At 33.2% G+C, this 108331-nt stretch overlaps 1 protein-coding gene across 2 annotated transcripts; it reads right to left on the bottom strand.

Annotated features, from left to right (window-relative positions):
* Nucleotides 1–26024: 26024 nt before the first annotated feature.
* LOC125073669 (potassium voltage-gated channel protein Shal) lies at nt 26025–107768 on the bottom strand. 2 transcript variants are annotated; one of them, XM_047684611.1, is made up of 5 exons: nt 106642–107768; nt 33989–34151; nt 32008–32196; nt 30903–31055; nt 26025–27826 (listed from the first exon to the last, which is right to left on the bottom strand). In XM_047684611.1, exons 1-5 carry the CDS (start codon nt 107754–107756, stop codon nt 27728–27730), a joined length of 1719 nt encoding a protein of 572 aa, XP_047540567.1. In that variant the 5' UTR covers nt 107757–107768; the 3' UTR covers nt 26025–27727. The 2 variants fall into 2 exon arrangements, 1 of the variants encoding a protein (XP_047540567.1); XR_007120057.1 differs by lacking the exon at nt 26025–27826 and adding an exon at nt 31135–31274 and having other exon boundaries at nt 30956–31055.
* Between the last annotated feature and the right edge of the window lie 563 nt (nt 107769–108331).

Genomic DNA, 108331 nt, shown 5'->3' with positions numbered 1-108331 from the left:
AATAATTTTCAGTTAAGTATATTTTAAAGATGCTCCATGACTTCACACCATGGTTTCTGTCACCATAAAGTGGAGCCGAGATGGCCCAGTGGTTATAATGCGTGCATCTTAACCGATGATTTCGACTTCAAACCCAGGCAGACTACCGAATTTTCATGTGCTTAATTTGTGTTTATAATTCATCTCGTGCTCGGCGGTGAAGGAAAACATCGTGACGAAACCTGGATGTGTCTAAATTCAACGAAATTCTACCACATGTGTATTCCACCAACCCGTATTGAAGAGCAGCGTGGTGTAATATAGTCCAAACCTTCTCCTCAAAGGGAGAGGAGGCCTTTAGCCCAGCAGTGGGAAGTTTACAAGCTGCTAATGCTGAAAGTGGTGGCTGGCTTTTAAATCTTAATAATTTAGATCAGTGTTTCTGTGAGATGGCATGATCCAATCGAAACAGATTTCGGTGCGTCAGGTTTTAGGGTGGTATTAAGCAATATACAACTCAAATAATTATAGTAGTAACAATAAACATAAATATAATACTTTTATTACAACTAAATAAACATTAAATGTCCATACTATTATTATTACTTAACCGACAAGATCAAGATGACATATATTATAGTTTTCCCGTAATATGTCACTTTGATTAATAACGTATTGAATATAGATGATAATAATAATAATAATAATTTAAATAAATCAGCCAATCACAATCCGCCTCTCCTGTGCCCCAAATTTCTCAGTTTTCCTGTTCCATATCGGGTGACATTTTCCACCTAAATTCGAAGCAAACAATTACGTCATATCTTTTCGAGATAATGATTCGTTTCCAATAGAGATTTTCGATGAATTATAAACAAGAAATAAGAATGAAAACCTCAATGATGCCTGTCTAGGTTCGACGCTAACATTTCGACGAAAACGATTCACGAGTTCCAATTTGGACATTTCGCCTCTAGGATGTTGACTTCACTTTTTTTTTTAATAATAAAAGCAATCTGTTGTTCTTTTCTTATAATAAAAATTCAAATGAGAGAAAACAGTAAAGAATATCTTTGATTTGTAGCTAATGACATATGGGGTTAATTATTTATAAATGAATTTATAAGAACTTCATGAAATTAAAACTCAACGCATATTTATCATCATCAGGCCATTTTCGTCCACTGCTGGACATAAGAATCTCAGATTGCACGCCACTGTAGTCTTTCTTCGGCTACTCGCATCCAGCTCCTGCCAACCGTCTTGCGCAAATCGTCACTCCACCGTGCCTGAGGACGTCCTATACCTACTACGTTTGCCGAGACGCGGTCTCCACTCTAGAAAACGTTTTCCTCAATGTTTATCATATATATAATATTATCAATAATAAAAGAACCTTACGATATATTAATGTCAGTTGACTGCCTCGTTGGACTAGTGGCTACATAAGGTCGTAGTTTCCGTGGTCCTGGGTTCGAACTACAATTCGAACTGCTATAAAGATATTGGGTTCTTCTGTACAAATTTAGAATAACAGCCCAGATTCTGGCAGTGGGAAGTGTAGACAATCCAATGCCTCAGGAAGCATGTAGTGCCGCTGGTCCCGAGCTTGAACTCTTTCCGGTCGCGTCTCATTAGCTAACACATCGGATTATAAGAGGGAATAGTAAGAGCAGTAAGAGGGAATAGTTTACTGTGTTTTTGCACTGTATGTCCGCAGCAGTTGGCTAGGCGTAAATCGGTCAAGTGGACATCATCATGCTGGATACCATCACGATGATACGATCATCATCACACAATGTAACCTATAATAAAAAAAAAACATCATTTCGTATAGCATCACAATCGTTAAATTTTAACAGTGTAAAATTACTAAGGAATACTTGAATTAAGAATTTAAGAAAGATTCACCCAAACACCAGTTATAACTAGTTTTAACCAGTCATAACCAACATTACAACTTTATCGTTTTATCACATTGAATTATTTCCTTGACTATCAAGTTAGGGATTTTATTATAAACAATTACGCACTTTGAATTAGACGAATCTTTATTTATAACACAAAAATGTTTTTTTTCTTTTTAATAATTAAAAATGAATTTGTATTAAAAAAAATCTTTGCTTATTAAAATTTATTGAATGAATTCTGATTATAATGATGGTGGTAATTATGTCCCTATCATATATTAATATATGAAAACAGACACAAGAAGTGGTAGTGCCAGCACTCTCCCAAAGAAATGACTTCTAAGGAACATTACATTACATTACATTAGCAGCCTGTAATCTTCCCACTGCTGGGCTAAGGCCTCCTTTCCCTTTTGGAAGAAGGTTTGGAACATATTCCACTACGCTGCTCCAATGCGGGTTGATGGAATACACATGTGGCAGAATTTCGTTGAAATTAGACACATGCAGGTTTCCTCACGATGTTTTCCTTCTCCGAGCACGAGATGAATTATAAACAAAAATTAAACACATGAAAATTCAGTGGTGCTGCCTGGATTTGAACCCGAAATCATTGGTTAAGATGCACGTGTTCTAACCACTGGGCCATCTCGGCTCTTTTACAGGAAACATAGGAACATTACATTATTATTTTTACATTAAAAATAATATTGCGGTTAAGTAACTAACATACGAACACAAACAATTTCGTTTGCTTGTAATGTTTATTTCATATCAAATACAAATATAAAAATGTACATATTATATATTATATAACAATGTTAATTTCTAGTATACTTATTGAACTGCAGAAAACATTTCCTTTGCTTTCCCAATTCTTAAAAAAAAAACATCAAAGTACTACTTAGATGAACTACACCGTTATCCGTAACGCGTATTATAACTGAATCAACATCTATAAATCACAATTAAATTAGCCGAGGCATTACAAATATATTGCAAAAGTTAAAAATTACAGAAACTACAGGTTACAGCATGAATCGTGGTCAGTATTGCACCATTACGATTGTAATTAGAAACAAAAAAGCTAGGAGAAACAAAAAAAAGATGACTCTAGCAGGTGGAAATATTATCGTCTCTATCTCTCATGGGGTTGTCGTGTATCGCTATCTCGCTTACCGGAAGAGTGAATTGATGAATAAATTGTAACGGCTGAATGTTGTAACTGACTTTTGCGGCAGTTATACTCAAAGTTAGATAAGGCATGGCGAGCTATAAATCGTTAAATATTATTATTTAAAAAAAAAAATAAGACTGAATTTTTTGAAATATATTTTTGAAATTCGAATTATCGTCAACGTGGTTTGTTTTATTGATTCATTATTTTGCTTATTAAATTAATTTTAATTAAATCAGTAGTTATTAGATTATACTTAAAAATATATATGAGCCCGTGAACTTTTAATGTTACATAATGTCTGATGTATATGATCTGAAAACAGTGTATTGAGATCTCATATACCAGTGCCAACCGTTCCGTTCCGTTAATTTATTCGTGGGAAGTATTACGATCCTAATAGTTAATCAAAAAATCTATCTATCATGAAATTAAACAGACAAAATTATAAACTTTATTTTAATATATTATACTTGGTTATTCTGTTGGATAAGTACAGCGCCGAGGCTTACGAAGAGACAAGCCTTTACCCAACCGTGGGTTATGGAAGACTGTTAATGGTGATGATATTTTTGAATAGAGTATAAGATTATATTAAGAGGTAGAGCCAGTTGAACACAAAAATTGTAAAACCCTATTTTGTAGAGGTCATGAAAATATTACAGAAGCAGGCACCAAACAATAGTAAATCTCCAGGTTTGTATTATTATTTTTGTTATAAATCTTATTAAAAATCATACATACTATGTTTGTATGGAATTAGATTCAAACATTAACCTCAAGTATATTTTTTTAAAGTCTTAAGTCGTTTCCTGGATTATGAAAGCGCAGATATTCTTTAGTACACTTAAAATACAACAAGATTCAATATAGAGTTGTATTTATATCAGTATTATGTATATACACCTAACAGTAAATTATTTATTTTAAAACTAAACATAAAATCCTATTTATATATATTGTTATAGATAATATTCTCATAAGTACCTAAAGTTTGAGAAGTGGCGGCGTTATAACAAAGAGTAGTGCTACCAGCGCACGCCCAGACCAACAACAGTTTTAACAGATTTTTTTAAGATAACATAACTTTTAACAATGCACTAGATTTTAGAAAAAAAAACAAGTCTTTTTTTTATATTGCAACTATATTTTTCGTAAATTGCAATCACTATTATAACGGTATACGTCATAACTAACATGGTAACTTTGTTTTTATATTATATATGAAAAAAATCAGCTCTGATCTCCTTTAGATGAGGGCATAATTATATTAAGCTAGCTGCTCTGCGCTGTGCTACACCCCTAAAACGTTACTGCTCAGCTCCCTAGGGTCGTAACATGATGTTATGTAATCTATAGCCTTTATCAGTACATGGGCTGTTAACCAACATAGAGATTTTTTACAAGTTTTTTTTTTTTTAATTTAAATATAACACGTTTTTCCTTTTAGTTTTTTATGTAATTATATTTTGTTCATACTTCATCTCGTGCTCGGTGATGTTAGAAAACATCGTGAGGATACCTGCATCTGTCGGTAATAGTCCATGTGGCCACTCTAATCTACGGTTAAAGCTCTATGCTTTTCCATTATCATTGTTATATATACATATTTATTGCATAGTTCGGTGGATTAGAAAATGGGCTACCCGATTGGTCACTACTGTCCATAGACATTGGCACCTTATAATTTTTGACATAACCAACGCGTCACCAACCTTGGGTATTAAGATGTCACGTCCATTTTACCTGTAGTTACATTGGCTCACCTTTCAAACTGGAACATCAAAATATTGAGAATTAATAAATGAATTAATGAATGCTGATAGAATATATGACAAGTTGGTGATACCTACTCAGACGGGTTTCCACAAAACCTTACCATCAAGTATTATGGATAAATGGCAAATGTGTTTGTAACAGGAAGATTGAAATTATTTTGACAGACGCGATGAAAAAAAAACTATTATGATATTTGATATCTTTCTGAATGCTAAGAAATCTAGCTCACTGTTCACATCATGTTGTAGTGCAAAAGTATTTGTACGCAAGTGCAGTCACTTTTATATATATATATATATATCTCTCTCTCTATTATCTCTTTCTCTCATAATCCAATGGAATGGAAAATCTTACAGGGGCAAGAGTTCATACGCAGTTGAAACTGCTGTAACTGTTTTCCGCTACACGAGTGTAAACACTTCCAAGTTCCAGATTCCAGACTGCTGAGAAGATTACATCGGAATAACGAGATATTTTTGTTTTAATGGAACTTCTGACTTCCTAACCACTAGACGACAACTAAGGTGGCAATCTACCATAATGTAATACACCAACAAAGTGATACTTACCACACAAGACGCGATGCACCAGAGAACGCCTGATTTGGGCAACTGTTTTCATTATAATACTCTTGTTAGTTTATGGAATCAAGATAACATACCGTTGTAAAGATAGTTTAAAAGAACACAATTATGTACTCGAAAAAAATATGTAAAAATACGTCAAAAACGTCCAAAAGTTTTTGTCCAAATGTTCAGAATAGTAACGAGACTGACACAAGAGTCACCATAAATTACAAAGGTAAAATTATGACTCCTTCAAAGCTCTAGCTCTAGCTCTAGTTAAAGCTATAAGTTACGTATAAGTAATAAGCACTATTTACTGTTCAAGTAAAAACCATTTAATAATAATATGGAATTCGTTCATTCTCTATCAGGAGTCCGACTAGTGAGGGGAAGACGCCGCACAATTATCTTACTTCCGCTGCAGGACGCTAGTGTCGTTACGAACTGTTTTATATCGATATTTTTTTAAATCATATCAATAGTTTAAATTTAAATAATTAAATGAAGTATTGAAACTCATAAAATGGTAACAAAAATTCTTTCTAATTTCAGAACAAAATCGAAAATTAAAATATACTTTATTCAAGTAGGCTTTTACAAGCACTTTTGAATCGTCATTTAAGAAACTATTTTAAGTAAAGCTACCACCGGTTCGGAATGTAGATTCAACCGAGAAGAACTAGCAAGAAACTCAGTTGTTACTCTTTTTCAACATCTAAAAATACAGTCATGTTAGTTAAATACAATTATATATGTATACAATATATCCTGCCTGAAAGTCAACAAGCATTAACTCCAAGCCTTTTTATCCTTATATAACCTTGTATCGAATAATATGCCTTCTTTACCAATGTATTTTTAAAATGATTTGAATTTTTGAAACGGAAAAGTTCAAAAGGTCTGCGAATTTTTATTATAGAAACGGATACTTTGCCCTAAGAATGATTTATTGACTTTAAGGAGTCGGAAAATTGGCGTTCTAAGCTTATCCTTACTTCTTGTGCACATACAATGATTATCACAATGATTTTATCAAAGTGATCAATGTTGCTGTAAATATCCATAATATTTTTGTAAATATATTGTGACGCAACTTTTTACATGTTGTATTATTTTTGAGTCATATCTTATTATATCAATATAGAGAGAGTAATGTTGTTCCGGAAATTTTCCAATCAAAACAATATAACTAAAATACTCGTCTACGATATGTGATAGATTTGTAATTTATTGATCAAAAAGTACAACTTTTAATTAAGTAATTATTTTATTAACTACTACGAATTGAATGATGAAATATAATTATTTTGTGTCGTATCGATAGTTTCATCGATAGCACCTGTAGTGTCGATAAAATTTTGCATCACTACCGTCTGCGCACGCGGCGGAGCGAAACGAAGAAAGCACAACCGTTCCAACGGCCCACACTCGAAGAAATTATACAAGGTAGTGTCCACGGTTGGGGAATAATTGTTATTTGTCTGTTTGTCAGCGAAAGGTTATCTATGAAACTTTATAACTTTTAAATAGTTAAAATACATTCCTTATTTAAATTACGAATTTGAACAAAACTATTTTCAAGAATTACGTCATCATAATTAATCCATTTACCAAAACAAATAAAATTGAGGACACTAAATTTTATTCAGATTAATGGACCAATAGGAAACCTGATGGTAAGTGGTCTTCACCACCCAAAGACATTGGCACTGTAGGATGTATCCATTCCTTAAAGCGTCACCAACTTTGACAACTAAGAGGTTACACTAGCTGATACACTCTTTAAGCACATAACAATACTAATTAGTGTTGCTTAGCGGTGGAATATGTGTTAAGTTGGTGCCTAAGAAAACAGGCTAACGTATACAAAGCCCTGCCGCTAAGTATTCAATCGAGTGTGTATATTTTAGCTCAATCAATGTGATGCCAGTAGCCGTATGTAGCTGATATTCAGAACGCGTGCATCTTAACTGATGATTGCGGGTTCAAACCCAGGCAAACACCACTGAACATTCAAGCGCTTATTAGTGTTTATAATTAATATGTTAATAGTCTAATTTCAACGAAATTCTGCCACATGTGAATCGAACAAAACGCATTTGAGCAACGTGGTGGAATATGCTCCAAACCTTCTCCTCAAAGGGAGAGGAGGCCATAGTCTATTAGTGGAAAATTTACGGGCTGTTATTGTTGTCTGTTGTAATTAGATGGAAGCCTAATACAATTGCAAGATTTGACTTACGCATATTAACAAGTAGAATTTAATAAAGAAGCTTTCAAATATAAAGCTCTCTAATCACCAGTGAAGGGAATACGAAGGGTCTTTATATATTTAAGATTGTGTCTTGCATAAATGTGTAAGTCTGATTATTTCAAAAGCAAATATATTAATAATATAGAATAGAAGAATAATGAGCGAGGCTTTACACTGCTCTTGATATCGTTCCCCTGACATAAGACGGTCAATGTTTTAACACATCTAACGTCCCATAATAAGGACCGTCACCATTACCAGGGAACCAGTGTCAATCTTTTAAGGGTTTATTCGACCTGTAGACAAAAGTCATTACAATAAAGTACAGTATTGACGACTTCCGTGGTCGAGTAGTGTGTACACCGGTTTTCATGGGTACACCACTCCGAGGTCCCGGGGTCGATTCCCGACCAAGACGATGTGGAAAAAGTTCATTAGTTTTCTATGTTGTCTTGGGTCTGGGTATTTGTGGTACCGTCGTTACTTCTGAATTTCCATATCACAAGTTCTTTAGCTACTCACATTGAGATCAGAGTAATGTATGTGATGTTGTCCAATATACCTATATATAATATTATCTAAATTTCAAAAAATATCCAACCAAGTGAGATGTCCAAGCACGAAGCTCTTCAACGGTACAGACAATACTTCCTCCATTTAATTTAAAAAAAAAAAAACATTATATATGACTGACTTTATATACATATATAGAGTGATTTAATCACACAACTTTGTATCAAAGAACTGTTTATCTACAGATCACGATTCATAAACATTTTTATCGACATTAAACCTTATTATATTCCCAGGCTCGGAACTTTATAGCGGCAACAAATGATTACGATTTGTATAGTATAGTATACCTTGTTTGATATAGTAGATAGTGCTTGTTTAATTCTGTCTATGAATTATACATCTCACGGCGAAGGCGCGCCCCTCCACCTAAAATTAATTTATTTTTAATAAAATGAACTTACAAATTCTGTGTGTTATCACGCACACTAACACATCTTGTAAGAACAAACCTTACTATGTTAAACTATGTATGTGTTCACTGTATACATCAACAAAAACCTAATCCATTTCGAGCAATATTGATATCAAAGACTAGTTAACTGCACAGGAAATAATTTAAGTGCACAAGTGAGTAAACGAATTATCGCCCCTTTTCTCGTCTTTTTTTTTATAATCCAATGGAACGGCTATCGACTCAAAATTGATCAACTTTTCATACTCTTCGGAGCACGGATGTGCACTGTTCCTGAGAATTTGTGAACTGTAGGAACTGAACCATCAATATATTTTTATTGGTACGATCTGAATTTGAATTTAGAACTTCAATATCATCTATAAACCTCCTAAGACAGCCATTAGACCACCGAGGTAATCTACTTGTGTTCGCATTATTCGGCTAAGTTGATTTAATTTACGTTATTTATTGCGAAAACTTCTTCACTACTCATGACGTATCAGTGACGTTGTTTAAACTCGTCCGTTCCATAACGATGAGAACCAAATACTTGTCGAAACGTGTCGAATGATTCTCGAATAAGTAAAGCAGGCTTGTGAAACAAAAATAGTCGGTAATTAGTTGAAATCTTCTTTTTGACCGTTAAAGGAACGTGTCCTTAAAAATTCCTTCGTAGCTTTATCGAGTGCTTCGGAACAGCTGTTTTATTTAGGGGAGAAAACTCTCATGGTTACAACGATAGCAAGGTCAACTATCAAGTTATAAACTTGTTTTTATGGTATAGGTTGGCGGACGAGCATATGTGCCATCGGATGGTAAGTGGTCACCACCGCCCATAGACAAAGGCGCTGTAAGAAGTATTAAACATTCCTTATATCACCAATGCGCAACCAACTTTGGGAACTAAGATGTTACATATACATAGCTTGCATAAATCTGGATTTAAAAGAGTGTATAATTGCGTATATTACAACCCGATACCGATAGATGGCGCTGATTAAAAATATCAATATCCTGAATCGCGCTGTCGAAATATTCACTTTTTCGTATATATATGAAATGTTAAGCGAAGAAAAACATAGTTGAGGGAAGGTCTTAGTGTCGTTAACTATTCGATCCCCCGTTAATACTACGGCCTGACCACTGAGACTCAATTGTATTTAGTATAAATTATGAAGGAGTTGTTAATGTTATGAATGCAAATGCTAGATGATTATGATGACTTGAGTGTCCAGGTGATCCAGTGGATATATCCGTGGATATATGCGTCATGATTGAAGGCAAAATGTAATTCCAAGCAGAAAGCAATGATTCCTACGTACGTGGTTGATGTGCCTACAGCTGATACCTATATACCTACTTACTATTAGGTTTTGTAAAGTCACTCAACGTCATCCAGTCAACATTAGTCCACCGCTGGACAACTGCTTGCTGCTAAATGCATCCATTGAACGCCTGACATTTATTAATTATCTTACCATCGGTGGTTGATAGACGTCTCACTGGGCTATAGGACTTTGTTTTTTTCCTAAAAAAATAATTAAACAAAGGAGAATATAGTTTTATTTATTGATTTATAGAACGCAATCAGCATATTTACAAAATAGACAACAAAAATATTACGACAATAGTGGGCTAGTACAGTGTGATACGCCATTATAGTCATTTACAACAATAGTTTATATCATAAATGTAAATACACTACACTTATAATATAAATAATACAATAAATTACATTACACTCGAATTGGAAGTAAAGAAATACAAAGAACGATTACAGTTTAAAAAAAATATTATTCTCTAATATGGATGTTAATTCAGTGCCATCATTAAAAGTTTCATCAAGCTATTGAGATTTGCCGAAGTCATATCAATGTACGTTCACATATAGCGATATATCACATATGAAAATTTATCTTTATGACATACGTAGTCTAGAAGTTTCCAAATGTATAATAAAACTCGTATTAATCAATCATTGGGCTATTCGAATTTCAAAATTAAAACGAAGTACACAACAAAAATAATTAAAAAACAAAAAATACACAAAAAAAATATCGTAGGTAATTAAAAATCAAGATATATTCCAATAAAACTCTATAATTACCAAATAGTAAACTTATTACTTAAATAACAACGTAATGAGGAAAATAATACGTTTCCACATATTAAATCAAAACATAACACATTGGTCAAACGGTTCGCCAGTCGACTACATTAATTAATATTACCTGTACGTGCGAACGAAACAGATATAGCAAGAAAACAAGAGCAAGCGAGGCAGAACTATACCGCTTATGTTCTTATGTGGCTAATAAGCGCACGAGTTGAGTTTTTACTCACGCACACTAACATTGTAGTTGTTTCGTTGTGTGTGTTTGAATGTGTGTGTATCGTGTATGTATTTAACGGAAACTTCTAGCATTTTGTGATTAATGCAATATGTCATATGTATGATAGCTATCTGGGATAATGTTAGACAGTATCTCGCAAGGAATAATAGTACTGAAATCTTGACCTCAAATATGATTGTATTTTGTGTTTTCTTTTCATAGATCCTTCTCAGGTCAGGGTGTTCCTTTTTCCGAACCGGTGGTAGAGTTTAATTTGACCATCAATAAGAAAGTGTAATGCTTCTATGTTAAATAAAAGAATTTGAGTTTGTTAGAAAACATTTGTTTTAAATTTAGATGACCATTCGCCATGAATGAACACAACTGTTTTGGTACGTTCTTTAATCTTGGCCTAAAATGACTTATTAAATACCTCGAATTGTTTTTCTGTAGGAACTGATCAACCTCTTGAACAGATAACCTGCATAATTTTCAAGAAACAGACGAAAGGAGAATATTGCTTCAAATTATTTATGTGAATTCAAATATTCAAACCTATGTGTGTGCAAATGACATATCTCTTCGAACTTAAATTTAAATTTTTAATTTATTATTGTTTACCGTTTTTTTAGTTGAATTCTATTGTTTTATGCTATGAACGTGATAAATTAATTTCATGCAGTCGTTAATAATAATATTTATTGCTTTATTATTTAAATAAAATGTAGGAAAGGTAATCTAATGACACCTAATTACCGACTTCGCAAAGTTAATACGTCCTCCCTGGGGGACACTATTCGTTTCTATAATAAAATTCCACAGCTATTATTACTAAGTTAAAAAAAAAAAAAAACATTTTTCTCTACCGACATACCTACGCAGTAATTAAAATGATCGAAAATAGTAACTACTGAATTTCTTGCCGGTTCTTCTCGTTAGAATCTACTTTCCGAAACAAGTGACATGACGCTAAAATTTAAAAATAAAAAATGTATTTACAACTAAGCACACTTCTGAGACATTATCAAGGGGTAAGTAAGGTCATAATAACTGAACCGTAGTCCGCAGGTGCTTACCCTTCCTTGGGGTAACTTGAGTTACTTAGACCATATGATGGTGAAGTTTTTTTCGCCGTAAGTTTATGGGAATATTATTTTAATACGGAACGTCATTTGACATTAAGTAACCCGTGTTTTTGTTCGATACGTCATAATTATACACATTGAACGATCGATTTATAGTTGTATAAGTATAAAAAAACTATTTGTGAGCTCTAACTACTATTCCAACCACAAGAGGACAGAAGACAAGTACTTAACTAGTTCTTCGCCTTGTTAATGAATAACCCACTGATGTACGGGACCATATTACTCGTCGTAACATTAAGAAGAAACTAAAATCATACTTTTTAAGTAAGTTATGACAGTTTTTACACATGTTTAACTGGCATTAATGTTCTGTAGAACCCAGATTTAACTCTATGTTAGCATTTATTTCAAAACTGGGTGGTTTTCTGATGCTATAAGTATATTGTTTTTGTAAACTTTTATGTATAAATAAATAAACAAATGAATAACATTTAACATCGAATTGACGCACTGTCATTGGTCGAGAGCATGAATAAAATCTATGACATTCATTGTGGATTTGCGAAAATATCGCGTTTTGGACGTCGACGAAGCTGTTATTGGAAATTTGGAAGTTAAATTCAATGAATATAACTAGTTAAGTGGATTAGTGTTGTAAGTATTGTAAATAAAGGTTTATTAATCAGTGACTGTTAGTGGTGCACAATGTAGCCGAGTTATTAGCAAATCGCACGGAATTTGTAAATCTATGATTTGCGTATGTTTATTTTTCTTCGAATGGAATAAGCTAAAGGTAGGTACTTGTACTTGAAATCTATAATATATTTGTTTATACAATTTAACTAAAATAATTTAAAGTATTTTTTTTTCTTGTGTTGAATTTTAATAATAAAATTTATAGTGTAATATAGTTGTCGCACGCGGCACGGAACGACGACGGACGGAGTAGTGTGTACACGGTCCCGAGGTCCCGGGTTCGAGTCCAGGGCGAGTCGATGTAGAAAAAGTTCATTAGTTTTCTATATTGTTTTGGTTCTGGGTGTATGTGGTACCGTCGTTACTTCTGATTTTTCATAACACAAGTGCTTTAGCTACTTACATTTTGAGTAATGTATGTGATGTTGTCCAATATTTATTTATTATTTATATCCTTCCTTGGGTTTCATGTATGATCCAAATTCCATAAAATCCGATTCAGTATCTTAGCCGTGAAACCGTAAGAGATAGAGATACCTACTTTCGCATTTATAATATAAGTAGGTAGGTACCTGTAATGGCTTTAAGTGTTAATTTTAAATATAAAAAAAAAGTTTGCATGTCTGAATTAAGAACTTACAGATAAAAAGCAACCATGACAAATACATTCTGGCGCCACATAATGTACTATGAATGTAGTTTTTGTATTGAGCTCATACCGTACGAATACGTAACGGCTTATTACTTGATTTAATTCGATTTTAATTAGGTAAGAAATAAACCAGTAAGTGGAAAATGAGAATTCTAGGTATCTAGATTCCGGTCCGAAAATAATAATGAAAATGAAATAGGTATTATACTATAGAAACAAGAATATATTAGTGAGATTTAATCAAAGATTCAAGCGTAATGATTAACCATAATGACGTTAATCTCCAATGCAAATAGCTACCCTTAACCCTTAACTTAAATAAAAGACGCTATATCGTCAAAGTCAAAGTCAAAGTCAAAAATCTTTATTCAATATAGAAGTGTTTGCACTTGCTTATTGATTGTCAAAAATCTACTGTCATTTCATATATTCGAAATGGAAGAGCATCGAACCTAAGACACAGAATATGATGATCACAATTAAAGCTGTTTATAAAATCAACCGATAGCAGTATTCGCACCACCTGTATCACCGAGCCCCCGGAACCATCGTTAATACACTTCAAAGCAAAGATTAATCATAAAAAATCTCTAATTAACGTAAAAGCATATAGTTCTCAATAAAGTCAAGTTGGTTGACCCGTTGTAAGTTGCGCACGCGCCGTTTATTTATCAATTACGACGGAGATTTGAACTTCGCGGTCTGTCGGCCAACTGTGGCCGCTCGGAACAGCCCGCTATGTACAGACGAAGGAGGAACTGTATTATTGTATCAAATATATTAAATTATTTGAATAATAATGTTATATATGTTACATAGTATACAATTAGTCGTCTCCCGTAGTCTGTTCGCTTAGATATTTTTAAGTACAATAGTCGATAGTCGCACTCCGTTCAATCGAAAAATAAAGAATTTTATTTGTGCTTAATTATAATTTTATCGTTTATCTTATTGGTTTTATTCATTATTATTTATTGTATAACAGTTAAAAATTATATTTCTTATTTTTATGTTATCATTGATTATGTTAATTTATATTTTCAATACATACATTGTGTAATGTGATAATGCATGGCGAGACTACATGTAAGTACTTAATAGAACTTTTGCCTTGATAAATTTGAAATGTAATTTATTTTTTAATTTGGATGTAATGTTGTCTCCACTATTGGTTGTCCTAATAAAATAAAATAATATACACAATTGGATTTAAATTTAAGCGGATTGAAATTTTTATCAATAAACAGATAAACAGGTTGGGATTTTGGGAATGAAAAGATCGCCTCCAGGCTGTTTCAAATAACTAAAATATAATTAACACAATGTGTTAAATTCCAAACCGGTGGTAGATTTTTGACTATCAATAAGCAAGTGTAAACACTTCTATATTGAATAGAGATCTTTGACTTTGATTCAAGAGGAAGAAGGTTTATATATATAATAAATACATATTGTAGTAGATAAAACAGAGATTTTCAACTTTCTTCGATAGAATAAACAACGAGAATTTATTTTCTTATGTATTTTTTTTTCAATTTAGGTATCAGTTATATAAATTGGAGAAAATATAGAACCTTTTTGCACGCGTATGGAGTCGAGATTGGTAGCGAATAGCAGTAGATAAAGATATGAAGCTTACTTTAGTACATATTTAGTTCTACCGCCAAGTAGGAATATTTTGTATTGTTGTATTCCGGTTTGAAGGGTGAATGAGCCAGTGTAAAAGACACAAGGGACACAACATCTTAGCTCAGAAGGTTTGTGCCGCATTGGCGATGTAATTAATGCTTATTACCAACTGTAGGACAATTCTAAATTATTAAAAAACTATATAAGTATTCGCAATGAAACGTTTGCCTCAATTCCGTTTATTTATTATGTTGAAAATTAAAAATATAATTATAATTATAATATTTGATAATAAAAGGTTGTATTTCATTCGCTAATTTTATTTAGGTGATTCAGGGTGGTTGACTTTACTAATGTTTAACATTTATTTATTAGTAAAATCATTTGTTTAATAATTAAATATAACGACTACCTAGATATTTAACATTTTAAAGTTATATGTTTTGATATAAAAATATAACTATTTAGTAACCCAACCACACTTAGTGAATAGGTATACAAAAAAAAATAAAAATGATAATTTGTATTGATTATGATATGAATTAGTATTTGGTAATTTTTATGAAGGTTAATTGAAATATTGCTTTTTCCGGTTTAAGCTACATTCCAAATTGATCGTATAATTGACTTTAAAAAAATGCTCCATTCGGTCAAATATTTTAACATCGAAAATAATTTAATAAAAGAATAAGATGCAAATTTAAAATGTTTCCGAACCGCTTCCCCTTCGCCTGTACTCTCTTCACCGCACAAGTAAGGCACACTTAGCGCAATTTTTTTATTCTCTCCACAATTACTAGCCATGTGTGTGTGTGTGTATGTATGTATGTATGTGTATAACTGTAAAGAGAGCTCAAGATTGTTTTATAGCTTTAAACTTTCTGATGTCGAGATTACACAGTTTCCTGTTTTATATAAAATATATAAAAACTTTAATATTGTTAGTTAAAATCTGTCAATAAAAATGTAAAAAAATATCAATCTTATGTCTTTTTAAAAGCGTTTACATATAAATATATATCAAAATTGGAGTGTCTGTTTGTAATATTAAAATACAGCTTTTAACTAAATGCATAGATATGCATGTATACACGGTACATATACCAAAATAACATTCTGCCTATCTAGCTTCTGCCTGGAACAGCTGCTCTAATTTTGACGGGACTTTCACTGGCAGATAGCTGATGTAATAAGGAGTAACTTAGGCTACAACAATAACTTTTTTGTTAAAACCAAAGGCGCACGAAGTCGCGGGCACAGCTAGTAAATAATATACCTATTTGAAAAATAAAATAAACATATTTACTAGCATTTATTTGAGTTCGCCAAAATAAACCAGAATCATTCCAATCCATTTGTATAAGAGCCTTTGTGTGATTATGTGTATACCATCAAACAGTTTTCTGTAAGCCAGTGTCACTACAGGCACAAAGGAACTTATCAAATCATAGTTCTAGTATGAAAGATTATGGGCAGTGGTAACCACTTACTACATTTATGTCATAAAGATAAACCACATAGATACATAAATTGTATATACAAGTCTTCAAAATTTTAGCAGTTATTAAAACCTTTGTGAAAAATATTGTATTCAATGATAACAGAATATTATAGAGGACTTTAAACGTTATAATTATTTTACCGCGGTTTAACGCGCCTTTTTGAGTTGATTAAGTTGTGTTCAATAGCACAAATATTTCTCAAACAAAATTATATATTAATCTAAATGTGTTAAAACAAAAGAAATTTGTACTCAAAATTTTTCTGTGATGTCTGTAGCCTATTTTGACTGCAGATTTAGAGAGCCATTTCTACTAATCCCTTGATCCCAATCGAATCGAAACGTTATCGTTCCCGTTCAGCTGTTTTCTGACTCTTCTATCACAAGGATCCTGTTGCGGCTCGGTCGAAGTTGGATCGAAATAGACGGGAACGTATAACCGTAATGTGTTAGTGGAATTTGCCCCTGGTCGTGATTGTCTGCATGATGAGTCAATGTCTCGAACTAAAGCAAGACGTAAAATTTCAACTCCGTAGGATAGAAGCAGTGCCGGCATTAGGACCATGGGGGCAACATTTGGAAGGTCGCCGAGGTCTGGAGTCTCTGCCTCCCGTGCTGCATACTCACAGTATTGAGTGTACGCATTTCGTTGCAGTCGGTCCTCGATCACATTGCACTTACGTTAGCTACAAAAAATAGTCCATGATTTCAACGATCAAAGACGCCACTGGAATCAGCCTGGCCCTTGCGGCCGAATGCACATCCAGCCCGGCGCCTAGATGGCGCAGATCAGAAAAATGTTATTTTTTTTTTCAATTATGTGAGTTACTTAGACTTTCTAAATAATAATCAACCATGACAAATACATTCTGGCGCCATTAAATGATCTATGAATGTCTCGTTTTTGCATTGAGCTCATACCGTACGAATACGTAACATGATTTGTTTTAATTTAAGTTTAATTACACAATATATACTACTAGTTACGATAGGTGTTTGAGTATTCTTGATCCCTAGAACCGAACCAAGCCAATGAGTTTTCACGTGCTTAATTTGTGTGTATAAATTTACTCGTGTTCCGCTTTGATGGAATACACCGTGATGCCATCTGCATGACTGAGTCAAATGATAATACTGTCCACCTGACTAATATCTCCGTCTGACATATCATACACATTGGCTTTTCAGCTGATCTCCCACTGACGATTTGGTATAGTCCACCCAGCTATATGGTAACAACCTGCTTTTTAAAAATGGAATCAGCTCCAAGAGTTCTATTCAAGAGCAGGCTTAGAGGACTTTGTGCAAGCCAATCTGGGTTCTCCCATCTCACGTCGACGAGCAAATAAGCCACCTGATGACAAGTTGTCATCATCTTCCATTTAACACAACAATACTGACTGTAGTATTTTTGTGTTCCAGACAGTGTAACTTTATAAATTAGGGTAATAACATCTATTTATTTGACCATTATAGACCATTTGCCATCAGGTGGCCCATATTCTCGTCCAACTACACACAAAGTATTAAAAAATTACATTTTTAATATTTTTTTGCTTCAACCGCTGGTATCTCAATGTAGTAGGGAGCTGGATCGCGACCTGGCTTTGCGTGAATAGCCAGCGTAATGACTGGCACAAGGGATGTACCGGTAATTGATCTCCGAGTTAGCCTCGGCTTGTCGTGACGGACATTGACGTCGCAAATCCTATCATTAAAGAAGTAAATAATGAGAAAAAAGTATATAATGTATGTTATGTATAAATGTACGTTCAATTTCAAAGAATCGTTAATGATAACTTGTGTGCTTAAGGATATTACAAAAAGAATGCCCTCTTAGTTGATTGCTCACCTTGAGAATGAGATGATCACCTCCAGGATATGTTTTTTTTTTTTTAAATGTATGTCAATGTAAATTATGACATAAAAAAAAAATCTCGTCAAGTTTTTTCGGCGGTTCTCCTTAGGGTCTACGGGCTCAGGAATAACTTCAAAGTTCGTTAGGTGCATTGGCGATCTTACTAAACAGTTGCCTAGTAGTTATTATTAGTATTTAGTATTCAGCTATTTTATTACTTGTACTATATAAAGGTTATTTCTTTAATATAATTTTTGGCTCTTAAATATAACAATGCATATTATAAACTACATTATACGGCAAAGATAAAAATAGTATGCTTAAGGTTTTACTGTGAAAGTAACTCGATATATAACAAGTAACTCGATTTTTAGGCATAATACACATTTTTTTGTTTTTTATAGAATTATGTTTCCAAATTACGAAATACAAAAGATGAAAAATCTATAGAGCTCACTAACGTCACCTATTTTTATGAAAAGCATTTAAATTTTTTTTGTAACTCTATCTGTGTTAGTTTCCGAAACAAACATAATAGTTTTAACACGTGATAATAGATGGCGCTAAGTACAGAAAACTTTGTAGAGTGGAGACTCAATAGTTTTACGTATTGTGTTCTTCATAATAAATGAAATTTAAAAATGTAGATGGCGCTACTAGTACTCAATTTGAGGAAACGCGAAGCTCGTTAGAATAAAAAGGAATTAGAGTGAAACTTAGGCGATCGCCGTCAAAAAAAACTATCTATACTAACATTAAAAAAGGTAAAAATTGTTTGTTTGTAAATAAGGGTTAATCTCCAGAACTGAACATAAATCCACTAAATGCTCTCAACAAATATCAGGTAGTTAAAGTATTTTCGGTAGATATTTTTACGGTGTATGGTGATATGAAATACTTTTTCTTACCTACACAAAATACTTTCAAGGGTAGTTGTAAGCTATGGAGCTAACTGACATTGATAGGTAGTCCTTTTTTTAGTAGGTATTATATATTTTTTTATTATATATATAAAATGTATGAACATACTTTTAGAATAATTATAACTTTAATCATTAATTGAAACCGTTTTTATGGTTGTTTAAATTTATACTTAATTTCAGAACTCAGGAGGGATATTCTTAATTATTTTTTATAGGTAGGCGGACGAGCAAACGGGTCACCTGATTGTAAGTGTCACCACTGCCCATAGACAATTGCGCTCTAAGTAACATTAACTATTCCTTACATCCCCAATGCGCCCCCGACCTTGGGAACTAAGATTTTATGTCCTTTTTGCCTGTAGTTACACTAGATCAAACACCATTCAAAGCCAGAACACAACAATACAGAGTTGCGCTGTTTGACGGTAGAATATCTGTTGAGTAGTACCCAGGCTTGCATAAAGCTTTACCACCAAAAAAAGATTAATTCGTTAATCAGAAAAGAGTAGAACTGGGTGTCTTGTTCGTTCTTTTTTGTATCCGAACCATTCGTAGACATATACTCAATTGTATATTGTTTAATTTTGGTAAAGGTTTTACAAACCGATCAAGAGTCACAAAGTCCAAGACCAGTGGCGCGAGATTGTAACACAGCCATCTTTCATAATCCAGGCTGTTACGAAATTTACCTTTGCATAATATTAGTATGATAATAAAAAAAAAAACAAATAATTTATGTCTGGTCTAAGGTTTTCAGTAACAAACAAACACTGTGTGATATAATATTATAATTGTCACCATTTATAATTATATTAACAAATTAATGTAAATAAAATTTAATATGTCGTTATATACAGTTATATTTTTTTTCCATCTCAAAGTAACAAAGAATTAAGCTAAAGGTTCAAAACCAAAGATTACTTACAATATAATATATTTGTGATACAATTACATTTTTTTATATAGAAAAATATTCACCGCACTCGTGTATACCGATTGTAATGGTATAGAAGTTGACGTACAGCGCCATCTAGTGACGACTTTCAAAGTACACTTTTTTGTATAAGATACGTACAAATTATAATTTTTATTATTTAAAAATAATAGTCAAAATTTTATTTAGAATTATTTTATAAAAATGATCACAATTAAATGTTTTTAGTCGATTACCGTCTTCCCGTTTGGGGGATGAGAGTTTTATAAGTATTATAATGCTTTTTGGATAGCTTGACCAGCCAGCCCAGTGTACGATGTTATCTCTGAAAATTGCCCTTTTGTACACGACCATGAGTGTTGCTAGCGGTTTGATTTCCCACGAAAATGTGTTAAAATGTTTACATATACAATTCTAGTATATCAAAAGAAATAAGTTTATTTTTATAATAAAAAAGTATAATCGTATCACATATTATAATTAATTATGATAGTTAGTTAAAATTCATTGACACATTTGTTTAAAATGCAACACTGCCAGTTTAAAAATTACATATTTAGCTAATAATAATATAATTTTCACCAACAATATGTATCGCTTGAAAGCGCTTTAAGAATAATTACATAATTATAATAATGATAATTTCTTAGTTATTATAATATATAATTAAAAGTATTCTATGTACTACATCTTTTATTGGACATTGATCTATCTATTAACGACAGTTCCATAAAAACCTATTGAGCTCCTGAGATGTGAATGACTTATACTTGAATCGGCTTATTAAAATATTCGTCTTTTCAGTAAAACAGACACATTCATTCAATACATTTCAGCCATCTACCTCAGGCCTCTCCGTGTTGGAGCTAAAATTCCAGGTATGGTGTCGGATGACCTGTAATATGTAACGCTCATAATATGGAGACAAAAATCTATCGACTTTTCACACCCAATTTAATTAAATAACATTTAAAATTTATGTTTATTATATAACATTTCTGGTAGTCGAAGGTTAGTTGGCATTTTACATGTAAGCGAAGCTTTATAAATAAATAACAACTGTTTCCCAAAAATGGAATATTCAGGATATCTATATGATTTAACTTTGTAATCGTCCTTTAACTATTGACAATATTTTTCTATCAATAATTATAGATCAAACGAAACGTATTAAACATTCAGATTATACCACTGACGTGTAAAAACTTTTCAACGCATCGCATACAATTTATTTCTTAGAAGAATAATGAACAAAAATATAGCATCGAAGTCAATGACATTCTATCTGGTTTTTTTTTTTTTTAATTGCGCTGTCAATACCGCGTTCTAAAACGTTATGGGTTGCAATCACATGGTTTATTGAACTCCCAATCTAGAATATAGGATATCCTTATAAAATCGTTTATCGTGAAAACTATTGAGACTAGAAAGTTAAAATTTTGAATAAAGGTTCATGACATAAGAATTAGCTTTGAAAAATTCTACTTTTAAAGGGTTGGGGGGGGGGAGTAACTTTGTATAAATTTAATCCGTACGAAGACTAATAAAATATTTCTATGAATGTTACCTCAAATGCTGCTTTCAAAGTCATTACTAAAACGTATCGATGACAACATCTGAACATGTTTAAGGTTCTGTAGCCAACCCAAAAACATTCTAGATGGATAAATTTACCTGAAGTTAGTATGTAATTGAATATTTACTTTTGCTCATCAACAATATTCAAATACTCATATAGCAATTGAATAAGTAATTAAAGACAATTTTTTTAACATACAAATTCGATAATGAGTACAAGTGATATTAAAGCAGATTTCAACTTAGACGTCACTTTGATTGCGACTTTGATCAATAAGAGGTGCGGGATTCCCCGTTTCTTCGTGATTTACAATATTTCTAAAAAGAAACATGTAGGAAACGACCTAGGACTCTAATATATATTCCCTTTATTGTGACAAACGTACGAACAAAATTTTATAATTTTTCTAGCAGCTAACAAATTGCTTATCCCTTCCGTTTTCCAACACTAATCATAGATGGCGTTACTGGCAATGTCACTTTTAACTTCGAATCTGTCAAAATTATTTAATCTTGACTTGACAAGTTATATCATTTTAATCTACTTCACTTATTACCCTACAAAAGAACATCCCCTTTGGTCCAGCGACACACTAAGGCGTACTTATCACGAACACGTGTAGCTTCAATATTTATAGTTAGAAATTTAGAAAATGCAAAAAATAATTTGATTTTATACATTGGAAATAAGTGTTAGAACAAATATTCGTCTTGACTTTTCACATTTTCAATGTGAAATTTGGTGTCAGAAATTGCTTTTATATTTGAGCATACTTAAATAATTTATTTTGACGGTATTTTATTATTATCATTTATAACACGCAGAATTAAAAAAAGCATTCGATATTTAAAAATTATCAATAATTTAATTATTATCAATGTCAAATATATTTGCAACTGTGATTGTAAATATAATCCGCGCGCGATCAGAATGGGATACGACACTTTGGAATTGAGACAAGCGCGGTCCGCCAAGCACGGCGGCGACTGCATCGGCGTACTTGCATGGAATTACTTATTCTTATGGAATTATGGATTTAAGCTCGTTATTTGCTAATACGTTATTATTGAGATTTATAGTCGTACAATTATTTTAGTAATAAGATTATTATTAGATTCGAATTATAAGTATTAAGAGTTGTGCGATTTTGAAATTAGAATCACCAAAATAATTCCTACATTTGAACACTATGCGTACAGTAATTATTCTCATAGGACGCGGATTATTGCTTTACTCATTACGTACTTATGTTAGAGTTTCTGTTTAACTAGTTTGACGTCGAACTTATATAACGGTTATCTTTATATGATTACAAGGCTGCGGCTTCACGTTTTAGGAATTGGTCATCAGGTGTAAGTATAGTATATTCCCAGCTTGCGTCACACAAAATTTCATCAAATTCTGTTCAGTGGTTTGGCCGTGAAAGAGCAACGGACAGACAGACGGAGCTATTTTCGCATATATAATACTATCAAGCGAATCGTAAACAAATATATATATGTATATATCTATATATATATACGATAGTTGATTTCGCAAAAATCGACTGTTCCATAATCATTGGCGCTATTTGTGAGCCCGGTTAAAAATTATCTTTTGTGCTTTGTTCATACTCTTTCAAACCACGTCATCGATGATCATGATTGGCTTAATTTAGGAACTCCATTCCAATAGTAGCAAACATTTCGTTACAATTTTAGTTTTAACCGCAATCGTACTTATTTACATCTGACTTTTGACACAATTGCATTTGACATTTCGCTAACTGTCAACTGTCAAAACGTCGATTCAAAGTCGTTCATTCGCACGTGACATTGGCGAAATTATCTGTGCCCTCTTGGCACAAATAAAAGCCAGAAATAAATAAAAAAAAAACATCGTTCACATCATAAGAATGTTTGTAGCATATATAAAAAGTCCTCACATGCTAACTTAGTATATCAAAGAACGTCTTCGTGACTAGTACCCAACACAATCACCATATTACTTTATAATAGTAATCAAATCGAAACTCGGCTCAAATTTTTTACATAACATCATTCAAATTGATTTATTTTATAATACAACGTTTAATTACTCTAAAGGCTAATGCACATCATAGACTTATTATCCATTTATAATTTCATTGTTATTTTTAACGTGTGTGCGCATCCTTATCGATTTGACCAAAGATCAAACAGCCCGATATAAAAACTATGATCGATAGAAAATCTATAATGTGCGCTAACTAAAATTTATATTTACGGATAGTTTTGTGTTATATCTATAAAACTTTGAAATAAGTACAATGATTTATATTAATAAAACTTAATAATTTTAACTTAAATGAAACTATGTATTTAATTAACTTGCATTAAGATCACAATAGCGAAATAATTGTCACACGAAAATATTTATGATTCTGGGAATGAGTGTTCTTTTTTTAAAACTATGAACATTCCTTAGTGTACATTTAAACATCCATTTGCTATTTCGCAGAAAATTCTCTTAGGTAAGGCGTAGGTCTTAAATCATACAGCCGATGTAGAAAGTAAAAAAATAAAGTGTTTGTCAATATAATATAAACCAGCCAATTAACAATTATTCCGCTATTGTCGCTTATCGACCTATTTATATAAATACAAAGAAAATTCTGAATATAAAGTTTTAAAATGTACGATTTTGGCAAATAATTTGGTGTCATCAATTTCATAATGTTATTATATTACTAGTCCAAATTAATTGAAATAGTATCCTTATTAATAACATTTTACCTATAGACATTTTGTTATTAAAAAAAAACTGTCAACATTCGTAATAATTATGTATGATCTGTTTTTTACATGAGAGAGACAGAAAGTTTCTCTCTATGTTGTATAGTGCGACAAGGGTCTCTTGGCGCGTGGCTAACGTAGAAATTTTTACTGACATATTTTATCAAGTATCAAATTTTGCTAGTATTATTTGTGTTCTCCAAGTATTTATTTACTTTCTTAAGAAAAACGATTCAACAATAATATAAAGAATGATGATAAATGACAAGCCCTTGACCTTTTCATTATTGTTACACTCATTATTTTTTAAATAAAGCGATTTTATTAACTGGTAACCGTGTGTAATTCAAGCGCCAAGAGATCGTTCCCTAACTAAAGCAATATTGTTGAAAAGAGACGAATATAAATTTGACAATTCAGTCGCCTAAATAAAAACTCGTCACAAGTTGTACAACACGTTTTTGTGGTAACGATTGCTTGTGTAGAAATAAAATCATTAAACAAAATTGAGTTATCCTTATTCGATGATAAGATTGATTTTTATTTACAAAAGAAGAAAAAATTTTATATGTTGACATTTTCTCGTTAAATTCTGATGACAGATTTATATAAGGTATTAAATATAGGCCATGTCACAACGATAACAATTATTATAAAATCAACATTTAAACATAAGAAAATATCAAATTATAATAACAATATATATAATACAATATTAAACAGCCATAGAATCACAGGGAGGAATTCACAGAGGAGCTTAACAGTATAATAAAATTATCATAGTGATACAAAAGAAATTCTAAATTCATATTTATTACCTGTATTGGTAACGTTATGTGTAGGTGAGGACTTGCGTGGAGTGGAGATTATGACTAGAGTTTTAATTAAAAAAAAAATATTATAATATTATCATTTAAATTTATGGAATACATATTTTAAAATTAGAAACGCAACGGATTTTTAGAAACGTATCGAGTTCATTTTTAGATTCTATATTCAAATTAAATTCATAGCATTATGAAGATTCAACGATTTAATCAAAAAGATTCAAACTTCACTAAGACATAGGAATTTTTAATTTACGAAAATTTCAATGTCTATTAACCGACTCTTAAATATTAACATTTAAGTTTACCAAATTTTATTCATTAAATTTTAATAGAAAAAGGTGGCAATACTTTTGGAAGAGACATTTCAACATCGAATTCGGCTTATACGCTTTACTACAATATATTCAAGTTTCGCACAGATCAACGGTTAATTCATAATCGATTTATTAAACTACTAATGATTCATTCAATGTTTTTAATATAAATCTGTCAATTACAATTCATGCACAATTATTATCTGCGAAAAACTTCACTAAAGTCCGGCCGCTGAAGGAATGCGTTACTGACACATGTCAGTGTCAAACTACAAAAAAAAGAAAAAACAGTCGAGATAACCTTGTAAATTTAATTTAACGTAAAACTATGATAATTATTGTAATTTCACACAATGATACTATTCGTTAGTAAGGTAAATAAATGATAATTATATTTTCATGTTAAATTCATCGTCACTACGAAGTTACACCGTCCACTCGATCACGGATCTGTCAGGAACTCACTTCTCTCAACGTCCGAACATTAAAAAATGCATTCAATGCAGTACACACTTAATAATTATATCTTATATCTACATATTAACATTTATCTTCAAATAAATATCTATTTTTAACCACATAAATTCACGTATCTATACATAACACTTTACCTATGGCAATCATAAGACATCAACTAGTATGGGGGTCTAAATTTTAAACCAACCGTAAAATTTCATTGTTTAAAATTCATTGCGCGATTCAACCAGTCATAAATTGAAAATAGTTGACGATACTCCGCAATGTACTAGACACGTAGCACAGGCTATGATATCGCATTACTACTTAAATTAACAGACGGAAGTGTAATTATGTTGTATGCAACCTGCATTTTAAGTAAACGGAAACAGACATGCTTATATCTCTTTTATTATTTATAGATTATATACAACAAAATTAACATTGATGGTTATGGTGATGAAGATATTCCGAATTTGACCTTTGGGTCAATTATGCGTCTAGTTATTTTTTGACCCAATTTGGGTCTAACTGGGAATCACTAGGGAAATAAATACAGAATCGATTACGGTGCCACGTGCCTAAAACGCCCCCGTTGATTATTTTATACAAGAATATCTATTTTCTATCGTTCACTAACACAGAGTAACAGTTACAGTTTACGAGTATAGTATAATGAGTCATTGAAGGCACTAGTGACCTAGTGGATCAAATAAAAGTTCAGAAATAGCTAAGATATTAATTTTCTGTTACCAATATTGATATGATTTCAACTATTGACTAGAATGAAATTTCAAAAAACTATTTTTTGTCTTTTAATAACGATTTTCAGAAGCGGAAAATCTTAAAACCCCGTGGGGCGAGATTCGGTCCAATCATACATTTTTATTAACATTAAAAATCTTATTAATACTGTTTTATATCTAGGTATACGAATAAAAGAAACCACGATTGGGATAGTTATTAAATTCTAATGGAGACCTGAGGGGCATACGGGTATAGGTATGTTGTGGCGTGCTCAAATTATTGTATAATCTTACGTTTCCGACACACACTAATTCATTGTCCACTAGCCTTGATATATTTTTATTCAACATACACAAAACTGTCATATTTATACCTGAAATTCGAAGCTAACTATTTATTATAAATTGACGTTTATCCATTCATCAAAGTGTGCGAAGCGATGGGGTGTTTTATTCACTTGAATAATGTAGCTCATTCATGTCACGGTAGCTAGAATCTCATTCGTGATAAATATATATCATGCAAAAACTTCTGTTGATGGATGTGTTTTTGCTTCAAATATTAATTAGAACGATATTTAGAAACACGTCCGTCTGAGGTCTCCATTAGATTAACACATACAAACATGATATCTGTTAAACATTAGGCAGTATCGTGTTAAAATTAACAAGATAATACACGTATTCTAGTAATTGCTATCAGATTTGCGCGATAGTCTTTCAGGATATCCATGGAAACACAATCCATGATAAAGTCATATTCACACGTAGCTCTCAACATGAGCGCTAGTTGTCGGATCCTAGAAGGATGCTTCGACAAGATAGGTACCGTCCATTGCCACTCCGGTCTGGTTACCCTGTACCGTGCTCCCCGCTGGAATGTATTTACCACACGCTTGCTGTAAAGGAAAAAATATATATATAGCAACACCAATGTGGGCAAAATTATTGCTTAATTTTTTAGGGTAAACATTTTAAATTTTATATTTTATTGTAATGTTATGTCGACTGAAAATATTTGGCACTGTTTATTTAAAATTATCTTAACTTGATATTAATATATTTTATACTATATAGATTCATAAAATTTTATGCAAAATAATACATTATAATAAACATAATTTATATACTATACAAAAGGTATATAAAAACAGTTATTTTTTTAAGCCAATTAGCTTTTTAATCTACATAACAACGAAAGTCAATTTGAAAGCATTCAACATCGAGAAAAAGCTTTAGGGAACATATTAATACATAAATAACCATAGATAATACATAAATACAGACAACATATATGCTAAATGATAACAAAAATATCTTAAGGGTGATTGAGTCGCAAATGTATAGAAAAAAGTGTAACATATGTGCTGGAAACATGCCGATTTAAAAAAGAAAAACCTTTATTAATGTAGACCCATCAGTGTGTAACGTGTTAGTGTGTTATCTATTGTCATGTCATGAGTTTAATTATCTGTGGACCCAGACGTCACCTGTCAACGGATGTCAAAGATTACCACAAACGTCTTAGTGCCTAGGATCGTTCGATATATAAGAATAGAAAAAAAAAACAACACTTGTATTGCAACCCTGCGTTTGTCGTATGTATGCAGTGTGTTGGCGACTGCAGTATATAATAACATTTGCAACTACATATCTACAATTTAAATACGACATCCTTCATCAATTACAACACTCTTGGATCTACTTTATACAAAAAAAAAAACCGCAGTATTATTTTTTTCATATTTCGATAATGGCAACACCACAAACACCATTTGTGTAAAGATTTTTTGTTTAATATTTAATAATATTGCGGCTTATTAACAATACACATTACAATACTTATATAATAACTTTACAATACACGTACAATTATAAAATAATTTTACAACAATAGCACCACAGCGCAAGCTTATTAAATAATACAGACAATGATTACAGATATAATTATAATACTTATATTTATAGGAATATCCATTAAGCGACATTTTAGCAGCCAACACCCTGCAGACATTTAAAGCCTTACTTTCCAGTCTTTACCACACAGCGTTATGCCAATAAAAAAAAAGTGTATCATTTAAATTTCGATCGTGTGATAAAGCTAATCATTCAGGAGCCGACATCGCTGCGTGGTAATACCAGATGGACGTACTGGTAGGGGGTCTTCACTGGGGGCTGCTGAGACTGAGGTATCCGAGGGTCGGGAGGTCGCCGTGTACCTGCGAGCGCCACGAGATCGCTTCCTACTCGAGTCTAAAAGCAGGACCTGTCAGAGCCAATTGGTGACTGAGCGGTGACTTAAAATTTTGCATAATCTTTATTTATTGTGTGTGAAATTTTTAACCGAAGATATTTATATATACGAATATATATATACATACATATTCTAAAATAGTGTATCTAATATAAATAAAATTATAATTGGAATACTCTTCAAATAATAATACATAACTGTTTTATTAAATATATATGTAATATTAATTATATATAGTTTTTTTTTATGTTATACATAATTATAAGATAATTATATGTTGAAGTTTTACTTTAATTAGGAAGTGATTGAATACTTACCACGATGTTACGTATTACATGTACATAACAATTTCCCTATAAAAATTACATCGTAATTTGAATTAGAAGTATGTTTGCCCTTCTTTATATATGTACATATTTGTAGATAATGTTTGATTTTTTTTTAAACATTTTGCAAGCGTTTATTTAGCTGACTGTTTTTTTTTTAATCCTGGCAACACAGGTCACAGAACAGAGGTCAAATCGTGTGGACTAGCGGACAAATAGCAAATATTTTGTGCTTACGTAAAAAGGCAAAAGCATTTTTTTTTTTATAAATGTCAAAAGGTTTCTTTTTAAATTTCATAAGCACTCAGGGGACATAACACGAAGGTCTAGCCACATAAGCAACATACGGGCCCCGATTACGTATTTGAACTGACAATCTTAATTTCTATGACCAAATAAACAATTAAAAGTGAAACAAATAACAATAATCAAGAACAAAATATAATCAATTTACATAGACATAGACATTTTAAACATAATATGTCTATTTCAACAAAAAACTGCCACAAAAGTATTGAACAGTGAAATTAAAAAATAAATAAAAACATATTGGCCATAGAACCCAGTCTGGTGAGACTCACATAAAAAATGTATGAAACCTTTCATTATTTGTTTATTTCATTGCGTAACTGAGTCAGACATTTTTTATATGAAATCCCGCCTTTTATTTTAATCCATTTTTCATAGAAACGATACGTAATTGGTACGCGACAACGAGTGCTCATTGCTTTTGTACCTCACGACACGGGAACGAGGCGAGGCCGATCGGACTCACGCACCGTACTGAACGACGGCGCCTCTGTCGTCAGAATATTGAATGATATACTATATTATATTATTTAATTAGAATATTTATTCATTAATCAATTCATTAAATAAGACTTTAATAAACAGTATGTATGAGAGTAATTATTAGATTCATGTGTTTTGTGTGTTCTCAATTGTAAAATGTAGAGCTATTCTGTAAGACGAAATTCGAAACTCACCCGAGAAAATGGTTGTTAAATGTCAGACAGTGATAAGCAACTTTAGACTATAATCGTCATAAAATATAAACGAAACAAGTTTCAAAATTGCGTTCACGAATGAGATACATGTACGTGTATCGCTTCTTACAGAATACCACTGTTGGTTAAGATTTGCGTTTTTTTATGAATGAAAACTAAACTATAATGTTTTGATACTCTGCTTTCAGATACTATAATGAGTTTTACTAAATATTAATAATGACTGAATAATCAAATTAAAATACGTATAAAGCTCGTAAATTATTTATTTTATATAAAATTTACTCCAAGATAATACTCGAACTAGGAAAACAACACAAACCTGATGTTAAGGCTTCGTTTATGATACAAATCTAATTATAAGCGGTATGTTGAGGTTATTCTGTACCTGATATTTCTGAGGGCAGCATCCGCATCGAGCGCAACACGCAAGGAGTGCAGGGGCTCGGCCGGAGTGCGCGGGCGAGGCGAGCGGCGACGGCGATCCCGGCCGCTTGGCTGCACCATTGTATGGGTTCTCCATTTCAACGAACTCACGATCCTGAAATTGAGTCCATTGAACTTATGAGTTACATAAGTCCCAATTGAGCGACTTCTCTGTATAGATCAAAGCACTTAACTGTAAATTGATACTGCTTATAGGACTCGTGATGAAGTCTAAAACTTAAGCCGGAAATAAAAATAAGACATTTTCTTCGTTTTTCTAACATTTCTTTGTTATAATTTCTTCGATAGAGTCGTTTTTACTATAATCACACATCTGTAGGAATAAAATAAAATTAATTATCAATATACTTTTTTTTTACACTTTTTTCTCTTAACTTCCACAATATAAGACCTGTAAGAAAATATTGTTAACACTTACTCGCTATAAAAATTAAACTTTGTGAAAGTTGACGATTAACAGTCGATGTATACCGATTTAATTGATTAACAACAGATAAAATAATAATTATTAAACACATAAAGTGTTTAAAAATGATTAACAATAATAAACAATAAATAACTATGAACCGTTATACAAAGACTGCGAAACGAAAATGTTAAATACTTGTTTGTAATAAAAGCAAAAAATATAAGTAATCGATATGAATCGAAATAAGGTGCGATACATCGCGTGATTTCATTCAGATATTTAAAAAATGCGCGATATTTTAAACGTAAGTGCCTATAAAAACATGATTCATCATTACACATCACGTGTAACAGATATACGAGAAGGAAACCACGCGTTTTTTTTCCGTTGTGAGGACTAGTCCTTAGTGTCATAACCCACTAGCGTGGCATATTGCGCTCGAACCGAATCAAAAACGCGCGTAAATTTCGCGCGGATTTGCACCGCGGACCTTTCACATCAGTGGGTTAAGGCTCTTAAAACATGTCAAAGAGTGACGTAATATGGAAAACAGTATCATTGGACATTTGTGATTGCAGTTGACATTGTCAATTTGTCTATCGGTCTACAATAACAATAGATAGACCTTCAAACATACCGTTGTACGTTCCAAGCAACGTAATAGATGATGATGCTGCAACTCGAATATATCTTCATCTCTTCCAGCGTCATCTAACTCCACGCCGGACTCCTGCGCAGCGAGACGTGCTTCCGCCGCTTTCTTCTTAGACACGAATGCTGCGCCAGACGAAGCCTTGGCAATACGAATGCGAGCGAGACGAGCTTTCTGGAATTAGAATAAAGCAATTTGGCAATGGCTGGTGTAGTGTTTGTCATTCCAAATGTCAACCTCTAAGAGTCAAAGTACTTTGGACGATAGATTAATTAATGTTATTATCAAAGGCTAATAAATATAAAAAGAAGATCATCTAGCTCCTTCTTTTTTTGGCTTTGAATAATGTAGGTGTAATTCACAATTAATTAATCAGGTAACAGACGTTAATTTCCTTTTTGTTCATCTTTTTACGTCCTTGGGATTGGCCAAATTCAGGTTCAAATTCTGGGACTATTCTGGTTATTGATTTTGAATAGGACATCTCTTTCTCTACTTATGTCTGATAATCTGATGCTAACAGTACAGTTTCATTGCTCAATGCTTACTCTTTAGTAAGGTGAAAGTGTTTTGTCTAAATCCGTCTGGGTAAGGATCACTTACTCATCAGATATGCTACTGCCAATCAGCAATATTAAATATTGGGATGTTCCTGTTTGACAGTCGAATAAGCCAGTGTACTACAGGCATGGACATAATATCTCAGCTCCCAAGGTTGGTTACGCATTGGCGATGTAAGGAATTGTTAATATTGCTTACAGCTCCAATGTCTGTAGGAGATGGTGACCACTTTCAGGTGAATCATTTACTCTACATACATTATAACTTTTTTTAAAATGAAAGTTTAAACATAAGATTGCAATAACATCCTCAACATAATTTGTTGTTCTTGGCCAAAATTTGATCAAATAGGCACAAACCCTCTACAAAAACGCTTTAGCTGGTGAATCAGTTTTCTGCTACTATGATCTTTGATGGATTTACATTCTCGATTGATAAATGCGTTTAAATCGAATGACGTAAACGCATTAAGTCCCTTAATTAGCTCACCACGCGTTAAGATGGAATAGACGACTACTCGTGTACAGGTCAGTCACCTCTCCGTTGTTCGCTACAGAAATGGTCAGTCTATAGTGCAGTATGGTGTCCTACAGTCGATGTATTGCAATACACTCAAATATATAACACAAAAAATGTCCTTGTTTCATTTGACAATTTGTAATTTAGAGGTTTTGAAGTCGGCTGGTGATATGGTTACCTTAACACGGCGGTTACTTTTTTATGGTAACGCTGCAACGCGAGCACATAATTATGTAATGTAGTTTTTGGTCATATTTTGTAAGAATATTTTTCAAGCCATTCAAAATGATGGATGAAGAGGTACATCTGTTATGTACAATTGTACACCCCTAACTCTTTCTATCTCTGTTTCTTTCCTCTACTTTAAGGTCACCTGGAAGATTTCGCTTTTTTAGCAATAAGGCCGCCTTGTGCATCTTTCTTGAACGTGATTAAAGTATGTGTTTGTTGGTGTACAATAAAGAGTATTTTGATTTGAGTTGATTTGATCATCAAGATGGTGCGATGATGATGTCGTCCTAACTAATTTCAGGCACGACGGCAAATCTATCAAGCAACGAAATATGAAAGTGCACAAGTGTGTGCGTAAATATAGGTGCACTCTTTAACAGTCTTTATTCCCTCACTCTCATAATCCGATAAGGACGGCAAAATCGACATTACCAGAAAAAGCCAAGTCGCAGGACCAATAGCTTTACGTGTTTTACATGGCACAAGATTGTGTGGCACACTCCGAGACTTTATTGACAATCTTACGTCGGAAAATCCTGTATCTTTTAATCGCCAACCCAGAACCTTGGTGTTTGCAGCATCTAGCCACTAAACCAACGAGGCAGTTAAGGCGCAGATAGGTTTTGTTATGACTATGTACAGAAATATTCCTCACCCTCTGAGCCTTTCTCTTGTCAGCTCTCTGGTTCTGATGATAGATTCTCGAGAAGTTCGACACGATGACAGGGACGGGTAGAGCTATCACCAGCACTCCGGACAGAGAGCAAACACCACCCACGATCTTACCAGCGATCGTTCCGGGTACCATGTCACCGTATCTGAAAAATAACAATTGAATACAATATCGAACAATTTATTTTTTTCGAAACAGAATACGTACATGTATATGAGGAATACCTTTATTTTTCCTATATTCAAATAAAAAAAAAAATCAAATTAGTTTATACGTTAAAATTTATGAATGTTGAATTTTGAATTTTGTTGAATTAACATTTTTAATTTATATACACATCAGTTAATATTACGAAGTATATGTTTATCTTATTTAGTTTTATGCATTGTTAAGATTGAAAGGAAATAAATAATACAGATCATTGATATATGCGTTGGTCTTCCCGTATATAGTCAGAGACGATATTACTATTAGTTAAATATTCCTTTTAATTATTGACACATTTTTATTACTATATTTATTCTCTATATAAGTGCATAGTTTTCTTATTACAAAGAAGTTATTGCTATGTAGGTTTTAAGCAAAAATATCACCCATCCTGATGTATAATATTCAAACGCCCTCATCCAAAATTTGTTTGGAAGATATCATAATTAAATTAAGATAAGCATCCTGTGATGCCTACAATAATATACTTTAAATCTTCTCCTTTGAAATGGAAACGCCAGAGGAAACATAAAATGACTTCGTTAAAGAATTCAAGAAGTGAGTTTAAAACAACTATCCCTTAGTATAAACATAATTTGATGGAGACTGTCGTAAGATTAAAAAATATTACTGATAGTCAGTTTATAAGAAAAGAAGTAGAATTAGAGTCAATTACTAGGAGATCAAAGCGCTCATCTCGCTTGTACATTTTTTCATAATGGTTTCCATTTCAAGTTATTTAACACATGAAACTCATAAAGATTGCACGAGATATCTCTTTGAACTATTCGTAAAATTAATGCACGCATTAGGACTATTTTTGTTCAGATTTTTACTTGGACCTTTTAACGAGTTCATTACACATTTTGTACAGCAAAAAAACCTTATCAATTTTGCATTGTGTTAAAATATTTTTTTAATATGTTTATCGGTCACAAGCCCCCATAGACAGTGGTCCTATGGGAAATATTAACCTCTCCTTACTTCGGCAATGTGCCATCAAATTTGGTAACTAAGATGTCACTAGTATTGTTAATTGGCAGTAGAATATCTGACGACCTGGGCTTGCACAAAACCACAGGCTACCACCAAGTGCAAAGCATATGATATACTTTTGACACTTATGTAATACGTACGAGGTATATATATATATATCCCAAGGAAACGATGGATGGATTATGTGAAAGACGATATGGTAAGAAATAATGTTACCTGTGATATGACGACCGACAGAGAAGTATGGAAGAAGAAGACATGCTGCGCCGACCCCAAATAAAATTGGGATAAGAGCAGGAGGATGATGATATATATGTATATATACTTTTACGAAAACTTACGAAAGTATAACTGTGAAGAACTGCATTATTTTGTCTTAATAAATAAAAATGGACGCTTGTTTTTTGTTGCGTTACTAAACCATGAATACGCAATGGTTTAAAAAATAAAACATAGGAATCTTTCTTTATATGTTCGCCTTTCACTTATATAGATCCTTATTAATCCATTGTGAAGTCTTAAAGGGCTAAGTAGTATACAAAATATATTAGTTAAAGTTAAAGGCTTTTACAATTTTTAAGATGACACTAGTTTGGAATGTGTCTATTTAAGATAAAACTTGAAACTCACTGCGGAAGACGAGCGTACTATGTTGACATACGACACTGGTTATAATAAATATAAAATCTATACGATTCACGTATCAAAGTTGCGTATCGCCGTAAGTGAAATGCGATGTGAGTTTTTTTGAATAACACTGCTCCATGAAAATCAAGGAATTTTATATTCATGCCTTTTATACATATTGTTTTAGTTTTCACATGATATATATTATTATCAAAGACGAAAGTAGAATCAACGGTGATAACAGCAATACAATACACACTCAATACAATTCAATTTGAATAATAATTAACTTAAGTTACTTAAACGCGAAGTGAATATGAAATAGTTACACGTAAACTACTACTTGGGCCATAATCGTTAATAAAAACATAAAAACAAGCAGAAAATATTATATTAATGTTATAAAAATAAACAAGTACTTCGAGGCAATATTAAAAATGTACAAAAAATAAACAATCCATTACATTTTTTAACGCATTATAAAATCACAGCGTTGGCGAACATTTTATGTTTCCGCATGTTTACAGGCTGTGGGAACTATTTTACCATCAACCTAAATAGCTCTTTAAGCATATTATGTTTGAATTCAATATCGCTTATCGAGTATATTGGTTGTTACGTCACTGTATTATTAGTAGATAGCATTGTTTAAGTTAGATATTGTTTGATAAAGGTCGTTTCAGATTTTTGTTATTTTAATAAGGTTTGATTCACATGTACGCTGTGTTTTCATCTCTTATGAAATGTTGAACTATGCGTCTCACGATAGCTCTATCCAAATACAAGCGAATAACAAATAATTCATAGTTGTGTTTATATAAATTTTCAAATTTATTGACGGATCAATTCCTAACTGAACACGTGTACGTGATCACTTTTGAATGGTCACAAACTATCATGTAACTTCCTCGTCGGCCATGTGTATGTTGTGTCAGAATTTCATCCATCACAAATGAAATCACCGAGGAGGATGAATTATAGCCACATAAAGAGCATGAAAAGTTAGTAGTGCTTGTAAACCCGCTATCGGTACGTATACGCATGAAGCTATCCCAGCTTATAAAGTATTATCATACTTCAATGACCACTTATACAAATACATATATGTATGTCAGTGTTAGATTCTTAATTTTATTTTTAAATACTTACTACTAAAAGTTCACTTGAACGTCTCTACTTTGAGTTGCCAATTTGTTTTTATTACCAAGTCGAGACCTCTGCAATAATTATCTTGGAGAGTAATTAGGACTAAAATATTATCTTAAGCTTGCTATCCAACCGTCCCAAGATCCTCACAGTTTTACGTAATGTACATTTTTGTATGTTAAATAACACAAACATATATGTGACACACTGTTAAATAAATTCGTTGTAAAATGTTTTTGGTTATATTTCGTAGCATTAAAAAAATTTCTGAATCACGCTAGCGTTTGGTTAACTGAAATATATATAGGGTCTCGATACTTCAAATACAAGTCAACTGGAGCAAGGACGGGTCCGATACATACACATACGAAGTCTACGGCTTAATAAGTCAAGTCGTCAGACGGCACAACCACACGTGCTCCGCAAACCACCCACAATTTAAAAACGTCCTAAGGTGAGGAGAGTTCTCACAGATATGTAGTCTTTTAGACTTTCTTTTAGACTTTTCGGCTTTTAGGCTCTCACGTGGGCTTTTCTATTCAGCTAAGTCTCAGTACTCGGCATACTCTCCTGTATATCTGTACGATCAGTAGGTCCAATATCAATGCAGAACATATATACAGAGTTGCCATATTTTGGAACCCTTTATTTCCGTTGCCGTAATGGTAACGAGTATCAACAAGAAGTGCTGTTGGGTCATGGGTCCGGGTCAGCTGAGATTTTAATACAGTAGCTTAGGCCTTGGTATAGGCCCAGATGAGAGCCACTATTTAATCAAGTTATTGCTGAACGTCAATAGTTTTTATAGAGTCTTTCAGTCGATTGTGTCGTCAGTGTAGTGTACACAGATCTATAATAACATATTCAATAGTATTAGATTTATACTTTTTATTAATATATATTATCTGTGTATTTATACATCTGTCACCACGAGTGACACATCGCGAAAGCGCGGGAAAAAAAATGGAATAAAATGGACGCGAGGTGAACACGGTGTGTGTGCATAGCGAGCTGACAGATGCGACCTCCTACCAATGACATAAAAAACGACCATTTATAAAGAAAAATTCATTGGCACATTTGCCTTGTTGCGTCTATATTTTTAAATCATAAGAAAACTGTTACTTAAACGTTCCCGGCGTACTGCGAATAGAAAAATATGAATATATATTTGATACTTTATTTTCTATAATACGTGTAGGTTGTCCTCACGAAACTTTATTACGTTCCTCTAAAACATTGCTTTTCTCGATGCAGAACAATTTCTAAATGTAAATAATTACCTGCCGTTCACCTCTCCCAGTGGGACCCTTTGCTTAAATCGCAATATTAACCCGCTGTGTCTGACACTGAAACTTTCGCAATTATCATTATATGTCGGCTCAAAACTACTTAATCGCACTACATTTTAAATACAAAATGTGATTATTTTGATATTTCCTAAAACATTTTTTGAAACGATGTTCTTTTAAGTGACTTAGAGTAATCTGCCAGATATAATTACGTAAGGGAAAAGCGTTATGCTTTTCCCTCTCTTTCTCCTCCCCCTTTTTCTATATATACTGTTTTGTATAATATTATTTAAACTTGTATGTTGTTATTCGTTTAATTCAAATGGGATTTAAACATGAACTAGTGGGTCAACTGCGTAATTTCGCGTTCATTCAAAAGAATTTCGTTGAATTTAGACACATGCAGGTTTCCTCACGATGTTTTCCTTCGCCGACGAGCACGAGATGAATTATAAACAAAAATTATGCACATGAAAATTCAGTGGTGCTTGCCTGGGCTTGAAGTCGAAATCATCGCTTAAGATGCACACGTTCCACCACTGTGCCATCTCGGCTCTATGTATGTATGTAACAAAAACACGAATAATAAAAGTGTTGTAGGTGGAAAAATATTATAGGAAAACAAACGCGCGAAAAATGTTACCAGAACTTTTGTTTTACAATATAATTTTGAATTCTCTATCGATACGAAACGATTGCAATAAATAAAACAATATTCAACTCAATACACAAGAGACTTTGGTTATACAGTGTAGTTCAAACCCCGTCTATTAGAAAAAAATATTTGCTTCAAAAAATCTAGATTATTTTATCCATTCAGCCACCTCGAGGTCTCGTGGATTATTAGGCTGCATATCCTAAGATCCTGGGCATTCGATTGCCAGCCGATGCATCTCTTTGGAGTAGCAGAGCAATAAGCTTCATTAAAAGTACAACACCTCACCTTATTGCCTCCACCGGTGACAGGAGGGTTGATTCGTTTTTTGCCCAGAGGATCAGAATTACGATTCAACGGGGAAATTATATAGGTTTATTATTGTGAATCAGAAACATATCGTAGCCGTTATAAGTTATTAGAACTTACCATGTATGTTCAAGCCTTGGGGGCGGTCCAAAATGTTATAGACATGTTGACTTATATGACTTATGTTGATGTTATAGACTTTTTCAAAAAAGTAACACTTATCAAGGTAGATCGTAGGATCTATCCGCAATTATAATATCCTTAAAAATAATATTGTTTTAGTCGATAACATATAAATATATCGACTAAATTATCGACTAAAACAAAAGTTATCGACTAAAATAGAATTTAATCGAGATATTTCGATATTAAATACATAAAATTCAATGACATAAAGTTCAACGGGCGGCCATGTTTGACGTTTACGGTGCGTTCGGTAAGTTCCGAATAATAAATTCGTGCAGGGGTACAGTCCATTCAATGGGAACTCATACACAATGAATCATTAATAAATGATAAACTGTTTTATTTTACCCGAACGAAGTCGGGTTTTCATCTAGTGATTTTTAATATTATTTTGTCACAATAACAACTGAAATCAAATATTATCCTCATATTTATTTTATAACATTGTTGCTTGGACTTGATCTGATTTCCAACAGAACTTTTCCTTTATAGTGTACTAGTATAAGCCTAAGACTTACCGCGTGTACCGCTTATAGATTTCAGGAATAAAAAAAGCCCATATTCTTTCTTTCTCCATACAAAATTTCGTCAAATTCAGCTCAGTGGTTTAATCGTTAAAGCGTAACAGACAGACAGAAATGCTTTCACATTTATAATGTTAATGCACATTAAAAATGTGAATGTCTATGGTCGTTTTTGGACATCGACCAATGTTTTCGGTTTGCTAAAGAACATTGTGTTAATTGTAGTTTCAGTCTGGCGTTAATTCAAACTTCAAAGTAATACTTTGAAAGAAGGCCTAGCGGGATCAACCAAAGTATTATTAATCTTCCATCATATCAATAGCAGGATGAAATCAACTCGTACATGTTAAGTAGGCTCTAACAACTTTTCAAACGATATTCCAATCCTATGTTATTATTTCAACACAGAGAGACAGACAAACATAAAAATCGAACCCAATATATATATACACAATTGTGAATTTTTACTCAATTCAATGGAATCCTGTAAAATAACGATTCCAGACTTACGAGATTTGAATATCGAATAATTTGTTTTCGATTTTCATTTAAATATAGAAAGAATTGTCATTGTTGAAAGTTGGAAGAAAACGGAAATTAAATTTCCTCCAGACGTACCTAATAACTTTGTTTACGACGAGTGAATAGTCCGTTCGAACAATGAAAATAGCCGTTAACAGTGTATGTCGAAATATTATTAGTTCTTTGTAATAAAATGTATTTGAAATAAAGTAAATATCATACGATCGTACTTCGAATCTAATATTATAAATTGCTCTTTCAGGACTGAACCACTGAATTGAATTTTATGACATTTATTTATTTATTTATTTAACAATTTTTTGTACACCACAAGTACAATCACAAACGATTACAAAATATACAAACTAATAAATTAATGGTGAAACAAAAGGCGGCCTTATGGCTTATTAGCCATTTCTTCCAGACTACCTTGGGTTAGGGGATTGTGTTTGGAAGACAGTATAGGGTGGTGCAATTTTAAATACTCTTAAAATAAATACAACCTAAACACATACAAAAATAAATAACAGTAATAAATATTCAATAATATGCATACGTACATATATCAATAAATACATACATACATACTTACATTCATACAAACAAACACAAATAAATACATACATACGTTTAATAAGTATGAAAGAAGTTTGTGCACCCCAAGGAAGGACATAAGATATTTTTTATGCCTGACGACCAACCCCTAAGCGAAGCCGCGGGCGACAACGAGTGCTATTATAAAAAGAAGAAAAAGTATTGAAATAATCAATAGTAAAAGAATTAAAACTTAAGATTTACCGACATCAGTTGGTAAATGTAAGTATTTATTATAAAGGAACGACTTTTTCGGACTTTTACCATTCCAACCTAACCTAACCTTACATGTAAATCCTAAGATTTACCAAGTGAATGATGGTAAAAGTTCGAATCCCAAAGTTTTATGGACATTTACCATTCATAATCGGTAAATCTTAGGTTTTACTGGAAAATCTCAAGATTTACCGTAGTTCGAGCTTTTACAGTAACATATACATGGTATACATTTAAAGTACATGTTAAAAGGAAACCACGCAACGTATCAACATTGCTTCATTTTAAGATTTTTCATTAAATAACTCATAATTATTTTTTATTAATTAAGGTTTTGGAGGGAGGGCTTGAGGCACTGTGTTCAGCTGGGTTATAAGGTTTGTCTGGTTTCAAATGAACATCTGCAAGACTGGGGTGGTTGCAGGTCTTTGATATATATAGATGAAACCTGTCTGCTGTTTGGAAAATTGAAAATGAACGTACATACAAACGTACACATGTAAACATCCTACAAAAAGCTTTCAACTTTTGGAGCCTAAAAACGTTGGGAAAAAAATTAAAAAAACAACAGAAACAAAAAAAAAATCGGTTCCGAATTTAACTGAAAGTTAAATAAACTATTTCTTGGAAATTTCAATTTAGCTTCGAACACAGTACAAGCCGACACACATTAAATTTCTAGTGTATTAGTTATAAACAGCCAGCGCGTAGTACCAGGGCGTCATAAAATGTTTAAAGATGTAGTTTACAAAGTACGAAAGCGAACGCATTGCGGTTGATGTAAACAATTCGTCATACGCACGTGGGCGAATAAATCATGTTCAAAGTGATAATTTTGGTTTATAAAGGTCTGTCTGCCTTTAAAGTATTTATTGTGAGATTGACTCGCATGCCGTTAAGTCAAACATGCTCTTTTAAGGCGTCTGATCCTCTTTCATTCGTCGCTCTCAAAATCACAAGGAAGTATTATTGTTTGTAGATTTAATTTTTTATTTATTCTTTATTTCACACCAATACTTAAAAACTAAATTTAACAACAGCATGAGGTACAACAGGCGGCCTTTTCGCTAAAGCAGCGATCTCTTTCACGGAACCTTCAGGCAGAGGTCTGATTATAAAATAAATGTGGGATGTGATACAATTATTTTATATAACTATAATAATACGTAAATAAATACATACATAAATAAATAACTATATGGTTAATATACATATATATGTAAAACATATATAACCATTTTATTTTATTTATTTTTACAATTTTATTTATTTTCGTGTCGAGAATCTCGACAATAATTAGCGTTAAATGTCAGACAAACGTTCCAAACCTAACATTAGTGACTGCCTCTCAAACAACTCAGCGAATGCCAATACCATTAGCAAGATTAATATATGTACATAGATTAAATGTTAAGAAAATATTATGTACTCGGCAGACGTGTATAACGTAATATCTGACAATAATAAAACCATTGGCCCAATGTTGTTTTCTTAAACTTTAAAAGATTTATATTGACTTTTTTTTTAAAATAGAAATAGTATTTTTATTTTAAATAAAAACTTTTCACAGATTGCACTTAACTTTAAAGCGAGAAACAGAAACATAATTATGACAAAATATGGTACCAGGGTATCATAAATTGTTAGGATATGTGCTTCAGAAATAACAGAGGCAGACACTAGACTGTGTTGAAATGTAAACAGTTTGAAACAGACGTGGAATGGAAGTCAAGTAAACATTATATAGTTATCAAGGTGACAGGCGCTCTCGTTAATTTCTCAACTTTATGAGTGTTATGTCAATCTAATTGCTTCACACGGCTTTACCTGTACAACGAAGGATTAAAAAACGTACCCCTTGATGTCGTATAACTAATTTTATAAAGTAATATAAGACGTAATCAAACATTTAATTGCTTAACGTCAAATAATAGTAATTTATCAAATTTATCTTCTAACGGATATTCCGTTAGAAGATGTAGTAAATACGTCATTTTTAACATGAAATGCGTAAGATAGTTCAATTTTAGGAGGAAAAAATAGTTATCGCGCGAGAGAAGTTCTACTCCTTCGGCATGTTCAAATATAGATTTTTAAATGCACTTATTAATAATAAAATTATTATTATTATTATTTTCTTCTTTATTCATCGCTCTTACAAATTGAATCATTCACTATTTAATGTAATAAAATAAACACTGTAAAATAATATAAGGTGTGAAGTTGTCTATTTCGATGATTTCGAGCGACTTGACACTTAATTGGCGGCTTAACGAGCAACGTCATGTAGAGTCATGTCAACCTGAGCGCGCTTACTACAAAAAAAAAATCATAACGCTTTTTTTCATTAATACTTCTATCACAACTGCATGGTTGTACCAGGTTGTCATAACCTAAAGGCGAGATATTTTAGACTCGATTCTGGTGCAAAATAATGTGCAAGCTTGTGTAAGTAACTAAAGCATTACATAATTTAGCCATAATATAAAATACAAACAACGGAAGTACCAGGGCATCATAACTTATAATTATGCAATTTACCTGAAGCTGATTAAGTGCGAATCTGCAAAGTGCAAGCTCCATACTAGCGTTAACGGATAAGTAAATCATTTGCAATGAAATACCGACCACACCTGCGCGATGAATGTTATATAATGTACAGGTATAACTACTGATTTTATTGCCGATTCTTATTTTTAGAATCTACGTTCTGAACCGGTGGTATATTTACATTTTAATATAAATCTTTCAAAAGATTCAAAAGTGTTTTTTGTCCCATTTGCTGTCGAAACACTTGGCCCTTGGAGTAGTGGTGAAAAAAGCTTCATCAAAAGTATAACACATCGCCTTATTGCCTCCACTGGTGACAGGAGGGCTGGTTCGTTTTTAGCCCAGAGGATCGGAATTGCGAATCAACGGGGACATGCTGATAGCATTCTTGCCACCATTACACGCGGTCAAGATTTATACAGTAACTATTTTTAATTCATATATGTATATATTTAAGCACTTAATTCTAAAGTGCTTGAAATCAACCACCAATATATCATATTAATAATAAATATTAAAGTAATTCAAACGAAATTACATGAGATACAATTTGAAATTAAAAAATTACCCTGAAAATTTGTAATGTACATAGATGCGCTGATGCATGTTTATGTATCTGTAAAATCAATCTTACGCGTTTCCCCAGCTTGAAGTGAGGGGTATGTGGGACTCACCGGTGCCTAGAACAACGCCTGGTGCGCTCATATCAGAATACCCACTAAAAACCAACGGTACCCACACCCGTCTCTTTGGGGGGCCAGCACAGGGTCGCTTGAACATGCTATCGTGGCAACGCCCACAGAATCCCTCATCATCCATAATTAATCATAAAAATATACGAAACTATATTTAAGATTATTATTTTGAAATCACATTACATTAAATCGTAAAATGATGAACGTATGCATTCTCCCCTACTCATGCAATGCACTGACTTTCTTTGACAAAGGGTCAGAGGACTACACTCGAGGTGTGCCAATGACCCAAGTCAAATTAAAAGAAGGGATAGGATAATATAACGAGAAAGAACTCTCGAAAGCTCTCGAAATACGATTGGTTGGTCACGTCAAACGATACGTCTATTGGATGACCGTCGTAAGCTGGGTAAAGAGCGCCAAATACTAGACAACCGAAAAGTTGACCCAAACCGAAAATGGCGTGTGACCCAAACCGACAATCTCGTGACAAATGTTAGAATACCAAAGCCGGAGATTGAGCTGTCTGTATAATATATAGATATTGCTTAAAAACTTTAAAATAAGTCTTGGATTTTAATTATAATAAATATTTAAGGGAACATAATTAAATCAAAATGGCGCGCTAATTATCTCAGCAATGGTATCTCTCAAAATATTACTAAAACTGCGTCTGAAATTGATTTACGACCGGACTACATGAGGTTAAATATTAAATGACTACCAAAATAATTTTGCATAACAAAAACGCATTTTTGCCAAACCAAACTTCTGTAATCAGATAATAAATTTCGTAACTAATCGAGCTAATTTACCGTAGATGTGGTTTCAGCTTAATATTTTTTATCAATAAACGAGATCTTGCAGATCCTAGTACTGAAATTAATATTGCTTTAAGATTAGTGCCAAAGACGTTCGCCTAAGACGAGAAAAACTGAGAAAGCTGAATTATTAGGACATGTGTGAAATTTCAGGGTATGAATTAAGATATTAAATTCAGAGAGATATTCCTGCTTGAGGCCAGCCTAAGTAACAAACGTTAATGTCCAAAATCTGAGCTTATGTCTTCTATCATTTGGTGGTTCCGAATTTTCATTTAATATATCCTTTACTACTAGCCACGAGACTTGTAAGATTCAATTAAGCACGTAAAAATTCAGTAGACGAATTGAACTCGGACAACAAGGAAATGACTGAGCTATTTCTTTTAATACTTCTTTTACATTCGTCACATTTTCGAATCAAAAGATCTTTTACAAGATAGATATTCATAGGTAAATTTTCTACATTATTTACGTACCCAATACTGGCCTAAGTTTTAGACATTAATTTGGAGAGGAATACTATTGATGCTATTAAACATTGCAATTTACTTGGTACTTGGGCTTTGTTTAAGGTCGTTTAGGTATGTCATCCTTACATCGCTTATTCTACCGCCAAAGAGTAGTACTTAGTATTGTTAGGTTGGTTGAGCCGCTATAACTACAAGCGCAAGAGACATAACATTCTTGTTTCTAAGATCCGTGACGCATTAGCGATATAAAAGATAAGTAGAAATTATTTCTTAAGGTGATAGTGAACATTTATCATCAGCTGGTCCATTTCCAAATAAATAAAATTATACTCCATAACATCCATCTCTACATGAACCCACCATGTGACAAATTTCACGACAATATAAAAAGTTAGGATATGTTTATATTTTCATCACAGTATGCGAATATATTTACAGTTATTTTGGTATTAATGACTAAAACAATTTCAACGGAGAGCAATCTATTATGAATTCCAATAGCATGAGAAGAAAAAGGTAAATAAACGACCTTGAATTGACATTACATAACGATTTCAGTAGTAAAGGAAACTGGAATAAATGCTGATTGAAATTTTTCTTTTTATTATGAGCAAACATTATAAAAAGAAGGAAATTATAAATTTGGCTTTTTTTCATGTATGTTTGTACGTTCTTGGAAATGGTAGCCGATCGTTAACCGATTACGTAAATTAAGTTTTTTTTATATATGCGACTTTTTTGCAAGATTTCATTGATGGTCTCAATAGAAGAAAAAAATTCACAGGATGGTCTACAAGTAAAGTAAAAGTTAATACAATTCTCCGTGGTAAGCCTTGAATTTAATCAGTATGACAGTGCTCTGGAAAACATCTATAGCCGAAGGCCGTCAGAACTCTCTCCAGTTGCTTTGGAAAGTTCTCCAATCGGATAACGAGATAGAGAAAATAGAGTTCTAATTTTAAAATAATTTATTTCGGTAGTTTGTTTGAATTAAGAATTTTTTATATAAGGAACACAATTAGAAATCTAATTGTCTTTTTAAATTAAATCTATCAGTAAATTGTATAAAACAACACAAGAGGTTTATCAATCCTCATCCAAACTAATCGACTGTTGATGCATATACGACTAAAATTCAAATAATACGTGAAAAGAAACAAAATAATAAATCAGCGATACAGTTCCACGAAAACAAAATCGGCTTTCCGCTAACACTTTCAAAATATTTACTATATCGATAGCATTTAATTGATTTACTTCCATAATACCTGGACGTAATTGGCGTTCGTCCAAAACGAATCATATTTTAACGTAAACACCGAATAAAAAAATCAAACCGGTCACCTCATTAATGTGATAAACCAATTTTTAACACTGAGCCAAGAGAAACAGCGATAATGCTATTTGCATTTGTTGTTTATTTTTTAGTTCGAAACTCTTGTTCTTCGACCTCATAAAAAATCTTATGAGCCTTTTTTTACATTGAGTAACTGTTCTGTACATCATATCATTTAAGTATTCACTCGGATTAAAATACCCAATGAATGGAAAATGTTAATCTTCACTTATATCAGGACTCAGTCCGAGCGAGCAAGAAGGCAGCACCATGAAGTTTTTTATGCGCAGTGATTCTCAATAGATGGTATATGAGAATCTTCACGGGTATCACGATTCTTAACAAGTTCAAGTGGGGGTGGGGGTTCATCCATTTTTATTTTCAAATACTATACAGTGTTTTTGTAAATAATTAATCTCGTACTTAAAGTAAATAAGAAAATAAGAAGAACATTTCTTCTCTTCTGTACTGATTACTATTAAATAATAATAACGAAATTCAGAAAGACTTGCCTCATTTTGTATCTTAATAGCTTATTTTTTCTTTTTTTTATGGCATTGATTGGTGGACGAGCATATGGGCCACCTGATGTTAAGTGGTCACCACCGCCCATAGACAAAGGCGCTGTAAGAAATATTAACCATTCCTTACATCACCAATGCGCCACCAACCTTGAGAACTAAGATGTTATGTCCCTTGTGCCTGTGATTACACTGGCTCACTCACCCTTCTAACCGGAACACAACAATACAGAGTACTGTTATTTGGCGGTAGAATATCTGATTAGTGGGTGGTACCTACCCAGACGGGCTTACCACCGAGTAAATTCATTTGATTGATCCATATTCATTTTTCAACTTGACAATACTCGTTTACAAAATGGAAATATAAAATAATTACTTTATACATAGCTTTAAAATCTGGAATTTATATTGATATCATTCAGATTATCATGGCGATTGAAGAACAAATGAGAACGAATGGTACGATAGAATAAAAATATGGAAAAGTTATCAAAAGTAAAACAAATTAATTCCCAATTCTTATAATCATCGTTCGTAGACTACACCACATTTTGTCACCTCACGGTCATGCGCTAGTCTTAACCAAATTCGGCCAACAGTTTTTGTTATATATATATATACAACTATGTATATATTATACAATTCTTGTGTGATATTTGTTTGTCGCTTTGCTCCACTTATTGGTTTTTCTCGGAGCCAAGTTAAGACTAACTCTTTTTCTTTACTTATTTTTTTTTTGCAAATTTAAACAGGAACACAAACTGTGCGACTCCAACAATTCAAAGTGTTTCAGCTTGCTATGCTCTGATTATCTTTAAATAATGAAAAAAGTAGACAGACTGTCAAAGCGGCTTGATTATAAATGATCACCATCTTTCATGACCATTGGCACTATAAAATATTAATCGATTAGAGAACCTTTAAATAAACAAATCAGAAATTAGGCTACGCGTCGAAGAACCTTTGTTATCGACATGGATTGCAAAATTAGATTTATGAAGTGGCTATAAGCTGGTCATGTACGTCTAGACTAAACCAACGATCAAATATAAATACGATAAATATCTTGGCTAAGAAAAATTTAACACGGACGATAAAGTTTAGTATTTTAGAAAAATCAATATACGAATATACTTTAAGCCGAATACAACAAGAAATATCATGACGATAATAAAATACATGCCGTAAAATGTCTCATCTACCTACACATAAACAAAATGTCCGCCGCGTCAACCCGAAGTGGTGGAAGTCACGCGCCTCTGAACTGTATATTGTTCTAACGCTTTGTATGTTTACACTGTGTTTACGATGGGTCTACACGTTCAACTTTATAACACGACAAACAAACGTACAATTTATGCGACATGTAGACGTAAAATATATTAAATTGTACTCTAAATCTAATGCTTACGTGCACTCCTCCACGGAACCCAGATGGCCGGGCTGATTGAGCACGTGACTGCTAAGCGAAGATCGCGGGTTCAAAAGTAGGCAAAACCAATTTAGTTTTCTTTTATCGGAATATATCTGTGTGTCTTAAATTGTAAGCGACGTTTTGTCGTTTACCGAATAATTTGAAAAATTACGAGAAAACGTCTTAAGCACAATATTCCTAACAGCAACAATACACAAAAAGTCATATGTTATATAAATTAACCAATATCTGTTAAATCTTTCTATTTTGATCATATAAAGTAAGTTATAGATATAGGTCATTTTATCATTATACCACAGATTTTTCATGCTCGGCAGTTAAGGAACTTACATGTGACAGAATGGATATCATAGCATGGATTCAACTGCAATTATTTCCCCTTAGGGACTGTTTCTTAATTTGATGCGAAGAATCTATATCTCCTCCTAAACGTTGACTTATTTAAGTAATGTCCGTCTTAACGCTGAAACTTTTAGTATTAGTAATCGAGTTATAATATGGATTTCAGCGATATTTATTTCCGAAAGTTTTGGTGTATTTTTAGTGTTCGTACGTACATTAATTAAAGGTGTAGGCGTGACGCTCGTACAGTAAAATCAAACAATTTTGATATTCTATCGATTATTATAGCAATCAAAATCATTGTCATATCGATAATCTACAGCTCTAGACAGAGTTTCTAATTGGCTTTAATATAAATTAAACATTTTTACAAAACGATTTTTAAAATGATAACTGCCTCATTAATAGGCATTAAAGTTAATTAAGGTCTCTTAGTACGCTTATTATTGATTTCACCTTTGACGAAAAAAGACAAAGCATTGCAACTCCTTCTATATTTATACCTAATATATATTAATTACATTAACAGCCTGTAAATTTCCCACGGCTGGGCTTAGGCCTCCTCTCCCTTCGCTCCTCCCACCACGCTGCTAAATGCGTGTTGGTAGATACAGATGTGGCAGAATTTCGTTGAAATTAGACACATGCAGGTTTCCTCACGATGTTTTCCTTCACCGCTGAGCACGAGATGAATTATAAACACAAATTAAGCACATGAAAATTCAGTGATTCTTGCCTGGGTTTGAACCCGTAATCATCGGTTAAGCAAGTGCATCGTGCAAGGCTAATATATATACTTTATTCAAATAGTCTTGTACAAATATTTTTTATCTCTTTACAGGATTATATTTATACCAATATTTTGAATGTTAAAGTAACTCTGTCTATTACCTATTCACGTTAATGCCAGTTAAATTTAACTCAAGGAATTTGGGAGGAAAATTTGTGTTATGGCACACAAAGGTAAAGTTTTAATAATTTCTTGCGGATAAAGCCGCAGGACCAGCTAGTTTAATATAAAGCTACAACAGGTTTGGAATGTATATTATATCTATAATATATATCACTCGTAGTATTTGAGTCTAAATTTTATATTAAAAAGTCATTCTAACTTTTCTTTACAAGAGATAATCTTGGAAAAGATAATTTTACAAATACAAAGATAGCGTATTGATATTGTCTCTCAACAAACCGATATAACTAATTTAGTATCAACAACGTCCGAGAATTTCTCGTAAAATCACAGACTTTTTAATTCAATTTAAAATGCAGCATATTCACGGAAAACTATAACAACGTTGCGCAACGAATAGTCGAATATACTCCTATGGGATATCAGATGTTTGTTATATCTTTATCTGTAGATATGAAACAGCACCAATTAATTCTGGTAGTTTTTTAAAAGGTAAATAATATTGCAGATATCTACCGTCTATTATTTGTTTGTATTTTAAAAGAAAATGATTTGTACTAATGGCTTTGTAGTAAAAGGATCATATAGGATAGGATAATGCATTAAAAAAGGATACTTCAAAATAGGAAGGAGCTACAGTAATAGACTAACAAGTACATAGACTTTTTTATATATTTTTACGGATATGGACCAACTAGAGATAAATTTCACCATCACATATAAACATTGGTGCCGTAAAAAATATGAATAATTCCTTAGATCGTCAATGAGCCATCAATCTTGGAAACTAAGATGTTATGACACTGAAGTCTCTAATTGTACTGGTTTAATCGTCCTTTCAACCATTAAATGAAATTTGACCATCAAATATAATTTATATACTAAAAGCAAATATGGTCTCTAGTTTTGAGATATAGCTACTTATAGACTTTTTGAATATTGTAAACAATTTTGATTATTTTATATGCACATACAAAATATTTTATAATATTAAATGACTTGACCAACAAAGATTGAATGTAGGATTTAGTTTTAGGAAAATTGAAGCATTAGATAATTAATTTATCAATAGAACTTGTATTAATAAATACATCCCACCGAGTTATTCCACGGTTTTTGGATACACATGGGACAGAATTTATAAATACTAATCTAACAAGTGTAATCTCACATGTACCTTCACCGGTGATCACAAGATTAAACGCTAATTAATCACGTAATTTATCTTTTCTTTCGCTGTCATACATTGTTATTTACAATTCGTTTGAAGACTCAACTATAGATAAAATTAACCTTTACATTTAATCTTTCGCATCCACTCTTTATCCTGAGTTGTGGACACTGACAGCTCATCTTCATCCTTGATTGAACAAACAGTAAAAGGGCGCTGTTCTCTATCACATTTATCTGATAATGATCATGAATCATGAAAATTACACTAGAAAAAATTGTCGAATTAAATCTATCTATATTCATTAAGTAGAGATTGGTATTAAAATCAAATTGGCAAATCTAGAACAATGCCAAGAAACTAAAAGAATTTCTGAGACCTCTCGTGGGCCTTATTTTTCTTGGCTGATTCTCAGTACTCGATTCCCATATCGGTGATGCTGTCAAGACGAGTAGGGCCAATAGAAATAGATAATACAGAACAAAAACAAAGATTTCATAAGAAATGTAAAACAGACTTAATTTTTACTAGAATCATGTAAAACATATTCATCTCGTAGAATATAACATCGTTTTTGTATGGCAATATAACATTTCGTAAGAACTGAGCTGCTATACTTACTAAATATAATTTTAAAGAATGTCCGATTCCGTCGTCTAAATATTTCACGTGCTATAGAACAAACGCGTGTTTTTTGTTCATATTTCTACATACTGATACTTGTGGACACACAATAACACAACAATTTGATCCAATTACTTATGTTAGTAACATATATCTTCATCCCAGATTATCACAAAGTTTTCATTTAGTAGGTAGCCGTGAGCATTCAGGAAACGTCCGACTATACTCAAATGTGAGAGTTAATCCATTTTATTTTTAAAATTTACAAATACATGTCAAAAACTCTCATATACCGCACTTACAACTATAGATTTAATTTCTAAAAAAGATAAAATTACAGGCTACATAAAAGTTTACACCCGCATTTCAAATTTAAAAAATGAAAAAAAGTCATACAAACTTCGTGACCCTATTTAACACCTTAGCATATGAATCCTTAGTTATCACCTATAAGAAATTCCTGCGAAAAATATACAGTTTGACTCACCGACTTAAACTATGTCTGTTTGTCAGTAAAAGTTTCATTAAATAGAAATAATTTTTGACACTATAAGCATCAGTAAAATTAGAATTTCATCAATATAAATAATATAATAATCTTGACCTAATATTACCCCCTGTATAACTCCAATGTATATTAATATTCTGACGCGTAATACCACTAAATCCCTGTTGTAATGCTAAGATACATTTAAAGTAGCTTGTAATCAAAGGCTTATGATGACTTACTAGCGAACACAGAATTTATATCAATGTATATTATATGCTTGAGTAGAACAATAAATATGTATACTTATATGATGTGGCCCTTTCTGATTTAGTCAATGATGATTTTCTGAACACATTTTTCTTACTATTTTCGGCCTCATAATCCGATAAGACCAAGGATAGTCCAGGTGTAAAACAAACAGCTTTACCCCTAGCCCCTTCTAGAGGTCCTAGAGACTTCAGAACTCCAGGTGACCTTAAAAAAAACTTCAAGATAAGGTTAATTATAAATACAAAATTGTGAATAGGTCCTCAGATTCTGCAACTTCATAATCTAAACCAATGATTCAGACTTGCATATCCGATTAAAACCACACATAAGAAAGAGATAGCACTACATTATTATTTTTTTATGACATTGGTTGGCGGACGAGCATATGGACCACCTGATGGTAAGTGGTCACCACCGCCCATAGACAAAGGCGCTGTAAGAAATTAACCATTCCTTACATCACCTATGCGCCACCAACCTTGGGAACTAAGATGTTATGTCCCCTGTGCCTGTGATTACACTGGCTCACAAAATTATCTATTTACTTATGTAATTGCACAACCAATCGAAGCATTTTAAGTCAATAAATCAAATATTATTCCTCAGTCAAATATAAGACTTGCAATAAATAAAACTAAAAAACAATTATTAAATGAGAACCGATAATATACATTATATATTTATATATAAGAATATGTTTACATAAACGCAGTCGCATACAAATATAATTAATATAAATTAAAAAGGTCTCAAGTACTGTTAAATTAATTAAGATATTGTAGGCATACGTACGATTGATTCTGATTTCAACACCAATATTGAAACTTCTGAAAGTATTCGTAAATGAAAATTATTTATTGCGTAGCTGTAGATTTTTTTGTACCATTTTACACGGTAGTGTCTCTTTTGGGTAACATAATAATAGACAAATTATTAACTTTACTTTAAAATACTGTTTAAGATATCATTAGTTAGGCCATACGTCTTTGTCTTCCAAATGTTAAAACAGCAAAGACAGAAAGAGAGAGAAAAATGTTTAACTGAATAAAGATGACAAATAAATGTCATTTAAGTAAAACTTGTAAAAGATAACGTATAAAATTATGGTTTAAATTTGCTCGTAAAAGGGAACTTAGCAAATATAAATATCGTATTCAAAGAAATGTAAACCAACCAAAAGTTTAAAACGATGTTGAAATCGGGTCAATGGTTTCTTGGGTGTTGTTTGTTCGCATTAGAATCGATACTTTAACTGTAGCTTCTCACGATTCAAAAAATCTCGTAAAAGAAAACAGTCATTCTAGAATCTTCCATTCTAGAAAATTCGAATGCTCTATGCCAATTATGATGTTAACAACATGTTTTATGTTTGTTTTCAATTTCAACTTTTAAATGTATTTCGATGGATATGAATATTATTGAATGCTTCTAAAAACATTTGTTTATTACAACGATATATATTATACAAAAGCTTATACATCGAAAATTTTACCAGCCAAACATTGACTCATAAGCTTGTAGCGGTCACTCAGTTCCAAAACTGTCACTATACAGACGCCGTTAATGGTAAAGTTGGGCTGAATATTCTTGATGACTAACGCTAAAAATAGAAAATAAAAGTAACAAAAAAGTTTAACCACCTGTAACTCAACTATGAATTTGTAATAAAATGAAACACCAATGAGTTAAATTAATTACAAACGTATCTTAAAGATATATAACGCTAACTAATTGTGACGTTATGTACAACAGTGTTACCTGTTTTTTTTTATCGATATGTCTAAGACTACGTTTTATATCGAATGTATTTTTTACAAAATGAAACTCATAAAATTAATTGAAACAACAAATATTTGCTCAAAACATGTATATGGCAACATTAACAAAAATAAACTTCCCGAACAATATTATTAATTCATTATCAAAAAAAAAAACATGAATATAGTTATTAGTGCAATTACGTATATTTGAAAAAAATACTACTCCAACAATTTGTTACTAAACCAATTTTCAGGGAGAATATTAAATGGCTGGCAACACTAAACACACACATCAATGATCATATCAGCGCGAATGTAAAACAATAGTAGTTTTACACACACAAGCTTCAAATTAGCTTGATTCTATTGTTTTTATTAAAACACAACACGATCTAAGAAAATAAATAGTTTTCGTGTGAATACAATAAGGCTATGCTTATTACATTGAAATAATACTTTTTCGATAAATACGCCTGGATTTAGGTTCGGGACAAGGGACTTATTAAACAATAATTCTGAATACTAACATCATTGTAAATCTGGTTATTTAAAAGAGCAACTATTTGGCGAGTTTCTTGCCGTTTTTTTTCGCTGGAGGCTACTTTTATTGGCATTTAATTTAATATCAAAATAAATTAGATTTGATTTGAAGAAAATTGTATTTTCTAATTAACATAAATAATGCGGATATTTTTATTGCATATAAACACCATAATTCGTACCACTAATAATAATCGTAAAACTTAAAACGTGATACCTTCGCGAGATAGATTACAATCTAACGGTATTTACAATTCTACGGTGATGTATACACGCGGTATATCTATAACACATTGCCCTTACATTAGTCACTTCAATACTACATCATCAGGAAAAATTGATGAAGTGTCGTAACCTACTTCCCGTTAGGTTACCCAATAGGTTAGGCTCCATTGATTTTAACCTATTTAAGTTCTGTAATGCCTTTGAAAATGTATTCGCTTAATTTATTTAACAGCTTTCAAGTCGATTTTGTTCATGTTTCTTGTAAATATTTAAGTAAATAAACAAATTTAGTTCTTATTACGTTTTGTTGAATAAAGTAGTTAATTTATTTTTATTCCAATTGCTCGTCGTAAATAATTGCTAATAAAAATATCATAAGATAAAATAAGAGGCTCAGTTAATCGATAATGTCATTATTACAATTGAAAAAAGACAACCCTAATAGACGTCAACGAATGAGTTTTTGACTGTCAAGTTTGACACGATTAGTGTTGCCATTGTTAATATGTATGTAAACTCATATTGTCTTATTTTACTTAATATATCGTCACGCTGTGGAGGTCATTAGGGCCAACAGCATACACAGTTCGTAAAAAAAAAATACATAATATACTGTAACAAATAACATAAATACACTTTGGCTATATATACTGCCTAGCCATATTTGCTTAATTATAGCAAATTTTTTAAAAACAATTACATAATTTTCTCTTCGCGTATTAATATATAGATTATAATTAAAAACTACCTGGAGGCTGTAGAAGCCAAGATCCAAGAGTTCAAATTACAGATCGGGCGAATAATAAGTTATCGGATTTTTCAATCAAAAAACACAATAGCAGAGCAGAGTTAAGTTAGCTTAGTTATAGGTTGTGTTTTTACTCCCGTGCCAACGACGTACAAGAAGACTTTGGTCCTGCAAGTTTTACCAATTTCTCGGATTTTAATCCCATGGAATTATAAGTGGGCGAATAGAGAGAGAGTACTATCTATGTTTTCATGTAATGGTACTGGTTCACTGACCTCTGAAAAAAGGTATTATCTTTACAATACTTTATAAAATGGTAACTCCTCAAATTAACTTCCCCAAGCTCCTATCAGTGGAAAAAAACATAATTTAAATTTATACTGCAGAAATATTGTACCAACCAATATACTATTTTGAATCTTAGCAACTGTTATTAGAGCGTTTGTAGGTTTGAGCATTTCTCCACAATCCGATTCTGGTCCGATTATAATTATTAATAAACGTCATATTTACCAGAATTCATCATAATTTTGCAATAATATATAGCGTAAAGCCAAAATAGACGCAAAACATTTGGTCCATAAGATTAATAACCAATAAAATTAATGATTTCATCCGTTTTTATCTTCAATACCAACGATATTATAATTTATGATGTGTCTAAAATATCCTCGTCTGAACTCCACGTATTTGCCGAAGAATTTCCGTAGTAACTCGAATTTGGACTATATTTCAAAACCTTGCACCCAAAAGTTCAAGTTTTCTAAATTCTCCTTGAACACCCTCACTAAAACATAAAACGAAGTTGGCCTGAATTTCTGGCATTTTTAGATATTGTAACGTCAAAGGACCGTGATGAGCCTCTGGTTCAAAAGATTGTGGGTTCAAGTAGGCATAAGCATAAGCACCAATGAATTTTCCTGTTCTTAAATTGGAATACACTCCTAATATTCTTCAAATGAAATGAAGATACATACAGCTTGTATCTTTTATATATTTTTAATGACAATACACAGTGCTGTCCTTTGTACATATAAAATGATATTATTGTAAACCAGATCTTAAAGTAGCATCAGACTAATGTTGATAGACGTTATTTGCTTGGACAATGAATGGACATATTTTGTATTCTTAGAAAACTGACCAAAATTAAATGCATTTGTTACCAAAGATATTATGAACGAACTTGACTGGATTGGAAATAAAAAACTACAATAGCTTTTCGTAATCCGTACAGACGAATGGAAAGACTTAAATTGAGGAATATAAATTAGCTTTTTCATTTATGCAAACAGACAAAAGTGCCATCCGATGGAAATGGCACTTAGAAGTAAATTAGCCATTCAACATTCATGTACTACCGACTTTGGGAAATAAGATTTTATAGACCTTGTGTCTGTAGTAACACTGACTCACACATCCAAACCACACACAACAGTAATAATTATGAATATGATTACACAGTAATAAACATGAATACGTTTCGTCATATTCGACACACGTCGTATATTCATTATTATAGAGTTTTTAAAAGAATATAACAAACATTTCGCACACAGTTTTTATTTTATAGAAATTAAAAAGTGCTATAAAAAATCCACTTAAATAATGATCCAGTTGCACGCAATGTCTGTTTTGCGCAGTTCGTTTTGCGCAGCGAACTCGGTGCAAAAAATGGAACTATATTGGCTACACTATCTAAGTAATATACTTGGGTGAGTAATCACCGTCAGTGGAACCGCATTAATTATGCAGTAGAAATAATAACTAGGATTCAATGTCAGATTAGATTTAAGTTTTGCTTAAACTTTGAAGATACATGCAATGCAGGTAGATGCAATTTCGATGCAAAATATTACTTCCGTTTACTGTGTGTGTTTTTAACTACAATAACGTACATAATATTTGAATATTTAGCAAATAAAGGTTAAATAAAATTTAACTTAAGGTTTGTTATTGTTTGAACGTCAATATCTAAAACTACCAATCGCATTCGGACCAAAAATCGGTGTACCTACTTATGTAGGCGCGTGAGAAGTTCTACTGCTTCGCCGTAATTAAAAATCGTAATTAATCTACTTATTAATAATATAATTATGATTATGATAAATTAAATTTAAAAAAAAATAGCTCTACTTTAATACTCACAAAAAAATATAAACAATTTTTTGTTGTTAAATAAACATTGTAAATTAAGGTAAGGTTGTCTATTTTGAGTGACTTGTCATTTAATTCGACTTTTAGCGAGCAACTTCACCGTGTTTTATACACGTAAATATCAACATCAATAAAATACAATAATTTTTTTTCATAACGCGACGTAAGTATGACTATTTTCGTATTTGATCAGACGAATTCTTCAGAGAGGTGGGCGAATCAAAAACTTTTAAAGCGAGTGGAGGTTTTAAATAAACGCAATACTTTTATTTATTTATTTTTAGCACGTCCAGCAAAAGTAATAATAAAATAAGACCCACAAGATTTAGACGAATCTATACTAATATTATTAAAACGAAAGCAACTCTGTCTGTCTGTGTATTTCAGAGCCAAACCATTGAACGGAATTTGATGAATTGCTATAAATCAAACTAAAGTTAAAGTACCTTCAGATGTTTCTTTTTGATGCCTAACACGTAAATACGCGACCACTTGTAAACTATAATTTTAATGTGAAATATGTTCGATCATAAAGTATATACTATACTTTATTATCTCAGATTTATTTATTTCAAACAACATGGGAAATTCACAAAAATATATTAATATTTTAAGGCGCGGACCAATGCAGTGTGAAACGCCACTACAAGCTTGTGAGACTATTAAATTAAGAGTAAGAAACACACTTTTATAACCGATTGTATCTTGAACTAATATAAAATCATTAAAAGATAAAAAGCCATAAACTGAAGCACAAACCAAACACAGTTATGCACGAATCTTTAATTGAAGACAACGGATTCAAAATCGGTAAGCAACGCTGAACTTTTATGTGTATTATAATTTATCTCGTGCACGGGGCCGATTAAGAATCACACAAGTTTGAACCTTAGCCTTGTGGAATATGCTTCAAAATTCAAAAGAGCTTGAACCAACATTGGGATATTTTAATTATATTACTGTTCCATTGTATTATTTCTTCAAAATGAAATCACGCAGATATTTTTTTAATAGTTTCAAAAGTATACTATAATGGTTTTAACATAAACGTTTATAAAAAACACGCGATAATTCTAATGCTTTTTATCGGAACAAATTTAATACATACATTTATATCATCAGCGCCTCTTGAGTTATTTTTAATATAAATCTGAGCGCACATTGTACATTTTTATGTCACTTTTATATCAATAATGTATTTAATCGGGCGGATATAACACATCGTTAATGTGCTTATCGCTTTATTTTAAAACATCTCGTGAAATATGATTGGGTAATTATGTGTGGGAAAAAATTCTGACACATTTATGTATATTCACCAAACCGCAATGGAAGAGCATTGGGGAAAATGCTTCAAATCCTTCAATGGAAGTGTCTGTTTCTTTTTCAGGGTTTAAATTAGTCTATCGTTGAATATATATTTTATGTACGTTTTGCGTACGGGTAAATGGGCCACCTGGTGTTAATTGGTCACCATATATTCTACCACCAAGCAGTAATACTTGGTATTGTTGTGTTCCGGTTTGGAGGGTAAGAGGGCCAGTGTAACAGGCACAAAGCCAAACGTTGGTGGCGCATTGGCCAAGTAAGGTATGGTTTTCCTTATGGCACTAATGTCTATGGACCAGCTACTATCAGGCGGCTCATTTGCCCATCCTATATTATATTATAAACTCGGAATAAAAATCAGTGTCAAAATTTATCAACCGCAGCTAAAGTATAATACGTTAAAATCTACAATAAGCGTTAATAGTAACCTTAGTAAATCTATGACGCTGGTAAGCCTTGTATCTATAGCGCTATAATTTCTATTTTTAAGAGGTCAGTCAATATAGAGATGGGCGTGTCATTTTTGCACGTCCTAGTTACCTAGATTTAGTTGATATAAAAACATAACGTGCAAAAACATCGATTGCTATTACGTAAGAGGATAAAGTAAGCGAAATGTAATAATGTTTAATTCGTCAAAATCGGATCATGCGTATAATAAATAATATATATATGTAATATATATACATGTATAAAAAAAACAAAACCTAAATACAATAATTTTTATAAAGTATGTAAGTACTTTTGAATCTGAAGAAAAAAAATTTTTAGATTCATATGGGACTAATTTATACCCAAAAAAAAAATATATATTTTTCTAAAACGATTCACAGAGAAGGTGTTCTAGTCTAACAAACATCAAAAAGATTACAAACTAATAGAGAAATTTTTGATTTCTTTTTTGAAGTCGATTAAAAAGTAATTTTTATGTCTAATGATATTGAACATTGATCGCATAGCTTAAATTGTGGGAAGACCTGGTCACCGAGTTAAGTTCTGAATGCAGGTATTACTGGAGATATAATAAATATTCATTTACTTAGCGGTAGGGTTTGTGCAAACATCCAGGTGGTACCTATCATAATATCCGTTGTAACTACATGTACAAGGGGCATAACATCTCGATGATTGAGGGTGACCATTATTTTCACGACCAATGTCTTTGGACAGTGGTGACCACTGACGATCAAGTGGCCCCTTTGTCAGTCCGCGTATCGTATGTGTATAAAATAACATGCAAAAATCTTTCCTTATTTCAAGGTGAACTTTTTCCACCGTTTTCCACGTGTGGTATAATTATAGTTGAATATTGCTAATTCCCTCACAGTATTTTTGTCAATTTTAATTCATATTCCTGTCCTGAATGATTCTGGCAGACCATCAACCAACCTTTCATCAACCAACTTCGCACGCACAAGTGTGTGCGCAAACACAGATGCTCTCTCTATCCGTCACTCTCAACACGACCGGAAAAAGTTCAGGCTCAGGATCAACTTTACGTGCTCTCGAAGGCACGGAAGAGTACATACATACAACATATATACAACTTTTAGACTTCAGCCTGTTACTGAAAATTATTCGATAAACAGACCCAATAACCTTTTTATCAGCTAGACCTTTTATATCCAGCCACTAGACCAACGAGACAGTCAACATACAGAGTATAAATAAAATAGTACCATGGGCTAAGTGAGTTTTCCGCTAAGATGGAAACCTTAATTATATATTTAAATTGAGCTATATTTTACCTTATTTGTAAGTAGTTAAGATGCAAAATTGAACTTGCCGGTTCACTAGGTTCGCTTGAAACGATCTGTTTCGTTTTTGATTTGAACACGCTAATCTCTTGAACCAAGCTTATTTGAAATACATTTTTGCATTTGTCAGTCCAATTCTTGAGGAAGCATTTTAACATCACACTACAGCTTATATCAGTACGTATAATACGATGAGATGGTGCACTGTAGATCTATTATAAAAATGATCAATTTTCCTAGAAATGATTTCATCAAGATCGTGATAATAAGGGTAATTGTACGCGCGAGACATAGGAGACTGTATTAAGATGAGTAAAAAGGGGAGTTGTTACCTCGAAATCCGGGAAGGCATTTTCTCCTTCTTGGGAGCGCTCCCTTGATCTTCACACACTTGAAAAACACAGCCAAGCGATGGTTGATTATATTTGTAGGATAGGAGAAAAGTTCGTTACACTAGCTAACCTTTAAGCGCGGCGCACTAACGATACATTCGTTGCTGGGGCCCCTCGTCAAGTACGTCATACGTCAAAATCATACCATGGACAATTATCAATGTTTCAACATATGCATTATCATAAATACGCTGAACACACACACATACACATTGTGAACAATAATATCTCACCTTTAATAATCTTTAAGTATGATAAATTTTGAGGAAGGCGTAATTATTAATGTTATTACATCCTCGTAATAATCGTTTGTAAGGTTATTCTGCAAAGATCAGTGTAAGCATTTATAATCTATACATATAATAAAATTGGAGTGTCTGTTTGTAATATTAAAACAACCGCGTTTTACTAAATACATATGTATGTGTACGGTATACCTAAATAACGTTTTTTACAATTTTGACCGATTTTGACGGGACTTTCACTGGCAGTGACTGATGTAATAAGGAGTAACTTCGATTACTTTTATTTTAGAATTATATGTAAAATAATAATAAAGTCACGCTTTTTTATTAAATTCAAACGCGCACGAAGTCGCGGGCACAGCTACTGTATATATATAAGTACTACTGAACTCGAATTCAAATCCTATGTGTTATATTCTTTTGCTGTCATTACAACAACCCCCTTAACATATTATTATTATATTCCTTGAAATATTTCAAAATATATTTAACACTATGATATACATATAAAATAATATTACCAAAAAAAAGTTATATTAGTTGGTATTTCTTGCCAAATTTTGATTTACCTCCACCTTCCGAAATGTTAAACAAAGTATAGTTTAGATACTTATTCTCTTGTAATCTGAAAGCTCATTGGTCGATTATTACCAATCGCCACGCACCCTCATTCGACTTGACAGCGTTTCAGAAACTGGAGATCGTTATTCTTGATTGTAATGTCATTAACAAGAAAATATGTGCAAAATTTTACCTTAATCGGTAAAGGTTATCTTAGTTTATAATTGAGTTTTAAAATTTGATCCACACTCACTTACAGGTGAATTTAAATAAAAGCATAAAAAGTAAGTCGGATTTAAAATATTATTTTTTTTAATAGAAATGTTTGGCGATAAATTCTAAGCGCTCTAGATGTGAAGTGACCGAACCAATGTATCCAGTAAAGTTTAAAATACATTTTTTACAAAATAACCAAAATAGGTTTTTCTAAAAACTATTTTTCTCTAACCGTAACGGTTTTACCGTTTAGCCTCTAGTAATATTATTAATCAAATCTCTTCCAACGTATGGTCTAACACTTTAGAGTATCTTATAAACTGGCTTAACTTATAATGTACGTACTATATATGGTACATACAATATATGTGTACTATATATATGTGTGGTATATCACAATCAAAATTTTAAAATGACTTAACCAATTTAAATTGGTGGTAGGGCTTTGACATACCCGCCTGGGTAGGTACCACCCACTAATCAGATATTCTACCGCCAAATAATAGTACTCTGTATGTTTGTGTCCCGGTTAGAAGGGTGAGTGAGCCAGTGTAATCACAGGCACAGACATAACATCTTAGTTCCCAAAGTTGGTGGTGCATAGGTGATGTAAGGAATGGTTAATATTTCTTACAGCGCTTTAGTCTATGGGCGGTGGTGACCACTTACCATCAGGTGGGACATATGCTCGTCCGCCAACCAATGCCATAAAAAAAAGAATAATGTCGGTAATGTTTAGTGGCTACTATAAGATCCCACTCTATAAGACCCTATTAGAGATCAGAAGAAAAGATAGTATCTCACAAGATTAGGGCAATTCTGGATGCCTGACATTTCGGTGCTGCATTATACATGCAAATTACTTGACAATGCTAATCACGAATATTGATGTCAAGTACTTTATTAAAATCTGCTGATTCTTTACGTAAATAAACCATATCGACTTTTGATGATACTTCTATTAGAACAGCCTAAGATTTCGGATTATGATCTGCCCATAAAATAGTAGGACCAATATTGGGTTTATCAGACATTTTGAGTTGTAGCCTGAAGTTAGGAAGTTGGCAGTGTTTCATCACTGTTGTCTCAGAAAGTATTTAAGTCCTTAATCTTGTTACTGAAGTCTGGTCGTGTTGGATTTTCCGTCTCAACGGAACACAAATTCCATCTTTGTTTGTTCACTAACATCCACTGCGAAGGTGTCTGTTCTAGGTTGAGGATGACCACTGAGGTCGAAATTGACCAGAAAGATATCATCATCATGAAATTAGTACACAACTGCTTAGGTTTATCATATAATGTCGAAACATGAAACCATTAATACAACTTTTTATTGAAATTTAAAACGACTTTCGATAACATTTCGTTGATTTCGATTTAAACTCTAGTTTAAGAGAAATATAGCCGTATTTCGGATTCAATCTTTTGCATATGCATTTCGACGTTGTTCGAGTGACATTGATTTTCCTCGCCTGCAATGCGGGTCGAATAAAAATACCGCTATTACTTAACAGTAGTGCGGCGGAAATAATAAATATATTTTATTAAATAATTTATTAAGTTATATCGCGAATGGAAAAATCTCAATGAGTAAAGAAAAATTCAAAAGCGTATTACGTAAATGGACGTATTCACCAACATCTTTAATCTTGATTAATGGCTTTTACAACCCGAAATGGTACCTACATTTATATGTTGACGCGTTAATTTGGTTAAAATTAACAATGTCTTCGTCGTAATAAATTGAGAATTATATACAAATTCTTACACTGGCAGTGAACTGGCAACTATTGGATCGATTAGTGTGTACTGCTTAACGTGTTTGCTGTTATTACACTGGCTGCGGGCGATAGCATGGATGGAAGCGTAGTGGCCCATTGGCAAGTCAGAAACTATTAATTATTAATACTGCCCATGTCTTAGTCGGAACTCAAAGAAATAATGGCAGTGAAAGTAAACAAAAAATAGAGTTTAGATTGGCAAATGCAGGCCTTTAGTCTGGTGGACCATTATCCTGAAGAAATATGGGGGCAGGAATGGACGTAGAAGATAAAAAAACGGGAGCTTTAGTATTTCATATATAACGATCTCGCTTTTTAAGGCAATTGCAGTCCACTGGACCTAGAACCAATGTACTGCAATTGTCTAAATAATGATGATCCAAAAATGATAATTTACCAAAAGGGGCCGGTGGCCCAGTAGCTCCAGAAGTTCGAACGTATGGTGAGTGGGTGGAAAGCATAACTCTTCCAACGGTTTTCCTTTAGACGCTTATTTTCTTATTAAGACAGATTCAGAGCTCAACCTATCAAGATTTATCTCCAGACTGACATTTTAACGGTTAACGAGTGCATATTTAAAACGGTTCAAGTTAAGCTGGTGGTCTTGAATATACATTTGCCTTGAGAACATTTTCTTCATTGGTATTGAATGACTTTTTATTTCCAACATAAACTAGATCAAACTTTTAGTATAGAATTTACTGTTTTTTTTACGACGTCGTTTAATATTACACGCAATGGTGACGAATAACTTTTGGGTGTGAAGCTGTTGAAAGCATTTGGTATGATATAGAGTTCGATAACCTTTAAACTAAATTTATTAATTTGAAAAAAGAACAAATCGAAAGTCAGATTTTATTTATTATTTTATTTTAATAATATTATTTTGAGGTATAGTTTTGAGAATTATATCTCTTTTGAAAATAGTTTCGAAACTTGAATACTTACTATCTCGTTTTCAAATATCTTGATGCCTGTGACGATGCTAATTCGAGACAGCCTTTAGAGACCGTCCAAGCATACGTCCCATCAACAAGCCGTGTCATCTCCACACTGTCTCAATGAATTATAATGATAAACGATTACAATAGTAATCATTTGGATTTGATTTTTATTACGTATATTACACGATTAACGATACGCCCCGGCCTAACACAGAAAATATATGATATAAATATAATTTACACCAACCTATAGTGCTCAGGAATAATTTAGCTTTCTACCATTGAAAAAAATTATGGATTTGGATCATTAGTTCCGGACCCCGCCCCCCACAACAATAAGGAGTATTGCATGTTGTTGATAAAATATGTGATGAATAAGTGGTACCTACGAGAACGCGTGCATCTTAACCGATGATTTCGGTTAAGATGATTTCAAAACCTGGTAAGCACCACTGAATTTTCATGTGCATAATTTGTATTTATAATTCATCTCGTGCTCGGCGGAAGGAAAACATCGTGAGGAAACCTGCATCATGTGTATTTCACAAACCCGCATTGGAGCAGCGTAGTGGAATATGCTCCAAATCTCCTCCTCAAAGGGAGAGGAGGCCTTAGTCCAGCAGTAGTAAATTTACAGGCTGCTAATGTAATGTACTTAAATTGGTACCTTTCCAAATGAATTTGGTCAAAAACCTACCAAGTTATATATAAACACAAAAATTTAGTGGCAATATAAAAATTCTCATGTTTTCGATCAATATCAACCCTTAATAATAAAATGTCAAGATTCTATGGATGCCGGATATTAAGTATGCATTAAGAGATCATTAAACACTAAGTAGGGACCGTAGATGAACATAAGAAGAATTATAATACCCTCCCATAAAAGATGCGTAGTCAATAATATTGCCGGATTGATTTTAAGTAAGATTGCTTCAGAGGGTATTTTAATACTAACACTAGATAAAAACCCGACTTCGCTCGAGTAAAATAAATAAAACTAAACAAATACGCTTTTTTTTATGGCATTGGTTGGCGGACGAGCATATGGGCCACCTGATGGTCACCACTACCCATAGACAAAGGAGCTGTAAGAAATAATAACCATTCCTTACATCACCTATGCGCCACCAACCTTGGGAACTAAGATGTTATGTCCCTTGTGCCTGTGATTATACTGGCTCACTCACCCTTCTAGCCGGAACACAACAATATAGAGTACTGTTATGTGGCGGTAGAATATTTGATGAGTGGGTGGTACCTACCCAGACGGGCTTGCATAAAGCCCATCTGGGTAGTTACCACCTACACCAGGTATATTTTACTTTTCATATAACTTATAACTTTTTTCATAAACTTCTGTTGATCTGACAATAAATTAATTATTGTGGAATTTTTTCCATCGAGTCTACCGGACATGATTATTATTTTGAACACACTTTCTGAACGCACCCGTAAACGTCCAACATGGCTGCCCGTTGAGCTGTCATGTTATTGAATTTCATGGATATAATATTCGATAGCTAGATTATACGAATTTTGCGGTTAGTCGACTAAACATCATTATTTTCTAACGATCTATAATTGTGGATAGGTTTCGATCTTGTCTATCGTGGATCTGTGCGAAATTATTAATAAAGATGTTTGTTATTCGAGATAACATTAAACGTCGATTTTAACTGACTTCAAAGAAGGCGGAGATTCTCAATTTAGATATTTGTATTTTAATGACTATAACCTTGGGAATGAAACGGTCGCTTTCCAATCACAAATTGACAAAAAAAAAAACCCGCTGAGTTTCTTTCGCCGGTTTTTCTCAAGTTAGGGTATTTTTTTTTCCAAACCGGTGGTAGTGCTTAACTTACCATCAATAAGTGAGTGTAATTATTCTATATTGAATAAAATAATTTGATTTGATTTGACATGTAGATGGAATTTCAAAATTATTTTTGTTCGAAAGAGATTTATTCCGGAATTTATTAAAATTTCGTAAAGATTATGAGTTTCGGAAATATTCAACGGAACTCTTCAATAAACGCCAGCAAATCAACCGCAAATCTATATTCCTGCTATATACGATTAAAGTCGATTGTTTTTTTTTTTTTGTTATAAAACCTTTTTTGATTTGTTTGTTTCATTATTTTGTTTTAACGGTTATCTAGTTATCGCTTTTTATATACTAACATATGTATATCTGTAAAGAAGCGTCCGTGATCCGATTTAGCTTCATTGCTATTTTTTTAATGCTATCAACTATTTACAGTAGGAATGAATTAAAATGTAATGTTAATGTCCATTCCAAATATTAACTGTAATAACCTACATAGTAAGTTCTTACTTGTTTTTTTTATATTTACATATCGCAATGAACACGCGAAAATCGATAATATACTAATTTGTTTTAATCAAATAGGCAAATTGCCAAATCGACCAGCTGATGGAAAGTGGTCACTAGTACCCAATAACATTGGCACACAAATTTAAATCATCGTCAAAACGCTACCAACATTAAAAAACTAAGACTTTTGTCTGCCGTTACACTGGTACCCTCAACTTCCAAACCGAAACATAACAATACTATTCATTCCTATTTGGTGGTATAATGCTTATATAATTACAATAAAAAAAAATCGCTACGTCAGCATTAAACAAAGATAAAATCACACACACACATACACAATCCTTCACTGATATAATTCCCAGTATTTCAAAATACGAAGCTTTATTTATGTGAGTCTTGTAATAATACATTATATAAATTGATGATATATAAATAATACGTGCTATTTTAAATTCTCTATTACATTATATAAATTAAACATTTATTTAATCATAATGACATTGGTATCTGTAGCGTATTTAGGTGTATGCGTACGTTGAAACGTCTATGTTTTGTCTATGGAATGATTTGACGTATGACGTACTTCCTTTTCTCTGCCTCTCCTGGTGTGAGCCGCGGTAACGTGTGGTATGTGAGTGCCTTTTAAATTAGCTTGTGTAACGGACTTTTCCTTCTCCTATAATATCACCCCTCCCTTTGGCTGTGTTCTTCGAGTGCCTGAAGACCAAGGGAGCGCTCCCAAGAAGAACGTGTCTTCGCGAGGCAGAGCCCAGAGTTTTGAGGTAACAACCCCTTTTATACCAAAAATACAGTCCACTTTTCTCTCGCGCGTACAGTATACTAATGGATAGTACGCATGTATTTCAAATGTAGGTGGGCTTTAGTCTGACTGAGTTTGATCAAGCGGCTAGCTTATAAGTCCTGGAATCAAACCCCAGAATCCCAGTTTGTCTACCTGAAAATTCAAAGTAACAGCCTGGACTTTGGAACTTGATAGTCTTTACGATCTGGTATTTCGGAAAGTAATTCCAATGGTCTTGTACCTGAACTCTTTTTTGTTGTGTTGGATTGCCGTTTCATCGGATTATGTGAATTATGGAGTAATCACTTACTCATAATTCAGCACAAGTACACAATGAGCGCAAACATATTATTAGTCTTGATATGGCTTTGAGGCTCCCCCCTGAGAAAAGGCTCCGTGGCCGAAATCGACTAGGAGGATATCAACATCTACTTTCCTAATACTAATGACAACATGTCACTCGCGACTTTGCTCGAATTTTGGTGGCTAGGTCATAAGAAAGTAGCTAATGTCCTTTGGAGTTCAAAATTCCTCCAAACGAAGTTTCAGCAAATTTGATTGACTAGTTTGACCGCGAAAGATCAACACACAGACAGACAGAGTACTTTTGCAATTATAATATTAGTATAGACAAATATTCGTTACTACAACTGGATAGCAATAAATTACGTAACATTCAACGAAACAACAAAAATTCCCCGATCAGATATATATATAGTCACTAGCAGCTCCTCGTGTTTTAACCCTGTTAAACGTTTCTGTCTCTCCCCTGGACATCTTAAAATGGTCTTTTATCTAACTAAAAGATCCTGTAGGCATTAGCCCATTCAACAAACAAACTCTTCATCGTATGGTATTAATATTATTTAATATAGCAATGATATTAAGCTGTCTCATAATATATACGAATAGTATCTTAAAAACATATAGATGTGTTGGCCTCCCCAAATTGGAAGTATAATAATCAGCTGAAATATGAAATACACGAGTCATTACATTACGTATAATAGATTTGAACGTTTCCGTTCCTCTGAACAGAGTATTTTAGAAGAGACATCCGCAGACACAGATATACTTAGTTGAAAACGAAAGCATTTATATGTACAACTACAGAAACTCTAGTTGATATCATTACGTTTATTAATTAAACTGATATTAATTACATGAGATAATTACAAATTCAACCACACACACATACTCTTTATGTTTAAATAACCGGAAGAAATATTAGACGCAGCTTAGTGTGGCATAATAGATTGACTCCTTGATCAGATGATTAGCGTAACCGATTAGATAAAAAAAAAAAAAAAAACTATTTTTAAATTCAGAATCAGACCAATTTACTGTAGCCAATAAAAGTGTTAGATGTAACATTTTTGTCTCCGAACTTTCATTCTAACGTTAAAACATGTTGCATTCAAATTTCAACGTTCTGTATTGAAATATCGACTACTAACTCATTTATATATACAAAATATTATCTTTTTTTTATATATAATCTTATCTTAATCATTAAAAATAAAATACTATAAGAAATTAATATAACTAAAAAGTTGTCTCCCAAACAAGTTTAACTTAAAACAAAACGCAACAGGCGTTACAATGCCTATGAGATTTAAGCCACTTCCGTTACACTTTGTGCTCTATGGTAATACATCGTATAATATCTGCTTTTGTTAGGGAATAGACGGTTCTTAGGAAACATGAATTGCATGTATTTGATAAATTGAATTCCTTATACAACGCTTTAAGTCAACATATGTACGTATAGATTTAATATTTCCAATGAAACGTACATTATACTTCCCGCCGTCGTATATCGGGATCCGGACGCTAAGAAAAAGTAAGAAAGAAAGAAAAGTTCATTTAGGACACGGCAAAATTATAAAATTTATTATTAAAAAAAAAAAAACAAATATATCGAAGCATCAAAAAGTTTAATTAGGATTTATTTATTTTTTATCGTGCATGCTGGCAACGTCAGTACGACGTAGAGAAAAGTGACAGCGAAAAGTGTCATAGTTGGGACATGGAAAAAAAGATATATTACGTACAAGAACGAATAGATTTACATTTCGTATATCATCATGTCTGATAATGAGTCGATGCCTAACCCCCTTCGATTTATATATATATATTAATTTATATATATTTGGTTCTTTTTTCTTATTTGATTCCATTGCCCCTTTTTCCTTTTGTATAAACTTTATTCATTATCTTTAGCTATTAGATAGAATTCCAGTAGCATCCTAGCAGATTCCGATACAGTATCTGATAGAATACTCTGAAAACAAAAATATACTCAACAAAAAAAAAACAAATGACATACTAAACATACATACATTACATTTATAATAATAGTACGATTAACGCTTACAAAATAAATAAACAAAACAAATCTAAAAATAAGATATATTTAAATACGCCATTTACAAATCTAATTAAATCAAGGCAAATCCACTAATGAGATGATTCGCCATTCCGCCTCACTGCGAACGGGTGGGTGGTTTCTTTGAATTCTCGACATTAAGACCTTTAGCACGTTTCCTTTGACTTTCACGGTTAAAATATAATATGAATTAAAAATAATTATTTATAACTTAAACTACTACGTAAATATGTATGATAAACAAATAGGTCAAAAGTTTATACATATTTAAGTTTAAAATTTAATTATTTCGAAAGTTTGGATAAGTTAATGGTGTTCATGCAAACAAGAGCATAACATATGTTATGCTCTTGTTTGCATGAACTATGGTTTATAAGTGACAGATACCCTCCATTTTTGTTAATTTTGGAAGGAAAGTAGAGTGATCTGGCAGAAATGGTCACGTAAGGAAAAACCGTTCTACCCCTCCAGACGGCTCTTCTTATCTCTATCTCCCTCTTTATCTCTATCTCTTTCTTTTATATTCGGTTTTATTTTTTGTAACGATATAATATTTAGTAATTTATTTATTCTCAAACATTAATTTATTTCATCACGTATATTATTTGATACGTAGATATTTATATCACACCTCTTTTTATTCAGAGTAGGCAGGCAGACTGACAATTAAACCTACTTTATATTATCGATGCGCCATCACCGTTGAGAACTGAGGTGTTAGGTCTCTCATACCTGTAGTTACACTTCTTACTCTACAGTAAGTGAGTTTCTTGTCGGTTCTTCTCGAAAGAATCTACATTCCGAACCGGTGGTAGCTTCACTTAAGATAGTTTGTTAAATGACTATTCAAAAGTGCTTGTAAAAGCCAACTTGAAAAAGTTTTTTTTTGATACAATTCAGAACAAATATATAATAATTAAAATAAAATCTGGTTACTGAAAAATATCAATAGCCTATTCCAATGGAAGTAGGATAAAAGATAAACAAACCTTAGATTTACGTTATGCATGCGATTTGCAAATAACTCGCTATATTGTGCACTACTAAGAGTTTATGATTAATATATCTTTATTTATAATACAACACTATTAAACTTAACTACTTATTTCCACTTTAATTTTACTTCCAAAATTCCGATAACAGTTACGTCGACATTCACAACAGCATGTTTTCACAAATCCATAGTGAATATCATAGATGAATCAAGCTCTCAACCAATGATATCGCATCTATTTTCTGTCAAATGTTGTTTATTTGAATTTTTTCCTGTTATGGCCAACCATAACAGGAAAAAGTCAAGTCAATAGAGTATAGTGGTGTGGTGTATGTGGTGGTATGATATACTACTCCATGTGTATGTGGGTGTGTTGTGTATCCACAAAAGTAGACGAACTACGTTAAGATTTCCTCGTGATGTTTTCCTTCAGCGCTGAGCACTAGATTTTAAGCGCTATAAAAATACTATACCACCGCCGAGTACTGAGTCTTAAGCGCTATAAAACTCAGTTATGCTCATCTGGATCTAATCTAGTATCTGCATGAAAATCGTAAATCTTCATAGCTCGCATTGAACATAATATTAATTAATTATAATTATACTGTCATGAATAACAAATTAAATATTTATAATTTAGAACCGGAACTATGAGTGAGTGTATCATGTAACGAGACTGATCTTGGCAGTCAGCCATTTTGTTGATAACTGAAAGTAAACACGAATCATATTTTAACGTTTAACGATTCAAATTAACACCATTGCATTAATACGAAACTTAAGGTTAATACCGTTTAAAGTTTTTCTTAGGCACGTTATCAAAAAGAAAAAAAAAAATTCACGCTAAAATTTTTCTTCAAACGCGACCAAAAACATTCACTTCAAAAGAATTGTAAAGTTCGACTATTACTTTTTTAAACTGCCTCGTCGTTCGAATTTTTGAACATCGAATCTAACCGTCATTTTGTTGATGTTCGTTTAATATACCTATTTTGCAGCCTAATACACTTTTTTTTTGTTTCACCAAAGTTGCACGTGTCATCACAGACTGAAGCTATCAGAGGCTAGCTTCCTGTAGAATTCCGTTCGATTTTTGGAATTTCAAATCAGCTTTTACGAACACAATTTATAGGTATGATATCACACTAGCAAAATGAATCGAAAAATATTAGTATACTTCAGTAATCCCTCGCGTTTAAAAAGGTATTATATGTTTTAATTTAAAAAAAAAATTGAACCGTATTTGGCTAATACCTGTGCACTATTGCTTTGTTTTTATTTGTTATATCGTACTTTATACACAAGTCTGGAATTCTATCAAAACATTATTATTAATATATAAAAGCAAAATCAAAATATACTTTATTAAAGTAGGTTTTTACAAGCACTTTTGAATCGTAATTTAACAAACTATTTAAAGTAAAGCTAACTAATATAGATTCTACCGAGAAGAACCGGCAAGAAACTCAGTAGTTACTCTTTTTCAACATCTAAAAATACAGTCATGTTAGTTAAATACAATTATCTAGGTATGTTATGTCTCCTGCCTGGACAACAAGCATTAACTCTACGCTTTTTTATCATCAATATAATCTTCTATCGAATAATATGCCTTCTTTACCAATGTATTTTTTTACAATTGACCTGAATCTATGAAACGGCAAAGTTAAAAATGTCTATAAGCGGTACAATATTGAATTTATTAATAAATTGATTTAATTCAAAGGCTGTAAAACCCAAGGTCTGGAGTTCAAATCCTAGGGTATGATTAATAAAAAGTTTTTAAAATGTTCCATCACCAAAATTGATAGCTCGTTAAGACATAGGTGTCTTTTTCTCTTACCCTCATTATGAGAATGAATAGGATAGAGTATACAATTGTGTTGTCGCAAACACTAACCCACAAGCTAGTCTCCATTAAAAATGGCTGTAGCCGAAATCGGTCAAGAACATCATTATCATCATCTCTTTCTATCTTATATAAACACACATCTTCCATCTTTTTTGCGAGATAGAAGTGACGAACTTTAACGTGACCTTGTAATTTACTCTCACCGCGGCCAAAGATGTTTTACTTAAATTATATACTTTTATATCTTTGAATTAATATTATAACTATTCAGAGAGTTATATTATTTATTGAAATCAGGTTATAAAGAAGAAATATTATATTGAATTAAGAGATCAGAGAGTCGTTTGTCCCACCAAAGGAAAAATCTTAATTGATAATTTAAATTGTGGATTAAAATTTAGGCAATTTTATTTCGTGGTAGCTTTGTGTAAACCCTTCTGGGCTACCTATCCACTCCTCCAGTATTCTACCGTCAAACAGCAGCACTCATTATTCTTGTGGTCCAGTTTGAAGGCAGTGCAGACAAGTACAAGGGACGAAACATCTTAGTTCAAGGTTGGTGGCGCATTGGCGATGTAAGGAATGGTTAATATTTTACATTTACCATCAGGTGGCCCATTCGCTAATCCGCTTACCATCATCATAAAAAAGCATAACTAAATTGTACTTAATAAGTAATTCATCTCGTGTTTGGCTTTGAAGAAAAACATCGCAAGAGTTGGGGTATATGTTTAATTTCATAAAATTTTAAAGTTGAGTATGACGTTCGGCGACATAATTAAAATTGATGCACTTATTTTATATTTTTAAATTAATAACAGTTGGCATATTTGTTTAATTAACATTGAATGACTTAATAAAGTGATAAAAAAAAATGATTTTTAAAATTGCGAAACACCTTTTCGTGTACGAAGAAAAGTCGGCAACTCATTTGTTGAGTCGTCAATTTGCTACGTCGAAAAGTCCGTAGACTTTGACGTAGCATTATTATAGATAGGTAACTAGTATTTATATATCTAAAGCTTATATTGCAATTTAGTTCATACGTTCATTGATTTTTCAGTAAATTGTAATGAAAATTGAATTATCTAAACATTTTCTAAACAAATTGTCTCTTTTAACCGACTAAAAAATTATGGTTTTCATTATATGAAGTATTCAGTAGTATTTTTTATAAGTTTGTTAAATTCAATATTTATGAACTGATTTGGAGTTTTTTTTTTTTTGTAAATGTCGATTGAGTCGTAGTTATGTACTATTGAAATAAATATTTCTAATAGTCATACGGTCATTATAAAATATGTAACTAATTATAACATTATTTACGACGAACTTGTTGAGACTGCTTCCATAAAAATAAAATAATTGACTTGGTTTTACATGAGATCTCATAACTTTTTCCAGTTGAAGAACTGCCTAGCGGGACTTGCGTTTTGTTATATTTTATGTTTTGGGTGGCATTTTCTCTTATTTGAAGTTGGTTTTGTATTATAAATGTAAATCTACCAATTCCGAATTTAAATTATACCGTGAAGATTCAAAAACAAATTCAATAGTTACTTGTTTTCTTAAATGAAATTAATAATCATTATATAATTAAATGTAAAATCCCTGTCTGGAAATCCAAGAAAGAGAACTCTACACTTTCTTGTAGGATACTAGGTACCAGAATTACTGGCGGATTGGGGCTCAAAGGATGCCCAAATGCATTTGACTTCTTTCGTGACAGTTTTTAAGGTGCTCTTAATAATTATTATTCTAATTACTTTTAGCAAGTATTAGTAAAATAAAGTATTGTTTGCTTTTTAGAGTAACTACTGAGTTTTTTGCCGGTTCTTCTCGGTAGAATCTACTTTCCGAACCGATTGTAGCTTAAAATTTAATTCAACACTGTAACGTGGTGATTTAAAAGTGGTCTTATGAGTTTATTTGAATAAAGAATATTATGATTTTGAGTGTTGACTTTGGAAAAACCTACCCTACGGGGTCAAGCCTCAAAGCGAAATTGTCCAAAGCGACAATCTTGGATCCGCTAAGAAGAATAATAAATTACTGCTATAAAAGTCATAACGTCATAGTTTATACACCACTAAAATAACTAGCTATTTCTGAATTCTAGAAGATTAAATAAATAATGCTTCTTCCATTCCACATAGTGCTTTTATATTTGTCAAATAAAATACACGAATAAAGTTATTATATATTATTTTATTTCTAAGATTTAAGCCCGGACACTACTGAGTGACTGAGTGACTGAATTTTCTTGGTAGGGCTTCGCGCAAGACCAGTGTATCACTCATAAAATATTGCTGTGTTCCAGTTTGAAGGGTACAAGCACAGGGGACATATCAAGTTAATTCCTAAGGTGACGCATTTCCAGTGTAAGAAATGGTTAGTATTTCTTAAACCACCAATGTCTTTGTCACTACTGAGTATGTGGTCCCTTTTTACCGTTTACTAACCAATAGTATAAAATAGAAAATTGGGTTAAAATTCACGTGCAATATATACCTGGTTCATTTTGGCATTTAATTTTAACTTCTGTTTTTTATTATTTCAATAATCATATATAGAATATAAATTATAGCAAGCAATACAATAACAGTTTAATTGAGGGATTTCTCAGTCAATGTCATGTTTAAAAGTCATTCAGTTTTAAATTCTAGCGTTGAAACGAAAAAAAGCATAATAGTCATCGACGTAACGCCGTAAATAACCTTACATCCTGTGTCGGATTGAAAGCGCAAATAACTGCGTCTTAAGCCGGCTTTTCACTTTGAGCTATAATATCGTATCGTAGCTGAAACATTTTCCATTCAAATAGGATCATAAAAGCACTTTTATTGACATGTTACTTGACACATATTTTGATTTTTTTTTTCAATTCAATTGTAAACGTCTGTAATGTTCCCAATGCTGAGCTAAGGCCTCCTCTCCCTTTGAGGAGAAGGTTTTGGAGCATATTCCAATACGCTGCTCTAATGCGGGTTGGTGGAATACACTTGTGACAGAATTTCGTTGAAATTAGACACATGCAGGTTTCCTCACGATGTTTTTCTTCACCGCCGAGTACGAGATGAATTATAAACATAAATTAAGCACATGAAAACTCAGCGGTGCTTGCCTAGGTTTGAACACGAAATCATCGCTTTTATGCCCGCGTTCTAACCCCTGGGCCATTAAGGCTCATCAAACGATAACCTTTCTTATAATATGTACTGCCTAGTTTAATAATATTTCTCGTTCGTACTTATCTTTTAGTAAGTAATCCTAAGATATAATTATATCGGGGTATTATATTTATATATATAATATTCCTCAGTGAATAGCCGCCTTTAATCGCTGCGCTAATCATTAACAACTATTAGTTAAGCTTCCGTTTATATAAATGCGAATTATTTCTGGAAGTAAATTTAAAGTTTTCACCAATTAGATCATTCACGAATTGATTTATATGATTACGAAAAAAAATAAAACTCTTTTTATTCTTTGTTTGAATCAGGACTATTTATTTTATATACTTTTTTTATAAAATAACTAAAACAAATATTATTTTTATAAGATAATTAATACAAAATATATGATTAATTTTTTTGTTATTATATAAAGTCTATTTGAGCAATTACGTGTTCTTACTGTATACCGATTTTTATAAGATTTTTATATTATATTCGACCGTTCTTGAGTTAAAGCGGGACGTATAGATAGACAGAAAAAAAACAATAATGGTATGTATATATTTATGACGAAATTCGACAAAAAATTTCACGATAAGAAATACGACGACGAAAAGAAATCCACCCTTGTCACGTCAATACTATTTTTTTATAGAGTATAGATAGGGGGCAAACTGATGGTCATCTGATGGTGAGTGCTCATCACTGCCCATAAACATTGGCGCTGTCAGATACTAAACATACATTCCATCGCCAGTGCGCCCCCAAACTTGGGATCTAAAATGTTATGTCCCTTGTGCCTGTAGTTATACTGGCTCACTCATTTCAAACCAGAACAAGACTATACCAAGTATTGTTTGGCGATAGATAGATAGGCCACAGTTATTTAGCTTCTTGTTGTATTTTAAATAACCTTATACACCAAAATCAATATCGTAATCATAAAAGCAGCAGCGTTCAAACTTCACCCTGTTTTGTCGAACAACAACAATTTAAGACAGCGCTACTCAAACTTCCAAACACAAACCACAACACCCAATCAAATACTTAACTCGATCGTAGTTCCTAACTTTACCCATTTTAGCGACACAATATAATGGTCTTTGAAAGATAAATACTATGTAGTATTATGTAAGAAGCTAACATCTCGGTTTATAGTATTTAAAAAATAATAAATAGTAGAAAAGCATTTTTAAATACCAGCTATATACATTAAGTCCTTTAATATATACAAATACTAGCTGAACCTGCGGCAATACCAGCGAGAAATTTCTAAAACACAAACTTTCAATCCCAATTTTACCCCCTTAGGGATTTCGGATAATCCGTTCTTAGCGGATATCTACACCCTAAAAGGAAGCTTTTAAACCTGGCAAATTTTAAATTTGTAGGTGTTAAAGTTTCTGAGATATCGTGATTAATCAGTGTGTGGTATTTCGCTGTTATCGCAATTCCGATCCTCTGGGCAAAAAACGAACCAGCCCGCCTGAGTTCAGTGGAGGCAATAACTTGATTTGACAAAAAAAAAAGAGACCCGAATCGACCCGAGAAACGAATTATTTATTTTTATATAAGCTTATTAATTTTTTAACAAACAACACGCCGGTTCTGGGTGATTCTCGTATCTTATAGCTCTTAAAAGATGATACATCGATGTCTCTAGTGTCGTAAATATCAAGTCGTATCCACCTAAAGACGATAAAGTACGTTTAATAAAACTCTCGTAAACATTTGTTATCTTGTCTCGCGGAACGCCGTCCAAGTGTCGTACAAACGTAGCCCTTTGTGACGTCACGTCATCACGATGGCACTTTACCACACTCCCTTTTGTGACCATTTCAAAAACCTTTAACACTGTTGAACGGAGCTTGAGTTTTTTTTTCACTTTAAAATACAACAAAAGAAGCAAATATTCTGTTTGTTAAAAAGTGCTCATCAAAATCTTATCGAATAACAATGGTTGCAATTAATTTCTATTATCTACAGCTACGAAATGACATCAAATAAACTCGATTAGTTCAGAAAAATAATGGTTTTGAGACGTAGATAGAATTACTAATCACGTCTTAGGACTGTACAGATGTTAGGTACCCTGTGCCATTTTCTGTACTCCTGATAACTTGTTAACGCATTTATAACATAACATACATAATATAAATTCCCCACAGCTGAACTAAGGCCTCCTCTCCCTTTGAGGAGAAGGTTTGGAGTCTATTCCACCACGCTGCTCCAATGCTGGTTGGTGGAATACACATGTAGCAGAATTTCCTTGAAATTAGACACATGCAGGTTTCCACATGATGTTTTCCTTCAACGCCGAGCACGAGATGAATTATAAACACCAATTCAGCACATGAAAATTCAGTGCTTGCTTGTACTGAATCTAATTATAGATAAACGCCTACATTAGGAAGTTTTGTTAATAGTGGACGAAAATGACTTAATAATTATGATATCGTTATCCACGACATGATGGTCGTCTATGTTTTCTTAAATAACGTCTAAACTTTCATGTTTTATTGAGTAACAAACATCAACAGTAACGGTACTGTAACCAACGTGTATCATAATCTTTAAGAAGTAAGCACGTGAAATACGTTTTTAACGTACAGACAAAATCACTTTCTATATATATAATTATGAAATAGGTAGTAAAGTAAGTGGTAAGTGGTCATCGGCTATAAAAGTAGGCGTAACAGATTTAAGTAATGACATTGGGAACTAAGTTATTATGCCCTTTGAGCCTGTATTTACACTGGCTCAATTGCTGAAATTACAATATATGATGAGTGGGCGGTACATACCCAGACAAGCTTGTACAAAGATCTACTACAAAGCAATAATATTGTTCTGCAAACTCGTACACTAACAGCTATAGCCAATTCTAACGGCAGGAGGACCAAGCTAAACAAACCTTAGATTTACATATTGCCTGTGATTGCCTGCCAGCTCTGTTATGCACTACAAGCAATTGTTAATAAATATATCTTTATTATTTAATATATATTTATATCCACTTTAATTTTACTTTCATAGCTTGCTTAACAACTTTTGCTGATATCGCAAGAACAATTCACGAATCCATAATTAATATTATAGATTATTTTAGCTCACGACATGTCAATTGACGGTCAAATGTGTTTATTTACAAATATCTTCAGTCCTCCTACCATCGAAACAGACAATAGAATCACCGATTATACGTGAGTTCAATTACAGTTTTATCGCAGTTTTTCGTTGAAAGTGTAAACAGTAGTACTAGAGATTTAATTTCTAGTTTCCATGGTAAGTGATTTCACTTGAAATTTATTAATAAAATTAATATTTAAGAAGAGTGTTTTGAATTTAGTTGCAACACATTTTTATGATGGACTGGCAAATGGGCCCCCTGATGGTATGTGGTCACCATCACCTATAGATATTGGAGCTGGAAGGAATTTTAAGTAATACGCCACCAGCCATGTCCATAGTGCCTGTAGTACTGGCTCACCCTTTAACAATAACTTAAAATAATATAATAAAAATAATATAAATAATAAGTATTTTAACATAATTTTACAAATGACCTTTTACTTCTAGCATTTTAAAGTTATAACTTAAAGCTGACTTTAAAACGAGACAATTATTAGTATTCTATATTTGTCGAATTATTCCCTTTTTTAACGATAATTAGAGTCAAAATCAATTCACAATAATTTTTCAGCGTAGTGGGTTCAAGTTCTTAGCCTTAAAGGAGTACTTTCCTGATATTGAAACACCAACCGACTGCAAGTGACTTATAACTTTTTACTAAAGCGCAAATACTGGCAGATTGCTTAAAAAGAAAACAAAAACACTGCAGTGTTACCAGTGTATTAAATCGAAATGGTGTTACAAAATGGCCGCTTGCCAGAACGCGGGAAATTAATGTATTAATTACGTTTCGTTTGAAAATGATTCCTTCAAAATGAACATTTGATTTTTTTTAATTGAAAAATTAATAAAAGCTTCATTTTTATTTTACCATTTATGGTAGTACAGAAGGTCGAATACAATGAAACAACTGCCATTTTGAATATTTAATAACTTTGAAATTTAAAAAGGTTTCTGTGTTTCAGTTTCGTTTTAATTGAATTTAAAATGTTATGTTTCTATAAATTAGTTTTTAGATATTTTAGGGAGATTTAAAGTATTTCTGAGAATCGTTTATACATTATATCCGAAACGTAAATACAGAGTATCTTGATGGTTCGTCTCAGTGGAATTTACATTCCGAATGGGCAAAAGCTTTGCATAATAATACATTTTGTTAATAACAATTTACATATTGCATTTATATTAAAGACTTAACGGAACCCGTGGCTTAGCAAGCAACTGCATGCCCTTCTGTTCGGTACCACTCACCATCAGATTTAACCGACAGCTCTACTTAGTATGGTTATATTCTGGTTTGAAGAGTGTGCGAGTCTAACTACAGGCACGAGAGACGTAAAATCTTAATTCCCACGGGGCGTATTGTCTATGCAAGGAAGTTTTAATATTTCTTACAGCACCTATGTCTATTGGCATTCGTGATTACTTACCATCAAGCGGCTCTTTTGCTCATAAGTATTATAATTAAAAGAAGAGTTACATACAACACTTAATCCTCAATATACACTAATCACAGAGGGTGCAAAATGCCTATGTTTGTACTTGGAGTTCAACCTTGCTTTTGCTACCGGTGGTAGCTTTACTTTAAATAGTTTGTTAAATGACTAGTCAAAAGTACTTGTAAAAGCCTACTTGAATAAAGTATATTTTGATTTGATTTGATTTGCTTCATACAAAATCTTATCAAATATGTTCTTTGGTCTAGCTGCGAACTGTTTACTTTAGCATTTATAAAATCATCATCAATATTCTGTCTCTCTCACACACTCTTATAATATTTAAATAACCTAAATGGCAATTAAATACTCATAAATCATAACAGCGGATACCGAAGCTTCAGTTGTAAATAGACATAATTACAAATCAGTAAACAGCGATTAGTATCGAATTACAATGAGATCCAAGTATGATCAAATATTATTTTTTCTGATATATATCCCTATATACAATACGTAATGTATATACGTGTACCCCAACTTATTTATCGTATATCTTTTTTTTAAGACATAGCCTTGTAAAGGACAATTTCATTGCACTTTCTTTAGAATATTTTTTGGTTGAGCAAACAGGAAAAAATGGCAAGAAATCTTAAAAGGACAGAGCGACCGTTCTCAAAGGTGACTGGCCAAATACACTCTATTCCCTTTTAGAATTCAGGTCAGGAAGGTCCTCTTTACACCTCTGGTTTGAAGCTCATTGCTCTGCGCTACTCCAGAGATATTCTTCCACATGCTTGGGAGTATTTTATCCACCAAATGCAGATTTATTTACATCGTTTTTTTTTAGCACAGCTCGAGATGAATTCTGAATACAAATTGTAAAAGGTTGTACAAGTAAATTCAATGGTGCTTACACGGATTGAAGGCCGCAATCTTTGTTTGAAATCCACGTGTTCAATTCATTGGCATAAATTGAATATTTCATGAATACAGGTAAACCCGGTATAATAATTCGCAGGAGGCCTATTGGCTATAACGCGTCACACTACCTGCCTACGAACTGCTGTGTTTATAAGCTCAGCGTTTTGTGACTTATTGTGTTTTGTGATTATCTGTTTCCTTTTTGAATTTACTATATACTTGATGGTAGGTTTGGATAGTTGTGATAATATAAGTATTGATGTGTTCCATTTTGAAGTAAGAGTGAGCCAGTAGAACCACAGGCTTAAGGAATAAGGGATATAACATCTGAGTTCACAAAATTGGTGGCGGATTGGTGATATTCAGGATAATTAATAATAAATTCTTGCATTACCAATGTCTATTTGGTGCCAGTGTCATTGGATACCACTTACCATCAGTTAACCCATTTGCCAGTCCGCTAATCTATGACATTTATTGCCTTTAAAAACAATGAATTTGTCGAAACGTTTGCTCAATTTGCATATAATCTACGTACTACGTATGTATACATTTAACGAATTTATCCAATGTTTCACTAAATAAAAAAAAAATCGCCACTTTAATATATATTTATTAAATTAAAAATTAATTAGCCGAGATGGCCCAGGGTCAGAACGCGTGCATGTTAACCGATAATTTCGGGTTCAAACCCAGGCAAGCACCACTGAATTTTCATGTGCTTAATTGGTGTTTATAATTCATCTCGTGCTCGGTGGTGAAGGAAAACATCGTGAGGAAACCTGCATGTGTCTAATTTCAACGAAATTTGGCCACATATGTATTCCACCAACCCGCATTGGAGCAGCGTGTTGGAATATGCTCCAAAACTTCTCCTCAAAGGGAGAGGAGGCCTTAGCCCAGCAGTGGAAAATTTACAGGTTGTTAATGTAATGTATGTATGTAATGTAAATTGAAAATTATATAATATAAAAAGCAAAGGATTGTTAACCCACAAATCTAATATTCTAGGTCAAGAAAACACAGCCTAGAAAACGCCTAGGTTGAATAAATATTTCATCGTTGCAAGGAGTGAAATAAGGCCACAACATTTAGCACAGGTAATAAATTGTGCCGCAACAGAAGGGCCTGACGTGTCCCCCTTAAGGAAGAGTTATTAATTGCTTTAAAGTAAGCAAATATCTTGGTCCATTCATCTTATTTTGTAAAAGACATTTTGACATTAAAGTAAAACATTTAACAGTGACTTATATAAAATAACACTCTGTATATGAACCACAGCTGGTCTATGACATTCCCCCTTTTGAAGACAAGCTTTAGGTTATTCTACTACCCAGCTCAAGTACTGATTACTGGTGGCTAGATACGTGCCTGAATTTATTCTACATGTGCGTATTTCCTCACAAGCCTTCTCTTACAATGGGAGAGGAGGCCTTTGTCCAGCAGTGGGATTTAAACAGGCTTGTGTGTATATTGCTTGTCTTTAGAGAAGAAGAAAGGATCGGCATAAAATTAGTAAAAAAAGCGCGAGTCACTTTCCTCACAAAAATCCTCACTTGCCTTCTAAAATATGAAATACATTATATGATTCTTGTCTGTCTGTCTGTGTGTTGATTTTTTTATATTATATTAGCAAACAAGCATTAGGCTCACATGATGGAAAGTGATTACCACCGCCCATGGACATTTGCAACACCGGAGGGCTTACAGGTGCGTTGCCGGCCTTTAAGGAATGAGTACGATCTTTTCTTGAAGGTTTCCAAGTCGTATCGGTTCGGAAAAACCACCGGCGAAAGCTGGTTCCACAAACTGGCTGTGCGAGGCATAAAATGACTTAAAAATCGCGCTGTTGTGCATTTTCGGACATCTAGATGGTGCAGGTGATATTTGGAATTTTTGATGTAATATATTCGAACATAGCTCTTAAAACATTTATTTAATTATTATTATTGTAGGAACAGTCAACTTCAAAATAGTAAGAGAGTACTGTTTCGATTTCAGATTCAGTTTTATTTTTTAATATATGGATAGACATTTGGCCTAGACTGCGAACTTATAAAAAACTAATAATTCGTTTTTTTTTTTATATATACATAATAATATCCAATAACACGATATACATATAAGCTTTATTTCCACTTAAAATATGTTACATACAAACTCTTAAACAAAATAAATATTAAACAAAAATGAAAAGCATACAAAATTGCTATAATAAAATTAGCTTTAAACCAAAGGCTCGCCTCGTTTTAATTGAACAACTCGTTGAGAAGCGGCTGGCTCGAGAGCACTTGATGGCAATTTGAAACTATAGTTTTGTTAAAAAATTCAGAGCAAAAAAAATTTTACTCGACTGAATTTAACACATGATTTTTTTATTACGCTACGAACAAAACACACTCACCGTGCATCGGTTTAAAATTATGATTTAAAAATAAGTAAATACACATCAAAATAACACCTTTGCTTGAGCAATAAAAAAAAAAAATGGATTTAAGATTAAATTTAACTGTAATTGTAACGAAAGCAATGAGGCAATTTCTTCTATTAGTTCTAACTCAAACTTCGAAGTGTTTTATTTAATGTTGCCATCTAAAAAACCTTCCAAAAAAGATTCTTGTTAGAATCTATTGTTATTACAGCTATCATCACAGTTATAGCAGGATAAAAAACAGCAGAATAAATATCCTGTCTCCTATCCATCATTCATAAATGTCCGAGTAAAATCCTATTGCAGGACAGATAAAAATTTTTAATAATGGAAGAAAGCTCGATTGAATTACTGGCCCCTTACAAAATACATATTCTTAATTTAAATGAAATCGTTTTTGAATTATACAAGACGATAAATGAAATGCATACATTTATAAACCTATTGACATGATGTTCCAGATATTTATGAAAAAAGTTTTTTTTTTTATATTTGGGGTAAATAGAATAAACTAGAAATCAACCAAATATTTCTGTAATTCTTAAATTAATCACGCGTCAAATACATAAATTCTTACTTGATTAGAGGGCTTTGTGCAAGCCCGTCTAAGTAGGTACACATCTGGTATTCTGTCGCCAAACAGCCATAATTGGTATTGTTGAGTTCCGGTTTGAAGGGTGAGTGAGCCAGTGTAAATACAGGTATAACGTTTTAGTTCCCAATGTTGTTGGCCCATTGGCGATGTAAGGAATGGTTAATATTTCTAAAAGCGCCAATGTCTATTGGACAGATCTGCCGGTCCACCCATTGTATAAAAAGAATAATAATAACATCCTCTTTTTCGAAGTTGGTTAAACATGTTGAAGACATTTCTATGAAATGAATATTTATTATAAGCTCTGGTAACAAAAAGTTATTTTGCTTGATGGTAGGAACGTTATAAAGTCAGCGACCCTTAAATGGGGCGCTGTGTACTGTTTTACAGCTTAAATAAAATAAAATGATTCTGTTTTGAATTTAAAATATATGCACGGAACGTTTATTCATAAGACATTATGTAATTGGTCATGCACTTAGAGTATTACTTGCTTATATTAAAATTTTAAGAATATTATCATGTTATAACTAGTTTCAGCCCGTAGCTTCGACTACGTGTGGTGAAGGTTTTAGCCCTTTTTTATCATGCTAGAAAAATGCAATTCGCGCTTCCCCCAAGTGGAATTGGCAGGGTATGTAGGACTCACCGGTGCCCTGGATGCCCATGGCGTCCGGGTACACTGGAATTCCCACTAAAAAACTAGCGGTGGAGAGGCGAGGAGGGGCGCCGTGACGGTCAGCCTGCCTATACGGGCGTCCAGCACCCAGTCCAACAGAGGGGATTCCCGGGGTGGGAAGGTGTTAGCCAAATTTAACCTAAAACTTTTCTGTTCTCCTAGTAATGTAAAACCTCTTGATCAGTTCAGTAGATATGACGTCAAAGTGTAACAAAAAAAACGAACTTACTCTTTTATGAATAATATTAGTCAGGATTAATAATATATATAAGTATGCTATTGTAAAGTTCGTATATATGTACAATCAATATGTTCTTCTCTATTATCTATTCTAATCATACTAAGAAGAGTTCATTCATTTGCCTGGTTGAACGCGCTAATCCCAAGTACTACAGGTCCGAATTCAAAAATTCTTTCTATATTAGATAGCTCGTTTATCGAGAAAGAACATAGGCTACATACCATCACGCTACGACCAAAAGAAACGGAAACAATAAAAAATGTTGCAAGACGAAGGAAAAATTATGTTTTTGAGAGAATTTGGAACATAACCGAGTAACAGAGATGCTTTTGAAATACGCCTTATAGACAATTCTACGTATGCTATTTTAGATAAGTGGTTTTGTTTAACAGAAAGTTAACTTGTGAACAAGCCAAGGTCATGTCCAACTGGTATATCTGGACTAATATACGACCAAAGGAAACATCTCAATGTTGTTCGTTAATATTCTACCTAGATTAATGATGATAACCAACATAAGTTGATACGCCATTTTGATACGTGTATACCATAAATATTAAAACTATGTAAGTCCATAACGCAAATCACAGCCCGATATTTGACGCTCGTGTTCTTTGGTGAGTTCCGAATTACTTACATAATCTCTACAGAATGGAACCGTTTCTACCGTAATTACTTGAAAAATCAGCTAACCGAAGCGACACTCGGTAAGATACGTGGGTATTTTAAAGGATTGATGGCGGTCATGAAAGTCAGCAAATGCATCTGGTGCTTAGACAGTCGGACCGATAATCCGAAGAAAGTGCCTTGAACGGGGCCCTAATTCTATTAGCAAACTTTATATCGGACGTTATCGTTGCCTTTCAGTTGTTTTCCTAATCTACAAATGCCATCCAGTTACGTTTCGGTCCGAGTTAAATCAGAGTATTTATATCAGATAGTCTGAATCGTATCGTAATCCTTATTAATAAGTAAAATTGGTCGTCAGTTACGTAAATAGTAACGTAAGTGATAGTCGCAAGTTGGATTGACTGTATGCGCAAAGCAGTGGATGGGACGTTTTAACGAACCTTTTAGTATTACATTACCTAACTAGCAGTAGACTTCGACTGGCTGAGTGATAATGGTCGACCGTATTCTTAAAATAATTTACAATAAAAAAAACATGATCAATTGAAAAACGTACATATTTAAGATGACATTATATGAAATATTTTTTTCTATTTAAATTAAAAGCCGAGATGGCTCAGTGGTTACGACACGTGCATCTTAACCGTTGATTTCTGGTTTAAATCTACGCAAGCAACACTGAATTTCATGTGTTTAATTTATGTTTATAATTCATCTCATGCTCGGCGGTTAAAGAATACGTCCTGAGAAAACCTGCATGTGTCTAATTTCTATAAAATCCACCATGCATTGGAGCAGTGTTGTGGAATAGACTCCAAATCTTCTCAAAGATAAGGTCTTAGCCCAGCAGTAAGAAATGTACAGGCTGTTACTTACTTGCTAAATAAATACGGGAGAGTTGCAAACAAAACATTTCTCAACGTTGAAAATCTAGGTTACCTTAAAAGCTAACCTAACCAGAATATATAATGAAAACATTAAGATTTAGTTTGTCTTTGTAGAAAACTCGCGAGCTGTGTAAATTGTAATAAGCGGTTGAATATACATTTATTTTTATTAAATTTACATTTAACTGCAATAAAATGTTATTGTACTAGATGAAAACCCGGCTTCGCTCGAGTAAAACCGCACCCGAAGTTATTATTTGGAACACAATTTCTGAACGCACCCGTAAACGTCAAACATGGCCGCCCGTAGAACTGTCATGACATTGAATTTCGCGGTATTAATATACGAATTTTGCGGATATTTGTTATCCACTCAAAAATCATTATTTTTTAATGATATATAATTGTGGATAGGTTTCGACCCTTTCACTCCCTTCTCCCTTTCACACTCCGGGACTCAAACTATCTCGGTACCAAATTTCATCCAAATCAGTTAAGAGTTTTAAGCGTGAAGAAGTGACAACAACATGTAAAATTAAGCTTGTATAGGAAGATTATTAAAAAAAAATCCCTCAATTACAAATCAGTTAAAAGCGTTGCATTTTAATTGCGTTAATTACACGTGGGCGTTAGTGTGTTTGTGTGTGTGTGTGTATGTGTGTGAATTATAATATTCCAAGTACATTTGTTTAGTCGAGTTGCGTTGAATTTTTATTTCATTTCTCTAATGAGTTTTATAAATAACTCTTCGTGACTGTGTTATACTTTTTTATATAAAAAAGGGTAAGCCGCCTTCGCCCATAGACATTGCCGCTATACGCAATATTGATCAGTCCAAGGTTGGTGGCGTATTGGTGTTGTACACCAACGCGCCACCAACCTTGGGATCTAAGACGTTATATCCGTGTGCCTGTAGTTACGCTAGCTCACACACCCTTTAGACCGGAACTCAACAATACTGAAATAGAATATTTGATAAATTCAATATTACCTACCCAGACGTGTTTGCCCAAAATCCTACCATCTGCGATTAATATTTATTACAGTGACAATGTCTATGGACGGACGAGATAATCGGGTGGTCAATTTGTCAACGCGCTTGGTAATTTTAAATCTATATATGTATTCTTTACTACATATAATATAATTGGAGTGTCTGTTTGTAATATTAAAATAACCGTTTTTTTTTAATAAATACAAGTGTATTTAGATACGATACATATACCAAAATAACATTTATTTTTTTAATTTTTGGTCTGTCTAATCTCTTTAACGGCTAGATCGATTTTGGCGGGACTTTCACAGAGCTGATGTAATTAGGAGTAACCTTGGCTACAACAATTTCTTTTTTGTTAAACGCGTACGAAGTCGCGGGTCCAGCTAATAAAAAATAAAAAGTATTTTTCGTCTTCGTATTCTCTTTGGTAATGTTGTCTGGAGGGGATGACTAATTAGGCATAAGACCGCCTGTTGTACTGCGGAATAATTATAATTAGCCTTAAGCAATTTTCCGTACAGTAACTATGCAGTACAATGAAGTGTAATAATAATAATTATATATTCAATCCTAAATATTATTATTGAAATGGCGAAATTTAGTTTGTTTGTTTGTAACGCTTTTAAGTCTTAACTACTTAACTATGACACGAATACGTTTGTCAGGGGAGCAGAAAACAACATGGGGTACCTAAGTTTTTTTTATATCGCTGAAAAACTCTACACGCGTTTCCCCCACATGCAATTTATGTGGAACTTGTTGGTGCCCTGGACGCCGGGTGGGACCTGGTATACTGGAATATCCACTAAAGGCCCATCGGTAGCCTCTCTTCCGAGAGCGACATGGGATCGCTTTTGCATACCGCTCTTTACTCAAGGGTATCTATTTTTTTATCTCGCTAAGAAAACACTTTGCGCGTTTCCCCCACGTGGAATTGGGGGGTATGTACCAGTGCCCAGGACGACGAATGAGCCCCGGTACACCGGAATACCCACTAAAAACCAGCTGTACCCTTTCTATCTCTTCGGCGAGCGAGTATCTAATCTGCCTAAACTCCATACGTTCCAAAGCTGGCCTCATATGTTGAAGCCGCGGGCAAATCATATTTATCATATTATCATTTTCATTATAAAATTCATAAAATTAAACATTCGTTACTCAAACCCACCAAACATAACATCGTAAATTATAAGCAATTAATTTTTTTGAAAAGTAAAGAAGCATTTCTCTCCAACTTTGCGCCAGACTTTTATTACGAACATAATAGTCCATAGAAACTAGATCGACTTTTAAATCGCCATCTTTACGAATGAATACGAAACGTCGAGGAAATCCAACGCTGCATAAATCCTCCGTTACAGTCAGCGAATAAAAAATAAAACTGTTTATTTTTTTTTAACCCAATTAATACAAAGAATAGTTTCGAGATAATGGCGAAGTCACGTGTATACAGAAACATTTTAGGTCGCTTGTAAATATTATGAGAAAGCGCTGCACGCGCTTGTTTGTCTTAAAACAAACAATACTTTCATTAGATTTTTCGTTCTGAAATTATTCATAATGTTCCTATTGTGATTGTAAGAATTATTAATTTAGGTATTGAGCGCGTTCTATTTAGGTAATTGCCATAAATTAACGTTACCTATAAATGGAACGTATAAGCAGCCCGTAAATGTCCCACTGCTGGGATAAAGGCCTCCTCTCCCTTTGAGGAGAAGGTTTTGGAGCATATTCCACCACGCTGCTCCAATGCGGGTTGGCGGAATACACATGTGGCTGAATTTCGTTGAAATTAGACACATGCAGGTTTCCTCACGATGTTTTCCTTCACCGCCGAGCACGAGATGAATTATAAACACGAATTAAGCACATGAAATTTCAGTGGTGCCTGCCTGGGTTTGAACCCGAAATCATCGGTTAAGATGCACGCGTTCTAACCACTGGGCCATCTCGGCTCTAAATGGAACGTAATTTTTATCAATTCAATTTTTAAATGACAGTTTACATTCTTATTTAAAAAAAAAAGTAGGCAAAGGAGTAAAATAAAATCACTCGTCTAAGCTTTGCGTTACATAATTTGGAAACCCGAATTAATTAAGGATTTATGCTTGTATTAGAAGAAATCGGCCACCCGATGGTAAGTGGTCACCACGTGGTAAGAAATATTAAGCATCCCTTACATCGCAAATTCACAACCAACCTTAGGAATTAAGATGATACGTCCGTGCCTATGACTGGCTAAATAAAATATTAATTATTTAAACTCTGTTCAGCGATAACATGAGTAATAGCGGGCTTGTCCTACCTGACCATTTTAACATACTCGTATATGTTGCAGTTGCGTTAAGATTTTTAAATAAATCTATTTAAACTGTTTTAGTAATATGACTTCGTTTTTAAACACTCGATTGGAAAGAAGTTGCTTTCTTGTATATGAATAAAACATTAACAAAAAATAATTTTAAATAGTGTTATATTAAAAAACATATACTATAGAAAGAGACAGAGAGAGAAAGAGAGAGAGTTACTTGGTGATATGGCTTTGTGCAAGCCCGTCTGGGTAGGTACCACCCACTCATCAGATATTCTACCGCCAAATAACAGTACACTGTATTGTTGTGTTCCGGTTAGAAGGGTGAGTAAGCCAGTGTAATTACAGGCACAAGGGACATAACATCTTAGTTCCCAAGGTTGGTGGCGCATAAGTGATGTAAAGAATTTCTTACAGCGCCTTTGTCCATGGGCGGTGGTGACCACTTTCCATCAGGTGGCCCATATGCTCGTCCGCCAACTAATACCATAAAAAAAGAGGGAGAGGCCTCTTCTTACGCGACGATATTCCCAGTTCATTCTACAGTAAGTCGCATAAAAGTTCGTTCCAAAAAACATTTTTTTTTCTTTCGCCGGCTTAAAATTAACGGATGAATATTGTCGAAGGCTGGTCGTAGTCTATAGTAAAAAATCATGATTCACGTGTTTCGTTTACACTTGTTGATTTTGCGTTTTGAAAGTAGCTTGGTCACGTTCTTGGCAGCTGGCGCTAAACTATAAAAATAATTAACCTATTAGTCGATAAACATCGCGCAAATATTTCATATAATATTTTCTAAATTGATATGTACGTGTAATAAAGTTTTATTATAATCTTTACATATAAAAACGAAATACTCGCTGATTAATCACGAAATCTGAAAAACTATAACACTTACAGACTTTAAATATGGCACATTTGACAGATTTTACGAAACTCTACCCCTAAGGGGGTAAAACGGGGGTTATAAGTTTGTGGTTCAGCTAGTTATTATATATTTTCGATGTAAAGTATTTATTTGCGCGTCTTTAGAGTAAGATCGACTCTTATGCCGTGACGGCAAACAGAATGACGCTCATTTATAGCGTCATGTCTCTTCGGGTCTGTCCTGCATTCCATGACCGCCATTTTATTGACCATTTGAGAGATTATAATTGGAAAACTAAAAGTATATATTTTAAACGATACTTATACGAGAGATATTTAATTAATCTCTATTATATTATTGTTCCGTATATATTTATGAGTTAAAAGCTAGAGTACGGTTATATAAAATTAAATAATACCGTCAATTTCAACAGAAGTAACAAGTTTTATTAAATAAATATAATTTGATTTCATTATAGTTATTGTCACTCTACGTTTTATTGTATTGGCAAGCGTCCAGCTTTTAAATAATTACATTCATATTCGCTTATAATTTTGTATTCACTTTTGTGACTTCACTATTATGTTCCATGCGATCCAAGTGCCATTTGTTTTCTGAGGATAAAATATTATTATATCCATTATTCATCTGTCTCGTAACGTATGTTATATGTCTTGTTTACCAATTCGCTATACGACTAGCCAAATACCGCATCGAAGAAAACTTACATTTGTAATAATAATTATTACCATTATATATACCAGACGAGTATTTGTCAATTTGTATATTAATCATTATAATATTATATTTTTTTATCTGGCAACATCGACATTGACAGATACTTGACATGGCGGGAAAAATGTTGTCACTAATATATTAATTTTCATCGGTCGTCGTGTAAAACATTAATTAAATTATATAAGAAATATCGTTTTATTTATGAATTAAGCAAGTTCTTTTACATTGTTTAAAATTACTCTTAAAAAACGCTGTTAAAAAAAATGGCTTGTGTCTTTGTCACATTTGCAGTTGAAACACTTAGACCTTGAAATAGTAGTGCAAAAACCTTCATTAAAAGTATACCTAGCCTTATTGCCTCCACTGATGACAGGGCTGGGTCATTTTTTGCCCAGAGGATCAGATCCAACGGGGAAACGCTGCTAACATCCTTGCCTCCGTTTTACACAGTCATGAATTCTATAGTTAAGGCCTTAAATTATGATATTATATTATTTAAAATGTCTTACAAAGATATATCCAAATCTTTATGATATCTTCCTCATCGACTTCCTGATCCAACCACACTGTTATGAGACTATCCTCTTAGCCCAAGTGCACACTATTTCCTTGCATCTCATATTATGACCCTTCAATAGGATGAAAAATCTGACATGACCGGAAATATCTCAGTCAAAGAACCAACGGCCTTACATGGTTCCCGAAAATGGAACGAAAGTGTAAATATCGTACTTCAGACTATAATATATAAATATACTACTAGTTTTATGTTATTCCTTTTTCAAATCATTGGTAGTTTTTTGCATTGATTATTATTATATAAGTCTATATTGGAATGAATAAATTTGAATTTGTTACACGTACCAACCAAACAGGGATTTAACCATAATGGAAAACGTGTATTTCCATGATCGTGTAATGTTTCTTAAAACAAAAACCGTACGAACCGAGTGGTTCTCAATAAGAAATCAACTAAATAAAACTTAGTTGAACTATGTCTATCGAATTCAGTCAAATTTACTTTTAATCGGTCAAAAGCAGTTTTATCTGGAAAAAGTATTCTGACTATACCATATACATTACAATTGGCCAAGTTCCAGTCGAGTAATTAGAATAAGAAACGGTAGCATTTAAGAAAAAAAACAACTAACTAAAAACTCAATAAATACTCTTTGAAATTAAAACATATATCCACTTGTTAAATCGGACATTTGCCAAGAGAAAAAAAAAACAATGAAATATCACTTTTTAAACGGTTTCAAGTGACGTCATAATATCGATCAAAGCATATGGGTCAATGTCTGGATGGACGTCACGGGCCAAGGTCCGATACTCTAAAATACCTGTAAAATATTACAAAATCTCGTCACGTTAATCATTCGTGCTGACTAGATTTAGATATGTATATATATTTATTACAACACTTGGACTAAACGTCATATTCTCCAACAAAGTTTTTGATTTGTAATATGTATTGGCGCGTCACGGGGGTAAGACCGACATGTATGCCGTGGCGGCAAACGGTACGGTATGATGTAGTGAGAGCTCTTTTATTATCAAGTAGGTAGTCAAATTGGACATCTGATGACGAGTGGTGGTGGTGTAAGGAACCATCCTTTACATCGCCAATACGCCACCCCACTTAAGATCTGAGATGTTTTTTTTTATATATATTGTCCGGACAGACATATTACTCCACTCCACCTAATGGTAATTGGAAGTTGAGTCCAAACGTGAAGACGACTAGCACAGTCAGCTCGAATGAGCTGCACTAGTCACCCTTTTTCTTTTCCCTGCCCGTGTCCCAATGTCCTTGGGGCACCATGTCTTTTCTTTCCACTCTCCTCTATTATTCGTTATCTGTTCACATCCATCTCTCTTATTCTTTCCCCTTCCTCCCTCTACGCTCATGCTCATTTCTCTTTTAGCAACGTGTCTCTCTGCGCCTCACATGTTCAAACCAACTCAAGCAATTCTATTAAGAAAATTATTATTATATAAACGTATTATGTAAAATATGATATTATATACAAACAAAGCAAAATAGATAAGAAGAGAGCAAAATACTTCTAAAGGGATTAATTCAGCGACGTGCCAAAAGCCGTTCATTTCAAGGGCCAAATGTATCGAATTCGACAAAAAACTGGACGAACGCCAACTTTTTTCAATATATGCATTCATTCGATACTGTAGCGTTTTTTAATGTGTTATTTAAACTAGCTGCTCCGTACGGCTTTACCCCCGTTAAATGGTATTGCTTCATTCCCGTATAAAGGGTGTTATATAGACTACTTGACGCTGCGGGTTTGCTCGTGTTTCAGTTATTGTACGTTTGGTGTTGAGCATAAAAAAGTAGCTCATGTCGTTTCTTGGAGTTAAAACTGGCTTCGTAACAAATTTTATTAAATTCGGTTTAGTGGTTCAGCCGTGCAAGAGCGACAAACAAACAACAGTATAAATGGCTAACATATTATAAAAATCTATATCTATGAAAGTAATCATTTATATCTGTCTCTCTTATACGCTTGCTCAGCTAAACCACTATACCAATTTCGATAAAATTTGGAACAGGTCAGGATTCTTTGGTGATGAAGGATTGTACGTAACTTCTTGAATGATTTCCGTCTTCATCTTCGATAGATGCATTTTGTCAAAACTGAATTCCTGGCAAAGCCGCAGGTTCATCTAGATATTATTAAATGACAAAATATTTGGTCAAATCGAACTGGAAGGTCCTGAGGTTTGGTTGTTGAAGTTGTCAAAAATAATATGTAAATGTCTTTGTTGGGCTAAGGTGAGGTATTTCTTTGGAGATTTACCCTTCACGTCGCTCCAATTTGGCTTGATCGCTGAAACATTTGACAATATTCGTCCAAAACATTCAAGTTTCCTCACGAGATATAATTTTATCCGAGCACTAGGTGATTTATAAACACAAATATAAACACATGAAAACAAACAAACAGCTTTTTTTTCTTTTTAAATATATTCTGCTATAAAATATATTTAAAAAAAAAATCGTATTGTACGTAGTCGCGACGCGCAGCTAGTATTAATATAGTTTTGTGTGTCGTTATGTACGTTATTTGAGTTTTATCCAAAGAAATTTATAATGGCTTTATACACGTTCTTGTTCCATATTTAGAATTCTTGGTATATTAATTCTAATGACAAATTGATTCAATGATTAATCGCTTCAGACATTGTTATCCGAGTCGTTTCGTCGTCTGTCTGTCTGTCCATGAAAAACTATTGTATTACGTTAACTTGGTATTAATTTAAATAAATATGTACATAGGGTTCAGGATCATTGTTTATTTTTGAAATTAATAGTTTTAAAGCCCCGATTCAATAGTTATATATCAAAACTCTGATAAGTATTTTTTTTTAGATTGCAAAGTCTACGAAATAATTGTTTGTTTATTGTACGTAATAAAAATTGTCAAAGACAACATGCAGGTGAACGATCCAGAGATGTGGTGTTCCCATCCAAGTTCGGACCAATAAAAAGCTATCGAGTATTGTTGTCAAATTTTTCAAAATTCTCAGTAAGACTTGAGCATGGACGTTGACAGTTTTTATTACCGTGTCTCGGAAAGCCGTTCGTTCTGCATTATGAACTCTGATAGGTCGTCTCAGATTGCCATCTAAACAGCTTAGGAAATAAAGACTTGGTTCCAATATATTTATGGTCTTCAAAATCACCTGACCAATTGGATTAGCTTCGTTGAGAATAACCCCGAGACCGATGTCGTTCAGGGGTATATCTCAATATAATTTCATGAACGTATCCTTCGGTGAGTATTGAGTAAGAATAGCTCAACTGATTGGATTTTTTAAATGACGAAAATATTAACGAAATCTTTAAATAAGGCACACTGTTCTTACTCAAGCTTTACCGGCTTTAACGAAACAGATTCTAAGTAAAGAAGGAAATCCGCTTAAAACGTGAACTTTAAGTTACTTAGACCTAAAGCGCTTAGCATAAGTAAATTACTAAAGAAATCATGGACCAAAAAGAAAACTAGAAGTGTCATTATGTTTTATATGTAATGATAAGTGAAAATGTTTGTTTTATGTGAAAACTACTTGTTAGTCGAGCTTTGAGCAAGCCCGTCTGAATAGGTAAGCATCTCATCATAATTTAACAAATATATCTTGGGTATATAGTTTTCCTACGCTCCCTACAAATTTACAGCTCTATGCGAACTTTTATCAAAATCAAAATTTACTTTATTCAATTAGGCTTGTCCAAGCACTTTTGAACCGTCATTTTACACTGAAATAAAACGTAACGCTATCACCGGTTGGCGGTTATATCGAGAAGAACACACACTACTGCACGAAACTGAGTAGTTACTCTTTTCCATTATTTGAAATACACCGTACATGGTAGATTGATGTCTTCTGGGCCGGACTCTCTACTCCAGATGAAATTGGTCTGGCTCCTCTTAGACGTTGTATTTTTGTCAGATATATTAATTATACGTTATTTGATAGATTTACTGTATTATACTAAAATTTGAACAATACTAAAATGGTTTGATTATATATATTTTAATGGCTACAATAGCATCTGGCACGGAGTTGGCAAGTGCAAAGCTGTCTCGCAATTTAATTTTATACTGCAAAAAGGACATAGAAAAATACGACCTAAAATGAACTGGCAATACGAAAATTAGCAGCCCGTAAATGTCCCACTGCTGGGATAAAGGCCTCCTCTCCCTTTGAGGAGAAGGTTTGGAGCATATTCCACCACGCTGCTCCAATGCGGGTTGGCGGAATACACATGTGGCAGAATTTCGTTGAAATTAGACACATGCAGGTTTCCTCACGATGTTTTCCTTCACCGCCGAGCACGAGATGAATTATAAACACAAATTAAGCACATGAAATTTCAGTGGTGCCTGCCTGGGTTTGAACCCGAAATCATCGGTTAAGATGCACGCGTTCTAACCACTGGGCCATCTCGGCTGGTGGCAATACGAAAATGCACCTGGACAAATGCGTATAGAAATCGATCCCAGCAGTCAAACAGGTTACCTCCCAGCTTTAATGAAAAGATAAACATATAAAAACCAGCTGACAAAAAATTTTTTTTTCCCGTCTAGCTCTACACCATAAAAGGTTATATTATTTCAAAATTGTGATAGTTACTACACAAATGTTCATTAAAGATAATAGAATCGGTTAGAATAAACCGATTATCTACCATAAACTACAATGAAACTGAAGCCCTATTGGCTAACACCATAAATTCCATTAAACCATACACACAATAGCTTGATTTTATTTTCTATTATTATATATTATTGTATTATCAAATACAGACAAGCACAACTATGATGGTTAATTTGTGTTTATAATACATTTCGTGCTCAGTATGGAAACAATATGTGTCAGAAGAAATCTGTCTCATAACAAACACGCAATGGAACACATAATAATAATGCATAATAGTATCGCTGACTGATTTCGGACAAATCGGCAAACTCAGTGGAGAGTCAAAAACGCAGGACTATAGTGCACAAGTGTGAACACAGGTGCACTCACTGTTCCGTCACTCGGATAATCCGATGGGATAAATCTGATACTGCTGTCTTCAGCATCAAAGGCCTTCAGCGTTCAGGATCAAAGGCCTTACATGCTGTCCGAGGCACTAAAGTGAACACTCCCAACATTCAGACTGCGGGCTGTTGCTAAGAATTTTTCGAAAGACAGAACTGGGGCTTCAACTCAAAACCTCCGAATGCGTCCTTATCTATCCACTGGACCAACGAGGCAGAAATTAAAATAACCACATTATTATTAATGGCATACTCTTAAGATAATTTTATTTAAGTTGGTGGTATGGCTTCCAAGAACGTCTAGGTAGGTACCCACAGATGAGGTATTTACCTATACTTTAAAAAAATATAGCTTTTACTAGCTTTACTATATATTTATAATGGACCTCAGCACATATATATGATATGAAGTTGTTACTATTTAAATATATGTACATAAATAATATGCAGCGTTATAGAAACCGAATTACACTAACTAGCTACGTCATATATGTATATGTTGGTATGTATGTTGGGCGTAATCTCATTTCGTGCTCGCAAATAATCTGTCAGAGATTGCACATCGCGTTTACAATTAATTTATTTAATCTGTGGTCTATATACGTTATACAAAATTGCTATTTTTTTATATGTCGCAATTTTTATTATCTTTTGTACATTGTGATTACATATACTAATAAAGTTTTGAATTTTAATAATTATTAGTATACATATAATCTTGTATACATACATATATCTTGAACTACAAGATATTAGTTACATATTTGTTTGGTTCGACGCCCTTATGTCAGGAACTACTGGTCCGATTTGAAAAATCTTTCAATTTTAGATTTGTCATTTATCGGGAAAAGATTTAGGCTATAGACTATCATACTACGACCAATAAGAGCGGAGTATCAATGAAAAATGTTCAGATGGAGTTAATTTTTCCTCTTTCTCGGCCACAGAACCGAATTTGATAAAATTTGATATGAAGCAAGTATGAACTCCGTGGAATGACATAGGCTACTTTTCATTACAAGCACCTGAAATGCGCGTGAAGCCGCAGGTTACAAATAGTTTTCAATTAAACAAAGAATGTAATTTATACTTAACATATAAATGTATACAGAACAGGACCGTGAGTTTGCCCTGGGGGCCGTCAGGGGTCCCTTGGCTAATACTACTTACCCCACTTAAGACGCAACTGAACGTAGTCTTGAATTAAATTAATCAAATGGGTTTAATTAATTGCAGGATTCGCCAACCATACGATCTGTTTAACTAAATAGAATGATGGAATTTTTCGCATTATCGTCTATTTTTGATTTGACTTAGCTGGGGCGCCTTGTATCCACGGGGCCCTGGCCCAAAAAGCCGTACGGTAGATCCGGCCCTGAATATATAACCTTATATTGTAATTAAAACCTGTAACAGCTGCCTTTCCCCCCCCCCCTCGACTGTATACGAGCAACCGCGTCAAAGTATTATTAAAATTAAATTTTAACAAATAATTATTTTCATAATTACAAAGCTTTGTGACGCTTTAATCAATTGCGCACTCGGTCAGCAAGGCTTTCCATTATTTATAGAAACTATATAATAATATATTTTATCGCATATCGCCATTTCGTCGTCGGTTACGTCGTTATTACATTAGCAGCCTGTAAATTTGGGCTAAGGCTTCCTCTCTTTTTGAGGAGCCCCCAACCTTGTGAACCAAGATGTTATCCTTTGAGCCTTGATCATCGGCTAACTTGCCAACCCGAACTCAATGATAATAAGTATTGCTGTTTGACGGTAGATGGTGATCAGTGAGTGTTAACCAGACTGATTTACACAACGCTTATTTATAATTCATCTCGTGCTCGGCGGTGAAGGAAAACATCGTGAGGAAACCTGCATGTGTCTAATTTCTTCCTCAATCCCCCATTGGTGCAGCGTGTTGGAATATTCTCCAAACCTTCTCCTCAAAGGGAGAGGAGTGGGAAATTTACAGGCTATTACTGTAATGTAATTCAATTCAAAAGGTCAATTATTTATTACGTAATTAAGACGAGGTACATTTGTCATTTCCATACATTTTTGCTTATTAAACATAATGTGTCCGTCAAATTTGTCTTTATAAGTCAATTGTTTCTAACAAACATAACAAACACAATCAGTTTCGATCTTAATTATACTTTCATAGCGCCAAAGAGGTTACAATTCATTAAACGAATAAATACAACGCATTTAACAACCCTTAGCGATTGAACTAGAAAAACCCAGGTTAAGTAACACGCACGACACGACAAACTGTATAAAACTTTATTTATATTTGTCACGAGTACCTTAAATAATAATATTAAATTGTTTGAATATATACAACATTGTACCTTTACTATTAACAAGTCTATGGCCTATTTCGATCGAAGTCGGAATAAAGATTAACGAACCTTAGATTTGCGTATTTCATGCGTTTTTTTGTGCACTACTAAGAGTTTATGATTAACATATCTTTATTTATAACATAACAGTACTACAATTAACTCACTTGGTGGTAGGACTTTGTGAAGTCCGTCTGGGTACCACCCACTCATCAGATATTCTATCGCCAAACAACAGTACTCAGTATTGTTGTGTTCCGGTTTGAAGGGTGAGTGAGCCAGTGTAACTACAGGCACAAGGGACATAACATCTTAGTTCCCAAGGTTGGCGGCGCATTGGTGATGTAAGGAATGGTTAATATTTCTTACAACGCCATTGTCTATGGGCGGTGGTGACCACTACCGATATCATAAAAATAATAATAATAACTATATCCATTTTAATTACACAGCCGAAATTCCGATAACAATTTCGTTGACGTTCAAAACGCCATTTTTTCGAATAGTGAATTTTCGCCAAATTTTAGCCATAGTAAATAGTATAGATTAATCGAGCTTTCGACCAATGATATCGCGTCAATTTGCCGTCAAGTTTTGTTTATTTGGCTTTTCTCCTCTTATGGTTGGAAAAGAATATACGTATATAGCTTATCCCTGTCGAAGAATATAATAAGATACCGGGAAATGTAATCAGTTTATCATTTACAAAATTTAAAAAGTTTATTAAGACTGAATGAATAAATAAGTCTTATTATTCATTAAAAGGGTACTTTTTAGAAAAACCGCCTGGATTTAGGCTCGGGTTCCATCACAGGACACTAATTATTGTAAAAAACTGCATTGTAAATCTGTTAATTTGAAAATAGCAACTATGCCAGTTTCTTCTCGCTGGAGGCTGCTTTCCGAAACGGTGGTAGTATTTTAATATCGACGATTCAAAAACGCTTCATTGTGAAGTTTACTTGGATAAAATTGATTTGATTTAAAGAAATAAAAATAAACAAATTTATATTAACGTATTCCATACGATTTGCTAATAGTTCCGCTATATTGCACACTACTAACACTTCTTGATGAATATACCCTTAGTTAATGGTATATTAACTAATCTATTCATAATACAACAATATTCCACTTTAATTCCAAGTAACTTCGAAGTTCCGAACAGCTTCGTTTCTGCTTCGACAATCAAAATACCGTTTATACGTAAATCCGTAGTAAATATCATAGATTATTTGACCAATGATATCTCTTCAATTCGATGTCACATTATGTTTATTTGTGTTTTCTCCTCTTGTGATCTTAGTAATTTATAACATATTTTTTTAATTTAAATAATTGCCAAAAATAAAATATATACTTGGTAAGGACGATACACGATGTTTGTGAAGATTAAATATATATCTTAAAAATGTGGTTTGTATATAATAACGTCTCAACTAAACCAGACTCCATCTTGATATTCCCAAGTTCATTCGTATCATCTAATTCTGTAGATGTATATAAATAATTATTTTGTTAATATTATATATTGTAACAACATTGTTATCAACCCCTTCCACTCGTGTTGGGAGGTGGCGTCTATGTGTCTATCACGTCTGAAGCTCCAAATGGTTCGACCTAGAAAAGATTCTTACGTAACCGAAGGTAAAACTTTCTAGGTTTAATATCTTAGTTTGGCATCGCGTAATGTTTAAACTACTGTATGTATATACATATAAATAAAACGGTAAAAATTGTTTATATTATAAAACGCATTGGACAAAGGAAAAAAACTAGTGAGACATCCTGGCATCTAACCTTTTTAATAAGCAATATGAAAATTAAGTTCTCTGGAGAAATGGGTTAGTACTATCTGACGGATAGACTTTCATTTTTTTCTTTTGTTAATTGTGTAACGGATTAGGTACAGATCCGTTACACAATTCTTTTTCAAAAATCACACGTGTTACACATCAGAAATATAATTGAAGACATCAAAATAATTATTAAAATCTTTGATGGTATTTTTAACCTTACATAGAAAAAAAATAAAATTATTACATTGCATTACATTGTTGGCAGTTATCTGTGGACACTAGGCCGCATACCCGTCGAAGCTGTCACGGACACTTTTTGTTTTTAGCACTCTTTGCGTACAGGGAGTTGTTATCCGTCAATCTGTAAGGATGTATCGTGATATAACGTTGTTAAGTCTGGAATTTAGTGTTTATTTTTAAAATTGGATATATATTGAGAACTATCACTGTAGAACTTTAAGAGCTCTTCGACATCCTCCGTCGGTTGCGTAATTACTGCATTGGGCATGTTAAAAACGGTTATTAAAAGGAGAAATATAATTGACAGTTCAGTAACTTTTTCTCTTTTGTTTTCAACCGATTTTTTCTTTTTGTTCGAAGCTATATTAACAAGCTGTAGAATTATTAATAATAACAAATTAAAATAATTGATTTAATCTCATCTACAATTTTTTTTTAAATCAGCAGTGATAAGAGCTCAAGTCGCATCTCACTTGTGAATTGTCGAAACCCTATTTGGCTGCGTTTTTCTAATTACTGTAATCTCTGTTGCTTATCACTCTCTGTCATTTTACGAATATGTTCAGTGTCGAGTTTTGAATTTTTTGTTATAGAACTCTACTGATAAGAACCTGTCAATCATGCTTCCCTTCTCCTATTTCATTCATCTCTACCTCTATGTATCTTCACTTTACCCCTTAATTAGGTAACTACGTAACTATGTTACTCAATAAATATAATACGTGATATAAAACTTGGAGTTGGTAGTTGTTAATTTTTATTGATCATAATACAATATACGTTATATTGTATGTGGAATGGAAGAAAAACTAAAACGCCAAAATTATACTTTTGGGCATTAAGGGTTCATGTTTCTATAAATGCCTTGCCTTGAATAAAGTATATTTTGATTTTCATTTCATGCCTCAGAATAAAATCAAAATAATTGCATCCATGATTTTTGCTTTTAATTGTATGTAACTAATAAAAACTTAACGGTCTAATTTTATATAAAGCAATCTCGGAGGCATGTGTACCATCAGTCAGAGATATAATTAGCATATCGCTTTGAACATCCTAACGCAAGACACCATTAGGTCGTATTCAAAGCAAGGGTCCTATCAACGTCCCATCATCCCTTTGTGTCCAACGTTGAAAGATTTTCAATCTGCAACCCTAAAAGGACGGAAAGCTTCATGACTTAAACCTCATACAAAGGAAAAATACATGGCGTTCATAAAAAATCGCGATTTTTATCACAAAGAAATATAAATTCATATCTATTCGATGGAATACAATCGGTAACCGCTGTTACGTCGGTCTGATACTTATAAACGTAATGTAGCTTAGCATAAGCAGCCTGTCAATTTCCCACTGCTAGGCTAAGGGCCTCCTCTCCCTTTGAGGAGAAGGTTTGGAGCATATTCCACCACGCTGCTCCAATGCGGGTTGGCGGAATACACATGGCAGAATTTCGTTGAAATTAGACACATGCAGGTTTCCTCATGATGTTTTCCTTCACCGCCGAGCTTGAGATGAATTATAAACACAAATTAAGCACATGAAAATTCAGTGGTGCCTGCCTGGGTTTAAACCCGAAATCATCGGTTAAGATGCCACGTTCTAACAACTGAGCCATCTCGGCTCATGTAGCTTAAACGATTTATAAGGCTATAACGTAAAAAATGACCATCCCTAATTACATTCTCCTGGGTGAAGAATATAATGTTTATTATGTTGTTTATAATGAGACAAAGGTTGACTTATTCTTTTGAGTGCCATGAGCTCTCGTGCCAGAAGAAGTCGCTCTTCCTTAACACACTCATACTTTAATTCAAAGTTATAAGATGAAAAATAATTCTAAGAATAATAATAATAATAAATAGTTATTAATATATTCGAAACATTGTAAGAAGGCAAACTCCTATACAAACTTTCATCCCTAATTGAATTGAATATTTGACGACCTCCGTGCTCGAGTAGAGGGTACACCGGTTCTCATGGGTACGCCACTCCGAGGTCCCGGGTTCGAATCCCGGCCGAGTCAATGTAGGGAAAGTTCATTAGTTGTCTATGTTGTCCTGGGTCTGGGCGTTTGTGGTGCCGTCGTTACTTCTGATTTTCCATAACACAAGTGCTTTAGCTACTTACATTGTGATCAGAGTAATGTATGTAATGTTGTCCAATATTTATTATTATTATTTATTAATTTCACCTTCTGAATGAATCACAACCGGGTGATGAATTAACATAAGCCGTTAGCCATTAACATAAGTCTTAATACCGATTTTCATATTTTAATATAAGAAATTACGATTTACCGTACAAAATCTTATCTCTCCGTAGTAGATCAATTTTAAAATACTTTCTGTTACCTCATCTTCGTTGCATAACGAATTTCTGTGAAAAATTTCATCATGTCAGACCCCGTGGTTAAAGACGTCCTTTGTATATCAATCAGTCATTTTAATATTTTATTAAGTATATTTTTAGGGTTCCGTACCCAAAGGCTAACCCATTACTAAGACTCTGACCTTCTGTCTGTCCGACTGTCACCAGGCTGTATATCTTAACCGTGATAGTTACTTGATAGACACTTGAAATTTTCGCAGATAATCTATTTCTGTTGCTACAACAACAAATACTAAAAACCAGAATAAAATAAATATTTAAGGGGTGCTTCCATACAACAGACATAATTTTTTTGTCGTTTTTATTGATAATGGTACGGAACGCTTCGTGCGCGACACCTACTCGCACTTGGTTTTTTAATTTTTAAAATGTGGATTCATCAATAAATTAAAAATAAAAAAAAATATATTTAAATAAATACTTAGGCTATGTTTATATAATCTGTGTAACATTTTTTTCTCGAAGACCAACTCGCGCTCCTGAATAGAGAAATTGTTTACCATCACTTGGCAATACGCCTAGAAGTGTGTTTCATTCCCATGTATTTTTTTGTTTGTAAATACACTTGTTTTTATTTATTATAAGTGTTTTACTTTAATATTTTTCATTTCTATCATCGAAAATAATTGTTTCAATCGAGACACATGATTTTTTTATATAAAAAAATATAATTTGGTCATCACAAGCATAATCAAAATTTCAATTAATTATCTATAAAACATTCTCAATACGTATTTTAAACGTTAATGGTATAAAATATTCATATATCAAATCGCATTGGTGAGTTTAAAAGACGTAAATGTATACTATTTCTAGCAACATGTGCATGTGTATTTTATTTTTGTTTATCAATTAAATGTTAAATTAATCATTAATTAAGTTACATTTATATTTTCGTAAATCACTAAAAATTACCATCATTTCAATGACTTTAAATATGAATTCCATTTAGCAAAGCATCGCGAATCCAACAAAATATCTTTGTACGATTTAATACCCAAATTCAATTATAACCTTTCTAACATAACGCTGTACCTAAAGCGACTGAAAATGACTTAATATTCTTTACGAACATACATTCGTTATACAAATGAAAACGCAATTAAAACCGAATGCTTAGCATCAATATTTCATGCGTTAAGCTCTTTATGGAGGGAAATCTTCGACGCCATGACAGTTATTTACGGGCTTGAATTTTTAATGTCGGCGACAGGTGTCAGCTCCGCGCTTCACAATATATAAATGAATTTCTTTTCTCATACCATATGTACATATATAACTAAACTGAACTTACCCAAGTGTGGTCATGGTCACGATGGTGTACCAGAAGGCGGCAGGAATGGATGTGAAGTTCGTGTCTTGCTCGTTCTTCTCGGCGTAGAACATGACAGTGGCGAAGATTATAATGGCCATCGCCAGAGAGAATACTAAGAATCCAAGTTCGCTGGCACACGACTTGAGCGTGTAACCGAGAATACGAAGCCCCTGCGAGTGCCGCGAGAATTTGAAGATACGGAACACTCGAAACACTCTCAAGGTCACGAACGCGCCCGACACGTCGTCGTTGTCTGTGATCCCCAAGCCGATGTAGTACGGCAGGATCGCGACCACGTCAATAATTGACATGACAGATCTCACGAATTTACAACGGTCCGGTGCAGCGAAAAGTCGAAGCAGGTACTCGGCCGTGAATATCATCACGCAGGCCGTGTCCAAGCAAAAGAATACTATCTTATATCTCTCTCCACAAGGTAAGGTGCCCGCTCGACCGGGCCTGTGACCGCACGGAACCGTTTCTACAACATTGGCCATCACTGAGACAGCGATGAAAAAACCCGTCACATAGTAAAATACAAGAGCGGCCGTCGACGTGTGAGGGTTTTCGAACGCTCTCCACATCTTTTGCCTTAAGTCTGTTAGCTGGGGAAGGCTTTGGTCTCCCGCCTCACTGAGCTTATCGTCCATCAAACGTTCCGCATTTTCACGTTTCCTATCCCTGTAATCCTCGTAACAACAATCGCCAATAACATCCGGCAGGATACCGAAGAACGCGAGCTCCTCATCGTAGCCAGTTAAGCACTCATGTTTTGGATAATGAAGCTTCCCAGTCCTGTAGTAGTTGAGTATATGCCTGAATATATCTGGATCTCTGTCGAAGAAGTACTCTCGACTGTCCTCGTCGTAGAAGAATTCCCTCTCGGACGATCCGAGAAGGGAGTCCGGATATTTCTCGAGAGTATTCCTCCATGTTTCGAAACGTCGTCCTGATACATTGATGAGGAGCTTCTCGTCCTCGGCGCGTCTTCGGTCCTTCGGGACGGGTGGGGGAGGAAGCGGGTGCGTGGCTATGGGTACCCAGCCGATGGCAGCGGCGCGCGCGAACGGCAGCCATGCGGCGACGGACGCCATCGCGTGCTGTCGGCGCCACCGTCGCCGCTCTACTGAAAATCGTAAGCAGCCGTACCCCCCACCCCTGCATCGCGCTATTTCGGGCAGCCCGCCCAGATGACTCGGTGTGACCAGGTGATGAACAAAAATAGCCTAAAGTAGTAAAGAGTACAGATGTTTAAGTTTTATCGCGATCTGTTGTGGATTTATGATGTACGTAAAGACCGAAGTATGTTTACAATACATTTATTTCTTTGATATTTTACTATTATCACGTCAACACTAGCAATTTTGCTTCGGTGTGCAATTGTAAAAGTAATAAAATAAGTCAATAACAAGAGATTTAATAATGTTGGAATATTATTAGTGCTTTAAACTGAATTCTCATGTAAAGAATTTGAAGTTATCGTATTACAACGGTATTATATTTCCCTGAACGGGAGCACACTTATAGCCCTCTAGCAACCCTATCCCGGGTGAAAATGAACCACGCGTGCGCGAAACGTGACGTCACTGTCTAATAAATTGATTTTCAGCTACCCATCCCTTTCCCACTCGGTCCGTTCCCGGTAATTCTATCCACCTCGCACACGGTA

This window comes from Vanessa atalanta, chromosome 25 (genome assembly GCF_905147765.1).
Source record: "Vanessa atalanta chromosome 25, ilVanAtal1.2, whole genome shotgun sequence".
Classification (NCBI taxonomy): domain Eukaryota; kingdom Metazoa; phylum Arthropoda; class Insecta; order Lepidoptera; family Nymphalidae; genus Vanessa; species Vanessa atalanta.
Note: the sequence above shows the minus strand (reverse complement) of the source record. Positions and strands in the feature narration are given on the sequence as shown.

Excerpts from the sequence above, each read along its gene's own strand:
- LOC125073669 (XM_047684611.1), bottom strand. The coding sequence starts at position 107,756 with ATGGCGTCCGTCGCCGCATGGCTGCCGTTCGCGCGCGCCGCTGCCATC. Across the intron at positions 32,197-33,988 it reads ACAAGAGAAAGGCTCAGAGG|AAAGCTCGTCTCGCTCGCAT; the intron begins GTGAGGAATATT and ends TTCTAATTCCAG. Across the intron at positions 31,056-32,007 it reads GTTGCTTGGAACGTACAACG|GATCGTGAGTTCGTTGAAAT; the intron begins GTATGTTTGAAG and ends ACTCAATTTCAG.